Source organism: Artemia sp. Qi Xiang Cuo, chromosome 21 (assembly GCF_049724085.1).
Source record: "Artemia sp. Qi Xiang Cuo chromosome 21, ASM4972408v1, whole genome shotgun sequence".
Lineage (NCBI taxonomy): Eukaryota > Metazoa > Arthropoda > Branchiopoda > Anostraca > Artemiidae > Artemia > Artemia sp. Qi Xiang Cuo.
The window spans coordinates 53,727,358-53,871,536 of NC_142814.1; the positions used below are offsets into that span (position 1 = coordinate 53,727,358).

Consider the following 144,179-nt stretch of genomic DNA (forward strand, 5'->3'; position numbering starts at 1 on the left):
TTATGCTTGAATAGGTTTTGATGATGGCAATAATAGCTGGAATGTAGCCATTTTCGTAGCCAATTCGTACTAATAATCTCAAAGTACGCTTAGCTCTAAGACCGTTGCTTAGCGGTCATTAATTTAGCGGTCAATAATGTTATGTTCAGTGGCGCTAAACATGACATTATTTACTTCTTGCTAAATAGTGTCATATTATGCAACCATGCGGTCCATCGTAACCAATAGTTGAAAATGCATTAAAAAAACCAGTCAAATAAAAAAATTACAATTTTTAGCTGATTCAGGAATGGTAACAATATTTAATATAAATTTCAATAGTAAAATGTTTTTTTGAATAAGAGTCTGAAACTTTCAAAAACTCCGTCGGATCGAATTAAGAAACTGAGCATTGGAATAGCCATTCTGGAAAATCTCTAGCAGGGAAATTAAAATCTCACTCAGGTTCCTTAAGCTGATATCAGAAGCACTCACTTAACAAATCACTTAACATAAGAAGCACTGCAGTGACCTCTTTTGTTCTTCTTTTAATTAGAGAGGAACTCAATACAGAGAACCAAATTAAAGAGATCCCCATTTACTTTACCTTAGTTAGGTGAATAATTAGTTTGAATTGAAAAATGTAATGTGAAGGCATCCTCTACTTTTCTAATAGTTATTTGTAAATCACACACAACCAAGAAATAGGATAATGACTTTGGTCAGTTTTTAATAGAGCGTTATCCGTATAAAAACACATAAATATGAGTCTGTTTCAATGTGATAATATTTATTTAATGTTTTTTAGGCAATCGGAATTAAGTCCCCAATTAAAGACCAGAAAGGACCAGTTATAATATAAAATCATCAAAAATAGCACAGACTACGGATGTTAAAGTTTTTTTAGGGCTTCCTCGAAGATATCGTACCTTAGATTTATACGCACCTATGGATTAACTTAAAATGCACAACTAGTTTTGCTTGCTAACAATTCTTGCACGCACTGACCGTCACAGACTTTTACCCGATAAACTCTCATGCTTTTTCACTCCTTGCTCCTCTATTAGTTTTGCTACTATGTTGATTTTGTGTCTATGATTTGTTTATATAGTGTTTGTTCCATTTCGTTTTCATATAACCGTTTTTATTTTCACCTTTTCTTTTCTGTTTACTTGTTCTTTTTTTTTTTTTGTTCGCTTGCTTTTTAATTTTTATTCTTCTTTGTTTTGTTTTTCGGCTCACACAAGCTATGCTTCAGAGTCAAAGCTAATTAGCTGATTATGGTTTATTAATAAATTGAAATAAATCGAAAACAAAAACATGGGTACAATTGTTGATGAATAAAAAGTTAAAGATAAAGGGGGACAAACTTTTGAGAAAGTGCTAAACTCTTTTAAAGCTGCTGTAAATGCTAAAAAAAAGAATAAAAAATAACTTTTGATTCTTCGAAGTGAAAAAATATGAAATTGCAAATCTAGGTTTGCTTGCTAACCTAAGACTTGCACACACTGCCCGTCACAGACTTTTACCCGGTAAACTCTCATGTTTTTTCACTCCTTGCTCGTTTGTTAGTTTTGCTCATATGTTTCTATGATTTGTTTATAGAGTGTTTGTTCCATTTCGTTTTTATATAACCGTCTTTATTTTCACCTTTTCTTTTTTATTTACTTGCTCTGTCTCTTTGTTTGTTTGCTTTTTCAATTTTTTTCTTTGTTGTGTTTTTCGGCTCAAACAAGCTATGCTTCAGAGTCAAAGCTAATTGGCTGATTATGGTTTATTAATAAATTGAAATAAATCGAGAACAAAAGCATGGGTACAATTGTTGATGAATAAAAAGTTAAAGAGAAAGGGGGAGAAACTTTTGAGAACGTGCTAAACTCTTATAAAGCTGCTGTAAATGCTAAAAAAAAGAATAAAAAACAACTTTTGATTCTTCGAAGTGAAAAAATCTGAAATTGCAAATCTAGTTTTGCTTGCTAACCTAAGACTTGCACACACTGCCCGTCACAGACTTTTACCCGATAAACTATCGTGTTTTTTCACTCCTTGTTCCTTTATGAGTTTTGCTCCTATGTTGATTCTGTGTTTCTGAGTTGTTTAGAAAGTGTTTGTTCCATTTCGTTTTCATATAACAGTCTTTATTTTCACATTTTCTTTGCTATTTATTTGCTATGTCTCTTTGTTTGTTTGCTTTTTTATTTTTTTTCTTCTTTGTTTTTCGGCTCTCACAAGCTATGATTCAGAGTCAAAGCTAATTAAGTGATTATTGTTTTTTAATACATCGAAATAAATCGAAAACAAAAGCGTGGTTACAATTGGTGACAAATAAAAAGTTAAAGAGAAAAGGGGAGAACATTTTGAGAACGTGCTAAACTCTTATAAAGCTACTGTAAATGCTAAAAAAAAGAATAAAAAACAACTTTTTGACTCTTCGAAGTGAAAAAATATGAAATTGCAAATCTAGTTTTGCTTGCTAACCTAAGACTTGCACACACTGCCCGTCACAGACTTTTACCCGGTAAACTCTCATGCTTTTTCACTCCTTGCTCCTCTATGAGTTTTGCTCCTCTGTTGATTCTGTTTCTATGATTTGTTTATATAGTGTTTGTTCCAACTCATTTTCATATAACAGTCTTTATTTTCACATTTTCTTAGCTATTTATTTACTCTGTCTCTTTGTTTGTTTGCTTTTTTATTTTTTTTCTTATTTTTTTTTCGGCTCTAACAATATATGATTCAGAGTAAAAGATAGTTAACTGATTATTGTTTTTTATTACATCGAAATAAATCGAAAACAAAAGAGTGGTTACAATTAGTGACAAATAAAAAGTTAAAGAGAAAGGGGGACAACATTTTGAGAACGTGCTAAACTCTTATAAAGCTACTGTAAATGCTAAAAAAAGAATAAAAAACAACTTTTTGACTCTTCGAAGTGAAAAAATATGAAATTGCAAATCTAGGTTTGCTTGCTAACCTAAGACTTGCACACACTGCCCGTCACAGACTTTTACCCGGTAAACTATCGTGTTTTTTCACTCCTTGTTCCTTTATGAGTTTTGCTCCTCTGTTGATTCTGTTTATATGATTTGTTTATATAGTGTTTGTTCCATCTCGTTTTCATATAACAGTCTTTATTTTCACATTTTCTTAGCTATTTATTTGCTCTGTCTCTTTGTTTGTTTTCTTTTTTATTTTTTTTATTATTTGTTTTTCGGCTCTCACAAGCTATGCTTCAGAGTCAAAGCTAATTAACTGATTATGTTTTTTTAATACATCGAAATAAATCGAAAACAAAAGCGTGGTTACAATTAGTGACAAATAAAAAGTTAAAGAGAAAAGGGGAGAACATTTTGAGAACGTGCTAAACTCTTATAAAGCTACTGTAAATGCTAAAAAAATGAAGGAAAAAAAAACCTTATGACTCTTTCTAAGTAAAAAAATATTTATTTTGCGAGGAAAAATTAGAGTTGACAAAACATGGATTAAAAATAATAATACCCCAGGTGCTCTTAATGCTGTAAATGAGTTTTCAAATAGGACTCATGGAAAAGAGGAAGTTCCGAGCAATTTTTTAAAACTTCAAGTTGACCAATCTATAAGGGAGGTAATCAGAGTGAGTATTTTAATTTCTCGTGGACTAATTTGATTTCTTTAGGACTCAACTGAATTATCATTATGAGTTATGTGGGACTTAGAGAGGCCGTAGATGCAGTGTTAAGAGAAGAACCGTGTGGCTGTGGGGTGGGGAGATGGTGTTTCAATTAAATTTTATTCTTAGATTATTAATTGAGAAGCTCTTGAGTCACAAGACCTATGATATCTGACGTCCTAATTTCAAAACCCAGAAGTCTGAGTTTTGTCAATTAGTACAAGTGTTTTATTCCGCCGTTAAGAGCTAAAGCTTTCTCTAAACAAGTGATTGTCTAAAGGGAAGGTCCTATCCGTGTCCTATCCAAGATAAATATATTTGACGTGGTTTGTTCAAAATGACTGATTGTTTGTTTGTTTGCTTCATCTTGAGAAGACTGAGTCACTTAAACAGATAAAAAGTTAATTTGAAGAAGTTATATTGGGTATTAAAAAGATAACTTCACTCACATTGGCAGGATTATTAGTATAGATGGCGAATGACGCGTAAACGACCCACACAAATTCTGACTTTAGTGAACCCTTCCCTCAATAAATGATTATTTATATCATAAAAGTTGGAACAGAACACTTTGCACAGCAAAAACAATCTTGCTGAGCAAGGAGTAACTTAACAAAACTACAAAAGAGACTTCAACTGTTTGGTTTTAGCCTCAACTGCGACAGTTTAATTAACATAAATTTTATACTTTTCAGTTGCAGATAGCCTCACCGTATTATGAAAGAAGTGCAACTTAACAAAAGAAGAAGAAGAGCGTCTACACAAGACTCAGCGATACCCAATATAACACCAATCCCATACGGGAAAGTAGGATAAAAGGTAGTAAAGATAGATCGAGACAATATACTTGTATCATTCCTTGGATAACGGTTGTGATAGTAATAGGAAAAAGCAATTGAAATAATATTAACAGGACAGGGGAGTACTTACGGCCAGAGACTCAGCAAAAGATTTAATTATACTCATATAAACACGGGCCTACATTAATTTTGCTTTATAGGCTACTAATATTAAAACGCCACCACTTTTTTTTTTTTTTTTTAAAAAATCGTTATATGATAGAGTTTAAATAACAGAGAATAATTTATAAAAGGGTGGGATCGTAGGTTATGTGAATACTTTTGTAACATATATAACTTTTATTTGTTTATATTTCGATAACACCATAGGTTCAGTTACTACCACTACTACTGCTAACAACTTACTGCAGCACCAAACCGCCTGACGTCAACACAGCTTTGCACGCTCCTTCTCCATCCCAATCAATTCAAAGCTTACATTTTTACACCTTCCCAAGAAATTCCTATTTCACTTAAGTCTTTCCTTTCGACATCCTCCTGTTCCAACTGCGGACAATTTTTTTTCCGTTTAGCCCTAGACAGTTGGACTAAAAGCACAATCTTCGGTAATATGCCATCCTTCATCCATAGAACGTGCCCTTCATCCTTCATCCTTAGAAAGTGGGATTGACCCACACTTTTCGTAGAGCATACTATTTGAAATACGGTCAGTCAGTCGGGTACCCAAAACAATCTGTAGGTAATTTCTCTGGAAAACATCTGTGAAAATTTGGCCTTTCAGCGTCAGTAACACGGATTATTGAAAATTTTAAACAATTTGGGAAATTTGACCCTGTTACTTCGAAACTGTGCTTCGAAACTGTTACATGATTCCTCTTTATTCCCAGAAATATTTTTATTAGAAATAAATATTTATAAGGGTTTCTTGATTATTTTTAGGGGGAAATTCTTCTTTCATAACAAGGCGATTGGAAGTACGAGAGTCAATGTCTTCACTTTGTTTATAAATTTCCAAATCTGGTTAATGTAATACTTCGTTTCCCTCTTGTAGAGCAATTAGGAACACGTCAATTTTTTTTTCAAACCAGCTATTTAAATACCAATGAGGACCACACTGCCACTTCATATTCGGTTACGTGCTTCTCATAGACTTTGCCCGAGATATCTATCCCCCGCACTACCCTGCCACTTAATAGTCATTTAAAGTTGTATTCCATTGTCTTATAAAAAAAATTCCCTATCGTTCTACTTTTTGTTTAAAACAAGCTATGGCTATGTAAGTAAGTAAGTCATTCAGCATTAAACTTTTAGAGTCCACATTGTTGGTGCTGATCTCCGTTTCATGGCCCTTCAGCCAGTAAGTGTAATTGGGGGGGGGATTCGGGGCCAGCCATCCTTTTCTGTTGCACACCCTTCTTGCCTACTTTCCCTAGATTTCTCCAGGTATTTATATAGAGCTTGGTCGACTCTGGCTGAGTTTACAGAGATCCACCACTGACCCCGACCCACACCCAAATAACCGGTGACACCATGACCCGACTCCCGGCCCGTCGGAACAACAATTCCCCAAATTTGGCTAGGAATCCTTTTGGGATATGCGCCCCCTCCCCCAGACCCTATACCCTGGGTATTTCGAACCAGTCAGAGGCACAGTGTTTGCAGAGGGGTATTACAAAAACTTTACTAGGTTTAACTTCATGTTTCCATTATTATGAGAAACCCATTGTTTATGTTTGTGGGTCATTGGGGCATTTCATTTACAAACATAGTTACTGGGCCTTTCAACTGTGTTGAACAAAAAGGCAATATCAAAATTTTGATTGGATGTGTTTGGGGAAATGATGGACAGAGGCTTGTTGCCCTCTATTCACTTTTGATTCTTAAAATGGGCACTAGAACTTTCGATTTCTAATTGAATGCGCTCCTTTCGAGGTTTCTACGATAACTCCTTCTACACGAAGCGCCTTGGTCATAAAAAAACTGTTTTTGGGTAACAGGCTCATATATTCACAGATTATTTAATTATTATAAAATATTTTTTTTTACCCCCCTCCCCTAAAAATTTCTTTTAAATTTAGAAGAGGGCAAATATTGCGGGGGGGGGGGCAGTATTCGTCCCTATTTATGTCAACATAAAAACCTGAATATGGTATTTTTAGACACATTTTTCAGTTTCCACAGCATTTTCTTTTATTAGCCTATTTACTCACTAACAGCCAGTGGTGTGGCTAGGGGGGTAAAGGGGACAGTTTTCTTGGGCAAAGTCAGCGGCTTGATTCATTCACGAACATTTAGGGGATAAGGCAAAATTTAATTTTAAGTATCTAGGTGGGGGGGGGGGGTCAAAAGTTCGTCTTTTTTTTTTTTCTTAAATTGAAGAATAAAAAATACTTAGGAAATTACCCCCAAAAAAGGTATTTTTAAAAATATAAATGGAGAATATAGGGGGGAGATTCCCTCTGTAGTATGTCTTTTGCATCTTTTTATTTAGGTCAGGATAGTATTTGCTTTACAATACCTTGTTAATGAATCGATCTTGAAGTATCTTTGTTTTTCTTTTCGGTCATAACTTATTCAACTAAATCTCAGGAAGAAGTTAAGATTGCGTTAAGGTATAAAAAAGGTAAAAAGGTAATTGTACAAAAATTGATAAACATTGTTAGAGGCTATTTTTCAAATATGAGACTACAAGATAGGTATTACATTGTTATTTAGGTTACAAAATGTTTGTGTCCTCTCAGCTACAAACATCATACTAATAAAACTGCTGCTGCATTAAATTCACAAAATTAGTTTCTCGCCTTTTTTCTTTTAATAGATTTTTCTGAATCCGTCCCCGTGTAACTCCCCCCTCCCCCCGCCCCGCCCCTCATGCTTAGATCCGTTGTATACCGACTCCCTTAATAAGTAAAAGCATAGTGGAACAAAAATAACTTCTGCTACGTGCTTCTCATAGGCTTTGCCCTGGATATCTGTCACCTTTACCCCCTAGCTACGCCACTGACCGTTTGTGATAAATAGTCTAATTAAATGAAATACAGTCGTAACTGACAAAATGGGTCAATTTTCAATTCGAAAAAGTCCATTCTTAGACATAACTTACACTTAGGGGAGGAGATTGCCCCCCCCAGGGACAAAATGTAGGAGGGGGAGCTTTGGATAATAACCCGATTATGAGCCGCCCTAAAACTTGAAACTCTTTTAATTGTTGGGCATCACTTAATCAAATTATCAAGATTTTTTTTTTTTTACAATCCCCACTAAAATGTGAACGTTATTTTAATAAGTAAAATTAAAAATTGCAACGTCGAACGGGGGGTTTTGAGGGGGGGGGGGGAGGGCAAAGCCCCCCTTACATCCGTAATAATTGTTTTGTTTAAAATTTTTATGTCGTATTTTACTTTTTTGAAAAAAAGTGAGTTTGGTCTTGCACGCTTGTTATTATGAAATCAGAATGAAAGTTGATTTTTTATTTTATAGTTCATTTATTGTGATAATTTAAAAAGTAGTTCCAAATATAAAGTGATAAGTGAGGAAAACCATATCGAAACCAAGATGAACACACAATTGCATAAAATCGTCATTCAACTGAAGTTCTCATGGACTGTAAGATCACTCCCTGCCCCTGAAAACCCCGTTTTCCCAAGATGTACCTGATAGAAGTTTTGAGATATCCGTCTTGCTCAAAACAATCCAACAGTTAGATAATTATAACTAATGGGTTGAGGAAAACCCCCAAAGCCAGTAGGACAAGGTCTGTTTGTGATGCAAGTTACCCATTTTTAACATATAAGGTGTTAAGAAAAGAAGACATATTAGGTCCTGAATAAAAAAAAGATAATAGACTATTGAGGCGAAACTTTAAAGAACTGTTGAGAGGGATGTTAAACACAATCAAAAGAAACTATGTGCTTTTTCGTTATGAAAAAGAAGCATCAGCAACGTTTAAGGAATGACTGGGGCAATAGACGTTGAGACTTTCAAGGAATGTTGAAGGGATGTTGATCGAAGATCGGAGGTCAACCAGTCCCCCTTTCCTTGCCCTGTTTAAGTGATCCTTCTCCTCTACAATTATAAAATTTTTAGTTTTCATTTTATTTAAACTAGTCCAATGATCTAATTACTGTGCCTCCTTGAAATCTAGGAGAAATAGCAATTAGATCCTCTACGATGTATACTAAATCATTAGGCACTTTGTATATCAATGTTACTAAAAGGGTATATATGAAATATTTTAGGACTGGTTAAAGGAATTCACTTTGTACTTTCAGGACCACTATTCCCACTACTGCTGCAGTTGTGATTGTGAATACTTATGATTGTGACTATGACTGCTTGAAACTGCTTGCAGTTTTACTTCTTGGAACTTCGACCACCTCTATTTTATACCAGTATCTTGTCCACTATGTGCATCAAGGTTGTCAACTGGGTTTACCTGCAATACCTCAGGAGCGGGAAAGGGTAATAGCTACTTTTGTGACTGCAACTGCGTCTACTTGTGGCAACGACGATCTTCAACTACAACAATAACTACTTGGGACTAACTGCAAGTGCAACTATTTATGACTGGCTAAGTCAATTATTATCTGCTACTCTGACTACTTGCACCTTCGACTAGGAGAAAAACAACCCTTAAAATTGAAGGAATCTTAATGAAAACAACACTATCGAATTAAGCGTATCATAGAACTCCACTGTAGAAGTTTCCAGGTCCTATTTTTAAAAATATGGAATTTTGCTAAATCTAGAAATCTCTTTACGCTAAATCTACGCTAAACTAAATCTAGAAAAGTTACATTAAAAGGTTTTACGGGGGAGGAGGGGGTCTGTAATTTTTCCGCTCAATTAATTCGTGAATTTATGCTTCCGAACTATTCAAAAAAGAACAAGCTTACATTACTAAAAATGCAGTCGTAAATAGTAAAGTTTTTGGTTGAATATATTTTTAAGGTTTTCAGCTTTTCAAATTTAATTGAACTGCTCGGTCAACCTAAATCAATGTAATATAAAGGTAAATTGGATCGGAAACTGATATTAGTAATAATGTCAATTTAGTCAAACTTAATTTTAACAGATTATCTGGTGTTATTATCTCGTAATTTTTCTTTAAAATGACTTCAAAGGGTATGTCAAGAGCGCTGGAAGGAGAAAACGACTTATCCCATTGTCAGGGTTTATGTAACTTGTTCTTTCAGGACTAGATAACCTAAGTATACCATTTTTCAGAAAAAAAAAACAACATCAAGGCGATTTGGAAATAAAATACATACATGACCATACAATACATAAACCATACAAAATACATACAAGCATAGAAACACAATTACTGCTCATTGAAAGATTAAAGATGTATTGTCGAATTATTATCATTACCATCTTTATTTTTCAAATCTGTTTTTCCATTCTGTTATAATTATTATTCTATTGTACCATTTTTGGCTGATTATTTCTGTTGTGCAGTTTCTATTAATCTTGACTGTCATCTCTTTGATCAAAATTTGCACCTTTCAGTCTTGAACTTGCACACCCTGTAGCATCCACCATCTATGGTGTTGAGCTTCCACTGTTCTATGTTGTCCAAACTAATTGCCTATCAGTAAAGGCAGCAGTTCTTTTCCTGTTAGGATTCAAGAAGATTTATTACGTGAGCAAAACTCATTTCTATCTCTCTCTCTTTCTTTACAAAAAAGAGAAGAGGTAAAAAGGGGGTAAGTTTTGAATAGATTGGGATGGAAGAAAAGTGTGTGCATCTGAGTTGGTCGTTGGTAGTCTGGTTGTAGAGTGAGTTTTGGGTAGTTGTAGTAGAAGTATTAGTTTATTATTAAAGCCTTTATTTTCTTTGATCTTAATTGATAATTTATTAATGTATATATTTATGCAATTAATACTATGAAAATATTTGGATCTGTAAATTTGTAAGATCTGTAAATATTTGGATTATAATGTAAAGATAAAATCAAAGTTAGAACGATGTTGGGATTCAGTAATCCGAACAATTCTTACGCTAGAATAACTTCAGATAATACCATAAAATTAATATTAAATTGAATGTCATTAAATTAATACAAAGTTTTATCTACTGTAAAAGTCAGCTTATTGATCGTGGCCCAGCTTAGAAACAGCTGAACAGAAAAAAGAAAAAAGAAAAAAAGGAAAGAGAACCTAAACAAAGCCACAAACAGTTATTCTTACACTTGCCCGATGACTTTTGTCCGAATGCAAATTGTCTTTAAAAGATAGTAGCAAATAATAAATTTTATGAATGGCACTGTCATTTAGACCACGGTAAAGTTTTTGAATTCAGGCTTGAGTCAGTTAATAAAAACCTATGAATTTTCACGATATAAGTGTAAAACTTCTACTGCTATTACTAAAAACTCACTTCGACACCAAACCGCCGCAGGCCAGCCCAGCTACGCACGCTCCTTCTCCATCCAACTTTATTTACTACCTTTTTGCACTCTCTTAGGAAGTTCTCATTTCTCGTAAATTAATTCTTACAACCTCCTTCTACCCAATTCTGGTAAGACCTGTTTTTAGTTTGGCCCTAGATTAGTTTGGCCCTAGATTAGTTTGGCCAGAAAGGATGATATTCAGCAATCTGTCATCCGGAGAAGGTATCCCAACCATCTCAACCTTTCATTATAGTCCTGAAAAGTGGGATAGAAGCTTATTTCTGAACACACAGTTCAGATTTTGAATGAAGCTCAGTCACACGGGTACCCAATACAACTCAAAGACAATTCTTCTGAAAAATACTTAATAAATCATTTCTGTATCTGGAATGTCCATTTTTAGAAACCTACCTGACAATTGTTGTCAGTGCAGCTTTCAATATCCTAATTCAGGTCATCAGGCTTATCTTCCCATTTTTCCTAACTTTTTTTGACCGTAAAAACACGTCCTTGGGCTATGTTATACTACTTCTAAAATGTTCATTGTATCCACCATATTTACTAATAGCACTATCTAGGTAAGTTTAGCTATTCCCCTGATCGATCTTCTTGTTACCCAAGATAAATTTTTCGATTTCACCTATTTAACTTAACTCTAACAGTTTTATTGTCAAACGCTTGAAACGGTCATGCAGATCAGTGGCAGTTCTGTCACAACAAAAGATAAGGCAGTAGGCAAAACACTCACAGCCTTAGCCATCTTCATACAAGTTAATTTTTTAATTTGAAATATCCCAAACAGATTCATACTAAAACCTAAGATATTAAAATGTCCAGATTTCAAAAAAAAGTTTAAAAGAAAATAACCAAGTTCAAATTGAAGAAAGTAACTTTAAAAGCATCAGAAAGTAAAAATAATAATGATTATATAATAATAATGAAATAAAAAAGAATAATTCTTGACAGACTAGGGAACGAAACTATTTGCGTAACGCGTATGTCGTGCTGACCGGCTGAATTTTAGATTCAGCTAATTGTTGCAGGAGTGGTTTGCGCGAAGGGAGATGTTGAGGGGGGGGGGGGGATTTCACGAAGCCGCATATAAGCCAACATACCGACACTAAAATTAAAATTTATTTCATCACGGCGTTCCGAAAGAGTTGTAAGGGAAAATTGTTTTAAAGGAGAGCAATAAGGGACTTTAGGAGATCCAGAAACTACCAGAAGATCTCGGCATTGAATTCTTTTAATGCTATTCTTCTTGTCATAAGTCAGGCTGTAATGCCAAACGGGAAAAGCATATTCTACCAGTGGCTGGGTAAACGTAAGAAAATACGCAATAAGTGCCGGGTTGGGACGCCAAACCCCCGCCATATTCCCAGCTAATGCAAACTATTTTCACTAATATTAGTTTTCGAGCCTATTCTTACTCACTAATCTAACAAAATATTCAAAAATCATTCATTTTGCTAACATTTTCGTCTAAAATGGTCAAATCATCAGCATAATCTAAGTATTGGCGATTTATACTTACCGATTTGATTTTGTCCTCTCAAATGGGCTTTGCAGTCTCCATTATGACAAAATAGATTAAAATGATATGTTTAAATGAGTGTAGAGCACAATCTTGATTCAATACGAAACCTGCTACGAACCTCGTTTCCTACCTGAAACCTATTAGCGTGTATTTATGTGGTATACTTTACAATACTAACTTTGCTAGAGCTCTTCCATCGGCTGAATCAAACTGCTCTTAATCTGTAAAGTTAAGGACCAGTTCATTAAAGTTAAGGGGTCTGATAACTGATACTGTTCTCAATTATTAATCTAGGAATAAAAACTTCGTCTACCTATCCTCTGCCCTTCTTAAACCCGACCTAAAACCATACTCTTTCTCTGTTTGAACTATCTACTGCATCTTAAGTCTAAAAGTATCATCATAATTTATTTCTGATTATTTTATTTATTTATATGATGAATTATATGATTATATTGTATGATGAATATAATTTATTTATTATGATATTACCTCTAATTTATCTCTTAATCCATCCTTATTATTTTTCAATCCTTGAGTATTGTCTTTAATTTTTTTGCAAAATGATTATTCCTTCAACTGTCACAAACTATTTAATCATAATTTGATTGTTTCTTGTCACTCTATCACGGTTTAGCACAATCTCGAACTTCTGCCCATCTCTCCAACTCTTTCGTGTCACTAATTATCCATATTTTTAACTGGGAGAAGTCCAGATTGACCATGAGCACCCATAGGCTGAATTCCAGGGGGGGCTATAATAGAAAGATTTCTATAATAGAAATCTCAAAACAAAAATAAAAAAATAAGGCAGCATCATTCAAGCAGGAAGAGGGGCTGGCGCCCCCTCCTGCCCCCCCCCGTATGGGTGCCCATTAAAATGACTTCTGTCTCTCAGTTTTCTACCGTGCCAATACAATATTCTGTTGATAATTCTGTTTGGCTGTATCTTCTAGATCTTAAGCAATTCTATCCTTGGTCTTCACTTCACCACCACCTCAATTCATTTTAAATGCTCTCTCTACTTTTCCTGCATTCCCCTTGTTTTTATATGATCAATCACTCAAATTCTTCTTGTACAAGGCCGGTTTCTTCTCGTGTCCTTATTTTGTCCCTAAGACTGTGTTTTAATTTTTTAGCTTAATATTATTTTATGGCTTCCAATCGCATGCTTCATAAAGTAGCAATATTTTATTATAACATTAATCAACACAATCTACTCAATGAATTTCTTATTGCCTAAGTAACTGGATACTCAATCTAGTTTTTTGAATTGCTTCAGTATTTCTGAGCTCTTCAGATTTGGCTGGAGTGATGTCTGGAAATGACCTAAAACCTCCAGGGTTAGCAATGGAGGTGACTTTCTTTGCTGGTGGGATGGAGGATGAAGATTTTTAAGCCAGCTGGTTTCTGGAAATTTATTGATATGGCTGGCTTTCATCCAAATATTTGTTTTGTGTATTATTTTCATGTTTTAATAGTTGTCGGTTTTAAGTTGTCGAAAATTAGTAGAGCTCGGGTAAGGGTAAAAGGCACACAAATTTTTTTATGACATTTTTCTCGTCATATATGTAAAATCAGACTTCTTCTGATTTTGGGCAGCACGAATCTATAGACCATGGTCTGAACTGAAATATCACAAGAGAGATAGTCAATTGTGAATTTCTCTGACCAAGGAAATTCACTCTTTCTCCACAGCGTCTCCGCTTGGATTTTTTAACCTTTGAATACTTTCTTCTGGCTGTTTTAAGATTCATTTAAAAAGATATTTTTGAGCATTGATTGTAATTTATTGTTGTTTTTAAGGAATCTTTCTAAAGAAACTGCCAATAAATGTGGCGAAATCGAAAGCGATAACTGGTGGTTCAAAAGATTTATTTTAAGTCTAGAAAGTTAAATGTTCAAGCTCCCATTTGAAGTGTTGTCCTCCAGCAATGTCTGGAATGCTTTTTTCTTGTAAATTTCGTTATTTTCTTTTCACTTTTTAGATTAGGCTTTTATTTTTTTCACTTCACTCACTAAAAAGTGTATAATCTTGAAATAATTAATCGTTATGAATCTCTTCAGGTTTGTCAAAGATATGTGAAGAAGAGGACAGTTCCTGTTATTGATCTTAGGATAAAATTGAAAATTAGTAGAGCTCGGGTAAGTTTTCTAATCTAGTATGCTCTTACTATTTTATTTAATTGCCTTTTTATGCTATAGTTGGGTTTTGTTGAAAAATCTGTTTTTGGAAGATTTTTCAAGATGGACAATCAAGGAGAACGATAATCTATCCTAAAGGAAAGATTGCCAGAACATCATCAAAGAAATACTTTTTTAATGCCTTCACGTTTTCCTGTTGTTTCTTCAAAATACTTACTTTAATAGCCAGGAGCATCTCCCATAAGCGAGGCTCGCACCCTCGGCCCTATATTTTTGCTAGGTAAGAAATTGGTGCCGAGTAATGATGGTAAATTTTCTAAACATTTTATCATAACTGGGCTCAAATTCTTACAGACAAACTCTTTATAGGGAAAACCAATAATGTTTTTTTTCAGCACATTATATTGTTTAAGGATAAAAAATTCACACATTTAACAATATATAACTTTCAAAGATTGTCTTCTTACAATATCTTTCTCTTCCCTATCTTACTGGTCAATAAAAAACATTTTAATATTCATAATTTAATTATTATATAGAATAGTCCATCAATAGTAGCATTGACAGTCAATTTATTTTAGACAGTTCGTGGTAACGAACTATAAGTAAGGAGCGATATATTAAAAGAATGGGATTTCTTTGCTGATTTTAAATATATAAATTTCATTTAGTTTAGTCTTACCCAGCAAAGGTTACGAGCCTGAGAATGAAGAAAGATCACGGTTGTGTTTATTATTTTTTTTTCCAAGTGGTAATTGTATCTACCGAATGGTCCTAGAATATCGTGAGAGGGTTCGTTCGAACAGAAATTAAGAATTCTATTGCCCTTAATAAGTAACCAAAAAGATTGGGGGATAACTGGACCCTCTCCCCCACCCCTTTTATCCCTAACATCGTCCGACAAAATTTTTAAGATAGCCATTTTCTTCATCATAGTCTACAGGCCCAATCACTGTGTCTGTGGATATAACATGACCCCCCCCCCACAGTCCAAGGGGAAAGATTTTTAAGTTTCAAAAATTGCCTATTGTTACCGCATAGTATTTGTTATTGGGAAGCATGCATACATTTTAGGGTGGGAAGACGAATTTTCTTTTTTTCACGGAGGAACTTTCCATATTGAGGGACCTTTTTCAGGGGGTGAACGTGTCAGAGGAAATTATACACTGGAGAAATTCGCCAGAATTCCTATACAAAATCCTTTTATATTGCTTGCTCTCTCTTTTCCGTCTCAATTTTAGTTGTTCAGGGTAATTGTCCTGGGTAAATTTTCACCGGGGTGGAATTGTCTAGAGGATATATCCGTGGAGGGTAAAATATATATATATATAAAGCTAAAATAGATTAAAACAAAATATATAATTTACAGTTACTTACATTTACAATTTGCAGCTACCTTCATCAAACCACGAAAGTAACTGGATTAAAAAATTTAAAATAATAAATGAACTAGAAATATATTATTGCCCTACCTTACATAAAATGTCAACGTAAAAAATTTAAGTTTGGATGTTTCATGATAAACATTTTATTTACTTAGAAAACACAAAGAAATTTCTAGTAAAACTTTCACTTAACATGGAATGTTAACGTAAAACTTCAGGTTTTGACACTGTTCTCCCCTTACAATGCTTAAAATATAAAAAAAATATATAGTCACCTATATATTAAAATATATTTAAGATTAATATTTATATATTAATAACTATGCTAGTAAAATATATTTAATATATTTCATATTAAAATTTAGTAAAATATATTTTACTAAATTAAATAATTAAAGTATATATAGTAAAATATATTAAAATATATTTAGTCACCTGAAGTTTTTTTTCTTCAGTTTTGCAACACTTTATTGCCAGTCGACCAAAAATAGACAAAGTCTAATAATTCATTTCTGTTTTACTCTCTTAATTTTAAAGTTTTACCCGTAATTAATGTTTTAATAAAGTTTATTAAAGACCAAATTCTGTTTGTGAAATAAATAAATGTTAAATTTTGATTTTGGGCATTTATTTTGAAGTATTAGCCTCAAGCTTGTGGTCTACCGTTTCATAAATTCTTAATTTTCACGGATATATGATTTAAATGAAGTTTGACGTGTCTATAATTGGGTGTGTTATGAGGGACATCTATTTGAATATCAGATAAATTATCTTTACGTAAATTCGATAATTACGTATTTAGTAGTTCTTCAAAATTTCTTGGTTACGATAATATCCTTTTTCTTATAGTTCTGCTTTAAAATTTATGCTTGACTATCTAATTTTACCATCTTTGATTTTGTAACAATTGCCATACCACTACCTTGTTATTTTGACAATAATAAGTTTGAGATTTAAGAGCGTATTATTAAAGTTAGGGAATTTGAATATAATGGGCTGATTCATTATCCCCTTTTTAATTGGTTTCATCTTCTTAGGCCTATGAAGACTAGCAGTTTTGTTCATGTAAGTTTTTGGAAGTTCGGTTAGTCTTATATCTTCTGTTAACAATTTAAATTTGGCTTTCTTTTCTTTGATTAATTAAAAAAAAATCCAAAAAAGAAATTTCCAAAGGATAATAAAGAGCCACAAGGACCCACAGAAATACATTCTTATAATAATTCAAACTCAAAAACTACCAAAAATTACGATTAAATAATAAATGAAACCTATAGGTTCAATTAATTATAAATCCGAAACATAAAATAGTTTTATTACGACAATTAATGCAGTTATTTAGATAAATTGTTAATAGGATAAACAATTTTGTATATGATGCACTTAAGGCAATCTTTAAATGCTTTTCCCTAATTGTATATTAGAATTCTCTATCTGAATGCAGGAAACACATAAGGGTCGATGTTTTGAAGGGTTTTGGTGTTAATTTTTCTTGCTATTGAATTAATTCGGGTAACGAAAATAACTAATTGACTTTGGTTCACAATAATACTGTACCTTTAAAATAAGAAAAGAACGTAGTCTAAAATGCGTGTTATTAATACCTAAGTATTCAAATATACAAAAAACGGACTTGTTTGCTATTTGGCTCTTGTTTGATCAAGGTTAAAACATGGTATGGTCCCTAGAGGGGGACATATACCTCCTAGGGTCACCAACGCTGCTTCAAAGTTTTTGGCGAAAAACTAAAACCAAAGCGAATGTTTAGATTTATTAATTAAAACCAATGGTTTTCATCTTGTCCTGGTTTTAGTTAGCTTTAGCTGAATGTTCCAATCAACGAAACCTGAGTGTAACTTACGATTGTTATTTGACCAAAAAAATGTGACATCTTTTTTTTCAAATAGGGATTCAGGTAAATCACACTTTCGTGAGAATAAAATTTTTAACTTCAAATTTATAAAATATTAAAAAGGAAAAATCTAGATTTCAGACAGAAACAATTTTAAAACAGAGAAAAATAATGATGACTTTACCAAAAAAGAAAAGAAAAACAAAACGTAAGTTCTAAGGTTTGTCTGATTTCCAATCCAGTTTTGACAAATTGTGAACTTTATAAATCGGATCTGAACTTAGTAAGAAGCATAAAATAAAATAAACAAAGGAATGTTCTAATCAACGAAACCTGAATATAACTTACCATTGTCATTTGACCAAAATATATGACCTTATATTTTTGAGGCTAGTTCGATGGACCTTCCTCTCATCCCCTTCACAATATTTGGAAAATTAGGGACAACATATACACTTTTTGTATTTTTGAGGTGCAATTGTGTTTGAAGTGCCGAAAAGCCATTTTTCAGGTCGCAGTCTTCCCATTTTTTCAAGGGATCGTGATGTATTTTATAACTATTAAAAACGAGTATCTACGTCATGATGAAAAAAGTGAAAAGAGCCCCGAAGATTGTTTCTATCTGGTATACCATACAAGGATAGGACTTTCACTAAGGTCTTGTATTGACTGAATCAAACGCTTGGTCATAATATATAAATGGAGAACTAAAATGGTTCGATAACTCAGGCATTTCTAAATTGCTAGCCCAAGTGTGAAAGACTGGTCGAAGCATCCTCTACCCCTCCTAAAACCACACTTGGAATGTATTCACACTATTCTTCTCATAAAACTTTTGAAAAGAGTAAAAAGAGCCCCAAAGATTGTTTTCATCGGGTGCACCATACAAGGATAGGACCTTCGGTAAGGTTTTCTATTGGCTGAATCTTCTATTAGTTTTCATTTTTAAGCAACGAAAACAGTTACAAAAAAAGCAAAGTTGTCTCAAAAGCCAAGTCTGACTCAGGATATGAGAGCCCAAAATGGAGAAAAACCCCGTGAATTGGAAATATGCCAAATTTGGACAAAACAAGCTGGTGATCCTGTAACTTTTGAGATGGCTTTACCGTGTGTATTCAAAGAGTCTGCAATTCGGTCTTTTGGACCTGTTGTTTTCATGTTTGAACCAGCTTGTTCATCTTTTTTTTTCAAATAGGGATGCAGGTTAATCTCACTTTCGTGAAGCTAAAATTTCTAATCCTTCAAATTTCTAAATTATTCAAAAGAAAATATCTAGATTTTCAGACAGAAACAGTTTTAAATCAGAGAAAAATATTGATGATTTTACCAAAAGGAAAAGAAGACGTAAGTTCTTAGGTTTGATTTCCAATCCAGTTTTGACAAATTGTTAACTTTACAAATCGGATCTGGACTTAATAAGGTCATTTATAACAACCTTAAGGTTTTAAGCTGTTTTGTGGCTCTTATAAGCGTGTCTTGAAGTTGCCTTACCTGCACCTATTTCTTGGGAGCTTTTATGCCTACTAAACAGTCTAAACAGCTCAAACAGTTGCGGCAATGAATCTAAGGAACACTTTTAACTATTGCAATGTAGCAAACAGATCTTTCTGATTCTCTTGGGTTAACAATTGAGAATTACATGAGTTATCAAACCATTTTAGTCCTCAATTTATATATTATGACCAAGCGTTTGATTCAGTCAATACAAGACTTTAGTGAAGGTTCTATACTTGTATGGTATGCCAGATAAAAGCAATCTTCGGGGCTCTTTTTACTTTTTTCATCATGACGTAGATAACCACTTCTCGTAGCCACTTCTTTGATGTAATTTTTTGTCTAGTAAATACTGAGAGTGACTGGTAGTTTCATCCTTTGACTCTATGTTGTAATATTTAATAACTTCTAGTTTGTTTTTCATTCTTGTTGCTGCATAATTAGCTCCCGTATCTGCCATTTCATTGTCCCAAATTCCGGCATGCCCTGGCACCCATAACAACCTTAATGTTTTAAGCCGCTTTGAGGCTCTTATAAGTGTGTCTTGGAAGTTGTCTTACAAGCACCTCTTTCTTGGGAGCTTATATGCTTACTATAGAGTCTAAGCAGCTCAAACAAGCAGCGACAATTAATCTAAGGCATGCTTTCAGTCGTGAGATCCCCAATTCGGGCTTAAAATTACCTCCAATTCCCCTAATATTTCTGTATATTCGGCTTGAGTTGAATTTTTATTATCTGTTCTTATATATATTACTTGTGAACGGCGAGAAATGGCTATCGAACATCCACTTCCTTCATCATGGTTGCAGGGGCAGCTGCAACCTAGTAAAGAGCGAACCACACCCCATAGTAATCAAAAGTTGAAAATGCGTTTTCAAAAAAAAACTGTCTAGTGAGAAAAAATTCTCCTATGACGCTGAATCAGGAATGGTAAATATTGTTTCGGTTAATCTTAGAAGTAAATGTTTATTGCGAAAAGCAATTTATGGTGATTTCAAAAAAGAGCCTGAAACTCCTTGAAAATGATGTCAGATCGAAATAAAAAGTTTACCATAATAATCAGCATGGTTCAAAAGCTTTTGTAGGGTAATTACAGCCCCCCACCTTGAACACCAAGGAAAATGACTTTTTTGCATGGGTAGCACTTTTATGTTTCCCGATTTTGTTTTTTATTTTTTTTTGTAGCAGGGCTAGAGGGTGGCCAGAGCATCATAGAGAGATGTGTAATAGCTCATTCGAAAGGGAATTGAATTTGCAAGTGCCCTTTTTAACTGACCAAATAGATTGGAGGGCAACTAGCCCCCCTCCCTATATGCCCCCTGCCCCCAAAGTCCGCTAATCAAAATTTTGAGATAGCCATTTTTATCAATATAGTTTAAAGTTCAAACTATCAATATTTTTCTCTGATTTAAAATTGTTTTTGTTTTAAAATATGGATTTTTCCTTTTGAATAATTTTGATATTTGAAGAATTAGAAATTTTAGTCCCATGAATGTATGATTTACCTGCATCCCTATTTGAGAAAAAAGATGTCATATATTTTTGGTCAAATAACAATGTTAAGTTATATTCAGGTTTCGTTGATTTTTGTGTCATTCATCAGTTTACGTTGAATTAGAAATTATAGTCTCGCAAAAGTTTGATTTAACTGCATCCCTATTTAAAAAAAAAAGATGTCATATATTTTTGGTCAAATAACAATGGTAAGCTATATTCAGGTTTCGTTGATTGGAACATTCAGCTAAATCTTACTAAAACCAGGATAAGACGAAAACCGATGGTTGAAGAAATCTAAACATTCGCTTTTTGCTTTAGTTATTTGCCTAAAACTTCGAAGCAGCGTTGGTGACCCTAGGAGGTTTGTATATGTCCCCCCTAGGGACAATGAAATATTTTATCCTTGATCAAACACGAGCCAAATAGCAAACTGGTCCGTATTTTTTATATTTATACATTTGCGTATTAATAACCGACACATTTTAAGACCCCGTTCTTTTCTTGTTTCACATATACAGTATTATTGTTAACCAAAGTCAATTAATTATTTTATTACCCATATCAATTCAATAAAAAAAAAATAACACCAAAACCCTTCAAACAATCGACTCTTATGTGTTTCATGCATTCAGGTACAGAATTCTAATATCCAATTAGGGCGAAGCATTTAAAGATTGTCTTAAGTGTTTCAAATACGAAATAGTTTCTCCTATTAACAAATTACATAATCAACTACATAATTAACAAAAATTAATTACCTAATTAGCCAACTAGTCAATATTGTATATATTTATACATTTGCGTATTAATAACAGACACATTTTAGACTACGTTCTGTCTTATTTCAAAGGTAGAGTATTATTATGAGCCAAAGTCAATTAATTATTTTCATTACCCGAATCAATTCAATAAGAAAAAAAAATTAATCCTCAAATAGGGCAAAAAAATTAATATCCAAATAGCGTAATACATTTAAAGATTGTCTAAAGTGCTTCAAATAAGAAATTGTTTCTCCTATTAGCAAATTACCTGATTATCTACGTAACTGTCGTAATAAAACTACTTTATGTTTCAGATTCATGATTGATTGAACTTACTGCTAACGGCTTACAGCTTACTACATAAACTGTCGTAATAAAACTATTTTATTTCAGATTGATGATTAATTGAACTTGCAGCTAACAGACGTAACTTAGGGATATAAGATTCCAACATTTCAACGGTTTTTAATATAGAAATTAGAGATAACTACTAGAGTTCTAGAGCATATGGAATTTTCAGATGGTTATGAGTTTTGATTACTTTATGAAATAGCCCCAGTACGATGGTTGGAGCATGCAAATATTGTGGTTTTTACTTTAATCTTTCCCTTTTTTGATATACATTAGGGATATGGGAGAAATTTCTTAGAAACCATCAAAACCAATTACGGAACTACGATCTACAGTCGTCTCGAAGATAACTTGAATTGTACATATAACGCTTCAAATTTTTATTCAGTCTTCTGATTTATTATTTCTGTTGCGTTCTCTAGCGCTGTCTCCCTTTAAAAAAGTTTTTTTTTTTTAAGGGTGAATTCATTCAAGTGAAGACTAAAGAAACACAGAAAACAGTGATGAAATTAGGTATTTAAGAAAAAGACAAAAAAGAAGGAATTCCAAATATTATGAAGTCAGTTTAAAAGGAAACTCGTAAATGGCAAATAATTGCTTACTAATATTATGAACTATACAATCAGGAATATGCCTCAATTTAAGTCACTTAATGTCAACAACAAAGAAAAAACTGGCAAAGAAACAAAGTTTGACATAGCGATTTTACTCAGAAATATCAAAACTTTAAAAATATAGAACCCTTAGAGGGGTCCTTAACCTACAGGGTCTCATGGTTATTGGCCGTTTTTTAAGCAAATGGATGACACGCACACTTCAAAAGAACATGCGGTCATTTTACAGCTTCTTTCAGACTATAATTATGAACTTCTTTTTATTCAGTATAACACGACGCATTCAAATGAAATAATATATTTCATATGATAAGCCCTCACATTTATTACCTAACTTTATACTCAACAGCGAAATATAGCATAGGCCAGCCTCCATCAGAAAATGTGCCAATATGTAATGTGACACTATTCGAAGAAGATTCTAAAAATTTGGATGTTTCGGGTTTTGTTGGACCAGAGCCTTTTTCAGTGCAAATAACTACCAAACTTTGAAACTTTAAAGTAACTACATCACATGTCATGTGATGGTGATAGGGTCATGGAAAAAAAAGACAAGAAGTTGTCTCACACGCCAGGTTTGACTCAGAATGTGAGAGCCCAAAAGGAAGAAAAAATTTCTTTTAACCCAAAAGGAAGATTTTTTTTCACTTTTATGACTTTAATAAATCAAATAATATTAAGATTTTGATTACTAAATGTCAGTATATGTATATTAAACTGACAATGCACATTCATTTTTATTTTTTTCAGTAAAGTTCAAATTTTATTGTGGCCTTGGGAAGGCATAGGGGTTTTGAGCCCAACTTATGTTAATTTCTCCTCGTTTTGAGTTTGACTCGGTTATTTAGTGTGATTTCTGTTCGTTTTGGGTTTCATTTATTTATCGATGCTGAAATGTGGTAGTTTCACGCTTGGTAGATTATTTGATTTTATTTTTGCTCATTTTTGTTTAATGGAGTTCTTTACTTTTCTTTGAAAAACTTATTTTGTGGAAATTTTTTTTTAAATTAATTTCTGTTCGTTTTATATTGACATAGTCATTTCAGAGGAAAAGAAAATAATACTTTAAATCTTTTCGTTTTTTAAGACTTTATAGTTTGGCCTGCTATTTGAATGCCGGAGAAAAATTTTAAGCAATTTTTAACAACATACACCCTTTTAAAAATCCGGACAAAAATAGTAGTGTTTAATTTAGTTTTTATACCTCCTCTAGTTGACCTGAAATGGAAAACTTAATACCATTCGCAAAAAACTTTTTTGAAGTTTCTACGACAACGCCTTCTATAAAAACCTTATATGCCCCCAGGTCATAACTTAACCCTGAGGGTTGTGGGGGAGTTTCCTCCTCAAAAACACATTTTCTATGTGGAAATCAACTACGCTGAACAAAATGTCTATCTCAAAATTTTGATTGGATGTGTTTGGGGGAATCTTGGACGTGGGGGGGGGAGGGGCTAGTTGCCCTCCAATCACTTTTGACTTTGTAAAAGGGCACTCTCAGTTTCCAATTTAATGAGCTTTTTTTTGAAGTTTCTACGACGTCCACTTCCATATGAAGTGCCCAGCTCTAAAGGGAAAAAAAATATTATATTGTGCCAACATCGTTCTTATATGCCCTCAGGGCATAACTTAAAACCCTTGCCCCGAGGGGTGTGGGTTAGTGTCCTCTTCAAAAACATAGTTTCTATCTGGAAACCAACTACGCTGAACAAAATGGCTATGTCAAAATTTTGATTGGATGTGTTTGGGGAAATGATGGGCATGGGGGGGCAGTTGCCCTCCAATCACTTTCGACTATTAAAAAGGGCACTAGAATTTTGAATTTCCAATCGAATGAGCCTTTTTGGAAGTTTCTACGACAACGCCTTCTATAAAAACCTTATATGCCCCCAGGGCATAACTTAAAACCATTGCCCTGAGGATTGTGGTGGAATGTCCTTCTCAAAAACATATTTTCTATCTGGAAATCAACTACGCTGAACAAAATGGCTATCTCAAAATTTTTATTGGATGTGTTTGGGGGAATGACGGGCGGGAGGGGGAGGCTAGTTGCCGTCCAATCACTTTCGAATATTAAAAAGGGCACTAGCCCTTTAAACATCCATTAGAATTAGCCTTCTTTGAAGATTCTACGACAACAGCTTCTATAAAAACCTTATATTCCCCCAGGGCATAACTTAAAACCCTTGCCCTGAGGGTAGTGGGAGAGTGTCCTCCTCAAAAACACATTTCTATCTGGAATTCAACTACGCTGAACAAAATGGCTGTCTCGAAATTTTGAATGGATGTGTTTGGGGGAATGATTAGCGTGGGGGGACTAATTGCCCTCCAATCACTTTCGACTATTAAAAAGGGCACTAGCTCTTTGAATTTCCATTCGAATGAGAATTTTTTGAAGTTTCTACGACATCGCCTTCTATAAAAACTTTGTATGCCCCCAGGGCATAACTTAAAACATTTGCCCTAAGGGTTGTGAGGGAGTATCCTCCTCAAAAACATATTTTCTATCTGGAAATCAACTACGCTGAACAAAATGACTATCTCAAAATTTTGATTGTATGTGTTTGGGGGAATGATGGGCGTGGGGATGGGGGGGGGGGCTAGTTGCCCTCTAATCACTTTCGACTAGTTAAAAGGGTACTAGCCCTTTCAATTTCCAATCGAATGAGCCTATTTTGAAGTTGCTACGACAACGCCTAATATAAAAACCATATATGCCCCCAGGGCATAACTTAAAACCCTTGACCTGGGGGTTCTGGGGGACTGTCCTCCTCAAAAATATATTTTCTATCTGGAAATAAACTACGCTAAACAAAATGGATATCTCAAAATGTTGATTGGATTGGTTTGGGGGAATGATGGGCGTGGGGGGGGGGAGGGCTAGTTGCCCTCCAATCACTTTCGACTATTAAAAAGGGCACTAGCCACTCCAATTTCCAATCGAATGAGCCCTTTTTGAAGTTTCTACGACAACTCCTTCGATACGAAGTGCCCGGGTATGGAGAAAAAAAAACACATTGTGGCAACATCGTTCTTTACTTAGGCAGCGCTAGCGCGCTGCCTATGATAGGGATGTAGGTAAATCACACTTTCGTGAGACTAAAATTTCTAATTCAACGAAACCTGAATATAACTTACAATTGTTATTTGACCAAAAATATATGACATCTTTTTTTTTTCAAATTCAGACGCAGGTAAATCACTCTTTCGTGAGATTATAATGTCTAATTCATCAAATTTCTAAATTATTCAAAAGGAAAAATATAGATTTTCAGACAGAAATAATTTTCAAATGAGAAAAAAATATTCATGATTTTACCAAAAGAAAAAGGAGACGTAAGTTATTAGGTTATCGGATTTTCAATCCAGTTTTGACAAATTGTTAACTTTACAAAGCGGATATAAACTTAGTAGTCACCCATAACAACTTTAAATTTTTTGGAAGCTTTTATGCTTACAATAGTCTAAGCAGCTGAAACAGCAGTGACATTGAATCTAAGGCACACTTTTTACTATTGTAATTTAGCAAACAGATCTTTCTGATTCTCTATAACCACTTCTCTGAGCCACTTCTTTGATGAAATTTTGTGTCTAGTAAATACTAAGAGTGACTTTGATAGTTTCATCACCGCCGACACCCGCCTTAAAAATCAACTAGTGCCGCCAAAGTGTCGAACAACCCGACAGAGCAATTCATTTTTGCCTTTTTTTGTCAGTTATTTAAACCGTCAGTGACCAGATTTATGCAATGTACTAAACAGCTCCATTTATTTACGGCTTCGGCCACGGGTACGATAGTTGTTTATAAAATAAATGAGTCTATGAGTCTATCATAGACTGTATTTTGTAATATTTAATAACTTCGAGTTTATTTTGCATTCTTGTTGCTGCATAATTAGCTCCCGTATCTGCCATTTCATTGTTCCAAATTCAGATATGCTCAGTCACCTATAACAACCATAGGGTTTTAAGCCGTTTTAAGTCTCTTATAAGTTTGTCTTGAAGTAGTCTTACCAGCACCTCTTTCTTGGGAGATTTTATGCTTACTATAGAGTCTAAGCAGCTGAAACAAGCAGCAACAAAGAATCTAAGGCAAACTTTGAGTCGTGAGATCCCCAATTCTGGCTTGAAATTACCTCCAATGCTCTTAATATTCCTTCATATTCGGTTTGAGCTGAATTTATATTTTATGTTCTTATGTATATTACTTTTTAACGGCGAGGACTGGCTATCGAACATCCACTTGCTTCATTTAACTCGAAAGAACCATCTGTGTATAATTTCTTAGGATTATTATCATACCTTTCTATTGCATTGTAAAACTTATTACGAAGTCCATTTTCTGTTCTTTTTGATCCCAGCTTTGCAATGCTTGGGTCTAATAGCTTCTCTTTTTCTTCAACACGAGTCATGTCCTTGTTTCTTCTGTCCTTGCCACGATCATTTAGTTCTGCTGCAAAAGCATTGGATGTATGAATGTATCTTTTTCGTTCTTTGTCAAAGATCTTGCCTTTGTTAACATTTGATCCAAAAGGTCGAAAGTCAGACTGTCATGATCCCATCTCTTGAGTTGTGACATAAACGCCAGCTGGCTCAACCATGCAAGAAACAGATCCAAAAGATAGAAAGACAGATTGTCTGAACAACACACACGGTAAAGTCATCTCAAAAGTTACAGGATCAACAGCTTGTTTTGTCAAAATTTGGTATATTTCGAATTCACGGGATTTTTCTCCATTTTGGGCTCTCATATCCTGAGTCATACTTGGCTTGTGAGACAACTTTTTGTTTCTTTTCTCCGTGACCCCATCAGAATCACATAACATGTGATATAGTTATTTGAAAGTTTGAAAGTTCGATAGTTATTTGTACTGAAAAAGGCTCTGATCCAACAAAACCCAAAGCATCCAATTTTTTAGAACCTTCGTCGAATAATGTTTATTCTGCCTGGAAGCGAGCTGCTGGTAAACTATATCGCTCTTTTGATAAAGATGATTGTTACCCAAGGAGTTGTACCTTCTTCTTTCTCGATTGGAGATCTCACTCCAATTCCAAAGAAAGGTAAGCTCGCCACCCCCAGCTCGTCTCTCCGCCCTATAACGATGGCTACTACCTTCTGTGAGCTTTTCGAACTTCTATTCATTGATCATCTGAACGAGAAATGCTATGTTCCACCTTACCAATTTGGATTCCACCCACGTCTCGGTTGTGCCCACGCTTTGTCGGTTGTCGCGTACCAATTGATCGATGCTGATGCATCAGGTGAAACTCGTGTTAGCCGGGCACGATGTTGGTAAAGCGTTCAATTGTGTCATTTACGCTGCTATACTACTCCATTCAAGTCTAATTCAAGTCCAATTCAAGTTCTCTTCAAGACGACAGTACAGTATGGTACTGTAAAGGGTGTTAATGGTTTCTTAGAATATTCTCCTATTTCACTAATATATGTCTATAAAGGGAAAGATTAAAGTACAAACAACAATCTTTGCATGCTTCCACAATCGTACTTCGGCTATTTCAAAAGTAATCAAAACACATAACCATCCAACGATTCCATATGCTCTAGAAATCTAGTAGTTATATCTAATGTCTGTATTAAAAACCGTTGGAATGTTGAAACCTGATATCCCTAAGTTACGTCCGTTATCTCTAAGTTCAATTAATCATAAATCTGAAACATAAAGTAGTTTTATTACGACAGTTTATGCAGTTAGTTAAGTAATTTGTGGATAGGAGAAAAAATTTAGTATTTGAATCACTTAAGACAATCTTTTAATGCTTTGCCCTATTGCGGTTTTGGTGTTAATTTTTGGTTCGTGAATTGATTCAGGTAATGAAAATAATTAATTGACTTTGGTTCACAACAATACTTTACGTTTGAACTAAGAGTAAAACGTAGTCTAAAATATGTCAGTTATTAATATACAAATATATAAATATACAAAATACGGACAAGTTTGCTATTTGGCTCGTGTTGGATCATGGATAAAACATTTTATGGTCCCTAGAGGGGGACATATACACACCTCCTAGGGTCACCAACGCTGTTTCAAAGTTTTTGGCAAAAAAAACTAAAGCAAAAAGTGAATGTTTAGATTTCTTAATTAAAACCATTGGTTTTCGTCTGATCCTGGTTTTACTAAGCTTTAGCTGAATGTTTCAATCAACGAAAGCTGAATATAACTTACCATAGTTATTTGACTAAAAATATTTGACATTTTTTTTTCAAATAGGGATGCAGGTAAATCACACTTTCGTGAGACTAAATTATCTTTGAAATAAACTACGAATTTTCACAAAGATTTGAGCCTAAGCAAGGCTGTCATATTGAGAAGTCTAATTAATTGACATGCCAATAATTAAAACATATAAATTGTTGTGAATTTGAAAAAAAATTGGGTATCTGAATTTGAATAGATATTTTAAATTTGAATAAACTATATTAAACATGAATATTAAAATCAGATGAATTGATTACTAACTGAGATACTCTTCTTGAAATCTGGGTTTTTCCTAGAAGTAACTTATCCTCACGCATTTGTGTTATTGGGATGTTTGGAACGCAAGGAGTTTTTAGAAAGTAAATTTAATATAATGCTAAGAAAGGCTTCAATTGGAATAACTACGGTAACATGAATGCAAAGTAGCTTTAGTCATGCTCTCGAAATGGTCCAAGATTCATTAGCAAAACCTGCAACAGTTTAAGCGGCATCACTTTTCACAAACTGTTTAATTACCTGAGGATTTTATTTTAGTCCTATATTTTTTAGAAATAACAGAAAAGAAGTTTTGAGTCTGATGTTGTCGAAGTCTATTATTTTTTTTTGGTTCGTCTTATCTCTAAGAATCATGTTGCTTCATTGCAACCCTCCAAACACATTTGGGTACAGGCTTTCCTTACCCTATATGCAGTAAATTGCTATTTCAGAGGAAAATAATGCTTTCCTTCTTATTTTATAGAGAAGAGAAAGTCATTTCTCGTCAAGGGCCATCTATTCTGGATATTCCAGAGAAAAAAACAGCAGAACTCCAAAGCAGGAATCCTTCAAGGTGGCATTTCCCATCTGAAGGTACTAGCACTTAAAACACGCGAGATTTAGCCCAAGTTTGAGGTACGTTTCAATATTATTTATCATCTCTCATGTCAAAGTTGGATAAATTGAACTCAAATTATAGTTCCAGTAATGCAGTGCCACAATGGAAGAATATGTCTACCTCAGAAATTTCTTTTTCTGCACGAAAATTCCTCTGTGAAAGATTTAAGACCTATTCTGAAAACTTTAATAATAAGGTTATTAAAGAAGAGGAGCCGGACTATGAGTGAGCGTCATTTTACTGGTTCAACAATGTGAATTTTTCCTTCTTACTCTTTGTTCTTCGCTATTTATTTAGCATATGTTTGTATATGGCTAAGACGAGCCATTTAACAAGGTAGTTTCACTTCATGATGAATGTGAAAAACTTAATATGTGATAGTGTTCAAAAGTTCCCAAATAGACACAGCCACTGAATGACTAAGTTAGACGTATTTTGTCAAAATTATCTTGGAATTTATTGTTTCTACTGGTATTGTATATTGGTTTCTAGTCTTTTTAATAAGGTTTGCTATTGAAAGAAGGAACTAGTGTAAAGTCTGTTTTTTTTTAGTCATGAAACGCACGAGAGGATGAAATTCTCCTAGGGCACTGGCAAATTGTACTTGTTTTTAGTTTGCAAGTCCTTTAGCCTATTCCCTGTTCTTTCCAAGTAAATCTCCTTGCTTTTTGTCCAGGATGTTTCAAACACGTTCATCGTAATAAATGATGAGTTAAGAATATCGTTTTCCAATGAATGAATGAATGAATTTTATTTCCCGCTAAATACAGACAAAACGTCACTGGTGGACTAAAAAAAGAAAATAAGAGCAATAACAAATAAAAAAACGCACAGGTATATATACAGGACAACAAATAAACACTAATATCATAAAGCATCGTACAGTTCATTTCCCGTTAAGCTCGTATGTAACCTCTACTCTTTTCTGAACAACCGTGTACGGGTATATTGAAACGGTTACTAATCGCTGTGTTACACTTCCAAAAAGGCACTCGCAAGAGAAATTTACAAAACCGGAAGAAGCAAGAACGTTTATTCTTATCAGATAAAAGAGCCCAAAAAGAGAGAGTACTAGCAAATGTGGTGTAACCATTGCCGAAAACAGCTGGGCCCGATTCTGTGGACTACATGAAGTTTTTGGAAAGACAAGCATACCATTAGCTTTACGTACTTTGCTAACAAAATCATCGACTAATAAAGAACGTGTCGACTTAACATCCCAACCAATAGGGAGACCAAGATGCACTGTATTTGATGACGGTTTTACTATTTTGTTACCGAGTATTACTTCGGGGGCCGGATCGCTTCCTTTTCGATTAAACAAAATAAACTCTGTTTTAGACTCACTGAAAAACGTACCAATTTTCTGATATGAACTTTTCAGCGCCGCAAAATTCTCTTCAAAACGGGAAAAAGAACGACTTAAATTCAGAATATCATCAGCGTAATTCAATAATGACAGATCTAGACCAAGATACAGAAAACTAGGCTTAACCACTTGCTGAGCTTCAACTATACTGTTATTGTAAAAAAGTGGCGAAAAAATTCTTGACGGATCCCTTTTTGGACTGGGATAATATTAGAGGAAATTTTCATCCCACCCGGTAGATTAATCTTGACCTTCACTTTAAGTTTTCGATACAAATTGCGGAAAGTGAAGACTACCGACTTGTCAAGACCACGCTAATTTGCACTCAACAACAGATGCAACTATGAAGACCAGAGTCGAACACTCGACTTACATCTAAACCCGCAATAATGATAGGTTCAACAGTTTAATCACACTCAAGGAGAATATTACAGATGAGGTGATGCACATATTCTCTATTGCTACCCTTTTTGAACCCAAACTGGTTGTTGGGTGTATAAAACACTCGGTTTATTTCCTCAATAACCAGAATTTCTAAGATTTTACACAAAACCGGGGCAACAGTAGTTGGTCTATGTGAGCTGCACTGAGATGGATCCTTTTTTTTTTAAACTGGAGTGATGATACCGACACAAATGAATCGGGCACTAAACCACGTGAAAAAATCATTTTGTATAGTAGAGTTAAGTGCTCAAATAGCAACGGACTGTCATTCACTAGATGTTAGCCGCAGATATTATCATCTTCCTTTGAATATTTGTTGTTTACTTTATTGATGGCATCACTAACACTGGAGAAGGATTCTACAAAACCCGCACCTACGGTAGGTTCAGAGAGCCATTTGTCGAGTTCCTTTTCGAAAGCCTGTTTAAGCTGAGGATCAGGTGCAGAGAACTCAGCAGTTTAGTAGTCAGTCCACTCTTTCTCCGAGGGGCTTGTATGGGGAGGGTCGAAACGCTTATCACTTCTGTTATTTTTCACAAATTTCCAAACCAGGGAGAGGTTGATATCGATACGAGAACTGTTTTCTTTTATAATACGAGCACGATGCTGAGCTAAAAATTTAGCGAATTTGCGTTTCGTATACAATATAATTTCATTAACTGTTCCCACTTTAGGCCTGCCATTGTACACCACAGCTGAAACCAAAATTGTGACTGACGACAGGCTTCACGAAGCTTGGGGTTTTCATTCCACTTTGGTGTTTCGGATCCGTTCCGCACTTTTCTCGTAAGCACAGTCGTCGTTTTCGCAACTCTCAACGCGTGCACGATTTCAGAGCAATAGGTAGTCAGCGACAACTGCATGACAGGCTGACTTAAGCCTGATCTGGGCTGCAATAGGGAGTAAGGCACTTTGATTTTAGAAAATATGTTGTCACACACTGAATGGTAGGTAGGAACATAAATTTTTTCCCACTCTTGTTTCACGACCCAGCAGCTATTATTCTTGAGTGGAATGCAAGGATTACTCGAGCCAACGCGGAACGTATTCGACACAGGTAAGTGGTCAGAAACACTGATTGCATTGTTAACACGGGACGAGTGGTAAATTATAATTAATTTTTATTTTGAGAGGAAAAAGTCAAGGTTGGATGTAGACCCACTATTATGTATATATGTAAATACCAGGTCGTTGTTCAGTACACTCAGTTGAGGACAAGAATTAAGGATCTCTATCCTAGAACTCTTAGTATAACTAAGCTAACAATTCATATCCCCTTCAACAATAGCAGTAAGGCCTTGTTTCTGCGATTCTGCCACAGCATTTGCAAGCTTACTGCACGCTATGCTGAACTTTCGCTCTGAATTTAAGTCACGGTAATCAGTTGGCATGTATGCAGAAAAAATTGCAACGTCTAGCAGTTGAACTGACACAAAAGAATCAGAAGACAAAATTGGTATGGGCAGACGTTTGGAACGAACAAGCAGAGCAACACCATCTGACGGTCTTCCTTTCCCACTAAATACTGCAGGAACACCGAAAACTTTAACCAAACCGTTGAGTTGCACCAGGTCTAGTCATTCTTTCGATAGGAAATGTTCCAGTTGGTATAGCACATCACATTCACCCATGAGCTGACACAGAAGAGGTCTTTTATTAATCACTGAACAATTCATGTTCCAGGTAGTGATTTTTTTAGAGCGACTAATTTTAATAGCTTCTGGGCTACAGGGCACTTAGCACGGGTGGTCAGTGTTACCACAGAGTGCACACTTCAGGGGCAGCTGGCAGGGGTATCTTTAGAGTTTTAAATGCGTACCAACACACTGTGAGTATTTGTCTGAATTCAAAAGTTAGCAGCAGTGTGGCCAAATGCCTGGCATTTGTAACACTGAGGGGGTAGGAACTTAAATTCTGACATAGGTAGCCGCTCGTAGTGAATTTTATGTAGACTGTCTATTGCCTTTTGTTGGTATTCTTTACTATCAAATTTTAGGCGGAAAGATCTGGATGACCGTTTTTTTTTTTTTTTCATAGATAAAAAAATTCATTCATACAAATTTTATAGGAGCTGGAAATTACAACACTTACTAATTGCACACAACTTCACAGGCAGCTTCAATGGACCATCTATGGGAGAAACCGCCAAATAATACCACAGTATTTAAATATTGGCTCGCTCTTCGCATGCAAATTCTTTGTAAACCCAGATTCGGCAGTCGTTCAAGAGTACAAAATGGATCTTTGCCTCTGCAGATCAACGCGTCGATACCATTACCTGGCATTGAGACGTGAGACGTTTCGTAATGATTGGCCATCATTATATATTATTTTCCAGAGTTTGTCACATCCTTTCGTGTAGATAGCTTGGAATTCAAAATCCAGCGAAGTAGGTGAAGCGGTTTTAGGTTCAAATGGTACAAAAACCCTGGTACCATTGACTAAGCGAACAGCTTTTCCTTCCACCAACTTATGAAGGCCTGGCAATTTGAAATAAATATCTGGGCTCAAAATGAAAAGCCATATTAAAATCACTAGGATCGATGTTAAAATCTTTAAACAACGGCAGACTCAACGGGATATGGTAGCTAAATTTATCATAAGTCACTGACAATTTGAATTTTTACAACCTTCAGTTTTTGTACATCTGTATTGTATACGGATCGAAGCAGAAAAATGGAATTTGGTGTAAAAAAAGAAAGATAAACAACAATTCATTTAATGTTGATTCAGTAAGATACGTTCATTATGTTTGAATTTACTTATTAAAAGGCTATTAGCTTCAAAAAGTGAAAGACTTGAAAAAGAGGAAATGACAAGAGACCGCTCGTTTAAGCGGAAATATTTAGTGCTTTAGTTACCTTCTCAGTAAATATTTTGTGGTTATATGTGTAGTGTTAATGTTTAAGATTACCCTTTTCGTGGACTTAAGATTCCAATTTTGATCATGAAATTTTTCTCTATTCTATCACATGAAATGATTTTTCTACAGTTATGCCGTAAAAATCGAAAATCTTCACCTGTCCTCTTTTTAGATGGCGGCGCCTACTCGGATTCTGTGTCCTGATAGTTCAGGGTCGGTGAGAAAACAGATTTTTATCTTAACTATTAGTTATACTGTAATATTAGCGGTTTAAAAGTATTAAATTGTTAGTTACCAAATCTGTTTGAGTTTTGAGTGCAACGACGCTTAGCTTAGAGAATAAATACGGATTTGCCCGGATATTGCTGCAAGAGTCCGAAATTATCACGGGTAAGAAGGTGCTCTTGAAGACAAACGACTTTATAAATTGAACACAGAACACGAATATAATCGAGCTTTCCTGCATTATGACCATATACGTTACGTGAAAAAATGGACAGATCTGTCATTTGTTTCCTTGTTTATTCTTTAGCATACCTTTCTTTACGGCAGGACAGCGAAGGCTATAATAGGGGTGGTCATTACTGCCGGCAGGGCAGAGTGCACATTTCACAGATTGGGATTTACACGGGTTGTCCTTGGTTGATTCGTGGGGGTTGGCACAGCGGGGGCACCTCATCTGCTGAGTATAGTCTTTAGCTATATGATCGAACGATTGGCACTTATAGCACCTTCTTGGCACTTCTCTGTATTCGGTCACTCTAAGATGAGTGTATTCCACATCAATTCCATGTTTCAGGGCCTTGTCCCGAGAGTATGTGCCAGAGGATAGCAACTTGACGCTGCCCGAGTTACCGTATCTCCGAGCTTCAGTTACACTTGGGTTGTGACTTCGAATGTCATTTTCCGTTGTCTCTTGGGATACGAATTTTGCTATGTTGGAAAAGATGGGTTTACGATATTTTACTTTCAGATCTGGCTTACTGGCAAGGGCACTTGAAAGGGATTGGGCAGCCTCATCTGATTTCAAATATGCCATTATACCACCTTTCACTAAGTCTATTTTCTGAATCTGGTCATTCCCAACATGGTTAGTCAATTATTCCTTCTGCTTGAGACACGACTCCGTATTATCAAGAGGGATGTTCCCGATGAAAACTCGGTTCAAGTTCATTTTGGCAGGAGGGAGGGGGGCAGTCACCAGGAGTGGGGCAGAGGCTACGCACTGGTCAATGAACGACTCAAGTTTATCGGTACACTATTTTACGTGAACAGTCAGAGCTGTCAAGACATCCTGGGGAACTTTAGGCATTTCCGAGATTTTCCAGATAGTAAACCGGTATTTCCATTCGGGAATATTGGCAGCTGTCTTGAGGCAATCGTAAATATCGCCGAGCAGAATATCTCTTCCAACTTGAGCTCGTCTTTCTTTAATCAGCTTTTCATCAAATCCTACGAGCAGCTTAATTAACAGCTCTTGTGCTTGCTTGATAACTTCTTTCTGAAAAAAAACCTGCCTCCGGTGCATATTACAAAGTCTTTAGCAATATTTGTATGTCGCAAACACGTTTCGATAAAGTTCATTACTGGCGAATACACGTAACTATAATGGCCCATTTTCGTTCACGCACGGTTATCAAGTCAAAAATCAAGAATTGTTCATTACCAAAAGCGCCGAATTACCAATACGCAATCCGTTATCAAGTTCAAAATCAAGCTATGTTGATTATCTATGCTCGCGCAATAATAATCAATTTTCGTAGCTTTGACCTTTACGCCATGACTGGAAATAAAAAAGAAATTTTTTTTTTTTCAAAACTGAATTTTTTAATTGACCAAGTCCGCAAATATATAAAATAGTAATAATTCACTTTTGATTCAAAAGGATGCCATTAATTAAAATTTTTTTTTTCAGAATATTCATAGTTTGTGCAATTGCAGTTTTGATTGCACATTCTTTTCTCCCTAAAACATCCACATTGTATAAACCTTACGCAGTTAGCGCAACTATTGGAACTGCAGCTGCAGTTGTCGAAACGATGTTTTTCTGTCTGCAATGATAGATTTCCATATGTACTGGCTTGCTCGGATGTGCTTAAGAAGGACAAATTAAAAGAGGACACAGAAGTTGCGAGAACAGAGACACGTTTTGGCCTATCCAAATTGTTTGATGGGATAGAGCTATGAAGGGAAGGTGCACTAGGAGGAGGAGATACTTCGTTGCTACTTAAACGACACGGAAGAAAGGGAATGCCTAGGCGCAGGAACAGGAGGAGCAGCAATCAGGAGGGCGGAACTGGCGTTACTTGCTATGCTTAGGGGACACATACCTGGGCGCAATATACTGGTGCAATTGTTTCATCTATTTCCTCATCTGAAAAAATCGGCTCTGATTTCCATGGTTTTGAGAAAAATCCTTTTTTCATTCTATTATAGTGTACTATTTCTTCCTTTTCTTTATACTGGTGCTCTAAAAAATAGGTTATGTTATTTGGTAGGATTTGTACAATTCTGAAAGGTCCATCCCATTTCGGTTTTAACTTTTTTGTTCCTTCTAGTTTGTTTTTGTGTGCATAGACCAAGTCTCCTAAACAATAATTAGTCTTACTATGGCTTATTTTGGCTTTGAAAATTTGACCGAATATGAGGGGAAATTTGAACTAAATTGAAAACACAGTATGCGCATGCAGATTGTCAAGGCTTTTTTCCTTCAGGCTTTTTTCCTCTTCTTCCCATTGAATCATCAGACGCCCACCATTTAAAACTGCCTCTCTGATGCCCTTTAAAACTGCCCACAGCGCATTGCCCACTTGCGCTTGTTCTGATGTTTTCCTGCCGAAGCCGCACCAATTTTTAAAATGCTCACAGTTGGTTCCAAGCACGTGATATTTTTCAAATTCTTCGACTGCATTTACTACCGCTAACATGGCCATTATCACAATGTCAGTGCGCTCTCTAGTTTCATATACAGCTACATCAGGTGGATAATTATTTATCCTCTATGAAGCACTACAGGTGATTTGTGCTATCAAAGTGCCTATGGATGCAGGCCTTCCCATTGTAAATATGCAAGTTGTCTCAAGCTCGGGTTAACCTTTGCCATGCAGATGTATAATCGATTCTTCAGTTGTGCAGGGTAGTATGTCACCTTTGGGGTAATATGAAAAAGTGCCAACCTAAACAGCCTAGTGATTTATTGGAAGGATTCCCAGAATTTTGTTTTCCTTTTTAAACTACAGCAAGTACCCTTCGCATTACATTATTTTGAAGGGCATCTTCTAGATTCATGACTGTTAAGTCTCTTCAAATTTACAATTTTTTTCTTCCTCAGTCGGTAGAGCACCAGTCTCTTCGAAGGCGTGGGATCGAATCCCATCGCTGCCACCAGCTGTGGTAAAGTGTCCAAATTGTCTTTAACTTGTTCCATAGCCTTTTTCATATGCATAACCATTTCTGGTTTATATTGATTAAGATTGTAATATATTCTATCATTTTCTATTTCATCCATACAATTTCTAGGATCTCTCAAGTGCTTAAAGAAAGAAAAAACGAGCAAAAATGGGGTTTTTTATAGGCCAAATGAAAGTACTGAAAAAAAAAACACAACAAAGCGAATATTTCGAGAGGACAAACGCCTCTATTCTTCAGCGCGAAACCAAACGTATCCAAAAATTTATCCAAAAACAAACGTGGAAAGTCAATGTGAAAAGAAGCAAAAACCAAAAATTTAAAAGATGAATAAAATTAAATAAAAGCCAAAAATTAAAAGCATTAAAACCAAATACCTAACAACCACAAAAGCGAGTTATTCGCCAATATCCAAGATCTGCACAAAATCCAAAAAATTATGAACTGCCATCGACGGATACTAGCGAACAACTCAAATTCTCTTCAATCCCAGTATTTGCTTCCTCGTGATTTGAATTGCAGCACGTATGAGTGTAACCATGCAATAGCACCACTACGTCTCGTTATGCTGGCAATTCCACGTCTCGTTATGCAGGCAAAAACAATCAATATAACAATGACTGTGATCAGTAAAACAATTATGATGTTCTGGATATCGTTTGACCGGACAACCAACTGAGTCTCCAAGGGACCAACTGAAGTTTTGACTAAAATCTCCAACGGTTTGGAGAGCCCTATTGAGTTGTGGGCTCTTAGACTTACGTAGTATTTTGTGTCAGGCTCCAACTCCTCAAGTTTAACAGTTGCCGTTTCAGGATCTACTTCTTTTGTACAGATCTGTCCTGCTTGTCTCCAATAGGGATCAAAGGTTTTGTTTCGGGTCAGAAAAGATTAATAGGGATAAATGCACTGTTTAGTGTGTCCCCAACTCCCCATGGCCATTCAGCCCCTGTATGTTGAGTGTTGAGTTAATTATTTGACTCTTTTAATTCTCTTCAATCCATGTATTTGCTTCCTCGTGATTTGAATTGCAGCACGTATGAGTGTGTAACCATGCAATAGCACCACTGCGTCTCGTTATGTAGGCAATTCCACGTCTCGTTATGCAGGCAAAAACAATCAATATAAAAATGACTATGGTCAGTAAAACAATTATGATGCTCTGGATATCGTTTGACCGGACAACCAACTGAGTCTCCAAGGGACCAACTGAAGTTTTGACTTATATCTCCAGCTGTTTGGAGAGCCCTATTGAGTTGTGGGCTCTTAGACTTATGTAGTATTTTGTGTCAGGTTCAAACTCCTCAAGTTTAACAGTTGCCGTTTCAGGATCTACTTCTTTTGTACAGATCTGTCCTGCTTGTCTCCAATAGTGGTCAAGGGTATTGTTTCGGGTCAGAAAAGATTAATAGGGATAAATGCACTGTGTAGTGTGTCCCCAACTCCCCATGGCCATTCAGCCCCTGTATGTTGAGTGTTGAGTTAATTATTTGACTTTAAATTCTCTTCAATCCCAGTATTTGCTTCCTCTTGATTTGAATTGCAGCACGTATGAGTGTGTAGCCATGCAATAGCATCACTACGTCTCGTTATGCAGGGCAATTCCACGTCTCGTTATGCAGGCAAAAACAATGAATATTACAATGACTATGATCAGTGAAACAATTATGATGTTCTGGATATCGTTTGACCGGACAACCAACTGAGTCTCCAAGGGACCAACTAAAGTTTTGACTAAAATCTCCAACGGTTTGGAGAGCCCTATTGAGTTATGGGCTCTTAGACTTATGTAGTATTTTGTGTCAGGTTCCAACTCCTCAAGTTTAACAGTTGCCGTTTCAGGATCTACTTCTTTTTTACAGATCTGTCCTGCTTGTCTCCAATAGGGATCAAAGGTATGGTTTCGGGTCAGAAAAGATTAATAGGGATAAATGCACTGTGTAGTGTGTCCCCAACTCCTCATGGCCATTCAGCCCCTGTATGTTGAGTGTTGAGTGAATTATTTGACTCTTTTAATTCTCTTCAATCCCAGTATTTGCTTCCTCGTGATTTGAATTGCAGCACGTATTAGTGTGTAACCATGCAATAGCACCACTACGTCTCCTTATGCAGGCAATTCCACGTCTCGTTATGCAGGCAAAAACAATCAATATAACAATGACTATGGTCAGTAAAACAATTATGATGTTCTGGATATCGTTTGACCGGACAACCAACTGAGTCTCCAAGGGACCAACTGAAGTTTTGACTAAAATCTCCAACGGTTTGGAGAGCCCTATTGAGTTGTGGGCTCTTTGACTTATATAGTATTTTGTGTCAGGTTCCAACTCCTCAAGTTTAACAGTTGCCGTTTCAGGATCTACTTCTTTTGTACAGATCTGTCCTGCTTGTCTCCAATAGGGATCAAAGGTATTGTTTCGGGTCAGAAATGATTAATAGGGATAAATGCACTGTTTAGTGTGTCCCCAACTCCCCATGGCCATTCAGCCCCTGTATGTTGAGTGTTGAGTTAATTATTTGACTCTTTTAATTCTCTTCAATCCCAGTATTTGCTTCCTCGTGATTTGAATTGCAGCACGTATGAGCGTGTAACCATGCAATAGCACCACTACTTCTCGTTATGCAGGCAATTCCATGTCTCGTTATGCAGGCAAATACAATCAATATAACAATGCCTATGATCAGTAAAACAATTATGATGTTCTGGATATCGTTTGACCGGACAACCAACTGAGTCTCCAAGGGACCAACTGAAGTTTTGACTAAAATCTCCAACGATTTGGAGAGCCCTATTTAGTTGTGGGCTCTTAGACTTATGTAGTATTTTGTGTCATTTTCCAACTCCTCAAGTTTAACAGTTGGTGTTTCAGGATCTACTTCTTTTGTACAGATCTGTCCTGCTTGTCTCCAATAGGGATCAAAGGTATTGTTTCAGGTCAGAAAAGATTAATAGGGATAAATGCACTCTGAAGTGTGTCCCCAACTCCACATGGCCATTCAGCCCCTGTATGCTGAGTTAATTATTTGACTCTTTTTAATTCTTTTCAATCCCATCATTTGCTTCCTCGTGATTTGAATTGCAGCACGTATGAGTGTGTAACCATGCAATAACACCACTACATCTCGTTATGCAGGCAATTCCACGTCTCGTTATTTAGGCAAAAACAATTAATATAACAATGACTAGGATCAGTAACTCGTTTTTATGGTTGTTAGGTATTTGGTTTTAATTCTTTTAATTTTTGGCTTTTATTGAATTTTATTCATCTTTAAAATTTTTGGGTTTTTTGGTTCTTTTCACATTGACTTTCCGTGTTTGTTTTTGGAGACATTGTTTCGTTTCGCGCTGAAGAAGAGCGGCGTTTGTCCTCTCGAAATATTCGCTTTGTTGCGTTTTTTTTCAGTACTTTCATTTGGCCTATAAAAAAAACCCATTTTTGCTCGTTTTTTCTTTCTGTATGTGATGTGAGGCCAATGTGGTTTAAGAAATTATCTTCTCTCAAGTGTTGTTAAAAAAATGATATTTCCTTAAGAAAACGTGAATAAGCCGTATTGATTGCAAGGACTACGATAGGTAAAGGCTCATCCCAATTTTTATTATTCTGTCTTGCATGTATTCCCAGCGTATAAGCTTATTTTTTATTTTTTCGTTCAATTTTTCCATTAGCTGACGCCCTATATGAGGATTTATACCAGCGTATTATACCTAAATATTCCATAATTTCCTCTAATAATTTTGCTCTAAAGCATGGCCCATTGTCACTCAGTAAAATTCACGGGAAAATCCCCTTTTCCAAAAACAGTCGGTTGACTAAAACTTTTGCTACAGTGCAAAAGCTCGGGTTCACCTTTGTCATGCAGATGTATAATTGAGTCTTCAGTTGTGCAGGGCATTATGACCTTTTCGTCTTTAATTGGGAAAGCGTACAAATATGAATTGAAATGGTCAACTATGGTTAATACACATCGATTTCCTTTCCTAGAAACTGGTATACTTCCTCTTGTTCCCCAAATGTCTATAGACATTAATTCTCCTAGCCCTGAAGGGATTGGGTATTGACCTATTTCTGCCTTAGGCGTCTTTGGGGGCGACTTTTGTTTGGCACACTCTTGAGAGCCTTGTATGAAAGTTTTTACTTTTGAGTACATTATTGGAGAATAAAAATTTCATTTTATTCAAGCAATAGTTTTTGCTTCTCCCATGGGACAGCCCCTTGTTGCGAGTGCCATCTGTAAAATTTCTCCTTCTAGCAATTTTGGAATAATTTTTAATTCAAATTTTCTATACTCTTGTGGCGCTCTGTAATATCTTATGAACATATTTTAGTCTCATCCAGATCAAAATTATCTAAGTCCTTTAAAAAATGTTTGAAGTGTCCCGGCAGCTCAGTTCCGTTTAGTAAAAAGGATTTCATGGCTTAACAAAAACCATCTTGATCTTGATGATTCGAAATATTTCCATTGGATAATGTTTCCATTGCGACCAGGTTGTCTTGGACGGCGGCTGTCAAATTTCCTTCCATGTCTGGGTTCCGTGATAAATAATCTGGTAGAATGTTAGTACGTCCTTTTATATATATTGGGGTATATGAATATACTTCCAAACGTAGTTTCCATCTTGTCAGCCGCGCTGAAGTATTATGCATCGTATGTAACCAAATTAGTGATTTTTGGTCTACGCTTAAAATGAACTTTTTTCCAATCAGAAATTGGCGAAAATATTCCGTTAAAACTACAACTGCTAGGCATTCGCTTTCAACCGTTGAATATTTTCTTTCTGTCACTGTCAGTGACCTGCTGGCATACTGGACTATTGATTCTACCCCTTCAGAATTTATATTTAATAATATAGCCCTAATTCCTTACGTTGAAGCATCTGTCTGTAAACAGAAGTCTTGTGACAAATATGGTAGTTTAAGTATTGGTGCCTTTAATAATTGCCTTTTCAGCTCATTCAGCCATTCTATCGCGTCTGGTTGACATTCGAATTTGCCTGATTTTTTTAAAAGGTTTGTCAAAGGTTTGCTATTGTCACATAATCTTTAATATATCGTCGGAAATAACTTAACAATCCACACACTGATCTGCAGCTTTTTTTATCTTTTGGTGGTTGTAATTGTTTTATGACCGTAAATTTTTCGTATTTGGCAAAATTTCACCTTGGTTTATCAGATGTCCCAGAAAAATTAGTTTTGGTACTACTATTTTTAACTTTTCTTATTTTAATTTTAAGCCTACTTTTTTGAATTTTCCAGCATTCTTCTAGGTCCAATTAAATGGTCTTCTAAGTTTTCAGTAAACAAAATTACATCATTTAAGTAAGCCAATGTATCTTTTTTCATTTCTGATTCGTTATCTTTTAACACCAAATTCATTAGTCGACTAAAGCAGTTTCGACTAAATGATAAGCCAAAAGGCATACGTTCAAATGTAAACGTTCTTCCATCGTCTAAGATTACTGTTGCCTTGTGCTTCTTTTCTGGGTCTAAGGCTATTTGCCAATATCCCGCTATCAGGTAAAAACTAGTGTAGTATTTTGAACCTCACAGGGAATCTAATATCGTTTCAATTCGTGGTAATTGCATAACGTCCTTTACCGTGACTGCATATAGAGCTCTAAAATATATGCATAATCTCTAGTTATAGTCTTTTTTCCTGACTGTTACCAGTGGAAAACACCACTCGCTAATACTCTCTGTAATTATACCCTATTCTTCCTTTATTTTTATTTCATCTAGCCATGGTTTTAAATGATAAGGTGTTTTATACGGGGATTTTTTAATTGGAGGGCCCTGTGTTTGTATTTTGTGCGTGATTAAGTGAGTTAATCCGTTGTCCGCTTTGTGTCTTGGTAATGTCCATCTAAAGTCCCAAAGAATATTTCCCACCTGGGTTTTTATATTTTCCGGTAAATTTACTAAATTAAACTGCTGCAAAAAATCAGTTATTGTAATTCCATACTTTCTTCCGGTTGCGGTTTCGACGACATTTGCTCGTGGCTAGTAAAATTTACGCTTAATTCTGAGCTGCTTAGTGATTTTATTTCTGCATTTGAAGTCTTCTCCGCCGATCCTAGTGCTATTTGGCTTAGCTTTACTTTTTTATTACTTAGATTTGATAATTTTAAATATGTGATACCATTTTCAATTTTAATAATTTGATTTTCCACAAAAAATGTGGGATATTCTTAGAGGGTGTACCCCCCTATAATGGCATCCATTGTTTTATTCTTTTCTTCTTTTGTATTTAATGTTGATAGTATTTGAGCTGTTGTTCCCCCTTCTATTGTGATTTTCCTGTTTATTTTTTAGTTATAATCCGAATTGTCACTATTTTTATCTATTGTTATGCAATCTTGCCTATTAGTTTCGGTTGGCTGGCTTTTGCTTATTTTATCAGTTAGGGGTTCCCATACGATCCCATATTTTCTTATAGCATGTAATTCTAGAATACAAGGAAATGGTAACTGTATACATATTATCACTGTTACTGTTATATCTCTATCCCCTGTGCTAAACTTTGATAGACATTCCCCCAAAATTGTCAGCTTGTGACCTGTTACTGATGTCAGGGTATTCTAGTATCTGCTTTTGTGATTTTCTACACTAGGAGGAAACCTCTTAAAAACTTACTCTTGAATTAATGATTTAGACGCAGCCGTATCAAGTAAACACGGTAATTTTTGGAAACACTCAATTTTAAAACAACGTTTAAAATGCCCACTCCGTTTAAATGTTTTCTCCGTTTAAATGCCCACTGTTTGACCAAAAGTTTTCAGGGTTTTCCCAGTTTTCTCCGGTGTTACTATTTTGACCTTGGGTGTTGTTTATCGTTTTTAGAGAGAAAAAGGTTTTATTAAAAAAAAAACACATTAACAACAAAACCCGAAGTTTATTAAACTTGTATGGGTACACATCACCTTTTACAAAACCCTACATACACAATTACTACCAGCCAGCCTTAGACCCCCCCCCAAAAAAGTACAAAAAATAATAATAATAAGAAGAAAATAAATAAATAAAAATAAACGAAATAAATTAATTTCTAATAATTTCACGACCTAATTGGATACCGAAGACAAAACTAAAAATCATTCATTCTATTCTACCTCCTCGTTGCCCTCCCAAAAAAAAGTGTCACAATCACTTGAGAGAAAATTCGCCCAGCAAGGATTAAAACTCATATGTAGACAAACACTGTCCTTTTAATTTACTGCAAAATTCATTTAGCTCATCAATTGTTGAAATTGCCTGCGTTAATGGTTCCCATACCCGAGGGCCAACATGTCTTATGGAAAAAACAGATCGCTTTGTAAATAACCTGAGGTCGCCAAACTAGTGTTGATGTTCTATGTTCTATGTCGAGTAATTATGAACATTAACACCACTTGTAAACATTTCCCTAAAACACTCTGGTAATAACGCGTGTGTATATTTAAACATAAAAAGAGCATTATAAAAACGGAATAATCCAGCCATCGGTAATATATTTACTTGATTATATCTATGTCTAACAGACATATTATGATTATCTCCAGTTAAAACACGTAGGGCATTATTTTTCAAACTTCTAAGGGGACGAAGGTGAATTAAAAACGTGCTTGACCACACAAGACCACCATATAGAAGGTATGGGTGAACAAAAGAAAAATAAAGCAATCTCATAATGTCTTTCGGAAAAAAGAGCTTCAGTTTCCTCATCATCCCAACATTTCTGGCGACTTTGCCACTAACACATGAAATGTGCTCTTTGAAGTTAAGGCACTCATCAACAATCACCTCTAGATACTTTGTCGAAACTTCCCGAGGCAGAATATTTTCACGTAACTGTATTTTTTCAATCCAACGGTAGTAATTGCTACTTCTCCCATACATTACAAAATGGGATTTTGCATGGTTTAGCTGAAGTCTGTTAACCCTCATCCATTTCTCAATGTTTAACATGCCAGTCTGAAAATTCTGTATAAGTATTTCCCCGGTTTTTGCAGCAACAGTTAGATGCGTGTCATCAGCAAAATGAGGCAAAATAGATTTTGATGCTCCAGTATCACGACATTTTAACACAAGACAGTCCATTGATAGCATTTCGCAGGTCATCAATATATATAAGAAACAGTAGTGGCCCCAAAACAGACCCTTGAGGGTAACCGAATCCAACACTTTTAACTTGCGATTTAATTTCACCAGCACTAACAAACTGCCTTCTATCCTGGAGAAAAGATTCCAATAGACGATAAAAAATACCTCAAAAACCACAATTCCTCAGCTTCACCAGAAGAATTCCATGGTCCACTGCATCAAAGGCTTTCACAATATCCAAAAAAATAGATGCAACTTTCCACCCTTGGTCCAGAGCATCGTTCACAAAAGTCGTGAGAAAAAGAAGAGCTTGATCTGTCGACATTGCTTTACGGAATCCAAACTGAGTTTTACTAAAATACTTTTTATTCTCAAGAAAATCAACCATCCTGCCACTAATCAATTTTTCAAAAACTCTCGATAAAACTGGCAGCAATGAAATAGGCTTATAATCATTCGGCAAACTTTTTTCCCCGTCCTTAAAAAGCGGAACCACTCTAGCAATTTTCATAAAATCGGGAAAAACACCAACTTTTAGGCACATATTAAATAGAACACAAACCTGGTCGCATATTTCCGAGAAAACATACTTAAGTACATGCAATGAAAGGAAGTCAGCACCCGAAGCATTATTTCTCTTGTTCCACAATGTGGTAATTCACCAGCACGTAATTCACGTAATTCAATAGCAGTCACTAGTTTCAGATATGCAGATACATCACTTTCCTTGGGTAAAAACTGGTGGTATGTACCATCCTCAGAAAATTTTGTTGTGGAGTTTGCTATCCGTTTACCAACAATAGAAAAATGGTCACACATATTATCTACAAACGAAGCATCAGTGTTGAAATTTTCAGGTAAAATTGAACTTTTGGAAGGGCTGAGAACAGAGTGAATTACTCTCCACGTTCGCCTGGGATTACCTGCAGTTTTTTTAAACTCATTTCAATAATACTTAAGTATCGCTTCTCATATTAGTTTATTGAGTTCATAATTATACTTATAGAATCTCACTTTCACCTCAGGAGAGAATACAGAATATTTATATAGAAGTTTTCGAGTTGGTACCGCCTCCATCAGTCCTCTAGTAACTCAGTTTTCTCTAGTGGTGACAAAAAAAGCCGGCTTTTTAATAACTGTACAACTTTCTTTTAGTAATTTAGTTATTTCTGAATACCACAATGAAAACTTTTCATTCACTTGCAGATCACTACTTTCTAAAAAGTCAAATGGAGTGTTCTTTAATTTTCTTCTGAATATGTTAAGAGCCTCAGCATCCATTTTCAATGCAGAAATTTGTGGTGGTATATTCATAGCTGTAGGGACACCAAACTCTAATAACAACAAGAACACCAAAATGATCAGAGACATCATTCAAAATAACATCAGCAAAATCATACTTCACATTAACAAATATATTATCCAAAAGTGATTCTGAGCGCAAAGTCACTCGACTACATATATTAACTGTCGGTCTTAAACCGTAACCCAACATAACATTTAAAAAATCACGAACTCTCGGGTTTACTTTTACTGAAAATAGATCAAGATTAAAGTCTCCACAAACAAAGCATGAGCGATTTAAACCTGACAACTTATCCATTTGCCGCTCCAGCAAATCATTAAATTCCTGCACATTTCCAGATGGAGGTCGATAAACAACCACCACAAAGAAAAATTTTCCTGACTTACAAAGTTCAACCACCATTGATTCAAAAACCATCTCTTTATTCACACGTAGATCATTCCGTATTTTCATTGAAATATTCTTCTTGCAATATAAAGCCAATCCACCTTGTAATCGTGATTCTCTATTTTGCGTCTCACAGTCATAACTATCAATTTCAAGTAGACTAATTGTATGATTACGAAGCCACGTTTCATTCAATGCAAGCACATCCAACTCAGAAAACTTACATAGTTCGGTTATAAAATTAAATGAACTAGAAAGACCTTGACAATTCAAATGGAAAATGCTCAAACTTTGCTGACCCATAGTAGATTTATTTCCAATATCAAGTGGAAATTTATATTTAACCACTGGAAAATCCTCAATTGTTCCTTCATCCTAATCTGGATTTAAGACCCTATTACCCAGAATCCTCCAACTCAACAAATTTCTCTCAAGTTTTTTCAATCTATTATTGTCATAATACAACTCTTTTTTTCAAGACACAAGCTTTGGAGTCAAACGAGGAAACTTAGAGAAAAATTAACTCTAGTTACACCAACCACAAGTCATCTCCAGTATCCAACAGCGCCGCAATCAATAACAAAAGAAAAAAAACTGAAAAAAAGAGAAAATAAATTAAAAATAAAATTTATCATAAATAAAATACAAAATAAAAAGATACAACATAACATAAATAGCGAAGAAAACCACCCTGCCATTTCATCATAAACAATAAGTACAACAACATGGAACCCTCCATACAAGACAGTAAAACACGTTCCACCGTCTCGTACAAAAGAAACTCCCCGCCGCTGCACCCATTGCCCATACAATATAACAAAAAAAAAACTCATGGAAAATAAAAAGGGAAAAATCTCACTCAAATTAAAAAATACAGGATAATGCAATCGAGGAAAAATATAATTGGTTTTCTTCATCAGGCACACACTTGTGCTAGTGCCGCTAACCACGAATACAAAATTCATCTTATAGTAGCGAAAAATGACTCTAAACATCAAAACAAAACAAAATGAACTGCTAGAATCAACAATCAAGTAGGCCTGGTATTGGCTCATTATACATATATTTATTTCACTTTTCCAACACCTTCTCTCTCAATCTGAATGAAGGGAGTAACAATATTAGAGACCCAAGCTGGAATACTCTCTATTCAATTTAGATTTAGTCTCTTAGAGTCTCTTCCGCGATTCACGAAAACTCAATAGAGCATCATCGCTGACGTAAACATTTTTCATGACTGTATTTAAACCGAAAGTCTTATTCTTAAGTTTTTCCCCATTGCGTATAATCATCAACTTCGCCTCGCGTGATTTAACATTCACGTTGAAAAACTTTTGCTCTTTTTTATTCGTAACAGTTGTAAATTCTGGAACCTTTGTTAATTCTAAACCATTGGCACATATTTCTTGAAATAAACTTTTAGCAGTAGCTACATCATCACAAACCGTATTCCACACAATAATGTTATTTTCTGTAGATAAATATTCCACTGACATCAATCTTGCCGACAACGAAGACGTCATTTCACGGTAATATTTTGCTTCAGTGGATACAATATTCATTTGCGTTTTTAGTGAAATTACTTCTTCATTTACTGCATCGCAATTTTTACCAACTTGAGCAACATTGGATTGTAAGATAGCTTGAGCATTTTCCACAGAAATTGCTCGATTTTCTAGATTAGCCAATCTCGTGTCAATTGATTTTAATGTACTTTGAGACTCCGTTACAATTTCAAGAATTTTCGAGAAATCGCCCGCTAATGACTGGATCGAAGCACGATTTATTGACTTATGCGTTGAAGATGAATGCCCAGATTTGTCATGCGAAACCAATCCAAATTGGTCCTCTGATTTACGTTTACGCTTATTCCTCGTCATCACAAACCATTAAATAAAAATTAGAATATTCTTACCGGAAAAAGTACTTCTTATTTATCCACGTAAGTACCGTCGTGCAGTTCGCTAAGCCGTTAATGCACGGCTAACACTTAAATTGCCAAACAGGAACTCCTCAAATCTTCGCATTGGAACCCTCAGCTAATAAATTGACTTCTGTTTATGCGTAATCATTAATTAGCAGACTCCTTACATAAAAAGAACTTGTTCGCATTCACAGAACAAAACTCCGCCCACTTTGCTATTTCAATTCATTTTATCTCACATCAACCTAGGTTAAAAGCACTAGCTAAACGATGTTACTCGAAAACGATGTTACTCGAAAACGATGTTTGATTTCTAGGCCTAAATTCAGGACTATTATTTGGTGTTTGCCAAGTATTATTTGTTTCCTGCCTTCTTAAATTTCTGCCCCCCTCCCTGTTCAGGACTGGTGTATTGTTTTATATCCCGGGCTTTCTTTATGTGTTCTATTCGAACATTCTGGTGCATAGTGATTCGGTATGCCACAATAATAACAATTGAATCTTATCCTATGTTGCTGGTTGATTTGCCCTTCCGCATGGGGTCTATAGCTATTTCTGTATATTCTTGGCCTGCCACTATTTACTCTACAATTTTTCTCGGGAGGAGGAAGTTGGTGTCCATAATACTTGGTATTCCAAGTCATTAAGGATCTAATACCATGGGATTGGTCGTCAAATGGGGAGGGGTCAGTCCATGGTGGGAGATTTCGATCTTCCTCGCGCCTTTTTGTTTCACTATTTGGCTCCCCAAAGCTAACACGCTTTTGCCCCCTTCCATTTTCTTGGTTTCCTGTGCTAATAATTGACATCTGGTCAAACTTTTTCATGGCCTCGTCAATTTTTACCTCTGTTTCTACTAGTATTATAGCCTGCTTTAGATTTTCTGGTTTTCGTGATAATATTAGTCTTAATAGCTTTTTTGGTAACCCTTGCGTAAAAGTATGTAATTGTACTTTTCGTACCGTCTTGTCACTTCCACCTTTCTGTAACTAAGAGAAGACAGACCGACAAATTTTTTCTGCATATTCCCTGATACTAGTTGATGTATTGAATGTCACTACCTCTGTTCTTAGCCTCTCGGAAACACTCGTTTCTATGAACCTTGTTTTATAAGACTCAATTAGAGTTTTAATGTCATTAGGCTCTGTTTCCTTAATTGTCTCAAAAGGTTTAAGGAGTCTTCCCTTTAGTCTAGCTGCACCGCATTGCTCTTTGACCTTATCGTCAAATGACTCTGTTAATTCGTCGAACATTTTTAATTTTTTGATAAACTCATCGACATCTGAAATTCTCGCGTATTCTGGTATATTTATGCAATTTCAAGCACCGTTGATAAGGAAGCCATTTATTCATCTGGTAAAGCCATTTTATTTCAATATACAATTTTTGTTTAGTCCTATCTTTTTTTGTGTTAGTCCTTTTTCCAACTGCCACAAGCTGTGGTAAAGTATTAGTATAAGGTATTAGTGTGAAGTTGCAGTTGATGCCTATATTTCTCCCTTTATGGGGGAGATACTTATAGTCCTAAGGAAATTAAACTTTGGTAACGTGCCTTAGGCTAGGACCTGAATAATAGGGCGTACCAGCTGGGAATATTCGAGAGAATAAATTAAAATTGTAGACAGGTTGGCTATAACACAATGCTTTTATTCAGCTAACACACAACGGTACAGGTCTGATAATATAGAATTCACTGCATACAAACATCAAACCTCACATTTTAAACACCTTTGCCGGGTGATTGGAAAAAAATTTGTTTGTGAAACCCCCTGCCCTTCATATATCAGAACCCTTCGAAACATGTTTTCTCGTCTTAAAGTTCGCATAATACTTCACCTTTTATATAAAGCTGACGGCTTCCAAGCCTACTCACCAACACCTGAAATTTTTGTCAACGTATAAAAAGGTACCCGTCAAGGTGTTGTTTTTTCCATTTCATTCTTCAATAATGGAGTTCTTGATGCACAGTCAGCTGTTACCACATCTTTTATTTTTGTCGGTTTTGATTTATCTCTCGTAGGTTATGCAGACGACATTTTGAATTTGAGCCGCACTATCCAGTGCCTTAGGAAGATTTTCGCAACGCTTCAATCTAAGTATGCAAAACTAGGTCTTCAGTTCATTGCTGAAAAGTCCAAAGTTGTATTCTTCAACTGGAAATAATCGTCGCCTGGCTATATTCCTCTCAGAAATAGTAGGATCAAGCCAGTAGATCCTATCACCTACCTCGGTCTTCCCCTTGTATCATCAATAATGTACACGCGACAACTATTAATTGGTCACATTGAAAGTAGAATTGGGTTATTCTATTCAACCACCGTCTTCTTTCGAAACTTTTCAACTCTGTCGCTCTACCACATTCTCTGTGCAGTATCGCTGTTTTGGAAAATCCTCAAAAAATCTGACAAGTCAAAAATTCGTTCACTTTTGCAAACCGGTTTGCAAACACTCCGGTTTGCAAAATACCTTTTACGTTTCCCCTCTTGGACTCGCAACTCTTATCTAGTTAGAAAATTCAGCATTGCGGACCCTATTATAGCTGTGAAAAAGCAAATTTGTGCTTATGATTCCCATTTGACGAAGTTGAACCATCCTTAGTCGTCGGTATTGGCCCAGGAGTTAAGATTTTTTTTTAAGTGTCTGTTTTCCTGCTTAGTGTGTAATTTTTTCGTTTATTGCTCCTTTTTTTCTTTCTTTGTATGACGGATTTTCCAATAAATAATAATAATGACATCTTGGCACATTTTCTGATGGAGGCTGTCCTATGCTATATTTGGTTGTTGAGTAAAATTAGTTAATAAATGTAAGGGTTTATCATATTATTTCATTTGAATGCGTTGTCTTGTGCTGAATAAAAAACAGCTTCAAAGAAGATGAATAATTCTAGTCTCAAAGAAGATGTAAAATGACCGCCTGTTCTATTGAAGTGAGCGTGTCATGCATTTCCTTAAAAGATGGCGTTTTCTAATTTAAGGACCCAATTAAGTGTTACATATTTTGGAAGTTCTGACTTTTCTGAGTAAAATCGCTATGTCAAACTTTGTTTCTTTGCCACTTTTTTTCTTTGTTGTTGATATTAAGTGATTAAATTGAGGTATATACCTGATTGTATAGTTCATAAAATTACTAAGCAATTATTTGCCATTTAAAATTTTCCTTTTAAACTGAGTTAATAGCAATTGACATTTTGTTTTATTTTATACCTCATTTCATCACTGTTTTCTGTGTTTCTTTAGTCCCCACTTGAATGAATTCACCCTAAAAAAAAAAAAAAACTTTTTTAAATGGAGACAGCGCCAGAGAACGTAAGAGAAATAATAAGTCAGCTGATTTACTGAAAGTTTGAAGTTTTATAAGTCCAATTCGAGTTCTTCTCGAGACGACTGTACAGCTTGCCACCGTAAAGGGTGTTGATGGTTTTTTAGAATGTTTTCCTATGTCTCTGGAATATATCTATGAAGGTAAAGATTGAAGTACAAACCACAATCTTTGCGTGCTCCAACGATCGTACTGTGGCTATTGGAAAAAGTAATCAAAACATATAACCTTCCAAAGATTCCTTATGCTCTAGAAATCTAGCAGTTATCTCTAATGTCTGTATTAAAAACTGTTAGAATGTTGAAATCTTATATCCTTAAGTAACATCCGTTAGCTGTAAGTTCAATTAATTATAAAACTGAAACAGAAAGCAGTTTAATTACCACAGTTTAGATGATGAGACTTTAGATGTTCAACTTGGCTTGTGAGACAACTTCTTGTTTCTTTTCTCCATGACCGTATCATGATCACATGACATGTGATGTAGTTATTTGAAAGTTTCAAAGTTTGGTAGTTATTTTACTGAAAAAGGCTCTGGTCCAACAAAATTCAAAGCATCCAAATTCTTACAACCTTCGTAGAATAGTCTCTATTCTGCATGGAAGTGAGCTGCTGATAAATTATATTGCTCTTTTGATGCAGATGATTGTTACCCAAGGAGCTGTACTTCTTTTTTTTTTTTTTTTTTTGTTTTTTTTTTAATAAACCCACCTCCTCTCCTCTCAGTGGTACTAACTTCATTATTTCCGAAACTGACAACTACATTTATGTACCACCTACACTAAAAAAAAAAAAAAAACCGACAAATTTTTTAACTTTACATTATCATAACAAATAAACTATAAATTTGAGCAGTTAATAAATTACAGATTTCATTTGGGGGCATTCTACAACCAATTAACCAACATTGATACAACATCTGCCTAGCCGCTTTGCAGGGTGCCCTTCCGGTATAGGGAACCCCTTCCACGGTGGCACCAACTATCAAACTCCAAGAAAATACTTTAATTTGCCTCCAAAATCCCTCTGTTTACCTTATAATCCCATCCTCCCAAATTACTCTCTCTCTTACCTCAAAAACGCCCAAATAAAAAACTTTGTCTGAACATCATCTTACACAAACATACCCTCAACACTTAGACAAAGTTTTTCATTTTTAATTTTTTCCTTTATTTCCTCATTTTCTAAAAACCCTTTTCAACTGCTCAAATTCCAAAAAAAAAAAAAAACAAAAAAAAAACATAATTTAATAAATGTTCATTTCAAAATATTTCTCAAATCTATTACTTATTCTCAAAAAATCTACTTCTTTATCCAAAAACTTTTTAAAAATATCGATATTTATTTTTTCCTTTCTTTTTCTTCTACTCCATACATACCGGCATAAATTTCCTACTATAAAACACACCATATTTTTCTTTTTATCCTCCATTTTTTCCCTTATATCTAACTTTATAATCCTTTTTTTATCCTCCTCACTTTCTATACTCACACCTAAATTTCTTACTATCTCAAAAACAAAATTAAAAATATTTTCATTTTTCTCAACCTCCAAAAATTCATGAGATAGTCCATCTAGTACCACCTCTGAACAGAGGTGACACCTTGGGTTTTCACTTCTAATAAAACGCGCAATTCTATCTCTAGATGGCATAATCCTATGTATTATCATAAACATAACTTCTCTCACCCTTGTTTCCATGGGGAAGGCGTGGAGGTTTCTAAATGCTGTTTCAAAATTTATAAAAGGTTCTTTTTCCTTTAGATGATAAATTGGTTCATTTCCTGTCAATTCCAGCAAATTTCCAATTTCAAGTTTTTTCATTTTTTCCTCTACTTCTAACAGGCCAGTTTCTTTTGCCTGTTGTATAACTTTAAAAATGTTTCGTGCATACATTGGGATCTTTGTTTCTGGAAAATCTTCATTCAGTGCTTTTATTAGCCACTCTCTTGTTAAAATAGAATGATTTCCTCCATTTAGGGAGTCAATGGTATTTCTTATTAGGAAGTTCTTGCAGGCTGACCGAAAATCCAAAACTCAATTTCCACCTTTATCTTTAGGTTGATAGAGCATTCCCTTGTTTAGTTTTTCAACCTTACCATGCCATACAAACCTCCAAATATGTTTCTCAATTTCTGTCGCCAGGGAATCCGGGAGGGGGTTATGGGTGCAAGATAGAGGAGTCGGGGGATGCAATACATGTTGATGTATGTTGCTCTTTGGAATACTGTCAAAGACCGATTTTCTTTCATTGCCATTTAGCATATACTGAATTTCTGCTACTTTCTTAAACCATGCCTTCTGCCACATGTTTCCTTCTGTGCTAATATTAACTCCAAGTGTTTTCGTCGACGTCACGACTGGTAACCAAGAAACATTTTCCAAGCTCTTTTTCCATTTTTCATTATCACTTAGAGGTAGCATGTTGCTCTTTTTCTTGTGGATCTTTAACTTATAATGTTGTTCATACCATCTCAGGGCTCGAGTTACTTCCAGTACATCTTGAGATCCATTGGCTAAGAAAGTTACGTCGTCTACATAAGCCGCTGACTTGAGTACCTTTGCCTCGCAAATGGGTATACCTGTAATATGTGCTTCAATATATTTTATTAAAGGATCAAGGTAAATCTCAAAAAGATACGACGAGCTCGGGTCTCCTAGTCTTAAACCAATTTCAAAGGGGAATCGTCTCGTCTTTTCTCCATTCAAAACAATCTGGCCTGTAGCATTTATATATAGGTTCTTAAAAAAAATCATAAACTCTTTACAAAAAGACAATTTCTCTTTCATCAAAGTCCATAATGTTTCTCTCTCTACCGAGTCATATGCTTTAATTAAATCTATGCAGATTAATACTTACAAAAACTCACGTTTAAAAGCTCTTCTTATTTTTCCAGGAATAGATCTCTCAGAATTCTCACTCTATGCTGTATTTTCTGGCCTTTTATCCCACCGTATTGAGTCTCTTAATATCTTCCCAATAATCTCCTTTAGACGATTAGTCAATATTTTTGAAACTAATCGAGTATTGCAGGGCAGTAGCGAAATCGGTCTCCAATTTTCCAGTTTCTCTGGGTCTCCTTTTTTGGGACCAAAGTAATCACTGCTAGTGTTTGGGTTTTGTCTGCTCCTTTTCTTATCATTTCATTCATCGCCCCTAAAAGCGTTTCAGATATTTCTTCTTTCTTGATTGGAGATCTCACTCCAATTCGAAACATAGGTAAACTCGCCACCCAGTGCTCGTCTTTTCGCCCTATAACGGTGGCTACTACCTTCTGTAAGTTTTTCGAACTTCTGTTCATTGACCATTGCGTCTGGTCAACACGAAATGCTATGTTCCACCCTATCAATTTGAATTCCAGCCACGTTTCGGTTGTGCCCACGCTTAGTCGGTTGTCGCGAACGAATTGATCGATGCTGATGCATCAGGTAAAACTCGATTTAGTGGGGCACGATGTTCGTAAAGCGTTCGAGTATCTCATTCACGCCACTGTGCTACTCCATGCAGCAAATCGTTCAGTCCGTTGCTGAAAAGTCCAAAGTTGTTTTCTTCAACTGAAAGCCAGCGTCGCCGGGGGATATTCCTCTCGGAAATAGTAGGATTAAGTCAGTAGATCATATCACCTACCTCGGTCTTCCCATTGGTTCTTCAATAAGGCACACGGGACAACTATTAATTGCTCCCATTGAACGTAGCGTTGGGTTATCATATGCTTCTTTTGTAACGAATAAGTTACGCTTCAACCACCGTCATCTTTCGAAACTTTTCAATTTTGTTGCTCTACCATTTTATCTGTGCAGTATCTCCGTTCTTGAAAATACTCACAAAGTCCGACTGGTCAAAAATTCGTTCAGTTTTCTTCCGATTTGCAAAATATCTTTTACGTTTTCCCCCTTGGTTTGCAATTCTTATCTAGTTAGAAAATTCAGCATTGCTGACCCTATTATAGCCCTTGGAAAAGCAAATTTGTGCTTATAATTCCCGTTTGACGAAGTTGAACCAACCTTGTTTTTCGGTACTGTCCCAGTAGATAAGATGTATTTGTTGTATTTTTTGTAAGTGTTTGTTTTCGTTCTTAGTGTGTGCTGTTTTTCCGTTTATTGCTCGGTCTTTTCCTTTATGCGTATGAGGGGTTTTCCAATAAATAATGATAATATTAATAACATCTTGGCACATTTTCTGTTGGAGGCTGTCCTACTCCATATTTTGTTGTTGGGTATAAAACCAGGTAATAAATGTGAGGGCTTATCATATGAAATATTATTTCTTTTGAATTTGTCGTCTTATACTGAATAAAAAGCAGTCTCAAAGAAGATGAATAATTCAGTCTCAAAGAAGATGTAAAATGACTGCCTGTTCTATTGAAGTGAGCGTGTTTTGCCTTTGCTTAAAAAAGGGCCAATACCCATGAGGGCTTGTAGTTTAAGGACCCAACTAAGTGCTACATATTTTGGAAGTTTTGACTTTTTTGAGTAAAATCGCCATGTCGAACTTTGTTTCTTTGCCAGTTTTTTTCCTTGTTTTTTACATTAAGTGACTTGAGCTATATGCCTGATTGTGTAGGTCATAACATTAGTAAGCAATAATTTGCCATACACAATTTTTCTTTCAAACTGACCTCATAACACTTGGCATTCTTACTTTTATTTTTGTTTTTTCTTATACCTAATTTCATCACTGTTTTCTGTGTTTCTTTAGTCCTCACATGAATGAATTCAGCCAAAATAATAAAAGAAAATAATAATAATAATAAATCTTTTAAATGGAGACAGCGTCATAGAACGTAACAGAAATAATAAGTCAGCTGACCTACTGAAAATTTGAATCGTTATAAGTCCAATTCGAGTTCTTCTCGAGACGTCTGTACATCCTGGAACCGTAATTGGTATTGATGGTTTCTTAGAAAGTTCTCCTATGTCAATAATATATATCTATGAAGGGAAAGATTAAAGTAAAAACCACAATCTTTGCGTGCTCCAACAATCACACTGTGGCTATATAAGAAAGTAACCAAAACATAACCATCCTAAGATTCCATATGCTCTAGAAATCTAGTAGTTATCTCTTATGTCTGTATTAAAAACTGTTGGAATGTTGAAATCTAATATCCTTAAGTTATGTCCGTTAGCTGTAAGTTCAATTAATCATCAATCTGAAACAAAGTAGTTTTATTACGAAATTCTATACAGTTAATTAGGTAATTTGTTAATAGAAGAAACAATTTGAAACACTTAAGACAATCTTTAAATGCTTTGCCCTATTTGGATATTAGAATTCTGTACCTAAATGCATGAAACACATAAGGGTCGATAGTTTGAAGGGTTTTGGTGCTAATTTTTTTTCTTTTGATTCGTAAATACATTCTAAGACCACACTGGCTATACATGACAAATGAAACTCAGAGAGGAAGGAAAATAACAAAATTAAAAATAAAAAAAAGGGTGAAAAAACGAAGATTTTGTCAGCCAGTGGCGAACTATGAAGAAGAAGAAATAAGCAAATATTTCGACAAGGACCTCTGCCGAGTCGTCCTCAGTGCTTAACAAAATAGAAAGAAATGAAAAATAAACCAAGGAATATCGAACCTCTCGAAGTTTACTTGCCAACGACAGAACAGAAACTAAATAAGAACCAGTTTCGAATCAATGATAAAGAAATCCACCAAGATGACTGGGCTATAATCCTTTGTTTTGCTATAGCTTTGGCTAGCTTACAAATTCGTTCATCATTTGATGTGCTAATAGGTTCTTTCAAGTTATACCGGGTGAAAATATTGATTAACTCCTTCAAAATTAAACTGTCGTAAATTGGGCTTAATGAAATATCTTCATTATCTCTATTTATTGCTAAATTTCGGTTCATGTATTTTTTTTTTATCTCAATTACCTCTCTGAAAGTTTGTGGTAGGCCAGTAGATATTAAGGTTGCCTCGTCAAAAAGAACCAGATGGGCCGGATTTACGAAAATATGCCTATCCAATGCCGAATCAAAGTTGTCATTGTTATTTTTTAATCTCAGGGACTTATCTATTGAAATTTTGTGTTCATGCAAACGTTCACATAGTTGTTGATGGGTCCTACCAATGTAAAATTTCCCACATGAACACGGGATTCTGTAGACACCACTATCCAGTACAGGGTTCTGATATCCTTTCCTGAGTGGAAAAAATGTTCAACTTTTTGTTCATTTTTGAAAGAAACAGAGAGATTATGTTTGTTTTTTTTAATTTTTCCAAGTTTATCGCCAAGTTTCGGGGTGTATGGTAAAGTGATGAAAGTTTTTTTCTCAATTGCCGGGGTATCTGAATCAAGGGAGACGGGCTCCCTATTTTGTTGGTTTATCTTTTTTCATCGTCTATCTATGATATTTTCAGTAAGTTTGATTGGGTAACCATTGCAGAAAAGAATATCCTTGACATAGTTTAATTCAGAATTTATATGATTACGGAACAAATTTTTAAAACTCTGTCGACTAAAGAGATTATTACCCCTCTTTTCACAGAAGGAGGGTAATGGGAAGAGAAATGTAGATATCGATCATTTTGAGTCGGCTTTCTATATATAAAAAATTTAAGGCTAGGAACAGTTTTTATACTCAAAACATCCAAGAAAGGGAGCTTACATGAATCTTCGAGTTAAATTGTGAACTGGAGATTCGATTCAAAAGAGTTCAAATGTGCCAAAAAGTCTTTTAGAGAGTCTTGTCCATGCTCCCAAACAGAAAGGATATCATCAACGAAACGAAACCAGACAGTGTTTTAAGTGGAAACTATTCAAAGCAGATTGTTCTTTAAAATCCATGTTAAAATTTGTCCTTCATTTATTAAAATTTATCTAGTCCTTTATTTTTGATTTTCAAAGGTATGGTAGGTATTGATGTCCTTATCCTTGTCAAAATCTATAACTCAATCATCATCGCTATCATCTTCAATTTGTTTGCTTCGTTACACCTCGGCTTATCTTTCGTCATTATGAAATACATATCGCCGAACCTTTGTTTTTTTAAGAAAGGTATGGTAGGCATTGATCACCTTATCCTTGTCAAAATACCAAACCCAATCATCATCGCTATCATTTTCAATTTTGGCACGTTTTTATCTTTGCCGTCAAGGTTGATTTTCATTGACTCGCTGCTCTTCATTTTCATTTTTGACTCCCTCACTTGTTCGTTGTTGTATTTTTTTTAACCGCTTGTGTCTTTGCTTTTCATTTTCATGTTTCACACGCTCTAATTGTCGTTTTCCCATATATTCTAATCGTCTGTGTCTTTGCTCTTCATTTTCGTTTTTGACACGTTAGTTCAGGTGATTCTTTTTTTGGACCTTCCAACAGACATTATATTATATAAATAACTGTTGCGTTGGAAACTCAACATTCTTATTTATGCTATGCGTGAAATCATATAAGAATCTACTTGTATGATGCCATATATGATGACATAAGAAATGCTTATATGATATAATAACATAGTACATGACGTCATGTTCAAGACCAAAATTTACATTCTTATTGATTTTTCTCAGACTTCTGAACCATCTAGATCGTTTTCTTATGCGAAAATATCCCTAAGTACTAATTTACCATTATTGTTCAGACAACGCTGATAACGTGTACCAAGGGATTCGCAAACATCACGAAATAGGTCAATAGGAATATGGTGACATTGTCTTTCAATTTCCATTTTCAAAGCTTCAATTGTTCTTGGTTTGGTGCGATAAACTTTGTCTTTGAGATATCCCCACAAAAAGAAGTCAAAGGGTGTGAGGTCCGGGGAACGTGCAGGATATTTAATGGCACCCCTTCGGCCAATCCATGTGTCTGGAAAAGCTGTATCGAGGTGAGCTCGTACATCGCGAGTATTTGCTTCCTTGTGATTTGAATTGCAGCACGTATGAGTGTGTAACCATGCAATGTATGAGATGGTCAGCTTTTTGATTCTCTCCCGGCTTATAAAATTGTTTGGAAGTCCCATGATTATACGTACATTCACCATCCAGGTAGTAAATCTGACATTGATCACGTTATTTGTTCTACAGCTGTTTTCTGCTCACCAGTTACGGTTCATTTTGACGTGCAAGATCTTGATCCCCTTCCGCTGTCTTTTAGTTTATTAATGTCTGTTGTTTGTCCTGGGAGTATATCTAAGAGTCGTGGTGTAAACGTTCTAATTTGTTTTATAAGCCTGATTAGAATGATGCGAATTTTTCTGTTTATCTTACAACATTGGCTTCACTTCTAAGTACGATTTATGTTCTGTATCAGCTTTTGCAGGGTAGTCAGAATTTTATTTATGCTAAATATGAAATAGACTGTTATTATCATTCTTTCCTCTCCGCTATGAAAGAAGCTGAAAAAATATTTGTCCCAGTAAAGTGAATCCGAAAGAATACTCAAAAGCCTCTTTAGTCACTCGACCCTAACCTTAAGGCCTGTAAAAATAAAGCTAAATTTTGGCTAAAAGTTTGGTCAGATTGTGGTCGGCCTAGGTCTGGTAATGTTTTCCTTATTAAACGGATAACTAAATTACAATTTAAGAAGTATCTAAAAGTGTCCGATTACAAGGGCTTGATTTTCTATCTTCGCCTAAAGATTGGAGGAAAGTAATTAATTCAAGTAAAACAGACGATTCTGATGTAAGTAATAATGCTATTCCACCAAGTTCTTGGCATGCATATTATTCGAAGATTTTCTCCGTTTTGAATTATTCTGTTCATAGAAAGTTTGGTGAAGCGTTTGTTAAAATGGTCCCTAGATTTCTAAGTCAGCGCTTTGTTCTGCCTATATCGCGTTGTGAAGTTTTGAATGCTTTGAATCATCTTAAGTCGAAATCTATTGATGATGTGGTATCTCTAAAAAGCATCTAACTCCCCAATGTACTGAACTTGTGTCAGATCTTGCACTTTTGTTTCAAATGTGCTTGGCGTCTTCTGTCGTCCCGGAAAGCTTCTTGTGTGGCAGCGTGACTTCAATTTTAAAAAGATGAAAACCGCCAACAGATTGCTCTTCTTACCGTCCAGTTTCTGTTTCTTGCAATATTAGAAAGGTCTTCGAGTATATTCTTTTACCTAGTTTAACTCAAAATATTTCTTTCTTTGGTGATAATCAACTTGGTTTCAGACCTGCTGTGGGGTGCCAACATGCTCATCGTGTCCTTTCTTCTATTCTACTTTCTAATTTTTCTAAGGGTAAAGGCGTATATCTCTGTACACTTGATCTTTCAAAGGCTTTTGATTCTGTTGTTCATAACCAGCTTTTCTTTTCTTTGGCTTCTTCTGGTATTAATTTTTCGGTTATTTACCTTTTACACTTTTGGTATTCTAATTCTTACCTCCGCCTGAAATCTTCTCCAGAAACAACTAATAAAGTGCTTCGTGGTGTTAGGCAGGGAGGTGTTTTATCACCAGCCCTTTTCAAAATTTGTATTTCTACTGTTCTGGAAAAGATTTCAGGCACTTGTTTTTCTGGTTCTACTGATATTTCTTACATTGCCTTTGCTGATGACATTCTGTTGATTAGCCGTACTAAATCTGCTCTTTCTACGATGGTTTCCTTAGTTTCTCCGTCTTTCCTAAATATTAGCCTGTCCCTAAATATCGATAAGTGTGAATTCTAATCTTACAATCTTTCGTCATCTACTCTTCTGGTATGTAATGAATTTTCTGTACTTTCTGTCTTTTCTTTTCGGTGGCTTTGTATTACTGTTTCTAATTCTCTAGCTCTTTTTCGTAAACAGATTGTTGCTAATTCAGTAAGAAAAATGTAAGTTCAGTTATTCAAAAATTGTAGCAAACCGTGAAAAATATAACAGAAGAGCTCTTGGGCGCTTATTCTCGACTTTTTCTGATCATTCTGTGCTTTATTTTTCGGATGTTTATTCTGTTCTTAAGCTAAAGGATTTGAAAAAGATTAAAGTTACATATTTAAAATTTTGCAAATTTCTTCTTTCTCTGCCGCCATGGACTAGAAATCAGTATCTAGTTAAAAACTTCCATGTTACGGATGTAACTCAAAAGCTCGGTAACCTACATAAAAAGCTTTCTGCAGATGCATTTTGTAATATTGACCCTGACCATGGTCTTCTACAGTCCTTTCCTTAGTTTAAATTAATTGCTAGTGTTTGTTGATGTTCTTTTTTGTTTTCTTTTTTATTATTATGTTTATACTCCACTTGTACTACTTATTGTCTTGTAGTTGTGGGTAATAAATGATTGATTGATTGAAAGTAACCTACTAATAAGTAAAGAGCGGTAACTATTTATTTAATGATTATAAAAGTCTCGCAATGAGGAGCCTTTTTGTTCTGCCAGCGGCTGTGGAATTCGAGATGTTATTCTCTGAACTAATTGTAGCAGCTTCGCCTGAGCTCAGCTCTTCTGAATCTTCAAAATGGAGATCATTCTCGTCAATGCAAATCTTAGGTAAGGCGCGTGCTGCAAGTACTGACTTGCAACTAAATGAAAGGTCAGGGGAATCAAAAGACTTAAGTCTTCTAAAACGACTTTTTATCTGTCCAATCGCTCTTTCAACAAACATTCTTGGAAAAGACAGTTTAAAGTTGTACCTAACCTGACATTCAGTTAGGTTACCCGTATATCTGTATGGTGTAAGTTACCGGTCAGAAAGTGGGTACACTGCATCGCCGATTAAATGGCTATCATCAGGAAAAAATACAGTATTGTTTTGTAGGTCAGTGCCAATTTCTGAAAACCGAAAAACACGAGCATCATGCAATATTGGCACACAACCTGCAATTGCAGAGAGTGAAACCCCTTTGTGTTGATGTATGTTCCTAGAGAATGTTGAGGGGCTGTGATTGGGATATGTGTTCCATCTATAGCACAAAGAACCCCTGGAAAGCCAGTAGTTGAACTTTTGGCAGAAATTATGTTTTGTGCTTCAGTAGCCCCTGGCCACTTTATTGTTGTTGATGCCAATTCGAAAATGGCGTCAATAGTGCTTCTTAGTATTCGGCAGACGGTTGACTTAGACACACCAAAATGAAATCCAACGGACCTGTAGCACTCTTGGGTTGCCAGAGTCCATAGAGTTATGAGGAGCATCTTGTCTCGTGATGTTGTTTTTTTTCTCATTGTCCAGGTTTACCTTAATTTTTTTGTAAGAGAATATTGAAAGTATTCTCTGAAGTCTTCTATGAAGTCTTAAATGAGTCTTAAAATTACAATCCGCCACTCTCTCTAGGACTGTTTCTGCATATCCTGCTACCTTTGGCACATTTCGTCTCGGTATGTTTGGCGTCGAAGCTCTTGTCTAAAAAGAGAAAAAAGATTTGTCTTAGGAAGTATTTTGAAGAAAAGGATAAACAATGATTATGAAACTAAGAAGATAGTATTTCTTAATTTTTTGATTTGACCATTGTTATGAAGAAGAACCTTTTGTTGTGAAACCGAGGTGGAAAAATTCTAAAAAATTAAATTTAAAAAGGATTTTTATATTCATTACTTTTATAAATCATAAGCAGCGTATATTGCGCTGCCTAAGTAAACAACGATGTTGGCATAATGTAATATTATTTTTTTTGGTTACTGGTCTTAGACCAGGTCACTTTGTATCGAAGGAGTTGTCGTGGAAACTTCACAAAGGGCTCATTCGATTGGAAATTAGAACGGCTTTTGCCCTTTTTAGTAGTCGAAAGTGATTGTATGGCAGGCCTCCCCAAACACATCCAATCAAAAGTTGGAGGAAGCCATTTTATTCAACATAGTTGAAATGTCCGGAAATTATGTATTTGATAATGACAATCCCCCACAGCCCTCAGGGCAAGGGTTGTAAGTTTTTCCCTGGGGGCATATAAGGTTTTTATAGAAAGCGTTGTCGTAGAAACTTCAAAAATAGCTCATTCGATTGGAAATTGAAAGGGCTAGTGCCCTTTATAACAGTCGGAAATGATTGTAGGGCAACTAACCCACCTCTTACGCCAACCATTTTCCCAAACACATCCAATCAAATTTTAAATAGCAGTTTTCTTCAACTTAGTTGAAAGTTCTGGACATTAATTCTTTGAGGAAGACAACCCCCCAGCCCTCAGGGCAAAGGTTGTATGTTATGCCTTGGGGGCATTTGAGGTTTTTATTGAAAGCGTTGCCGTAGAAACTTCAAAAGGGCTCATTCGATTGGGAATTGAAAGGGCTAGTACCTTTTTCAATAGTTGAAAGTGATTGGAAAGCAACTAATGCCCCTTTCATACCCATCATTTCCCCAAACACATTCAATAAAAATTTTGAGATAGCCATTTTTTTTTAACGTATTTGAAAGTTCTGGAAATTAGGTCTTTGAGGTTGAAAACCCCCTCACAGCCCTCAGGGCAAATGTTGTAATTTATCCCCTTGGGGCGTTTAAGGTGTTTATAGAAAGCGTTGTCGTAGAAACTCAAAAAGGGCTCATCCGATTGGAAATTGAAAGGGCGAGTGCCCTATTTAATAGTCGAAAATTATTGGAAGGCTTGACATTTTTACACTAAAGATCGATATGGGTACAATGTATAATAATTTTTTCCTTTTTTTTAGACCAGGGCACTTTGTATTGAAGGAGTTGTCTTAGGAACTTCGAAAATGGCTCATTCGATTGAAAATAGAAAGAGCTAATGCCCTTTTTAATAGTCAAAAGAGATTGGAGGGCAAGTAGTCCCCCTCCCAAGCCCACCCTCTCTTTTGCATATTATGTTTAAAAACTAAATGTTGCCACAAGATTAAATCAAATGTACTGTCTTAATGCTAATTCCCAATAAGGCATCTCAACAGTATCCTAAGAACAACTGTTCTTTGGCATTCTGGAAAAATAAGGATGGATCTTTGGACTGCCCCTATTTTACTTTAGCACGATTCAATGTGAGTTTAGCAAGAAGATCCATGACTTTTATCTGCCTTCATGGTAAAATTTTCACCAATAATTTGTCATCATTAATTCGAAGCGTGGTCTCTGTTTTGACAATCAATTAAAAAGAAAGAAACATATTGAATATTTGTGATTTATAGAATAAATATCAAGCAATAAAAGATACATTTTTAGAACAAGCAGACACACAACTTTCGGTTACTATTTGAATAAAACTGAAACATTGAAAATATATATACATTAAAATAAGAAAATTGGTATTTCCGAAAAGAGGTCTTTCTAGGTAAGTCAATAAACTAATAATTTCAAGTATTTAATCTTAAATAATTTTCATAATAAACATATTGATGCATAACTTATATCTTTAGCTATTCATTGATTTACATAATTCTTCTCAATTCCTATTGGGTTACAAGATGTGAGGGATTCTTGTTTTACATAATTTATTTATTTATTTTATTTATAACCCACTTACATGGACAAAATAGTGGAGTAATAAAGAAAAGAAAGAAAAGAAAAATTCACTACAAAAAAAATGACAAATAAATAATTAAACAAATATATCAAACAGCACTAAACAACCGGTTGAGGCGATGATGAGGACCCAGCCTTAAACATGCATCAGAAGTAATTATATGTTGATGATGGTGCAGAATGCGCATAATATCAGTAGCACCAAACCGAGCGATTATTTTACTTTTACGGTAGGAACTTTGCAAATAAAGAAGAAACTTGCAGTACCGGAATTAGTAAATGCGGATTAGATTCAGATCGCTTTCTCGAAGCAAAGGGTAAAGCCCAGACACAAAAAGTATGATCACAAAAGGTCGAGGAAAATTTCGCGAAACCGCACCTATTATAACGACCTTGATTAGCAACAATCTTGGCATAACCCATTTTTAATTTATCTACAGATACAGTTTTTCGCCAGAGAGCTGAAACTGAATCACAAATCGAGATCCTAAGCCACCTGAGACTAGAAACACGGGGAATAATAAAAAGACGGCAATTTAAACCACCCGTACCAAACTCATCATTAAACAACAAATATTTATATTTGGCAATATTTAGGGATAAACCAATTTTTTCAAGAGAAGAACGGATTTTATAAAGACTGTGCTAACCCGACTTTTGACCAACTAATAAGTAGCAGATCGTCGGCGTATCCAAGGTAAGACACATCCAAAAATCCGGTAAAATAGGTAGAGGGTATCTTCGAAAGAACACTGGATAAACAAGCACTGAAAATATATGGAAAAAGCACCCCTCCCTGTCTAACAGCCACAGTGAACAGGTATTTTCCCGAAAATCTGACCATTTTATTTCAATCTTACAAAAGAATTAAGATACCAAACTTTTTAAACCAAAAGAATAGAGTCGTTTGTCCCTAGCTCATATAAAGAGTAAAGGGCCTGTGAATGAACAACACTGTCGAACGCTTTGGACACATCAAGTGCACATATATGCAGAGCTTGTCCCTTAACGCTAGCATCTCTTAAAAGAACTGAAAGGGCTCTATGCGCATGCTGGCAACCAATTCGAGTTTTAAACCCAATCTGATTTGCATCATAATTAACTACATCAATAACATGAGGTAATAAAATATGCTCAAATAAGTTACTAAAATTACATGCGACAGTTAAAGGCCTATACGAATCACACTTATTAGGATCTTTACCTCGCTTCAAAATCGAGCTAACCGTTCCACCAAGGAAACTATGGAATTACAATGACACATTTGAAATAAAAGCTGTAAATGAGATAGCAACTCTTTTGAATGCGGATTCAAATGAAAAGCACAAATACCATCTATATCATAGGACTGACATTTCAGTCACTTAATCGACACCATAATGGCGTCAACAGAAACGGGAATGACTTTTTGTTGTGACACTTTAGGGGGTAAACACCAAGACAAAAGAATTGAAAACCGAGCGTGAACAGCATAATTTACTACAGAAAATAAACCTGAATAATGCTGAATCCAGGATCGTTGCGGTATATTGTCAGCATGGAACCATCAAGACTCGGATAATTAACAACACGCTTCCATTCATTGGAACTTTTTGGAAATTCGGCACCAGATTCCCGAAAAGATCGTATTCGACGCTTTAAAGCAATTTTAGTTTTTAGTTTAATATCAAAAACATTACCAGTAGAAGGACGCCCGCAGGCATCGCATACAAATTTGGAGCCACAATTTTGCTTGATTTTTAATTTCCTTTAACTCAGGGTTAATATTCCACATAGGTTTACGAGTATGGCAACGAACCATTTCACTAGGAACTGCAACTTCTTCAGCCTTCTTCGTGCAGTCTACAATGGCATAATAACACATGTTTAATTGGGCTCGTACATTTGATAAAAAAACACTACAACATAACAGGTTATATGGTACTTAAATACTGTGCAACAGGAAGGCTAGAGTAGGCAGATATAAAGGCCAATTTGTACGATTTCAATTACGATTTTTAAACCACTTGGAATTATTTACACAAGGAGAGATTATCACCAAATTAGCAGAAATAGAAACTTGTAACAATAAGGGTAGGTGGTCATAGTCCCTCTCTTCTTCCTCAACGTGAACACTAGATGTCGGTAGATCGGCTGAGCAGATACAATGGTTAAGGTTAGAGCGAGAACCAGTATTATGAATATATGTATAAGGCAAATCTTTATTTATAATCCAAAAGCCGGGGGGAAGGCTATTTAAGAGGGTTTCGGATCGGAGAGACGTCGAATTTATATCACAATTCGAATCAACAATTAATAACCAATCATATCCATTCGCACAGATCCCATCGATTAAATTCTTGAACTTGACCCAGGTCTTATTAAATACAGTAAAATAAAGCATATTGTTCTTATTATGTGGCAGGTAAACGTTAACTAGAACAGTAATGCCAAATTTGATCGCGAGATAATGATTATCAGAACCATAACATTTAGGGGGGAAATGGCAGAGGTGACGCTTGATGATACACGCCAGACCTCCTGAAGGTCGACCACGTGTACGCCGTGCATTTGTGGTAAATATGATATAATCAGGACTTCTACGCAAAAAACTAACGCTGGCACCGGTCAATAAATGTTCTTGAAGTAACACTATCAAAAGAGCTCAACAAACTGTCAATGCAAATGTCTTTGTCCTTGGTTCCATTAATATTAAAAAAAGCATATACTAGTATATTTTAAATTCATTTCTGATCGGATTTTGCAACAATCTCACGAAGCTTAGGACATTTAAGGCTATAAGATACTTGATCGCCAGTACAATTCGTACATTTGGGGGGGGGCAGGTTGCAAGGCGAGTCTTTTTTTGACCCATGTTTGACATTTTAGAAAAGGGCTCTTGCAGGTAGCTAAAAAGTGGTCAGGAGACTGGCACATGTGGCAGCAGCGAGGAATAGCTTTGAACTCAACAACACGTAGAAATTCATAATCAATTTTCAAACCAAATCTAAGCGCATATTTAAGTGAAGCACTGTCCCGAGAAGCGAGCTTAACTGTCTCAGAATTATTAATTCTAGTGGTATCAGTGACTCCATCACAATCCAATATATTCGATAAATCATAATCATGCTCAATTCCTCTAAGGAGACCATAGAACTTTTTTCCCATCAATTTAGCCTTCAAATTATTAAGAACAGACGAAACGGATTTGCAGAAATGTTTTGCAGCCAGATCATCAATTTTCACAACTAGTTTATCACCCACAGGTCGTAAATTGAAAACAGATTCATTCCCATGAAATTTATCGATCAATTCTTTACGTTTAGCTACATTATTCACATTTGGAGGCACATTTGAGATTATAACGGTGGCGAAACCATCAGGGGCACCACTAGCCGGAGCAATTTGTGGGAAATTCAGCTCAAAAGGTGTTAACTTTCCATTTATAACTTCAAGAGTTTGTTGAATTTTATTTATTTTAGTAGCTAAACGGGAGTAGGCTATTGCTGGTATAACAGGAACTTCATTAGGGATGCGAATCACGTAGACCGGTGCTTGTAATGCGTCGGAATCACTTTTTTGGAAAATCTCAATGATATCCTTGAGATGGTTAACTAAAGCCTTTTGGCCTTTACGTTTCAGGCAAGACTCAGACGAAGAAACAGAGGCATAGAGAGATTTCTTAGCAGCACACACGCTGGAAATGTCGAAAAAGTCAGCAGCATGTTTTATAACTATTTCATCCTCAATGCCTGCTTCAATGTTTACTTGAACAAAAATCAAAACAGATGAATAAATATATTGCTTTTAATCAGACGAGAGCAAGCTCGATATATCAGACATCATTTCAGATATGAGCAAGTTAATCTTTTAATAGCATGATATCACACATAAATAAACAAGTCAATTGGTGACACTCAATAATGAGTGTCACCCAATTTTTCTATTTTCTGATTCAATATGCGCCACTGGTCGTTTGAAGTTATTCCCGCAAGATAGAGACGTTTGCCAATTAAGGACAATGTCTCAATAAATTTCCAAAATGGAATTCCAAGAATGATAATGAGGAGCGTGCGTAGCTATGTTGGCATCAGGTGTGTAGGTGCTGCAGTGAGTTGTTAGTAGTAGTACACTTGTTTCCCCGAATCGATCCAAATTTGACTATACCGACAAATTCTTTTGTAACATATTTAATTTAGGGTAGTTTAACATCCCCACAACAAGCCCTGAAAGTTTTAAGTTCATACCTCAAGCCGGTCCTAAGATAATACTGATAAGCTCTTTTGACAAGTTATATGCACACACACACACGCAAAACCCTTCCCTCTCGACATCCTCCTAAATTTTTGTCTTCGTGCCCTTAGCCTCATTTTAGTAGAAGTTGAAGTAGTAGTAGGAGTACTAGTGGTAGTAGTATTAGTACTATCAGTAGCAGCACTAGTTGTAGCAGTAGGAGTGGTAAGCACATTTTGCTTTTGCTTAGTTGAACATCCCCCTCATCAAGCCCTAGAAGTTTCAACTTCATAGAATATACCGTTGCTATGGTGTTTTCGGTATGCCCCTTGATAACCTGCAACTTACTTACATAATTCTTGGCCCGATGGCCGTGGGGTGGAGGAGGGTTGACATCCTCAGAGACACAACTTCACCAAAGCTGAGCAAAATGCCTTTATCCACATTTTTATTGGGTGTGTTTGAGGAATAAGTGACGTGAAAATAGGTGTGGTTATAGTCCAATCACTTTTTTTAACCCACCTCCTCTCTTCTGAGTGACGACAAATTTTAAATTCAAAATACATCTAAGTTTAACTTTAGACGTCACCTACTCTTTTTATTAAATAGTAGCCGAACTGGACACACTTCAAGTCACCATATACTACCAAAAACCATTCAATAAAAAAAAGAAAAATTTTTGCCATTCCCGTGGAAAAGGGCGTCCTCCCCCAACAGGAAGCCCTTCATACGGTGGCTATTTCTTACCATACACCTAAACTCTTCCGGATGGTGACCCTACGTGTCTCCTATAAATCAAATAATAATAATAAAAAAATTCAAAATAAACTAATTAATATAAAAATAATAAAACAAATAAACCAAATTATCTATCAGTAAAACTTTCTTTTACAAAAAAAATACACCAACATATTTACCAATTACAAAGACCTCAAAGAAAGTTTTAATGATACCACTTTTCAACTTTATCATTTAATTTTTCCCTTTTAACTATACTTCGGCTACTATTTAAATCCAAAAACAAAACAAAAGCAAAATTACAAAAACTGGCAAAGCTGTTTTACCCATTACTACTTACACTGAGACACTCACTCACAATATATCTCCTCAAACATAACCTACATATTTCCAATAAATTCTTCAACCAACAACTCCATCCACTTCATATCCACTCGTTCTTCTCACCTTTCAGTTCCACTTAAACGCGCTATCATTCTGCTGCAATCATAACCAAACCTTCTTAACACAATCTCTTTTCTCCTCTTCCTTCTTTTCCATACATATTCAAATAATTTCATCAAAATCAACACCACCGCTCGCTCTCTCCTCTCATTTCCAGGAATTTCTACATCCAGTTTAATCAACCTTATCTTATCTTCCTCAGTATTCCAAATTACTCGACGATCTCTTAAGGCACTAAAACACTTATCCACAATTCCTTCATTATATTTACAATTGAAAAATTCGCTCTTCAGGCCATTTATCACTAATTCGTCGCAAAGTTTGCTCTTTGGACCTTCATCTTGGGTAAAGCGGCTTACCCGATCTTGAAGCGGCAGTATCTCATGAATAAACAGAAACATAAATTCCTTTATAAACTGACTATACGGTACACTATGCATTTTCTCAAACAATATCTGAAAATTCACAAATTGTTGTTTTGTTTACACGTGAAAAACCACTTCTTCTTCGTCCGTTTTCTCTAAGTATCCATCCACTATTTTTCCTTTCGGCATTTTTCACCTGATCACTCAGCAAGCCTTGGTTTTTCATTTCTCGAATACACCATATTACTTCATGGGGTTTCTCTGGCACATCCCTAATCATTTTTGTTTTGCTAGTTCATCCTTCTCAGTATTTATCACTGCTAAGGCTCATCCTCTTATTATTTCACCGTCAATTCATTTACTACAGATCATCTCACAGACGTTTCTAATTCTCAGAGACTTACACACCTTTCGGAAGTTTATAACACCAAGACCCCCATTTCTCGGAGTACGTAGAACATTTTTATACTTCGGTTTTCCAGTGTTCCCCTCCAAACAGAACGCAAAACACTCCTTTCTATCTGTTTAGCATACTTTTCATCGAGATCACAAGCTGTTCCCAGATGAATCAGCAGTTGGAGAGCATATTTGTTTGCCTACACTACTCTCTCAAACATTGACACGAAATGTGTTCTTTGATGGGCTACCAACAACCCCTCAAACTTTTGCACACGCACCTCCCACAAATTTTCCCCATTCGCCGTTCTTTCAAAAAGTGCACCCAATATTTTCACTGACTGAGCCTCCTCGACCCAGACACTATCATCTAACCGTGCGCACTCACCTATGTTTAGTAACTGGCTCTTTTTTCTGTGTATTTTTACCAAAAAATGCTCCTCATACCACATTAGTCCTCTCACCACTTCCATCAAATCAGCCATACTCCCAGGAAGGAAGGCCACATCGATTTCAAGGAGATATTCGTCGTAATGGCAATCCCCTGTATCCGCCGTTCAACATACTTAAAAAGTGGATCTATATAAAGTTCGAATAAATAAGGGGCACTCGGATCCCCTTGTCGCACTGCCTTTTCAAGCTTGAGCCTTTTACTAGTCTAACCATTTGTATTCACAACCACCATCGGGTTCTCATATAAATTTTCATACTACTTCACAAACCCAAAATTTTCCTTCATCAGTGTCCACAGTATCGATCTTATAACCGACTCATACGCTTTGACAACATCCATACACAGTAGGAAAGCCATTACGGAAAACACCTTATTTTTTGCCATTTCGTTGTCTCTGCGTACCAACAAGTCATTCAGCACGTTGAGAATATGCTGGGCCTTCTTTCCTCGAATACCGCCAAATTGATATCCTCCCAGGATTCCAGGCATCACCTTCTCCATTCTCTTAGTTAAGAATTTGGACGTTATTCTGCAGTCACTGTTTGAAACCGATATAGGCCTCCAGTTTTGAAGGTCCATTCTATCGCCTCCTTTAAAAAGGAGAGATATCATGCCCACATCATACTCTGGATATACTTGTCCAACATAGATTCTCACTACCAAAGTAAACAGATCCCCAATTTCCGGAATAAAATCCGTATCCCAGTCCATCCACCCCAGGTGACTTACAATTTTTCATTCCTCTTATTATTTTTTCAGTTTCTAGCCGGGTTATCTCCTGCAGTATCAGCTCATTCTCTTCGGTCTTTACCTTCATAACTGGTTAAAAATCTGCCAAGGAATCTATTCTGCTATCTTGTTCTTGATCTGGCAATGTGTAAATTTGCTTATAAAAATATTCCACTATTTTTTGTATCTCCTCTTCATTTTCCACAACCTCTCCCTGCTTATTTCTTAATCCCATAATTCTATTATTTTTTCTTTTCTTTTTTCCTTAATTTTCATTGCTAGATTTACTTGTTCTGCATTTTCTTCTTCAGCCAATCTATTTTTCAGTTTCCAAATTTCAAATTCTTTTTCTTCAATCTTTCGTATATCATCTTTGACCTCTTTAAACTCGTACCACACCTCCGTCCCCCCGTCAATCTCTCCCTTCAGTTGAGTTAACACTATAAAGATGTCTATGTGCTTTACTTTCCCTTCTTGATTCTTTTTCCCAGTTTTGTACATATGCTTTTACTTTTTGCTTTAGGACTTTCCAAAATTGCACTGGCTCTGTTTCATCTGTAAAATCATGCATCCAAGTTCGAATACTAGCTCTCAGCTGCACTTTTAGTGGGCCCTTTAGTGTTAAAGGATTTAGTTTCCAATAGTTCTTTATAAATTTTTCTCGGTTTGTGTTGGTTCCCATATCCATCACAAGAGCAGTGTGGTCAGAGAAAGATACTAGTTCGTTCTGAACACTTATCACTTCCGTTAACAGATTTTGCTTGACGTAAATCTGGTCTATTCTGCTTGATCCTCGGTTATCCATTCGGCTGAATCCAGATCCTTTCCCAAAATGAACCCACACATCTTTCAAATTCCAAGCACTTATCACTATTTTCAAACCTTCACTGCGTCTTCTTCTTACTACTTTTCCATTCCTTCCAAAGGCATCCGCTTCGGACACTATAAAATTAAAATCCCCCAACATTATCAAATATTCTTAACAAAGGAACCTTGGCAATTTTTCACGAATAGCACTCACCCCGTTGTGTGAAGTTACCCGTTCGTGACGGTAGGCGGACATTTACTATCACCAATGACCCACAACGCAAACTACAAATGCTTCCATCATCTTCAAAACGCATGCTTCCTTGATCACACTGTACACTTTCTTTTAAAAAGAAACCAACGTCTGGCTGGATCCCTCCATAAACATACTGGTAACCTGTCGGGGCTTTAAACTTTTTCGAGTCAACTTCTTGTAGACATGCTACATCTATATTCTGTTTTGTTACAAGTTCTGAAATAAAAGTCTGTCTTTTTGCTTGTTTTGCTCCATTCACGTTTAATGTAGCTATCCGCATTTGATTACTTAAAAAAGGAAAAAAACTGTTCTTTTTCACCTATATCCTCTTTTTCCCTCCACATCCTGTTTCCTTTCCGATACCTTTTCTTTCCGTTTTTTTCTCCTCTGATTGGTTACTCCCCGTGCTACCAAGGGATGCCTGACAAAGGGTTCTCTTCGGTGACGGTACATTTTGGTTTGTTACTCCTTCTTTTACTTGGTCTTGTTGTGTTTTGGTTGGTGGTCTCAAAACCCTCTTTTGGTTTTCTGCTACTTGTTTGCTTGCTCTTGCCTCTGAATTGCCATGTTTCTCTGCTTCTCTGGTTGCTGGTCCACTTTCTGCTGCTTCTTTTGTTGGGTCTGGGTTTTTTTTGGTCCACCTCCTTTCTTAGCATTTATCTTTGCACTTTCCAGTACCATATTTACCGCAGCTGATGGTGAGAGTGCGCTAATGCCTCTAACTCCTTCATTTCCTGGCGGTGGCTTCGGTGTTGCTATAGGTTGTGGTGCCCTCGCCGAAACTAAACTTTCCGGGTTTGGACTCAGGACACTCTGCCTTCTTTGATTTTTACTATTTCTCTGACATTCCTTGGCCTCATGATCCTCGTTATGGCAAATAAAATACGCTTTCGGCTGATACGGATAGAAGACATTGATTTTCTCCTCCCCCCAAGAACCTCAATAGACGGGGGGTGTAAGAGGGGGGGGGGGTTCTTTCATGGTGATGACTTCATGTCCAAACTCAGCCATGAGACCCGAGTACCCCTAATTAAGCCTCGAATTGAAGAAATGAACCAAGTGAGAGAGATATCTTGACCAAATCCTATTCATCGTAATAAAATATACAAGACAACACAGGTATAAGAAAAACTAAGATTTTATTATTAAATAAGAGAACTTTTTAGTTAATAGTTATGGTTTTCATTATAAATCAAGATTCAACAAAATTTTTCACAATTAAAGATCAATTCTTGTTCATATAATTGCTAGAAGTGAAATTTATTATTATTGAAGAAAAGCAAGCATTGTAACTAATATATTAAGGCTAATATGTTCCTGCTTAGAAGAATCTAATAATAATATTAAAGAATGGGGTATATTTCCATTTACTAGGATTTTAACATAATGAAATTGAGAAAGAGCAAGCAGCACACCAGACTTACATTCTACATACATAAAAGAAGCTTGAACAAAGTTATAGCCCCAACAGACTTCTATGGTCAGTGTCACGCTATATAAAAAAATATGTTCCCCTTTATTTGTCAAACAAACGTATTTAAATTCAATCCTTCTAAGAAAGGGTGTGTATTGTTAAATAAAGAAACTGTGTTATAAAGGGAAAGGGTTACAAAATAAATTCATCGGGTTCAAATATACTCTGAAAGAACATTGGCTTAAGCCGGATTCTACCAAATTCATAGCAACTTGATATTAGTTCTAAAAATTAGAAGGACATTTCTTACAAATCCGACCTTGTAATATAAGCTTGCGTAAAAGTTTTTAAAGTTACTATTGTGCTGATATCTTCGAATAATTATAGAAAACTATTATAGTCGTCCCACTCAATTGCGCTGGCCTTTACAAGGATAAATCATGAGACAAGAAAGCACAGAAACACAGAATTAAATACATAATTAGTATACAGCAATAGCAAATCAATTGAATTTTAGGCTGCAACGCTATTGAATGAGTAAGTGACCAAGAAAATTGTAAGACTATAAATAGACAGAAGATTATCAGCTGATTGTAGCTTCTGTTCGCTAGCCTTTAATGATTTAATACTATTATATCACTTGCGGTACTGGTTCTATTTTCCTCACATCTACGATCGTGCCTTATCGTGTCATTAAGGTTAATCTACTTAAATTCTTAACATTGAAGACACAAACCAGGCGAATTTGAAACGCCCATTTACAACCCGCTCACTAATAGATTCACCCCTTAGGGTGATTTCTTCCTTGATTGTATTATGAGTTTGTTGACTAAATGCTTGATCGGGAGATAATGCGAGTAAGCTGTATGACTCTAAGTGGCCCTCAAATATTGAACATGCCCCTGGTAATTTTTTGAGGGGGGGGAGCTTTAGTTATTAGCACGATTGTGCACGGCCTCTTTTGAATCCATCACTGCAGCAACAAAAGAACATGCATTGCACCGATCTATTACCCATGGTCACTAACGTGACTATTGCGTCCTCCCCCCTAGAAGCCAAGATATAGCCCTAAGTTCTATACAAATTTACTGATATTCTTTTTCAAAATACATTTTTTGCGCTATGAAGCCAACGATGATGAGAAAGGCGCCGAAAAATCATGCCAGCCAACAAAGGAAGTAACAGTTTTGTATAGAAATTAAATAAAAAAACAATTTTTTTCAACTGAAAGTAAGGAGCAGCATTAAAACTTAAAACGAAAAGAAATTATTGCGTATATGATGGGGGTTGCTACTCCTTAAAACCTCGCTCTTCACGCTAGTTTTTTAAGAACTTAAAAAAAAAAGCTTCTTATTGTTCTAATTAAACGAACAGTGTTTCGGGAGTCGTTTTTAAAGAATTGGGATATAATTCAAACTTTAATGTAAAGAGTGAGGTGTTGAGGAAGAGTAACCCTCCTCATATGCGTAATAATTTTTGTTCGTTTTAAGTTTTAATGTTGCTTATTACTTTCAGTTGAAAAAACTTGTTTTTTATTTCATTTCTGATCGTTTTTTAAGTAATAACAGGAAATCTGGCAACATCTCCACGGATAAATCCCTCTTACTCACAGATTTATTCTCTAGATAATTCAATCCTGGTGAAAATTTACCCCGGACAATTACCCTTAACATCTCCACGCGTAAAATTGAGTCGGCAATAAGAAAGCAATAACTAAGAAGAATTTTCGTATAGGAATTCTGGCAAACTCCCCTAGTTTAAAATTTCCCCTGAAAAACTTACCGCATGGAAACTACCCTCCCCATGGAGAATCCCACCAGCAGAACCTCCCCCCTGAAAAATGTATGCTAACATCCCAATAACAAATACTATACGTGAATAATGGGCAAATTTTGTAACGTAAAGACCTTTTCCCACGGGCTGTGGGGGGCCCAGATATCTCCAAAGGCATAGTTATTTGGCCTTTCAACAGTTGCGTCGTTTGGGATTTGCAAGGGGGGCAGTTGCCCCCCCCCAATAAATTGAAAAAATCTTATATAGCCCATGCTCCTTGACTTTCTGGATGCGGAACTTGTTTCCCCCCTCAATAAAAATGCTGGAGCTATGCCCCTGCCTTTCAACTATGTTGAAGAAAATGGCTATCTCAAAATTTTGTTTGGACCGTTTTGCGATAAAAGGGGCGTGTAAGGGGACCTAGTTCCCCTCCAATTTTTTTGGTCACTTAAAAAGGGCCCTTGAACTTTTAATTTCCGTTTTAATGAGCCCTCTCAAGATCTTCTAAGACCAATGAGTCGATACGATCACCCCCGGGTAAGACTAAACTTAATGAAACTTACATATTTAAAATAAGCATAAAAATTCAACTTCTGATATATCTACTGGTATCAAAAATCTGTTTTTTAGAGTTTTTGTTACTATTGAGCCGGGTCGCTCCTTACTTAAAGTTCGTTACCACGAACTATTTGACTAGGGCTATATCGAAGCATATTTGGGAGGGGATCTGGGATACGGTATTATCACGGTAGCAGTCATTGCATATGGAAATAGTTTTGAATGCGAATCTATGGGTACCATGTTTTTGCTAGTATAATGTCTAGTCCAGAAAGCAATAATTCCAGAAAACAGATCAAAGCAATGATAAATTGTAGGACAGTCATTGAAAACCAGATAATAGCAACAGACTGCCAATGAAAATATGGTGGTCATTCAGTTATCTAGTTTATAGATTAGCAAGGGTGCGGAAACCTCTTGTTCACTTTATTTTGAAATTGAAGTTCCATTTAAATGTTTCTGAATTATAATCCACTCAAATCTCTTGACCCAATATAATTTTTATCCCGTTGGTTCAATATCATTAAGTCTTGTATGCAGAATCAATCAATAAGCAAACCATACTTGTTCGGCTAATTTCTAAGTTCTATTATGCACCCCCACCATCATATGTAAATTTAGTCAAATCAGGTTGGTGATTTAACTTTTTTAGTGAGAAGGATGTGTGCATGAATATTTCTCGGGGAAGGCTCTAAAATAAAATACAAAAATATAAAATATAATTTGAATAAGAAAAATTCAGAAATTTCCAGAAAAAAAAGGATATCAGGCCTCGGGTCGATTAGGATTTAATCTTCCAGGTCCCGAGATCACTTGCATCCGTACAGTTTTTGTAAAGAGCCTGGGAATAAAAACTTGACTAAACTTAACTGAATCGTCTTTATGAAACGAAAAACAATTCTGGAAAGTAAAAAAAAGAAAGACATAAAAAATAAGATTATTACTGTTACACAGATTGAGACTAATTTTTGGCTGTGTCAATTCATGAACCCCGAAATTTGTTCAGTCTCAAATAGTCTGGAAACTTACAGTGTTTGTGAAAAAGGATCAACTAGATCATAATAAATACACAACATTTTAGAAGTTTGTTTGCATCAGTATTAAGTACATAAAACTGCATAAAATATATTTCTCAGTTTACTTAAACCTACTGGGCATATAGATAGTACCACTAAAGATCCCTTTTAATCAGTATATAAAGATAAAGAAAGTATGAATAAAAATTAATTACATCAAGTGGGGACACGCGAATTTCTAAAAACCTTAAGAAAGGGACGAAGGGAGATAAATCGAAACACCTATGTTTTCTAAAAGCCAGAATATTCAGAAATTCAGTACTTAACTGAAAAAAATTCTTTTAAATGTTTTCATTTTTATAACTTTCAGAAATCAAAATTAATTAAGATTTTAAGGAATAAATATTAGCATATGTATATTAAACTAACAATGCACATTTTTTTCAGTAAATTCATTTGAATTTTTTCAGTAAAGTAAAATTTATATTCTGGCTTTTGGAAAGCATAGGGGTTTAGATCCCTACTCACATTAATTCCTGCTCGTTTTGAGTTTGACTCTGTTATTTATTTTGATTTATGTTTGTTTGTTTCCTAGCTAATTCGTTTGAAAACTACAAAACAACTGAACGTAAATGATAACATGGGAACCTCAATAGAAAAATAAGTCAAGAAACAATAGTTTGAATTTTTTGCGAATTTTGAATTCTTTATTTTATCTAAATACAACAAAACAGAATTTTTTATAAATCACATTGTCATGCATCTATTAAAAAAACAAAAAACTGATAGTTCTGACAAAACGGTACATGAAACAATTCTTTTGATAAATAGTAGAAAAAGATAAAAGTATATTCAAGGGCTTCTACTAGCTAAGGGTCGAAACGGCCTCAGTGCTAGACTGAAAATTATAATACTCAATCCGTATAATTATAAATCCTCCTCTTCATCCACCCCATGCAAAAAATATTAGTTAACAGGTATTACACAAAACGACGGATGATAGAAAATTTTGACATAATGTTTAAACTTTTATAATTTTATAAATCTATGTTGCATTCCTTAAATTTTGATTAAAAAAACAAACAAAAAACAACTGACAAACCCAGCAGTGGAAAACTCTACCAACACTTCGACAATTCACCCTCAATGAAAATATTTAAATTAGTGCCAATGCTAGTCTTAGTAACAAAAAAAACTTTTACCTATAGTTTTTAAAACTAATATCAAAGCGCCATACTATAAACTGACACGACTCGAAATAAAATTATATAAAAATTCAAACTTAATATTAACACAAATTGCTATCAAATAAAAAATGGAACATAAAACGAATATCAATTAAAATTAATAATTATATCAAAACTTGGAAAAAACACATTTTCCAAAAAGCTTTTCAGCGAAAAATAAAGAGCCATAATATATCCTGAAATAACCCGAAATAAATTCGTATAAAAAGTCAAACTTAATATGAACACAAATTCCTATGATCGAATAAATGAAATATAAAACAAATATCAATTAAATGAATAATTAAATCAAAAATAAATATAAGAGATGCTACTTTGGATGAATAGACGGAACCCATAAGGTCCAAGCATTAAAATGAAAAGTCAGGTCTTATTACAAATAAGACATTGACCTCCTGCCTTTTTCTGCCTTCTACTAGCCAAGGGTCGACACGGCCTCAGTGCCAGACTGAAAATATAATATTCAATCCGTATAATTAAAAGCCTCCCCATCCTCCCCGTGCAAAAAATATTAGTAAAAAGGTATTGCACAAAACTACGGATGATCGAAAATTTTGACAAAATGTTTAAATTTTTTAATTTTGAAAATCTTTGTTGCATTCAAATATTTTTGGTAAAAAAATGACAATCCAGGAGTGGAAAAATCTACAAGCACTTCGACGATTTACCTTCAATGAAACTCTTTCAATAAATGCGACTAAAAAAACAACACATTTTCAAATAAGCTATTCAACGAAAAGTAGAGAGCCTTAATATAACCTGAAATGACCCTAAATAAAGTCATATAAAAAGTCAAACTTGATATGAACATAAATTGATATGATCAAATAAATGAAATATAAAAGAAGGAACCCATAAGGTCCAAGCATTAAAATGAAAAGTCAGGTCTTATGACAAATAAGACCTTGACCGCCTGTCATCTTAACCCATCAAAAGCCAGAGCGTCCTTTGGGTATGTATTTACCATAACAAATCAACCAAGAATCATTAATCTGATAAGTCTTGAATTTTTATCAAAGATTTTTTTCTTTTCATGAAATTTGACTCAAAACCACAAGGGCGGATCCAGAATTTTTTTTTTGGGGGGGGGGGGGTTACTAATTTTTGACTCAGTTTTCGACTAATTTTACTGATTTTTACCTAGGTTTTACTAATTTTCGACTTATTTTCGACTCGGTCAAAAATTTCAGGGGGGGGGGTTCAAACCGGGAACCCCCCCCCCCTGGATACGGCGTTGCAAAACCATATTAAGTAAACTGATAAATGATTTATATGTTCGTCGCCCATTAAATTGTAATAAAAATAAATATAGAAATACAAGCAAAAACTACGCCTCAGGTTCAAAGTCAGATCAAATAATTGGCAAAAACTCTTCAGCGGCTAATTCTTCTTTTCTCTGTTTTTTTTTTGTGGGGTGTTTTATTTGAGTTGAAAATATGCCTCTTACGCTATTATAGACCAACGTTTTCATAGCTGTTCCAATAGATATTGGTTCTTTGGGCTCTAGATTCCTGAGAAGACGTGAATCAATTATTTCTGGTAAAAGACTATCCTGCCAGAAGCTTAAAAGGCTTGGGAATACTCGGGCCCAATGCTCTCTATTGCGTTCAATTGTAAGGACTTCCGAATCCTTCTTGTTATTATAGACAAGTAGGCAACATTTTTCTTGATTTGAAATTTCAAGCTGTCCTTGAATTTGGCTATAATACTTGTGAGTGGTTTTGAGCTTAATATCTAAGCCGATACTCTGCAGAAAGAAATCTTTGACGAGGCCTTTCGTACGAGCTGCATCAATTATAGTTTTGTTTTCTGGAATATTGTGAACAGTCTTAGCCTCTATTGGTGTCCCATCTGGCAAAATCCCGTCAAATGAAGTACCAAGAAACTGATGTGTTGATTGAGCCAAAAGAACAATAGCCTCACCTGTCGTAATTTCCGCGCCAATGTTTTCTTCGTATGCTCTTAAAGCAACAGGTTCTAACCGACTACCTTTCAGCATAGCAGTTGAGCGGTAACCACAACCTCCACTTCTAATATCTTTCACAATCGGTGCAGTTTTAGTTGATTGTTTGCGTGTACCTATTCTGTGAAAGTACGTGCTGGTTATTCTATTACTTTTTCATATATCCAGTTTTCATTGGAAGATTGGCCTTTGGTTCTCTCGTAAAGTTCTTTCAAAGCGGTGTCACTACTCTTAAGATAGGACTCCTCAAATGTAACCATAGCTATTTTTAGCTCCTCTTCTTTCATATCAGGCCTGTTGCAGCTCGGTCCATAGTCAGAGTTACCCAGAGAGAGTTGTTGATTGCATTTTCTTTTGGCCTGGAATCTCCCTCCATTATTACTATAGTACCGTATCAGATTTCGCTAGGATTTAGCTCGGTGGTTTGCATTTTTACTACAGAATTTCTTCATTATATTTGATGGACTGTGATTAAATGTTTTTTTCCATGTATAAGCATGCCACTTTGGACCAATTGCGTAGGACAAGCTTGCACCACCAATTTGGGCATGATATGATCCTCGCTTTGACCTACTAATGTGCTTGCCTCCGTAAAACTTGGCATCTACTGACATGTAGTTTTTGGCAAGGTTCGTTGTTACATCGGTAAAAAGAAAATCGGCTTTCGTGCACACCTTCTCAATCACATGCCTCACATCCTGGAGAACCTGTACTGGCAAGTTGTACCAGAGACCCTCTATAAAACTATTAGGTAGTTGACTTTTTTGGGGGGAAGTATCATTGCACTTTACATGATTTCCAAAGACATGATCGGGGCCTTTCTGGAGCAAACTTTTTAAATTATCGGCTGTACACTCCTCTTCTGCATTTTTGCTATTGCCCCACGAAGGTATTTTGTAAGTCTTTGTATAATCTCTCTTTTTAGAAATTTTGCATGTGCACCTTTCTTCATTTTCACTAGATTATATAGATACGAAGTGTAGTTTTTCGTAACATGGTTTGCACACTCTTCTTTTTCAATTAGAGGACCGTATGAGATGTTCTGTATCAATTTGTATAAAACACTCGAGTCTCCATCTCCAATAAAACGACGGTACTTCAGTCCATACATTTCATCGCTCACTCTAAAACCTTCAATGAGAATATCCGTTTCGATACTCTTTGACTGACCATCATAATTCATAAAACACACATGTTGTCACGGAGTTATTACCTCTTTTTTTCATACAAAAACAAATATAATAATATTTATTTTTTATACCCATGTGTAGCAATTTTTTTGTTTAAGTATCAATGATTAAAGCCACACAATCCTTAGGTGAATAGTCATGTCCCTTACTCCATTTGTTCTACCCACCATCACAAACCACTTTGGTCCAGTATGTATCATTGACATATCAATCTTCGTGAATTGCACGCTGTAGTGATTCTTTTCCATTCTCCAGTAAAACATCTGTCGAAGTAGCAATCCATACTCTCCCTACAGAAAGCTGAATTTTCATAAATAAATTTTGTGACATGCATTGCACGCCTAGTACACCTAAAATCTCACAAAGTGTTGCGTAGCCTCCTCCTGAGCCCGTGACACCCCAAGTAGCCTTCAATTTGAGGTCTCCACGCACATTTGTGTAACGTTCAATCGATTCTTTCGGATTTTCTTCGGAAAAAGATGTTAAATAATCTTTGATCTTTATCACGGGTGGGTCAGGTTCATTTTTCACTAGTTTTTTCCACTTACAGGCAGTATATTCTGTCACTAGTGTGATTTTTAAGCCAACATTATATACACGAACGATGCGGATATCGGGGTTTTCTTCTCTACATTGAAATTTGTGCAGTAAAAATTCTGCGAGCTCTTGGATGAAAAATGGAAGGTTCACTATGCAGCTGAGATTCGGAATGTTCCCTAAATCAACACCCTCGAGAATTTTTTTCTGTAGAATTGCATCACAGGGTGATGCAATTCTAAGCCACTCAATGTACATAGAGTTCCAATACTGATGAAAAGTGTGACAACAAGGACAATGTGGATGATCATCATTGTCCTGAAAAAACAAATAGTAAAAATAATGCTCTTCATTTTTTGTTGATTCCAAAGAAAATAATATTCATAAACATGTATATATAGTACCGGAAGCCCGGCACTCGGTACGTGGCAGGCTATATATGGATTTTCATTGTCGCGTGTTTTATATACACAGACAGTTTTACCCTTTTAGTTATGTCCTGAAGTCCAAATGGACCTTAAATTATAAGTATTTACTTCGTAAAAATACGTTTTTTTTATTTTACCTTTAACTTTTTAATCGCCTTGTCTTTTGCCATTGTTAAAGACATATTGCATAAAATTTGTTTCTTTGAATTGTTCAGGTGGTGAGAAAAAAACTTTTGATTTTGTCTTAGCTTGTCTCTTGTCATTATGAAAGACATATCTCCGAACCTCGGTTTCTTTTAATTTTATCAAATGGTGGGACGATAACTTCTTGTTCTTCCAACGATTTATCTAGTCAAAGATTTTGATTTTCAAAAGTACGGTAGGTATTGATGACCTTACCCATGTCAAATCCAAAGCCCAATCATCACTTTCATTTTCAATTTGTTTGGATTCTCAGTGTGACGAGTGTGGCTATGACAGATGGTGGCTATGACAGATTTGCTGTTTCAATGTGTTGATAGATGGCTCTCGCGCCGTTGAGACTGCAAGTCATTCTATCCTAGTTTAACTTGTTCAGTGCCTTGAAATACTCCTCCCTTTGCGATGAAAGTGGTATCAATCAAAACTGTATTAAAAGTGCTATTCTTTGTGACTGACGCTGCTGCTGAAAACTGGATTGATCAATGCAAAAAAGGTACTTTCATTTCTTTTGCTGTTTTGGCGCCATCTGTCATAGCCACACTGTCACTGAGAATTTATAAAAATATAGATGACTTTCCCTTCGTTCTCAAGCGAACAAGAAGAGGACGCAGAGGTGGCAGAAAGAAATTTAAGATTGACGTGTTAGTCACCTACGGACGATTGGCCAGCCAAAAATCTAATCGTGAGGTTTGTTTAGTCTCAATGCTTCGCGTGAGCCTACCGCCCCGGCTGATTCCTGACAACAATGCTCCTACCAATGATTTCGGGTCTGATTGTCCTCCAGTATTATCGCCGCAGGTTCTCTCTTGTAAACACCAACTTCCAAACTTCCTTCTGAGCAACGTCCGCTCACTAACGAAAAAAGAGGATGAGTTAGATGTCATTCTACATAAGAATAACATCCACATCGCTGCAATTACCGAAACATGGCAGCTCGATGAAACAAGTGGAAGGATGGCTGGTTGCAAGGTTTTCTTAAACACTAGAACAGACAGGATTGGCGGAGGTGTTGCCCTGTATATACGCGATGACATCCCCTGCAAATATTTAGATAACTTCACCCTAACCATGAAGCGATCTGGGCATTATGCAAGCCAAAACATTTACCATTTCAATTGCCTCTTGAACAACCTGTTTTATGCCTAAATCATTGCTAATAAGGCAAGTTTCTTCAAAAAGCATTTTATGACTAGGGTTATCATATATGTGACTGCTTAAAGCAGAATCAAAGCAAATATTTGTATTATTAGAATTTAAAGCTTTAGTTATGTCATCTTTGTGTTGTTTCAGGCGTCTTTCTCGAAAATTCGGGGATAGTGCAAGCTCTGCTTGATTTCTAATCAGGAAAATCGAAATACTAAACCACACGAGAAGGAAAAGCTCCGACTTTGCGGTTAACGCAATAAAGACTTGCCGCAAAAATAATTTAAAGTCGACCGAACGCCGCTGCGCAGTTCGACTTTAGATCTTTGATATTATTAGAACCTGGTACAATTAGCACATGTGATGACTTCAACTGCCGCAAATATCATACTCATTAATGTACTTACCCCGAAACTCGCCCACCACTTCCACAAATACTTCAAATTGATGAGGCAGTATATGGACAGGATCATGTTAATTCCTCTCCCGACAAAGAATCCCCCTTTTTGGATATATTCTTGATGTAATTCTAAGCCACTCAATGTACATAGAGTTCTAATACTGATGAAAAATGTGACAACAAGGACAATGTGGATGATCATCATTGTCCTGAAAAAACAAATAGTAAAAATAATGCTCTTCATTTTTTGTTGATTCCAAAGAAAAAGTTTTGAATTGAATTTATCAAGTATTTTGGGCAATAGGTTGCATCAAGACTGGGCTGGGTAATTGTAGACAGAGAAAAGCCAAGACAGATAGTCCAAGTAATTGAGAGGCAAATGTTTAAATGGCTGGGGCACGGGTAAATGGCAGGAGTATGAATCCCACCAGCAGAACCCCTCTTCCCCCCTGAAAAATGTATGCAAACTTCCCAATAACAAATACTATACGTGAATAATGGGCAAATTTTGTAACGTAAAGACCTTTTCCCACGGGCTGTGGGGGTCCAGATATCTCCAAAGGCATAGTTATTTGGCCTTTCAACAGTGGCGTCGTTTGGGATTTGCAAGGGGGGCAGTTGTACCCCCAATAAATTGAAAAAAAAGCTATTATATAGCCCATGCTCCTTGACTCTCTGGATGTGGAACTTGTTTGCCCCCTCAATAAAAATGCTGGAGCTATGCCCCTGCCTTTCAACTATGTTGAAGAAAATGGCTATCTCAAAATTTTGATTGGACCGTTTTGCGATAAAAGGGGCGTGTAAGGGGGCCTAGTTGCCCTCCAATTTTTTTTGTTACTTAAAAAGGGCACTAGAACTTTTAATTTCCGTTTTAATGAGCCCTCTCAAGATCTTCTAGGACCAATGAGTCGATACGATCACCCCCGGGTAAGACTAAACTTAATGAAACTTACATATTTAAAATAAGCATAAAAATTCAACTTCTGATATATCTGGTATCAAACTGGTATCAAAACTCTGTTTTTTAGAGTTTTGATTACTATTGAGCCGGGTCACTCCTTACTTAAAGTTCGTTACCACGAACTATTTGACTAGGACTATATCGAACCATATTTGGGAGGGGATCTGGGATACGGTATTATCACGGTAGCAGTCATTGCATATGGGAATAGTTTTGAATGCGAATCTATGGTTCCCATGTTTTTGCTAGTATAATGTCTAGTCCAGAAAGCAATAATTCCAGAAAGCAGATCAAAGCAATGATAAATTGTAGGACAGTCATTGAAAACCAGATAATATTAACAGACTGCCAATGAAAATATGGTCGTCATTCAGTTATCTAGTTTATAAATTAGCAAGGGTGCGGAAACCTCTTGTTCACTTTATTTTGAAATTGAAGTTCCATTTAAATGTTTCTGAATTATAATCCACTCAAATTTCTTGACCCAATATAATTTTCATCCCGTTGGTTCAATATCATTAAGTCTTGTATGCAGAATCAATCAATAAGCAAGCCATACTTGTTCGGCTAATTTCTAAGTTCTATTATGCACCCCCACCATCATATGTAAATTTAGTCAAATCAGGTTGGTGATTTAACTTTTTTAGTGAGAAGGATGTGGGCATGAATATTTCTCGGGGAAGGCTCTAAAATAAAATACAAAAATATAATAATTTTAATAAGAAAATGTAGAAATTTCCGGAAAAAAAGGATATCAGGCCTCGGATCGATTAGGATTTCAGCTTCCTGGTCCCGAGATCACTTGCATCCGTACAGTTTTAGTAAAGAGCATAGGAATAAAAACTTGACTAAATTTAACTGAATCGTCTTTATTAAACGAAAAACAATTCTGGAAAGTAAAAAAAAAAAGAAAGACATAAAAATAAGATTATTACTGTTACACAGATTGAGACTAATTTTTGGCTGTGTCAATTCATGAACCCCAAAATTAGTTCGGCCTCAAATAGTCTGGAAACTTACAGTATTTGTGAAACAGGGTCAATTAGACCCTCATAGAGACATAACATTTTAGAAGTTTGGTTTTATCAATATTAAACGCCTAAAACTGCCCAAAAAACCTTTCCCAATTGCCTTAAACTTACAGGGACCAATGGAGGCCCCCTTTAATCAGCATATAAAGATAAAGAAAGTATTAATAAAAATCGGTTACATCAAGTGGGGAGACGCGAATTTCTAAAAACCTTAAAGTTTCCTTTTTTTTGGTTGAAACTTACAGGGCATGAGAAAGGGACAAAGGGAAAAAAATCAAAATCACCATTCTTTATAATAGGCAGAATATTCAGAAAGTTTTTACTTAACTGAAAAAAAATAATTTCAATGTTTTCATTTTTATAATATTAAGAATTAAGAATTATTTAATAATTTAAATAATAAATATTAGCATATGTATATTAAACTAACAACGTACATTTTCTTCATTAAAATAATTTGAATTTTTTCAGTAAAGTAAAAATTATGTTCTGGCTTTTGGAAAGCATAGGGGTTTAGATCCCTACTCATATTAATTCCTGCTCGTTTTGAGTTTGACTGTTATTTATTTTGATTTATGTTTGTTTGTTTCCTAGCTAATTCGTTTGAAAACTACAAAACAACTGAACGTAAATGATAACATGGGAACCTCAATAGAAAAATAAGTCAAGAAACACTAGTTTGAATTTTTAACTAATTTCGAATTCTTTATTTTATCTAAATACAACAAAACAGAATTTTTTATAAATCACATTGTCATGCATCTATTAAAAAAACAAAAAACTGATAGTTCTGACAAAACGGTACATGAAACAATTCCTTTGATAAATATTAGAAAAAGATAAAAGTATATTCAAGGGCTTCTACTAGCTAAGGGTCGAAACGGCCTAAGTGCTAGACTAAAAATGATAATACACAATCCGTATAATTATAAATCCTCCTCCTCATCCACCCCATGCAAAAAATATTAGTGAACAGGTATTACACAAAACGACAGATTATAGAAAATTTTTAAATACTTTTTGAAATTTTATAATTTTATAAATCTATGTTGCATTCCATTAAATTTCGATTAAAAAAAAAACAAAAAACAACTGACAAATCCCGCAGTGGAGAGCTCTACCAACACTTCGACAATTAACCCTCAATGAAACTCTTTCAATTAATGCTAATACTAGTTTAAGTAACAAAAAAAAACCTGTTCCAATAATTTTTTAAACGAAATTAAAATCGCCATAATATAACATGAAACGACCCGAAATAAAATTATATAAAAAGTCAAACTTAATATTAACACAAATTGCTATTATACAATAAATGGAACATAAAACGAATATCAATTAAAATTAATAATTATATCAAAACTTGGAAAAAACACATTTTCCAAAAAGCTTTTCAGCAAAAAGTAAAGAGCCATAATATATCCTGAAATGACCCGAAATAAATTCGTATAAAAAGTCAAACTTAATATGAACACAAATTCCTATGATCGAATAAATAAAATATAAAACAAATATCAATTAAATGAATAATTAAATCAAAAATAAATATAAGAGATGCTACTTTGGATGAATAGACGGAACCCATAAGGTCCAAGCATTAAAATGAAAAGTCAGGTCTTATTACAAATAAGACATTGACCGCCTGCCTTTTTCTGTCTTCTACTAGCCAAGGGTCGACACGGCCTCAGTGCCAGACTGAAAATATAATATTCAATACGTATAATTATAAGCCTCCCCATCCTCCCCGTGCAAAAAATATTAGTAAAAAGGTATTGCACAAAACTACGGATGATCGAAAATTTTGACAAAATGTTTAAATTTTTTAATTTTGAAAATGTTTGTTGCATTCAAATATTTTTGGTAAAAAAAAGACAATCCAGGAGTGGAAAAATCTACAAGCACTTCGACGATTTACCTTCAATGAAACTCGTTCAATAAATGCGACTAAAAAAACAACACATTTTCCAATAAGCTATTCAAAGAAAAGTAGAGAGCCATAATATAACCTGAAATTACCCGAAATAAAGTCATATAAAAAATCAAACTTAATATGAACATAAACTGATATGATAAAATAAATGATCCATAAAAGAAGGAACCCATCAAGTCCAAATACAAAAATGAGAAGTCATGTCTTATCAAAAATCAGACCTTTACTTCCTGTCTTCTTAACCCATCTAAGGCCAGAGCGTCCTTTGTGTATATATTTACCGTCACCAATTCACCAAGAATAATTAATCTGAAAAAGTCTTGAATTTTTATAAAAGCATTTTTTCTTTTCATAAAATTTGACTCAAAACCACAAGGGCGGATCCAGGATTTTTTTTTTTTTTGGGGGGGGGGGGGTTACTAATTTTTGACTCAGTTTTGGACTAATTTTACTGATTTTTACCTAGGTTTTACTTATTTTCGACTCGGTCAAAAATTTCAGGGGGGGGGGGTGGAAGTTCAAACCGGGTACCCCCCCCCTGGATACGGCCTCGCAAAACCATATTAAGTAAACTTATAAATGATTTATATGTTCGTCGCCCATTATATTGTATTAAAAATAAATATAGAAATACAAGCAAAAACTACGGCTCAGGTTCAGAGTCAGACCAAATAATGGGCAAAAAGTCTTCAGCTGCTAATTCTTCTTTTCTCTGTTTTTGTGGTTTGTGTTATTTGGGTTCAAAATCTGCCTCTTACCGCTATTATAGCCCAACGTCTTCATAGCTGTTCCAATAGACATTGGTTCTCTGGGCTCTAGATTCCTGAAATGGCGCGAATCAACTATTTCTGGTAAAAGATTTTCCTTCCAGAAGCTTAAAAGGCTTGGGAATACTCTGGCCCAATGCTCTCTATTGCGTTCAATTGTAAGGATTTTCCAATCCTTCTCGTTATTACAGACAAGTAGGCAACATTTTTCTTGATTTGAAATTTCGAGCTGTCCTTGAATTTGGCTATAATACTTGTAAGTGGCTTATATCTAAGCCGATACTCTGCAGAAAGAAGTCTTTGACAAGGCCTTTCATACGAGCTGCATCAATTATAGTTTTGTTTTCTGGAATATTGTGGACAGTCTTAACCTCTATTGGTGTCCCATCTGGCAAAATCCCGTCTAATGAAGTACCAAGAAACTGGTGTGTTGAGTGAACCAAAATACCAATATCCTCACCTTTCGTAATTTCCGCGCCAATGTTTTCTTCGTATGCTCTTAAAGCAACAGGTTCTAACCGACTACCTTTCAGCATAGCAGTTGAGCGGTAACCACAACCTCCACTTCTAATATCTTTCACAATCGGTGCAGTTTTAGTTGATTGTTTGCTTGTAGCTATTCTGTGAAAGTACGTGCTTGTTATTCGATTAGTTCTTTGATATATTCAGTATTCATTGGAAAATTTGCCCTTGGTTTTCTCAGAAAGATCTTTCAAAGTAGATTCACTACACTTAAGTATAAACTCATCAAATGTAGCCATAGCTATTTCTAGCTTCTCTGCTTTTATATCAGATCTAGTACAGCTTAGTTAATAGTCAGAGTTACTCAGAGGGAGGTGTTGATTGTATTTTCTTTTAGCCTGGAATCTACCTCCACTATTACTATAGTACCGTATCAGATTTCGCTTGGATTTAGCTCGGTGGTTTGCGGTTTTACTACAGAATTTCTTCATTATGTTTGTTGGACTGTGATTAAATGTTTTTCTCCATGTATAAGCATGCTACTTTGGACCGAGTGTGTGGGAAAAGCTTGCACCACCAATTCGGGCATGATATGACCCTCGCTTTGACCTACTAATTTGCTTGCCTCCGCAAAACTTGGCAGCTACTGACATGTAATTTTCGGCAAGGTTCGTTGTTACATCGGTAAGGAGGAAATTTTTGCTTTCTTTCACATGTTCTCAACCCCATCTCTCACATCCTGGAGAACCTGTGCTGGCAAGTTGTACCAACGATCCTCTATAAAGCCATTGGGTAGTTGACTTTTTCGGGGGCAAGTATCATTGCACTTTACATGATTTCCAAAGACATGATCGGGGCCTTTCTGGAGCAAACTTTTTAAATTATCAGCTGTACACTCCTCTTCTGCATTTCTGTTATTGCCCCACGAAGGTATTTTGTAAGTCTTTGTATAATCTCTCTTTTTAGAAATTTTGCATTTTCACCTTTCTTCATTTTCACTAGATTATATAGATGCGAAGTGTAGTTTTTCGTAACATGATTTTCACCATCTTATTTTTCAATTAGAGGACCGTATGAGATGTTCTGTTTAAACTTTTATAAAATACGCGAGTCTCAATCTCCAATAAAACGATGGTACTGCAGTCCATGCATTTCATCGCTCACTCTAAAACCTTCAATGAGAATATCCGTTTCCATACTCTTTGACGGGCCATCATAATTCATAAAACACAAATGTTGTAGAGGAGTTTTTACCTCTTTTTTCGCCCGAAAACAAACATAGCAATATTTATTTTTTATGCCCATGCAGAGCAATTTTTTTGTTTAAGCATCAATGATTACAGCCACACAACCCTTAGGTGTATAATTAGGTCCCTTATTCTGTTTGTTCCACCCACCATCACAAACCACTTTGGTCCAGTATGTATCATCGACATATCGATCTTTGTGAATTGCACGCTGTAGGGATTCTTTTCCATTCTCCAGTAAAACATCTGTCAAAGTATCCATCCATACTTTCCCTACAGAAAGTTGAGTTTTCAAAAATAAATTTTGTGACATGCCTTGCACACCTAGTACACCTAAAATCTCACAAAGTGTTGCGTAGCCTCCTCCTGAGCCCGTGACACCCCAAGTAGCCTTCAATTTGAGGTCTCCACGCACATTTGTGTAACGTTCAATCGATTCTTTCGGATTTTCTTCGGAAAAGATGTTAAATAATCTTTGATCTTTATCACGGGTGGGTCAGGTTCGTTTTTCACTAGTTTTTTCCACTTACAGGCAGTACATTCTGTCACTAGTGTGATTTTTAAGCCAAAATTATATACACGAACGATGCGGATATCGGGGCTTTTTTCTCTACATTGAAATTTGTGCAGTAAAAATTCTGCGAGCTCTTGAACGAAAAATGGAAGGTTCACTATGCAGCTGAGATTCGGAATGTTCCCTAAATCAACACCCTCGGGAATTTTTTTCTGTTTCTCAATGAGAGCTGGTCCTGCATCTGATACTGAATCCCTCATATCATCTGTAGACTCATTAGCAATAGAAGTTTCCATTGGAAGGAAGGACCTGAAATACGAAAAGTAAGTTAGTAATCGAAGCAGGCAGTGAGAGAACAAGCAATTTTAAAAGAAATTAATTATGTTATGTTTTTTCGAAAACCATATATAAAGGAATACCACTTTACCTAAACTTTTTGGCGCGTAAAATTTATTTAGAATAGTGTAATTATCAATAATCATTTATGCGTAAAAGAGGGAAAGGGGGCTGAAAAATTAACTAAGTTTTTGAGTTAATCTAGTTGGCTCCTGTTGTTTCAAATCAGGGTTGTCAATTGCGTTCTTGCCAAATTTTATTTGATTATATCAGGGATAACACCATAAGTCATTTGTTACTTTTCTGACTGGGATCAGGCACTCTGAAGATGAATTCCGATTAAAAAATTAAAAAAAAAGTCTCTTACATAACACAGTAGTAAAGTAGAGCACATTTGCAACCACTTCCAAAACAAAACCTATCAGAGGCAAAAATAAGAAAAATAACTAGAAGATATCCATTTTCCTCTTGAAAAGAAATGAAAGTATTCATTTTCTTTATCTAGGCCAGCTGAATTTTAAGTGTACTTCACTCTTGTCCAGAGGCAGACTGAACCACTGCTCCTCCTGTCACCTGGTAGGTGAGTCCTCAATAAAAATTGCACTTGAACCTTCTGATAAAAACCAAAAGATTGAGGAAAAAGTTGAAAAACAAATAATATTAAACTTAACGAGTATTATATATATGGTATAAGCATAAAAATTGACTTTTTTAGGATCCATTGTTATAAAAATTCTGTTTTTAAGAGATTGGATTACTATTGGGCGGAGTCGCTCTGTTTTTCAGATCCATTATACCTCCCCCCCACGCCACCGGTAATGTTTTTCCTCTTCGAACGTTTCAATTATTATTATTTTAATGAGAATGATTGTGTCGTTTTTTAATTTATATACATTGCTACCTATACATTACACGTTGCATACCACCCATATAAGCCTAATTTAACCTTGGATCAGGTTTTGGTTAGTTCCTTCCATTACAGGCTGCTCATCGCAAAATGAGTACTCCTTACTCCTATCTTATCCCCTAAGATTTTTTTTTAAAATTTAATTAATAGGTACCCTCATTAGCTTAATCCAATACATTGGTGGTTATAGGTCGAGACAGGGAGGGGCCCGCGCTTGCATTTTATATTTGTATACTCCTGTGGCATACCTTGCCCCCCCTCCCAGATTATGAAGTCTAAGGCCGCTAATAATCAAATACTATACAAAATTCTTAATCTAACCAAAAAAGAATCCTCCCTTTCCAGTTGAAAAATGCTTCCATGGATAATTTCACCATAAAGAATTTTTCTCACGGATATTCCCCCCTCCAATGGAAAAATATTCTAGACAGTTCCTACCCAGGTGAAAATTTCTCCGGAAAATGTCTCCAGAACACCTCAACATGTAAAATAGAGTTCGCAAGGAAAAAGTAAGACAAATTACACTCTATTTAATACTTATCTATTATATAAAACACACTTAAGAAGTAAAGTTTGGGGAATAATAATAGAAATACAACAAAATTATTGTGAAAATGTAATAGTTTAGAAACAAATTTGGGCTATAAATTTGAACATTAGGGTAGGGGGGGGGGGTAAAGCATAGCATATATTAAATGCATAACCTAAACAAACCTATTTTAACCTTACCAAACCTATTTAACCTAATGAAAAAAACATGATGAAAATAGAATGCTTTATTAGCAAAATAGTGAAAACTACAACTTGGAAATATGCTCCAAGAGCATATTTAATTTATGCAATAAATTACGTATTTAATACAACGTTGTTTATACAATAAATTAAAATTTAAGAAGGAATAAAGGAGAAATAAATTAAAATTTTAATTTGTTTAATAAATATATATAAAACTAACGACTGAGAATAATAAGCTGAAAAGCTTGGAATATACTAAATAAAAAAAGAGCTACAACTTGAAATCAATTTTGACTTCGTCGCTTTTATACAAGCCCTACAAGAGTCTAAATTGTGAAAACGTAAAAACAATCGTGGAGGAATAAATAAAAAAAAAATAGAGTTTTCAAAAGGGCCAATTAATTTTAAAAGATTTTTTTTAATTTATGGTACTTTCAATTTTTTCAAATTTTCCTTTTTTTACGCTCCAGACCTTTTTCGAAAAAAGCTACCAAGTTTCACTTTAGATTTTTTTCTATTTCCTGGGAATTAAATCAGAAAAAACAAAACGACCAAATTTTAGATCCTTCTTCAAAATTCCCTTGTGGAAAAATTTGTTTTGCTGACATGCCGGGTCAGAGAGCTAGATCTCTTTTCATAGCATAGGAAAATTAACATTACAATGGATTTAGGGAGTTTAACCTTAAGAAACGTAGAACCTTTTTACAACACGATTCCCTTTTCTTTTCTTCAAGGCCATTGACAAGAATAAGGACAACAAACGACTATCATTTTTCTTATAAGTAAAAGGTTTTAGAAGGTTAAATATTATTTAGAGGTAAATAGTCTTCTTATTAATTTTTATATATATATATATATTTTTTTATTAATTACTACATACATTATTGTTATATTAATTGGTGCTTAAAAGTTAATAGAAACTCAGTAACTAGAGAAGAATCACACATAACCCAAACATCAAGCTAAAACATACCCAAACCAGCTATCATGACTAAATCCATAACCTACTTTCTAAGTTAAGTAGTATGTCTATTCCGTTGGGGCTAAGGGCAAAAGAAAAAAGCAAGAAACAGGTCAATTTCAATGAATTGGAATTTTATCATTTCATCTAGTCACCATTGTGTTCAGTTGACCAGTTCACTCGTAAAATTGGAATCCAATTTTCCCGTCTTAAGATATTTGCCTCTTTAAAAGTGAACTAGAACTTCCTATTTTCAATCAAATGAGCCCTCTCTGAACTTTATACGAGCAATCCTTCTATAAGAACCATATATACTCCAAGAGTATAACTTACAATGCCTTTCGCTGGCTCCTGGAGTCTTTTTTTAACCTCAGAGTTTTAATATATTTTGTTTGAACTATTTTTAACAAAATGGTCACCTCAACTTTTTATCGGATGGATTTATACATCTAATAGACCCAAAGGTTAGGAGGGCGGGAGTTGCCCTCCTATCTTCTACCACTCTGAGAAAATGAAATAGAACTTTTAATTCACATTCAAATGAGCCCTATGAAGTTTTTACGAGCATCTCTTTCATATGAACCGTATACGGCTTCAGGACATAGCTTACAATGCCTGCCCCCTGGCCCTGGGAAGTTTTTGTTATCTTACCTTTGAACTATTTAAAGAAATGGTTATCTCAAAATTTCTATCGGATGGGTTTGGGTAAGAAAAGACGTAAGGAGAGGGTCCGATCTCTTTTGACTCCTAAAAAGTGACCGAGAACTTTCAATTTCCAATTATTAGAGCCCGCTCCAAAGTTTATACGAGCTTCCCTTCCATAAGAACTATACATGTCCCCAGAGCATTACTTACGACGCCTGCCTCCGACCCCCTGGGGGTTGTGTTGACCCCAGATTCTTATACGTAGAAACAGGCCTTAATGTTTTGTTGTTGTTTTGTTTTTACTTCAATATGGCATTTCACTTTTACATCTTGTTTCTCATTTGTCTAATACATTGAGGATTGGAGTTTCATTGAGGTTTTAAAACAGTTCGGCTTTCAAGGAAGCGTTATTATGGGAACATTAAAAAATCGCAGCAAAATAAAAAGTAACTTAAGTCAAGCTTTATTTTTTAATTTTAATGAACTCTAACAAGGAAAACTACATAATGGGAGGTTCTTTTTAAAAGAAATAGCTTCTTTTTTTAAAACTAAATACGACCTATGCATGTGAAAATTCTTTCTTTTCTGTCCTTCCTTTTTAATCTTTGGTATTGTTAATCCAATTTAGTCCAATGATTTGCCAAATGATTTTGCCTGGTAGAGCTGTCACTTAGCTTGTGTCCTTTTAGTAGATTAAAATTATTATATATTACTTGTAGTGTCGAATATATGTAGTATATAACTTTTTCGTTGTAGATTTCCATTCAGCCAACGGGTGGTAATAACGCTTTTCTACCAGCTGCCTATACCTGTTTCAACTTACTTGATGTTACCTGTTTCAACTTACTTGATGTAGCTTAGGCAAAAGCTTTTGCAATCTATTCAGTGTCTCGAATGTTTTGTTCTTGTTGAGTTTGTGGCTTATCTTTGTAAATTGTGTTATTTTTGTTCGACGTTCTTAAGTGAAGAACATTCAACCCACAGAAGTTGATAAAAATTCAAGTGCCGCAATTTCAAAATTAACTTTTTCTACCAGAAGTCTCTAAAGCTGCTTAAAAACTTACATACAAAGTTGCTAGTGTTTGAATTTTGTGCCGAAATGCATAAAAGAAAACTATATCTGTATCCTTAATGTTTAACTGGTACAGTCTTAGTTTAGTAGCTAGTGTCCAAAACTTTTGGAAGTTCTTTTGTGAAATCCCCACTCCTGCCAAAGAATCCTCTTATCCTAACCCCCTCCCATCTTTATATTAGGATTGGACGCATGTGCAAATTTATTTTGCATAAAGAAAGTTTTAAAATTGCTTCGTTAGCTTGGCATTATTTATTTTAATTTTCCTCGATCAGACGGATATGCAAATGTAGTAAGTTTTAAAAGTGCTTGGCTAACTATATTTTGCATTATTTACTTTAATTTCTCCTCGCTATCATAAAACAGACTATACAAGGCCTTTGATGATTATCGTTTTTTTTGGTCCTATAATTTTTCCTTTCAGAGTAATTTCCTTCCTTTAAATTTCATATGGGTAGCTTTTTTTGTTTTTTACATAATTATCTTAGCCATGATAGTTATGATAATTAATTATCAAGTATCTTAGTCATGTGATTAAAAATTCCTGACATATATTGTAAAAACTGGACTGAGGTTAAAGTCCACTGATGGTACTAAAAAAAAAAAAAAAAAAAAAAAAAAAAAAAAAAAAAAGTTAGTGAGATTTCTATCGAAAATTTAGCAAAATTTTAGTAAGAAGCACAGGATGGTTTCAGAAGGGAAAACAACCACTTGCTATAATTTTGTAGTAAACAATATTTTTAGTTTCATTGCTTTCCATCTGTGACAAATTTAATAAGTTTTTCAAGTTAATCCTTGCTTCTAGAAAGACAAACAATCTCTTTTTTGTAATCTAATGGGCTAAAGAATATTCTGTGTGGAATTTCAAGCCAATAAAAAGAGCGAAATTCACAAGATTTTATTATGTTCTTTCACTGTCGTAATATTTCACAAATTACTTTAGAAACCATTGAAATTGCATTTTAGTTAAAAAAAAGAATTTAAACTATAGCCTTATCCAAGTTAGCACTAATAATTGCGGTATTTAATTCCAAAACACACTAAGTGCATATCCCAATGAATTGTTGCTTACACTGCGTCGTATAAAAGAGAGACTCCCAGACAAAGCGTAAAATAATTTGGAAAAAAGTGGTGTCCACCAAATTTAAAGCAGACGATATCGCTATTGCGAGAGATCAGTTGCGTGTTAAAATTAACTTTTCTAAAAATGCCTTGCTTGAGAAAAAACTAGCTCAATCAAGTATTATTTTATTAGAAATACCTTTTTTTGTCGTTAAACGGGACATAATTGCGCTACTGTTTGCAACGAAATTTTTATTCAGATTTCTTAGGCTAAGGGCATACACGTTTGCTAGTCATATTAGTTCCTCAAACGTTAGTGCCGAAGGAAAGTGCCGAAGAGAAAAAAACAACAACAAAAAACAAACTCGGAAAGTCAATGTGAAAAGAACCAAAAAACCAAAAAAAAAACCAAAAACTTAAAAGATGAATAAAATTCAATAAAACCCAAAAATTAAAAGAATGAAGAACAAATACCTAGCAATCATAAAAGTAAGTTATTCGCCAATGTCCGCGATTTGCACAAAATCCAAAAAAATCTGAACTGCCATCGACGGATACTAGCGAACAACTGACAAGAAAAGGAAACAATTCATTCACTCGAAAAAACAAAACGAACCAGCACTTAAATAAGTAGGAGAACTATGTCATTTGATTTTGGATTTTAATTAATGCATTTCGTGCAGACACCCTTTGAGACCTAAGGGGTTGTTCACGTGTTTGATTAGATGACTGGGAAAGTGGTTCAAGGTTTATGTCAGGGATTACTAAAGTATCGGCTTCTATTTTCAGAAAACCGAAATATGACTCGTTTATTCTTAAATCACCGGAATCTCTGTTTAAAGCTAGATCTAAATGTTTGTATTTATAAAGTTCAACAGCTTCTCTGTAGTGTTGGACAATACCTTTGTCATGCGAAATAAGACTAGCTTGATTAAACAAAATAGTATGGTCTGGTTTTTCAAAAATGTGCTCTGCAAGGGAAGAGTCAAAATTTTCTGTTTTTTTCCGCTTTTTAAGTTTATTATTAATTGAACTAGAGTGCTGAGTTAATCTATCCGTTAGTCGCTGATCAGTTCTTCCGGTATACCAAAGACCACACGAACAAGGAATTCTGTAGACACCGGAGTTTTCACCTATCGGAATAGGGTCTTTACCTTGATAAATTTGGGACCTAATAGTTTTTCTGGGTCTATAATAAGTGTAAATGTAAACTGAATTTTCCCTTTGATTTGTGTTTTCTGTGGAACTATCTGATAATCTTTTAATGTGTTTTTCAATTACAGAATTTATTAAACTAATTGGATAACCATTCCCAAATAAAATATCTCTATGGTGGTTGAGCTCTAAATCCAAGAAACTTGTTGAACAAACTTTCAATGCTCTATCAACTAGAGAAGTGGCAACTCTTTTCACAGCAGGAGAATGATTAGAGGAATAACTTAAGTAACGGTCATTATGTCTGGGTTCTCAATAGACACTAAACTCGAAACCTGAATCATTTCGGTGCACCAGAACATCTAAGAAAGGAAGACGCTTCTCTATCTCTGATTCCTGAGTAAATTTTAGTTTTGGATCCAAGGAGTTGAGCAAGTGAAGAAAAGAACCCAGAGACTCGTCACCATGCTCCCAATAATCTTAAATATCATCTTTAAAACGAACCCAAAATTCAGGTTTATAAAAACTTTATAAAATAGCCCTTTTTTCAAGGTCTTCCATGAAGATATCAACCTGTATTGGGGAAAGGGGGGCACCCACCAAAAGGCCATATTTCTGTCGAGGAAAAATGCCTTGATAATGGAAGTTAACAGAAATTCTGTTACAAAGGGCTATAAGAGATAGAAGTGTCTGATTCGAAAGAGTAGATTTTTCTGATATAGATAGGTTAGAATTAAGTTTTTGCTCCAAAATCAGTTTGGCCTTTTGAAAATCACAATTGGTATACATTGAATCTGCTTCAAAACTGCCAATTCTTGTATTTGGTTTAACCGAAACTTGTTTTTACCTTGGAAACAAAATCAGCGGGATCTTTAATATAGGATTTTTGAGCATGAATTTGTGGGTGAAATATAGCGGATAAGAGTTTTCTTATTTTTGCTGTAGGAGAATTAAAAGAAGAAACAATGGGTCGAAGTAGATGACTGGGCTTATGAACTTTAGGAAGACCATAAAAGCAAGGGGAAATGCATCCGCGTGGGTAAAACCTTTTGTACAACTGATCTGTAATTTCACCTTTTCCTTTTAGATAAGAAAGCTCTTTCCCGGACTTCCTTTTTTTTTAAACTAAAATTTTTTATTATGAGCAGAGTATCACAGAATTGGCTGCTTCAATAAAAAAAACTTCTTCAATAAAAATTTGCCTATTTGAAATTAAAAGTCCCTCCAATTCGTGCCACTTCTAGCATATTGGTACTCAAATGGATCATGGTCCTCATCAGGGCGCCAAAACATTGGCTGATACAAAAGCCATATAAAAAAAGCTAATAAAGCAAAAAAGCTAATGACATAGGGATGCATTTTGGGCCGGTAAAGTGGTAATTCTTCTGATTTTTTTTTTAACTAAAAATTTTTATTATGAGCAGAGTATTACAGAATTGGCTTCTTCAATAAAAAAAAACTTCTTCAATAAAAATTTGCCTATTTGAAATTAAAAGTCCCTTCCAATTTTATATGTATATGTATTTAGATTATACTCTTTAATACACATTTTTTTAAAAGGTAAGGATATCATGTTATGTTGACAAAATATCTCCTGTTTTGGGGGAGACAAGTCTGGGACGGTGATGGATAGGCTAAATTCACCTCTCTTTTTATTAAGCTTTTCCCATTACAAATCAGCTATGGTAAAAAGTAGCAAGCCACCAATTAAAAAACCAAAAACTTATTTCTCAGTTCTTTTATCCCTCCCCAAAAAATTACTTTATGTGATATACCACCTTTTGACTTCTTGCAGCCGAAATTTGGCTTTAAATTGTATACATTTTTGTAATTAGCCATAAATTAGTCTCTTTTGCCGCTTGATGCGGTGCCAGTATTTTTTTTTTTAAATTAGAAGGGATTGTGGAGACAGGAAGAATTCACTGTTATGTACAATACTCTATGGTATGAATTATAAAGGGCCTAAGTATCAATCATTTGTAAAGTCTCTGGTTTGAAATAGTTTTGTTTCTGTTTACTGTAAATAAAATCTTTGTTTTGTCAGTTCTGAATATTCAGTCACCGCTGTACGGTAATTCATAATTTGTATTTGTTATAAAGGTCGTTCATTTCTTTGATTTAATTTATATTTTAATGAAAATAGTAGAAAACAATTTAATAAGTGTTATCCTGTCGGAAAGACCATGTTGTTCAATGGCTTGCGTAAGCTGCTGCCTTGGTGCCCATAAAGCTAGACGGGTTTACACTTAGTCCCTTCAAGTACCAAGGACAATGGAAATAAAATCTGATTGGTTAAGTGCAAACTTACAAAACCTTATTGGCCTTTCAAATATGGGGATAAATCGGGAATTCCAGATTTAATGAAAAAGACCTCTTTTTCTTACCACTTCACTTTCAAAAGATCTTTTTTAATGGAAAGGAACTCATTTCTAATGAAAAAAAAACATTACATGCAGTTACAATGTGTATGGTAATGGCAAGTGCCAAATAAAAAAAGAAAAGAAACTGGGGTGAAAAATTTTAGAAAATAAGCTAGAATTCTAGAATTCTAAAATAAGCAAGAAGTTGTATATGGGAACCAATAGATTGCTAATTTTTTATCTTTACGGAAAAAAACCTTTTTCTTTCTTTACTTGTGTACACTGAATACTGTCCAGCTATCGCTTAGACCAAAATACTGAAAAATCCTCTATAATCTCAAAATACAAGTTAACGAATTAAAAATACGTCCCTAGAGAAGTTGCGTAAAACCTGAATGGTTTGTAGCAATCCTCACTGAAATAGCAAGCAATGATTGCCACAAACCATTCAGTCATGACATAGGACAAAATAGCATTAGTACAAAAAAATGCGACTGAGGCCCAATTTTCTATGGCACACACTTTCTTCAATAGGCCGGCACAATTTCTTCTGTCAGTAGGTAGAGAATTATCGTGGTTTATCCATTGAAAATTGGCAGGATACATGTCTACATTCCATTCATCGCAGTTGTAATCGTTGTAATAACCCTAAACACAAGAACACATAGATTGTAATATACATTCGCTTAATGCACTTTTGCCAATCAGATTATTTCTTGCGCATGTCATAAGGTACAATCCAGGAGTCAAGTGACGATGGGGAACGCTAGGTAAGCTGGGATGCCCTTCATTCAGAGGGGTTACATCCCAAAAGGCGTAATTACTGTACATTTGGACAATGCTGAACAAATTAGATGTCTACAACTTCTGATTGGATGCTGGTTTTTGGAACTGATAGGGGCGGGCGGGGGGGGGGGCCGGTTGCCCTCAAATCACTTTTGACTCCTAAGGACACTAAGCTTCAATAAAATGAGCCATTTGTGTTTCAAGTATAGTTCTTAAAAAAAAGTAGAGAAAAGGTCAAACAGTAGCGTAGCGGGTGGGGTATTGAGCTGAGAGTATCCCCGTCAAATATGGAATCATTTCTGTACGTTTTAAGTTTTAATGTCACTCCTTATTTTGGGTAGAAAAAACTAGTCTATGTTTTTATTTCTGATCGTTTTTCAGATAATCCCAGGAAATCCATCACCTTAGTGGAAAATTTCCCAAATTTTAAAATTGAAAATTCTTTGACTTTTATGGGGTGTTTTTCACCTTTTTCGAATATTCGGCAAATTTTCTCAGGCCCGCTAATGGATAATACTATACTTAAAAATATTATATATTTGGAATCAGCATAATAAGCTAATTTTTGGTACATCTTTTGATATCAAAATTGATTCCAGATCATCAAGAATCTAATTTTTTTCTTTTGCTAACTTTCCATTTTCAGTTAGTAATACTTGATAAATAGATGTTTTTGCCTGACTATTGGAGGCCGAAAGCAATTGTTAACTAAAAAGGTGCCTCCTTGCATATTATCTTGACTGTATCGTAAAAGCGAGGAGAAATAAAATCATTTCTAGATGAAAAAATACAAACTTGTAAAGAATTTCAAGAGTATTTTCAAATAGTTGTCTGCAGGAAAAAACTCCGAAAAATAATAACGTTTGCAAAAAATTAGTAGAAAATAAGTAGTTAAGTAAATTTAGTGCTAGAGAAGTTGTTTTAATACTGATTTGGTGAAAAATTACATTTTTTTTTCGGATCGGATAAAACATTGATTTATCATTGATTTATCAGGCATGCCTTTCCAAAAACTAACCTGACAAGTATGTGTCCAATAAGAGAGTCATTCATACTCCTGCCATTTACCCGTGCCCCAGCCATTTAAACATTTGCCTCTCAATTACTTGGACTATCTGTCTTGGTTTGTCTCTGTCTACAATTACGCATTTGTCGGCGTACTGGACAGTTTTGTCGACACATTCTTTAAAGTCCTCCTCCAATCTTAAAACTGTAGCTGCACCCCTGTGTTCACTATGCCTAGCAGGGATTCGTTAGCAAGATACCATATAATATGAATGTAAAGTAGTTTTCACATTAATGTCTAAATTATTAAAATTCAAAGTCCAGCTATTGAAATTTGGGTTTTAAATGATCAATTTCATAAAACATCTTACATTTCTTTCAATCAAATTTTCGCGTATTTGTGTTTATATAACTAAACCGGCTTCTTTGATTTATTTTTTTTTCTTATGTCACTTCCGCAAATATCTGCCATTTCGGTTGTGTGCCCAGAAGCTGCTGATCAGAAAAGGTAAAGAAAGTCAAACAATTCTTGTAAATGGCCTAATTTTTTGATAACATTAGTGAATTATTTTGGCTGTTCTTTGTTTGAAAGTGAACCAAGGAACATGTGATTATAAACAAAATGAGAAAGTTGGGGTTTTATGTTCTAGGTAACGTTTTTTTTTTTCGGAGGGAAAATTTATCAGCATATTATGTTGTTATCGTATCGATACGCTACTGATACATCGGAATCGCTATTGGACCCCAAAATCCATATCGGTCGGGCCCGACCCAACGTCACCTCCAAATTTGCATCTTTTTTTAACTAAAAAACCAACATTATAACAAAAGTGATTAGTTGTTTTTTTCAATCATTAATGGTGCAGGGACGCATATATACTATGCACACATTATATATACTACGGAATTAGAGTGTTGACACTCAGAGGGGTAATCATTAAAAACAAAATCAATTTCTGCAGTCAAATCCTTAGTCGAAGCATAACTGGTGTGCTTAGAGGAAAACAGTAAAAATCGAACATCTAAATGTTTAGTAAATTATGTGTTCTACCCAATTAAACACAACCTTAGGTGAAGACAAGTGGCTCAGTATGCCCTGCTAAAGCTTCTTATTTCTAAAGTACTCACTCATCTCTTTAAAAAAAAAAATGAGGTATATGAAACAAAACATTTTGTATAGTCGGTCCTAATATGTTGGAATTTTTTCTAATATTATTCTTGTTCCATATTTTCGGTAGACTGCAAGTATTTTTTTCGAAAATTTGCGTTTGTTTCTACTATTTTCTAACTGCCTCACCGACAAGAAGCAAATCGATTTTAGGCTAAACAAAGGACATTATCGTTTTAATTACGCTGTGTTTTTGGTAGTTTGGATTAATTTCATCAGATAGATTTTATTATCCCTCTCAGAAAATCAAAAAAGGATTTGAACTTTTGACAAAAACAACTTTCATTTAGTTAGTTATTTAAAATAATTTTGAAAAATAAAAAATATGTTGCAAGAAACATTAAGAGCGGGATGAAAATCAAAAACTACGCAAATTTAGTCGTTTGGCGAATCAAACTTAAAGCAAAAATTAACTAGCCTACCTTGAATGAATAAATGGAACTTGAATAAATAGAAAAAGTAAGTCAAACTGAAGAAAATTAGATATCCCCATGACTGAATAAATGAAACTTGTCACGCATAGAAATTAAAAGGGATACTAAAGTAAATTTTAAAACAAGCAGAAATTATACAAAACGTGGCAAACAGCCTCATAAACCTTTTCGAATAGTTTGCGGTAACAAAGTGTAAGTATGAGGTGACTCGGCGAAATAGTAACTAAAACTCTAAAGAACGGAATTATAATATCAATAAATATACCAGAAGATTCGGCTTAATATGCTGATTAAGAATATATACGACTTATTAGCTTAATATCACCCATAAGAGGCAACGAACCTGAGAAAATTGGTCAGATTTTCGACAGAGGAGAACATCCTCTAAAAGTAAAAGAATCTTAACGTAAATCCCACCATAAAATTCAGCGTATCAGATAACCTTAGTATAGGGATTTCAGGCCCCTAACAGCGAAAATGTGGAATTTTGTATTTTTGGTCAGAAGAAAGATCATGTATTCGTGTTTATTTATTGTTTGTTTGTTTTTTTTATGAGGGGAGATTGTGCCATACCAATTGTCCTAAACAGCGGGAGAGGGCTCATTCGAACGATAGTTAAAAGTTCTAGTGCCCTGTGTAAGTGACCAAAAACATTAGAGAGCAGCTAGGTCCCCTCCCACAACCTTTCCTCCTAAAAATCTTCCTATTAAAATTTGGAGATTGTAACTTTCATCAGAAGAGTTAACGTTCACATACTGTGTCTTTGGATCAAACATTACCCCCTCTCCCCCCTCCAGACCCGAAAAAAATAAATTTTGATTTATACACTCACATATATATGAAGCTACCAATTGACGCGACGTAGTCTCCTTGACCATAATATTTGACTCAATTTTTGCTATTATAAACTCTGAAAACTTTCGACAAATCAGCGATTTTAATAAAAATTTCCTCTGGGACACTCAAATGGCGTTTAATGTATTTTTTAGAACTCAGTCCATTAAGATGACCGATATAAAAAAGGAAATAGAACACAACCGTGTGTAACTCCTGATTTAATACGAAATAAGCTACTACCCTCATTTTCAACCTTAACCACAACAATTTTGTTCTCGTGCATAGCCTTATCACTTCGATGCATTTTTCGGGTACCCCATACACGATACAGAACCGTTGATAACACTTTTAACTGAGTTAAATACTTATTTATAATAAATAAAACTTAGTAATGAAGGGATTGCTGACTCACGTACTGCTTAATTATTTTTCGATAAGTCAAAGTTTGATCGAGACGTCCCCTCCCAACCTATAACCAATTTATTCTTCTCTTAGTACTTTATCTGGAAATAATCTCGAAGTAAATAAAAATATCCTCAAGCATGGTAGATTGCTTCCTGCAGAAAATATAGTAATTATACAATTACCAAATCATTTGGATGTCTTATACTTTTAATTTGAAAAAAAGTTCCAATAACAAGTTTTCCAAAGAAAACTAAAAAGCAATAGTCAATTTAAGCTAAGACAATTAAAGAAAATTCAAGCAATAATTGAAACTCAAAACGACCAAAAAATACAATTCAAGAATAGAATTAAACCTACAACAACCCGAATTTAAATAAATAAACGCAGTAAACTTAATAGATATGGGTAATAATATAAATAAAAAAAAATAAAAATTTTAACGAGTAAAGTTTATTAAGTCATTAAATAAAAAAAAAGGTTTTTTAACAGAAAGTAAGGAATTACATTAAAAATAAAAACGAACTAAAATTACTACGTACATGAAAGGGGCCTTTTTCCTCCTAAACGCCTCGCTCTTTACGCTAAAGGTTGACTCTTTGTCACAACTCTAATTTTAAAACAATAAAAACAATAATTACTCCCCAATAAATTCCTATTAAAAATTCAAATGTTTATCAAAAACAATTTAAAATGTTTAGCCAAAACATGTTTAGCCAAAAAAGTTTAGCCAAAACAACTTGTTGATGATTTCATGACACAGTACTCTTTCTTGTTCATAAGCTAGCTTATGAACAAGTGCTTTCATATTAGAAATAATTTATGTTCCTTTTAACTTTTAATGTCGCTCCTTACTTTCAGTTGAAAAAACTTATTCCAGAACGTTTTTCTGCTAACGCAGGTTCGAATTTAGCTTACCGTTCATGAAAATTTTAAACAAAATTTGCATATGAAGTTTGCCAGATTTATTACGTATATGAGTGCTTGCCCCATCCTCAATACCTTACTCTTTACACTAAGGCTGTTTGCTCTTTAAAAAAAAGGTTGCAATTCTAATTAAGCGGCCCCAGTATTTCAGTAGACGCTTAAAAAATTGAGACAAACGGTCAAACTTCAGCGTAAGAGAAAGGTATTGAGGAGGGGACAACCCTTTATATATCAAATAATTTCTGTTCGATTTCAAATAATGCCGGTAAGTCTGGCTCACAATCTTTAAAATTTACCCCACCTCCCACCTCCAACTAAAGACTTTAACTTTACTCACCACTACCTTGCACCCCCCCCCCTGTAAACGTACTACCATCCACGCAAAAAGGATCTTTAGACTGGCCAATAATATCAAAATGTACCAAATTTTAAGATCAAACCAGGATAAGTCTAACAAATATTTGATATTATCACGTCAATTGTGTGGTTTTGATTAAGGGTAATTAAATGTAAAGGGTTGTTTTGAATTAAGTCAAAAATAAGGCATATATTCTCAGGCCTAAGGCTTCTAATGGACAAAACTCAACCTTAGCCATCTTACATCTTTGGATCCAATATAAAAGCTTGGTTCTTCTGATGTATCTTTTGATATTTAAAACCCATTTTTTAAATTGTTTTTTAAAAATGAGCTGAGTTGCTCCTTAATTACAATTTACTAAAGAAAACCGTGTGATGTGTATTTTATTTAGATTATGTGTCTAGAAGCGTGCGCTTTTGTTCTTTTGATCATTATGACAAATGTAGAATAAATGACTCCAATAATCAATAACACAAGGCACATATAAAACAACTGTTTGATATATCATAACATTAACAAAGGCAGTTTTCAATATTGTAAATATAAAAGAACATATTAAATATAAATCATCTTTAGTAAGGTGCAAATGACATAATTAGATATTTATGGTTAGAGGAGGGGGTAGCCTCCAAACTCCTGTTTGTAACGATTTTTGCTTTGTTTTAAGTTCGACTTGAATGTTAAATAAATTTTTTCTATTAAATATTGAAGATACACCTTTCTGATAAAAGATACTCATACAGTATCTTCTGATTGAGGTCAACATTAAAATCTTCTGATTTAGTTCAACATCCACTTAATATTCAATGATATATAGAAATTACTTATGAAAGTTGCAAATAGTCTCAGTCTTAGTAAAGTAAAAACCATTAAATGGTTTAAGTCATAGTCAAAAGTAATCTTGTTCTTTAGTATTTGCAGTCAAAATTAGCAAGAGTTACAAATAGTAAAAGTTGCAAGTAGTCCCACTAGCAGATACAAATAGATACAAATGGATACAAAAATACCTGGCCACAGTCATAAGTACTTGCACTTGAAATTAGTCCCAAGTCGTTATAGTTGCAGCTGAAGATCGGCGTTGTCACAAGTAGACGCAGTTGCAGTCAAAGAAGTAGCAATAGCGGTCCTGACAATAGTTAGCTATTACCCTTTGCCACTCCAGAGATATTGCAGGTAAACCCATGTGACAACGTTGATACACATAGTGGACACGGTGCTGGTGTAAAATAGAGGTGGTCGAAGTTTTAAGAAGTAAAACTGCAAGTTGTTTCAAGTAGTCATAGTCACAATCATAAGTATTCGAAATCACAACTACAGTAGTAGTAGCAGTAGTGGTCCTGAAAGTACAACGTGAATTCCTGTAATCCTTCCTAAAATATTGCATATATGCCCTTTTAGTAACCTTGATATACGAAGTGTCTAATGATTCAGTATACATCGCAGAGGATCTAATTGCTATGCGTCCTAGATTTCAAGAAGGCACAGTAATTAGATCTTTTGACTAGTTTAAATAAAATGAAAACTAAAAATTTGATAATTGTAGAGGAGAAGGATCACCTAAACAGGACAAGAGGGGGGCTGGTTGACCTCCAATCTTTCTTCAAAATCCCCTCAACATTCCTTGAAAGTTTCAACGTCTATTGCCCTCAGTCATTCCTTAGACGTTACTGATGTTGCCTTTTCACAACCAAAAAGCACAGTTTGTTTTAATTGTGTTCAACATCCCTCTCAACATTTCCTTGAAGTTTCGCCTCAATAGCTTTTTTATATTCAGGATCTAATATGCCTTCTTTCCTTAATACCTTGTATGTGAAAAATGGGTAACTTGCATCACAAACACCCCTTGTCCTGCTGGCTTTGGGAGTTTTCCTCAATCCATGAGTTATAACTATTTAACTTTTCCATTATTTTGAGCAAGACGGATATCTCAAAATTCTTATCGGGTATAACTTAGGAAAAGGGCGTTTTCAGGGGCTGGGAGAGATCTTAAGAGTCCATGAGACCTCCCGTTGAAGAAGGTTTTATGCAATTGTGTGTTCATCTTGGTTTGGACATGATTTTCCACACTTATGTTTAGAATGATTAAATTTGGAATGACTTTTGTGATTATCACAATAAATGAACAATAAAATAAGAAAATAAAATTTTTTTCTTATTTCATAATAAAACGCATGAAACACTAAACGAAAATTCTTAAAAATAAAAATAAAAACGACATAAAAATTTAAACGAACAAAATTATTGCGTATGTGAGGGGGGCTTCCCCCTCCTCAATACCCCGCTCTTGACGTTGTAGTTTTGACTTTAACTTATTAAAATAACGGTCAGTCTAGAAGGGATTGTAAAAAAGCTCCATCTCCTACATTTTGTCCTAAATAAATCCACGCTGATTCGTTTTAATCTGGGGGGGGGGAGGAAATTCTTCTCTCCTAAATATCAGTGATGCATAAAAATTGAATTTTCCGAAATGAAAATTTATACTTTGTTTAAGTTACCACTGCAATTTCTTTTATTATAATCTTTATCACCCTAAGCCAGTTACAGAAATAGGAGGGTCAAGGGGATCGTTTTCCCAGGCAAAGTCTCTAACAATCACGTAAAAGAAGTTTTTATTTGTTATACTATGATGTTACTTATTAAAAGAGGAGGTCCACAAACATCCAAGCATTATGGTAGGGGCGGGGGGGGGAGTTAAACTGGTAAGGATTTGCAACATATACTAGAATAAACAGGCCAGGAAACCAATTGTGATAATTTAATGCAGCAACAGTTGAAGTATTATGCTGTATGTAGTCAAGACGGCACAAAAATTGAGCGACAGATATAACAATACATCAACTATATTGTACTCAAATATTTGAAAAATGCCTTCTAACAATATTTACCAATGTTTGTAGAATAATATTTACCTTTTTTATACCTTTACGCAATTTTAATTTCTTCCTGAATTTTAGTTGAATAAGTTGTGACCGAAGAGAAAAACAAAGATAATTCCAGATCGATTTATTAACTAGGTATTTCAAAGGAAATACTATCATCACCTGAATAAAAAGATGCAAAAGATATACTACAGAGGGAATCTCCCCCCTATATTCTCCCTTTAGATTTTGAAAAATACCTTTTCAGGGGGTACATTCCTAAGTCTTTTTTATGATTCCATTTCATAACAAACGAAAAAAAGACAAACTTTTGACCCCCCCCCCGCCACTGAGATACTTAAAATTACACTTTGCCTTAGATAATTTCAGAGACCACACTGCCTTTCCATGACGATAAAATAAAAGTCCAAAATAGGGACAAAATCCTTTTTAAGAGTGTATAATAAAATACCCCCTAAATGTTCGTGAATGAATCAGGCCGCTGACTTTGCCCAAGAAAACTGTCCCCTTTACCCACGCCACTGCCACTGGCTGTTAGTGAGTAAATAGGCTAATGGAAGAAAATGCCACGGAAACTGCAAAATGTGTCAGTTTATATTTCTAAAAATGCCATATACAGGTATTGATGATGACATGAATAGGAGAGGAGACTGATCGCCCCCCCCAATATTTTGCCTATTATATATTGAAAAAAACTTTTGGGCGGGAAACGGGTTAAAAAAAGATTTTCTCATAATTGAAGATGCTGTGAATATAAGAGCCTGTTACCCAAAGACGGGTTTTTCTTACCAAGGCACTTCGTGTGGAAGGAGTTATCGTAGAAACCTCAAAAGGAGCTAATTCAATTATAAATCGAAATTTCTAGTTCCCATTTTAAGAATCAAAAGGGATTAAAGGGCAACAAGCCCCCACCCCCCTCTGTCCCTCATTTTCCCAGACACATTCAATACAAATTTAAATATTGCCTTTTTATTCGAAACAGTTGTAAGGCCCAGTAATTCAGTTTGTAAATGAAATGCCCCAATGAACCAAAACCATAAACAATTGGTTTCTCATAAAAATGGAAACATGCATTGAAAACGAGGAAATTTTGTTTTTTTGTAAACTCTGCTAAAACTGTTAATACGGAGTTTTAGAAAATACCCAAGGGGGTATTTTCGGGGGGGGACGCAAAGAACCGAAGTAGCCAAAGCCATAATAGAGTTGGAATCCTTTGTCCGAAGCGCAGGGGTTCGGTCCAGGTGTCACCGGTGATTTGGTTGTCGGACGGGGTCAGTGGTGTATCTCTGTAAACTCAGCCAGAGTCGACCAGGCTGTAAATAGGTACCTGGAGAAATCTGGGGAAAGTAAGCAGGAAGGGACCGCAACAGAAAGGGATGGCTCCCCCCCCCCCCCAATTACACTGAGTGGCTGAAGGACTTTGAACCGTAGATCAGCACCAACAATATGTACTGTAAACGTTCAATACTGCATTAGTTACTTACTTACATAGCCATAGTTTGTTTTAAACAACAAGTAGAACGGCAGAGAAATTTTTTGATAAGACAGTGGAATGCAACCTTAAATGAATATTAAATGGCAGCGTTGTCTTTGTCAATATTTAAATATCCGCTTTAAAAAAAAAACAATTACGTGATTCGAATTGATCTAGAAATTGGACATTACGTATTCCATTGACAACATTTAAATAGTTGTAAACAAATTGAAGACATTAAATATAGCACTTCCAATCACTTTGTTGTGGAAGAAGAATTTCCGCCTAAAAATAATCAAGTAGCCCATACTAATATTTATTTCTAATAAAAATATTTCTGGGAATCATGAGGAATCACATAACAGTTTTGAAGCCCCCATCCCCTTCTCGATCATTGGAAACCGTCTATATGTATTGCCGTTCAAAGAAACCATCTGAAGCATCTACCCCCCCCCCCCAAGTACAAAACTACCCAACATCCCTCATTCACGATAGCTGATGCTCCTTCATGATATAATTTTATGAAATAGAAACATGAATCAGTTTACAAAAAAAAAGAAGTTTCAAACAAATTTCAGTAACATTTTTCTGAAATAAGAAGGGAAAGTTATTGATTTAGGACAGGTAAATGAAGCTTTTGGGAAAAAAAATTGAGCTAAAAATATCCCCTTGGTAGCTATTTTTAAGTGTCTATATTTAATCCTTCTGTAGCCTATTCAAACGCTTAAGAAATTGCATAAGGACAAGTCTACATTTTAGGACATAATAAAGTTTTCCGAAATTTCGGTTTAATTCTGATTTTTTTTACTCTAGGTTTGGGGCGTAATAGATAATGAACATATAATAATACATAATAATTAAACTTGTTATAGATTAAACGTAAAGATCCCTTTACCGGGAATCCTTTCCGTTCCAAATTATGCTGAGTCTCGTTTCAGTTTACAGGTCAAATTAGTTACTGTTTCTATTTGGAGTTTTTTATCTATATGTGTTAAAAAAAAATATTCCTGAGAGAATATGTCTTAAAATATTTCCCCACACACCCATCCTCAGTTTTGTTGATTCCTCAGCTGCACCATTTTTCTCCGTCACCCAAAAATCATTTAGGGTCAAATTTCCCAAATTGTTTAAAATTTTCTATAATCCGTGTTACTAACGCTGAACGTCAAAATTTTCACAAACATTTTCAAGAGAAATTATCTACGGTTTGTTGAGTATATATGTCAGGCTGATCTTATTTCATATTTTCCGATCTATGAAAAGTGTGTTTCACTCTGAGTTTCTACTAAAACAGCGGCATATACGTTGAAACTTCTAGGGTGCACTCTCTGAATGAAGGATGACATATTTCTTCAGAGTTTCCTTCTCATCCAACCGTCTAGGGATAAACGGAAAGCAGGACATCCTCGGTTGGAATTAGAGGATGTCGAAAAGAAAGACTTAAGGGAAATAGGAATTTCTTGGACAGTTATAAAGAGGGAAGCTTTAAATTGACTGGGATGAAGGAGCATGCGTAGCTGTGTTGGCGTCTGTCACATTTGTTTTGATGTAAGATGTTAGCAGTCGCTCTATTAAATGAATCTAATGTGTCGTAATAATATAAACAAATAAAAGTTATTTATTACAACTGTAGTCATAAGAATTACGATCACAACCTCAAACAAATTAAAAACCTTTATGTGAGATCAATCTTTTGGAGAAAAAAAAAAGTGATGGCGTTTTGCTAAGAATGACCTTTATCCTCAAAGTACTGTAGGCCCTTGTTTATCTGAAAATGACGAGATCCTTTTGCTGAGTCTCAGGCAGTAAGTGCTCCCCAGTCCTATTAATTGTATTTCAATTGCTTTATTCTATTATTATCACAACCAAAATGGTAACAAGAAATAAATTCATCTTGCAGTTACAATCAAGCGCTGATTTAGTTATTATTATGCCTCAAAGCTGGACCTTTTCTTGCTGGTGACCCCAAGGACTTTAGGATGGATTCAATCTACTCTTTTTCTAATACTCAGAATATACTTAAAGTACCATGTACAATGGGAAACAGCGTCTTGATGTTAATCTTAATAATACTTTTCAGCATTATCTCACTCCTTTTGTCTCTCTCTCTTAAAACTTTTAAGTATTACTTTTCATTAGAAAATGGCTAAGACAACTCTCTTTAAAATTCTGTCTTTCTTGATTTTTGTTACTTGGCTGAATACCGAAGATCAGCCCGATATTTCCAATTTTCAAAATCTTGAAGCAAAAATTGCTGCTTTCCATAAAAAGCTAAATGATTATTTTATTTCCCAGAAAAAAGGACTTCAGAGATAAAGCAATCAATCAATCCACGAAGAAGACGGATCAATTTTTCAGGAAATTCTCGATTTCATTGCAAAATAATTTGGAAAAATTGTTTGATAGCACACAAAACAATTTATATTTTGATGATAAAAAGTGATGAGATCGTGGAACAGAGTTAAATTTATATGAATAACTTGAATTAACCACTAATAGCCTTTATGTATCCCATGCTTACATTGTGCAAAGCCTTGCGGCAGTAAAGAGCTGCCACAGGCTCAGGGAGTCAAAGAAAAGGATTTTCAGGATTTTTTTTTTTTGCGGAAAAAAGCATATTTGGGAACCTTTCAATATTTCCAAAAAAAATATTTTAAAATTGTAACAGTACGCTATGTTGCATTAATCTTTTCTTACTGATTGACTACTAATGAATACGCAAGCAAATCGCTACATTTTACGATCTTCATTAATGTAACTAAGTTAGCTCACGTCTCCGTCCAAAAAAGTTCCTTTACATTTCTTTAAGCAAAATAAAATTTCTTTCGGCGTTTACATTATTTTCCTGACTGAGAGACAAAGGGCAAACTCACACGAGCCATTATGCTAGTAATTTATATTTTATTTTAATTAGCGGCTTTTGTGATTTCCATCCGTTAGAGAGGGGCATTAAAATTAAATGACGGCATTTAAGTCAAGGATAAAAGACACAAGATATTTTAAGAATTCTCACTATTTTCTCCTGGTCCAACTGTTACTCTACTGTCAATCCTAGCTTTAATTGCATAATGAATGGTAATTATTTTTTTTTTTGGGGGGGGGGGGTCATGGGGCACGTGCATTTTCTGTGAAATTTAAAACAAGGGAACCCGATAATTTTATTCACCATACAATAAGCATACTTCATTTACCAGCACATAATTCTCGCATAAAAAAATTCTTTTTTCTATTCTTAGAATTAGCTATATTAAATTATTCGGGTAATTTAAGTTTTTCCATGAGATTCATATTAATTATTTCTTACAAATTCAGGAAATTCTAACAGATACTAAAGTTTCTCTAAAAAAAAAAATACAACTCCTAGATTAAGGTTGATTCGCGGTTACAAGTGCGAACACTTTTCACTCCAAAATTGGAAGCCTCTCCCTAGCCCTGATAAAAATCCAAAATTAAATATTTAATATTTTATTTCAGATGTTGGTTATTTTTATTCTGTATATAGAGTTTATATGTAATATAATCAATATCCATCAACATTTATCAAATGAATTATAGATATACTTTTTCTAGATCTATTTCAAATAACTTTTATACTAATTTTCCATCTGTGCTTTTGTTAATATTGGGTATCGATGTTCACCTTCTTTTTTTAAGTTTAACTTCTTTCATAATACTGTAAGACTATCCGCAACTAAAAAAGTATTTAGTCTAATTTAATTAAACTGTCGCAGTTGAGGCTAAAATCAAGCAGTTGAAGGCTCTTTTGTAGTTTTGTTAATTACTTCTTAATCTGCAATATTGGTTTTGCTGTGCAAAGTGTTCTGTTCCAACTTTTATCATATAATTAATTATTTCAGGGGGGAAGTGTTCAACAAATCATAATTCGTTTCTTTCGTTTACGCAGCATCCGCCATCTATGCTAATAATCCTGCCAATGTGAGTGAAGCTATTTTTTGCTAATTTTTTTCATTATCCAACATCACCTCTTCAACTTTACTTTTTCCCAGTTTAAGTGACTTGGTCTTCTCAAGATTGGATCAATTATCTTCTTTTAAAACTGGTATCTACGGCCTCTATAAGTCCCAAATGCATTATAATAAGTAAGCTGCTTCCTACAAAAACCAAGTTAGTCCCCATGCAATAGTTAACCTTACGATACTCAGACTTGTAACCGTCATTAGAGATTTGTCTATTTGAAAACATTGCTAGGAACTTCCTCTTTTCCACAAATCATATTCGTAATCGTCAAATTCAGACCCCTCATATTTAAAAAACTCATTTACCACATTAACAGCACCTGGGGTTTTATTATTTTTAATCCATGTTATCGAACCCTAATTCTTTCTCACAAAACAAATATTCCTTCACTTCGAAAGAGTCACAAACTTCTTTTATTCATTTATTCGGCATTTACAGTAAATTTACAAGTGCCTAGCACATTCTCAAAATGTTCTTTAACTCTTTATTTATTACTAATTATAGCCACGGTTTTATTTTCGTTTTATTTCAATTTATTAAAAAATCCTAATCAGTTAATTAGCTTTGACTCTGAAGAATATCTTGTGAGATTATAAAAAAAAAAAAAAGAAAAATAATGAAAAAGCAAACACACCCAGATAGAGAGCACTTAATTATAAAAGAAAATTCGAAAAGAAATACGGTTATATACAAACGAAATATAACAAACAATTTATAAATAACTGAAAGAAAAAAAAACAAAAGAGAAACAACCCTAACAGAGGAGAGCGGAGTTACACAGAATGATATGGACTTAATTAATCTTATGTGACGGGCAGTGTGTGCATGTATTCGTTTAGCAATCAAAACAAGATATGCATTTTCAGTTAATTAAGTAGTTCAGGACCGAGTTACATACCAATACAATATTTTACTACTATGCCATCTTTCTGTATTTTCCAGACCTTCAGAAAAATTTCTTCATGCCTTACTTAGTTTTCATGTGTATTCATACCTCCTTTATTTAGCATAACCCCTACCTCAGTTAACATAGTTTATATATTGATGCATTATCGAATTATCCAAGCATACACTTGGATGCTTTAACTGACAAAGATGAAACCCAAAATGGATAAATATACCAAAATTATGGAAGCTACTTCAGTTTTTCGTCCCAATTTGATTCCGTGTTCTCCTATTGCCTGTCCTTACCACAAAGCTCATCACAAGAATCCATAAAAATGGGGACAGAACCAATCCCTTCCAACAGCACCCGCGGCAATTTTATTTTCGTACATAGCACTAATCACTTTAATATTTTTGTCCTGTATACCATACAAGATTATGACCTTCGCTACGCTGTTCTATCATCTGAATCGAACGCTTGCTCATAATCTAAAAAATTGAAGACTAAAGGTGTTAAATGACTCAGGCACTTCTCAATTACTAACCTAAGAGTCAAAATTTGGTGACACATCCTCTAGCTAAGCTAGATCAGACTAATGCTTCTATAATTTACACCCTCATTCTTATCACCTTTCTTATACAGGGTTTAATTAGGGTTTTCAAATATCGCTAGGTACTTTCAATTTTTCAAAAATCATATTCATAATCTTCAGAACCTTCTTTCGAACCTCATAGCCACCATATTTAAGATACTCATTAACCACAGTATCTGCATCTGAGACCTTGTTATTTTTTAATCTTTCAGTACTGTTGCTGATTCTTCCTCAAAAAATAAATATACTTTGACATCAAAGATTACACAATTGTTTTAATTTTCATCAAGATATATTTCTGTGTCTCTTTTATGTTTTAGCATATTATCAATATTTTCTGCTCTTCTCTCTTTAAATCTGTACTTATCAATCATTTTGTCCCCTTACCTATCTTTAACTGGGACAAGTTCAGATTAACAACTGCCTCTGAATTTATTAGCATATCAGTAAAATATTTTACTGTTATGCCGTATAACTGCATCTTCCACATCCTCGGCAATTTTATCCATGGCCTCCACTTTACACCACCTTAGTTCACACTTTAATGCTTTCTCCATTTTCCTTACATTCCTTTTGTTTTCATATGATCTATCACTCAGATAATTCATGCACAAGCCGCTTCTTCTCTCTATTAAAAATAAAACTTTTTCACGACTGTTCCAAGCTGCGCTCCTAACTTTCTTCCCTAAGAGACTATCAGCAGCTTCCCAAATAGTTTTTCTAAAATTATTCCAGCCATCCACTATATTGTCAAATTCTAAAATCTCAAGTATAGTATTCAACAGTTCCTTGAAACTTTCTCTTAAATTTTCTTCTTGGAATCTACTAACGTCATAAACTTCTGCAAAGTGGTTACCCTTCTGAAATTTGAGCTTTAAATTAACCCTAGACACTATAAGATGGCGATTTTTACTTTTAACATCAATAACAGCACTCATGTATATCCTAGTATCTTGTAATAATCCTGCCGATGCTCAATTTACAGTGTCATAATTAATAAGGTTAGCCATCTTACCCTTACGTGAATACAATTTTAACTTATGGGCAATTTTATAGCAAAATACTTCATTTTTTTTTACTATACTGTTATACATAAAAAATTGCATCAGTATTTAGCCATTTCTGTTTTTTTTTTTCGTAACCCAAATTCAACTATGCTGAGATAATCAATCCCTATTTATACTGGCCTGGGCATTAGAGCTTCCTAATAAGAATCATAATTATAACTAGGACCCTGTCTTTTTGTACCTGCAACTATAAATAAAATTCATCTGTGTCCCTACAAACACCGTCAGTCGGCTTTACAGGGGCATATAGTACTGTACCTAATGCTATATACTTTTTAGTAAAAAAAGGAGCTATTAATATTCCATTATTAATACCTCCCCAGCCTAAACAGGACGTTGTCGCTTCCGAATTCATAATTAGCCCTATTCCCTATATATTTATACCATCCTTCCTGTCTCAGTAAATAAATTCTATTTCACCTAATTTCATTTGTCCTAACACAGGGATATGAGTTTCGAACTGGAAAGTCCAGTTCGAAGTGTCTGAATTTGTGAGTAAAAATGTTGACACAATATTATATTTTAACCTCGTAACATTCCAAGCTGTAATTCTCATATCAAAAATCATTGAAATTATTTTGGCCTCCGGAAAAGCTTTGGTCCTGGAACCCAGTGCAAGACGGGGACCAACACATCTCAGATCTACACCAAAGCGCTTAAGCTGGCTTAGAACCAAAAAGCCCCTGGGACCTCCAGTGGAATGGAGGGTTTTTGCAATCCTGGGCAAATCTTGATCGCTACATGCTTTTCAGCACTTGGCGATGTTTTTCTGAAAACAGTAATCTCAAACCTACAACCTCCGACTCAGTATATATCCATGTCTAAAAGTATTAAATTACTATGGGGAGTCAGCCGATAGTAAATAAATATGGGATAGGGTTGTTCAGCCCGAAAACGCACGCCAAAACAAGTTAATTTTATAAATCTGCGCCTGACAGTTTATTTGGTAAGAGCGATTCTTGTGCTCGAGCTTTTTTTTTGTCCGGGACTGAGACCAGAAATTAATTGCCCTAATTTTAGCAATTAAATTAACTACATTATTTGTTCTTATTATCATACTCGAAAAATGCGAACTGTCGCATTTTAAAGCGACACTTCGCGTTTGGCGTTAACGATTTTTTTGTCGATATTAGCGACAGTTTCCACTGCCAAATGTAACCGATACTCTTAGCTAAACATCAACATTTTCACCTTAAAACAATCGTCATTTTTTTCTCCTTCTGGAAAGCTTATTTATTATGGGCTATAGGTAATGACGACCTTTCTCTAATACTTTCAGCTCCCTCCCTTCCCAAGTACACTTCCAAAGTGAAATAAATACGCGTTAGTTAATCCCAAGAATATACATTAGACCTTCAATTATCTAGTTTCAATTATCTAGACCTTCAATTATCTATTATTTAGAACAAAATAGAAAAATTCAGCAAATGGAACTCCGATGAATAACAAGTGAGCAAGGGCCAAAAACTCAAACCCCTTTCAGATCTCTTCAATAAAGTTTTAAAAAAAAAAGCTGAGAATTACCTACACCAATTACCTTAATGTTGGCTACAAAACATTCAAAATTAGCATCAAATTTTCTTGAAATCCGGCTTTAAAAGTGAATTGAAATTTGCCTGTCTTTAGAACCAGTCTCCAGTGTTGTTCACATACCTAAAAAACATTAATAGTTATTATCACAATGAAATACAGATCCATATTTATGTGCCTTAATACGGATAACGCTCTATTAAAAACTGATCTCGGTCATTTTCTTATTTCTAGTTTCTTGTTTGTGTGTGATTTACGAATAACAATTAGAAGAGTACAGGATGCCTTCACATTACATTTTCAAATTCTAACTAATTAGTCACCTAATTAAGCGAAAGCAAATGGGGATCTCTCTAATTGGTTCTCTGTATTGAGTTCCTCTCTAATTAAAAGAAGAACAAAAGGGGACACTGCAGTGCTTCTTTTGTTAAGTGAGTGCTTCTCATGCCATGTTGGGGTTTTTAATTCCCTGTGAGAGATTTTCCACAATGGCTATTCCAATGGTCCGTTTCATAATTCGATCCGAAGGCATTTTTGAAAGTTTCAGGCTCCTTTGCAAAATAACATTTTAAAGCAAGTGTCTGTCCTTTTGATATCTCATTTCCCCTTATAAGAATAATGGTTTTGAAGGTGTTCATCCGACCTTGTTTATTCTCTAAACTATACGAAGAATTCTCTGCTGAATTCTTTGCAGAGGAAAAAAATCCTTCCTCTTCTTACAGACCTGGGGCAATTCGAGAACCTCAGTTCCACGTCTACCTCCAATTATATTACTAATCTTGTCAACTTTACTGGTAAAATTCCTGAATAGTCTATTGCCTGGCTTAATTTAATTTCCATTTAAGATCCCGAAAACGCATTTGACTTTTAATCCAGGAAGGTTTAATTAATTTTGATGGTTTAATTAACGATTAAAGCATTCTCAACTTTTTCAGTTATATAATATACAAATGTGATAAAAAAAACGAAATCATCAACTCCGAGAAACTCAGTTGTAACACAGTTCGCACAACTTGTTCCCTTGCAAGCTCCACAGGCCCAGGTGCATTTCATGCCATTTCTTTTCCAAGTGCATCGCATATTTGAGCAGTCGGTTTTGCAGTTACAGCGAAACACTGAAAGGAGAGAGTTGGAGGCAGCGAGGAGTTCACCAAAAATAGGGTGATATAATCCATTCTGAACTACCCAACCGAACTGGCCAGGGTCGAGATTACATCCCAGGGTTTTCCACGATTCAACTTGCAAATAAACTCGAAATGCGTGGAAGCTGCAAGCATCACTGGTGGGAGGGAGAGCTTTAGACTCAACGTACGAAGCAGATGCTGCAACTTTCTCGATGAATTTGAGATGACGCAACTGATTGAGGGTTGAAATTGAGCCTGGACACTTAAACAAAAGCATCATTGCTTTCTCCTCAGCTGCTGAAATATTGTGCTTGGTGGATGGTGGGTCCATTAAAACTTAAACGGATTCATAAAACTCGTTGTTTTTTATCAGAAGCTGTAGTCCCGCTGACTTCCCAATGCCATAGACACGAGAAGCTGAATCGCACCCAAGGAAGGCGTGGACATACAGAATTGTGCTGCATATGCGAGCTCCAAGTTTGAGTTTCGTTGCATTTATATCCCAAATTCTATTCTTTGAGATTTCAGCTCGAGGTTCAGAGTAAAAGTAGATCGCTTGGCTATCTGTCTGTGCGTGATAACAGAGGTTTATAAGCAGATCTGTGTCGTCTCCAACAAGGACAGTAAGCATAAGAGAAGCAGATTGAACTGCGGTTAGAACAATTAGAAGATCAGCGTCCCCTTCTGCTTGGTATACCTGACACCCAGCTTTGGTCAGGTACTCACTGGTCATGGCTATGATTGCTTGCTTATTCTTGAAGTTGCTTAGGAACCCTTCTTTCGTTGTAGAACAGACCATATTCCTGTTAAAATTGATCTGCGGGCACGATCGTTTCCCTTTCCGTCTCAAATGGGTGATGTCTTTTGATTGAAGGTGCTTGGTCGTATCCGTCGAAATGTCGAAAATGTCTGTATACTTCCCAATAACCAATAAATAATGCTGGCAAGTCCGGCGCCCCCTTCATGGCAATTTCCCTTCCCCCATGAAAACTTCCTTCATGGACAGATCCTCCAGCATAACCCCCGACCCACCCTTCCCTCCCACTACCAGAAAAAACCCTCCTGAAAACTTCTGTATACTTCCCAATAACCAATACTATATGTTAACATTGGGTAAAGCTCATAACTTTTAGCCCTCCCCCTGGGGACTTCGGGGGACTAAGTCATCCCAAAAGACATATTTATCATATTTTTGACCATGCTGAACAAAATGGCGATCTCAAAATTTTGATCGGGTGACTTTGGGAAAAAATCAGCGTGGGAGGGGGCCTAGTTGCCCTCAATTTTTTTTGTCACTTAAAAAGTGCACTAGAACTTTTAATTTCCGTTCCAATTAGCCCTCCCACGATATTCTAGGACCACTGGGTCGAAACGATCACCCCTGGGAAAAAAAAATAAAAAAAAATAAACACGCATCCGTGATCTTTCTTCTGGTAAAAAAATACAAAATTCCACATTTGTATATAGGAGTTTGAAACCTCTACAGTAGGGTTCTCTGATACTCTGAATATGATGGTGTGATTTTCATCAGGTTCTATAACTTTTAAGGGGTCTTTCCCCCTTTTTCTGAAAATCAGCCAAATTTTCTCAGGCACGTAACTTTTGATGGGCAGGACTAAACTTGATGAAAATTATATATTTGAAATCAGCATTGTAATATGATTCTTTTGATGTATCTATTGGTATCGAAAACGTTTTTTAGAGCTTCGGTTACCATTGAGCCGGGTCCCTCCTTACTTACAGTTCGTTACCACCGAACTGTTTGATTATGTTACCATGGTAAGAGAAGCTATTTCCTTGATCGATCTTCTTGTTACCCAACATTACAGCCCGACTGATATTATCAGCCCGATATGAGTATCAGTGTCATTATCAGATATCTGAAAAAATATCGGTTAGTGGCTGATAAAGATTTTTTTTGACGCAACTTGTCCAAAAGGGGTTACCAGATTTCCTTAGATAATTTTGTTTGTCCAGTCCTAGTCGATGGAGCCAACAGCTAGGTCTGTCCATGGTGGAGAGCAACACAGGTGAGTCAAACGATAAAAATTAAAAAGGGATTAAGATCCTCCTGAGCCTTTGCTGGCACATAGGGCGTTAGATAGGCGTTTCAGCTGCTGATTCTTTTTACAGGGACAATTAGTAAGCTTGTCACCCAACCTTGCTGTGGGGAGAGTTAAATGAAGTCTAAGTATATTTGCGGTCAATACTTGTCAACACACACCCGGTGCAGCAATGTTCTAAGTGTGTGGTGACTTCAAGAACGTACATCCTCTATCAAAACAACTAAAAAATATACAATAAACCATACATTTCTGTTTAATGAATGTTCACGTGCGTGGGCTAAAGATCAAAGATTCAATCAGTTAAAACATTGATATCCAGTCAGGGTACAACTAACGGGGAGAGGGGGTGTTTTAAGGTGGGGAGAGGGGGTGTTTTAAGGTGGGGAGAGGGGGTGTTTTAAGGTGGGGAGAGGGAGTTTAAAGGTGTTACCGTCACGTTTCAACACCTTGGAAAATTTTCCTTGGAGATTTAGCGTGTGCCCCCATTTGTCGGCATACTAGACGGTTTTGTCGATACATTCCTTAAATCCATCCTCCGAGCTTAAAAATTGAGCTGCACCCCTGTGATCAGTGCGCCTAGCGGTGAATATTGAGTTGTATACCATGTAAAATGGATGTAGTAAAGTTATTACATCAATATCTGAATGACTAAAGTTAAAAGTCCAGCCATTGAAGTTTTGATCTGAATAATTCGTTTCAATAAACATCTTACGCTACTTTCAATCACATTTTCGCGTCCGAATTAATACAACAAAACGGGCTTCATTGCTCAAATTTTTTTTTTTATGTCACTTCCGCAAATATCTACCATTTCGCTTGTGTGCTCAGAACCTGCTGATCGGAAAGGGATAAAAAAGTCAAAACAATTTTTGTAAATGGCCTAATTTTTGGATATTCAGATTGAATTATTTAGGTTGTTCTATGGTGTGTAATAAACCAAAGAGAAACATGTGAGTATGAATATGGGCAGAGAATGAGAAATTTAAACTTTAGGTAATGTTTTTGTTTTCGGAGGGAAATTTATCGGCAAATTATATCGGCATCGTATCGGTACACAACCGATCCACATCACCTGCAAATTTACATCTTTTTATGACTAAAAAATCAACATTATAACAAAAATGACACAATCATTAATTAATTTTACAATCATTAATGGTGCAGCGATACGCATATATACTATGCACAAATTATATTACACTACAGAATTACTGTGTTGACACTCAGTGGGGGAATCGTCAAAAACAAAATGAATTTCAGTGGTCTAATCCTTAGTCGAAGTATAACTGGTAAACTTGGATGTAAACAATTAAAATCGAACATCTTATGGGTTCTACCAAATTAAACCCAACCGTAGGTGAAGACAAGTGGCTCAGTATGCCCTGCTAAAGCTTCTTATTTCTAAAGTAAATTCATCTCTTTAAAAAAAAAATGAGGTATATGAAAAAAAAACACTTTGTATCCTAATATGTTGGAATTTTTCTAAAAATTATTATTTTTCACTTGTTCCATATTTTCGGTACACTACAAGTATTTTTTTTCAAAAATTTGCGATTGTCTCTACTACTTTCAAACGGCCTCGCCGGCAAGAGGCAAATAGATTTTAGGCTAAACAAAGGATATTATCGTTAATTTTATCGTTAAAAATGTATCGTTAAAAAACATCGTTATCGTTAAACATAACGTTATCGTTAAAAACATATCGTTATCGTTAAAAAACAAAAGGATATTATATTAAAGGATATTATCCTTAAACAAAGGATAAGTTCTAGTGCCCTTTTTTGGTCAAAAAAAAGAGTAGAAGCCAGTATGGTTGCCGCCCACGCCCCTTTCCCCAAAACAAGTCACCTAGTAAGGGGTATTGTGACCGGTTCTTTGACAGAGCGGATTGCCCAAGGCGACACCTTTGGAGACAACATGACCCCCTCCCCCCCAACCCCTCGTTATGGATATTTTAAATTATACAATCCAAAGTAGGTGATGCTCCCAGTCGAAGCGACTTAGTCTTCTTGACAATAATTTTCAAACCAATTTTTGTAATTCTAAACTCTGAAAACATTCGAAAAATCAATGATTATAATAACATTTTCCTCTGGGACACGTAAATAGCCTTTACCACATTCTTTAGAACTCAGCCCATCAAGATGATCAATATAAAAAAGGCGATAGAACACAAACGCTTATAACTCCTGGTTTAATACAAAACAAGCTACTGCCCTCATTTCCAACCTTAACCACAACAATTTTGTTCTCGTGCATAGCCTTATCACTTCGATGTATTTGTCGGGTACCCAATAAACGATACACGACCTTCGCTAAAACTTTCGACTGAATCAAATACTTATTCATAATTTATAAAACTAAGTGATGAAGGGGACTGCTGACTCACGTGCCTCTTAATTATTGATCGATAAGTCCAAATTTGATCGACACGTCTCCTCCCAAAACCTTAAACCAAACTGTTCTTCTCTTAGTACTTTATCTGGAGAATCTCGAAGTAAATCAAAAATATCATCATACATAGTAGATTGCTTCTTACAGGAAAAGCTAATGCTTCTATAATTACCAAAATCATTTTGATCGTTTTTCTTATTATTTAAAACAAAATTTCCAAAAACAAGTTTTTCAAAGAAAAGTAAAAAGCCATAGTATAATTAAGACCATTGAAAATAATTCAAGAAATAAGTCAAACTCAAAATGACCAAAACTTGCTATTAAGGAATAAAATGAAGCCTACAAAGCACCGATACTAAATAAACACTTACAGCAAACTCAAGATATATAGGTAATAATATAAATAAAAAAATAAGCTCTAAAAAGGTTAAAAATTAAATGATCTAATCAGAAATAGCTAATAAGGAACAGAAATTCCGAATATTGGCTGATGCTGAGTTTTTTATAGTTTTATTGCGTCATTAAATAAATAAGCTTTCAACTAAAAATGAAGAGCGACATTAAATTTTAAAACGAACGAAAATTTTTTCTAACTATAATGGGAGAGTTCCCTCCTAAATACCTGGCTCTTTAAACTAAATTTGACTATAGGTAACAACTCTCATTTTAAAACAATAAAAACTTTAGCGTAGAGTGAGGCGTTGAGGAGGGGACAGCCCATTCATATACGAAATAATTTCTGTTCCTTTTAAGTTTTAAGTTCCTTACCCGAAAATTTAAGTTCCATTACACGAAAAATTAAAACAAAATTTCATTTTGATTTTGGCAGATTTATTTTATATGCGCTGTGTTGCCACTTCCAAAAGGCCGTGCTCTTTGCGCTAAAGTTGTTAACCCTTTTAAAAAAAGTTGTTAAGTATACTGACCACGCACCGTTGTTTCAGTAGGCGTTTAAAAAACTGGAACAAACCCATACAATATGGCGTAGTGAACGAGTTATTGAGGAAGGGACAACCGTTCATATATCGAATACTTTCTGTTCGTTTATCAAAAAATACCGGTAAACCTGGATCACCCTCTGTGAATACCCCTCCCCTTCACGTAAAACCACTCCATGGACGTTTCAATAAACGTAAAGTGCACCCTCCCCCCCCCCTCCCTGTCAAATTCTCTAGACACGCATCTGTGATCTGTCTTCTGGCAAAAATAGCAAAATTCCACATTTTTACAGATAGGAGCTGGTAACTTCTACAAAAGGGTTCTATGGTACGCTTAATTCGATGGTGTAGTTTTGCTTAAGAATCCTTGAATTTTAAGGGTTTTTTTTCCACTATTTCAAAAATCAGGCAAATTTTCTTAGGCTCGTAACTTTTGATGTGTAACGCTAAACTTGATGAATCTTATATCTTTAGAATCAACATATTAAGCTTATTCTTTTCATGCATCAATGAAATAAAAACTCCATTTTCAGGGTTTCGGTTACTATTGAGCCGAGTCACTCCTTACTTACAGTTCGTTATCACGAACTGTTTATTTGTATTTTTGATTTTTGCTATGTGTCTAGCATAGTACGCTTTTATTTTTTAAATATTGATGGCAAATGAAAACTAAATGACTAAAATGATCAATAAGACTAGGCACACATAAAACGAATATTTGATATATAATTACATTAACAAAGGAATCTCAGTAATTAAAGATTTTACTTTACTGTGTATCTTATTTTTATTTTTCAATATTGGAAATATAAAAGAACATATATTAAATATAATCAATCTTTAGTAAGGCACAAATGACATTATTAAACATTTATGGTAAGGGGAGGAGGCAGTAGAGAAACTCCTGTTTGTAACAATTTCTGTTCATTTTAAGTCGACAAGACTGGTGATCCATCGTTTTCTATAAAATATTGAAGATACACTTTTCGGACAAAAGATACACATTTAGTGCCTGCTGATCGAGTTCAACATACACTTAATATTCAGTGGTATATAGAGGTTTATAGTCTTTGATATTCTTGAAAAAGTGCAGATTATGGTTTTTTGGCAGCCAGGTTGCACTGTATCATTTTGATAGAATGATATTGTGTAAAATAGAGTTGGTCGAAGTTCGAAGTCAAGCATGCAAGTAGTTTCAAGTAGTCATAGTCACAATCATAAGTATTCGCAATCACAACTACATTAGTAGTAGCAATATTAGTCCTGAAAGTACAAAGTGAATTCCTTTAACCATTCCTAAAATATTGCACATATACCCTTTTAGTAACCTTGATATACGAAATGTCTAATGATTTAGTATACATCGTAGAGGATCTAATTGCTTTTGACCTCCTCAATTTCAACGAGGCAGAGCAATTAGATCTTTTGACTAGTTTGAATAAAATGAAAACTAAAAATTTGATAATTGTAGAGGAGAAGGATCACTTAAACAGGGCAAATAGAGGGGGGCTGGTTTACCTTCAATCTTTCTTCAACATCCCCTCAACATTCCTTGAAAGTCTCAACGTCTATTGCCCCCAGTCATTCCTTAGACATTGCTGATGTTGCTTTTTCACAACGAAAAAACACATAGTTTGTTTTGATTGTGTTTAACATCCCTCTCAGCATTTCCTTAAAGTTTTGCCTAAATACTCCAAACTTTTTTTAATTCAGGATTTAATATGCCTTCTTTTCCACCTTCTACCTTGATTACTAAATAATCTTTAATACCTGATACGTTAAAAATGGGTAACTTGCATCACAAATGACCCTTGCCCGGTGGCTTTGGGGATTTTTCTCAGCACATGAGGTATAACCATTTAACTTTTGGATTGGTTTAAGCAAGACGGATATCTCAAAATTTTTATCGGGTACATCTTGGGAAAAGGACATTTTGAGGGGCTGGGAGTGATCTTAGAGTCCATGAGACCTCCAGTTGAATGAAGGTTTTGTGCAACTGAGTGTTCATCTTGGTTTAGACATGGTTTTCAACACTTATTACTTTAAATTTGCAATAAGTTTTGCAGTTATCACAATCAATAAACTATAAATAAAAAAAAAAAAAAATTAATTCTGATTTCATAATAACAAGCGTGCAAGGACCGAACGCAAGTTATTTCAAATAAAAGTAAAGAGCGACGTCAAAATTTAAAACGAACAAAATTATTACGGATGCGAGGGGAGCTTCCCCCTCCTCAATACCCCACTCTTAACATTGAACTTTTGACTTTAACTTTTTAAAATAATGGTCGCAGTTAAGGGGGGATTGTAAAACAGAAATTCTTTACAATTTGATTTAGTGATTCACCAAAATTAAAAACTTTGGAATTTTACGGCGGCTCATAATCGGGTTAATTGCCAAAGCGCCCCCTCCTACATTTTTTCAAAAATTGATCCAAGCTTTTTTGTCTTAATCGGGGGGGGGGGATTCTCCTCCCCTAATTGTCAGTATTGCCCGAAAATGGACTTTTGCGAAACGAAAATTTACCCATTTGGTCAGTTACGACTGTATTTCCTTTAATTAGACTATTTCTCTCAGACAGCCAAAGGGGTAGTTAGGGGGACGGATATCTCGGGGAAAGCCTATGAGAAGCACATAACTGAATATTAAATGGCAGTGTGGTCTTCGTCACTATTTACATAGCTGGTTTGAAAAAAAAGTATAAATTTATGTGTTTCTAAGTGCTGTACAAGTGGGAAATGGCGTACTTCATTAACTATATTTATATATTTATAAACAAATTGAAGACATTAACTCTAGCCATTCCAATCACCATGTTATGGAAGAAGAATTTCCGCCCAAACATAATCAAACGACCCTCATAAACACTTATATCTAATTAAATATTTCTGGGACTCAAGAGGACCCATACAATATTTTCGGAGCCCCCACCTACGTTTCAAACAGTGAACATTTTCTATATGTGCTGCCGGTTAAAGAAACCCCCTGAAGCAATTATCCCCCCCCAAGCACAAAATGACACATCATCCCTCATTCACGATAGCTTATGCTCTTTTATGATATAATTTTAAAATTTCATGATATAGAAACATAAATCAGTTTACTAAAAAAAAAAGTTTAAAACAAATTTCAATAGCATTCTTCTGCAAAAAAAAGGGAAAGCTATTGATCTAAGACATGTAAGTAAAACTTCTGGGAAAAAAATAGAGCTAAAAACATCCCCTAGGAAGCCATTTATAAGTTTCTATATCTACTTTTTTTGTAGCCTATTCAAACGCTTAAGAAATTGCATAAAGACAAGTTTACATTTTAAGACATAATAAAGTTTTCCGAAATTTCGGTTTAATTCTGATTTTCTTTTACTCTAGGTTTGGGGCGTAATAGATAATGAAAATGCAATAATACATAATAATTAAACTTGTTATAGGTTAAACAGAAAGACCACTTTACCTGGAATCCTTTCTGTTCCAAATTATGCTGAAATTCGTTTCATTTTACAGGTCAAATTAGTTTGTATTTATATATGGAATTTTTTATATTTATTTGTTAAAAAAAATATTCCTAAGAGAACATATATTAAAAAATTTCCCCAACTTCACCACACACCCCGTGCTTCTTTTTTATATAGATGAAGTATGACATATTTCCAAAGACTGTCCTTCTCATCCAACCGTCTAGGGCTAAACAGAAAGCAGGACGTCCTCAGTTGAAATTGGAAGATGTCGAAAAGAAAAACTTAAGGGAAATAGAAATTTCTTGGAAAGGTGTAAAGAGGGAAGCTTTGAATTGACAAGGAAGGAGGAGCGTGCATAGCTGTGTTGGCGTCAGGCAGCTTGGTGCTGCGGTAAGTTACTAGTAGTTGTAGTAGTAGCAACTGAATCTAAGGTGTTATCAGAATATAAACAAATAAAAGTTATTTGTTACAAAAGTAGTCCCATGACCTACGATCCCACCCTTAGATAAATTCAAAATCTGTCTATGAGATCACGCTTTTGGAGAAAAAAAAGTGGTGGCGTTTTACTAAGAGTAACCTTTATCCCAAAATTACTGTAGGCCCTTGTTTATCTGAGCATGACGAAATCCTTTGGCTGAGTCTCAGGCCGTAAGTGCTCCCCAGTCCTGTTAATTGTATTTCAATTGCTTTTTTCTATTACTATCAAAACCAAAGTGGTAACAAGAAATAAATTCATCCGGAAGTTGCAATCAACCGCTGACTTGGTTATTACTATACCCCAACGCTGGACCTTATCTAGTTCGTTACCCCAAAGACCTTTAGAAGGATTCAATTTGCTCTTTTCCTAATGCTAAGAATATACTTAAAATACCAACTACAAGGGGAAACACCATTCTGAAGTTAATCTTAATATTTTTTTAGCATTATCTCCCTCCTTTTGTCTCCCTCTTAAAACTTTTAATTATTATTTTTCTATAGAGAATGGCTCTAACAACCCTCTTCAAAATTCTGTTTTCTTGATTTTTCTTACTTGGCTGAAAACCGAAGATCAGTCCGATATTTTCAATTTACAAAATCTTGAAACGAAAATTGCTGCTTTCCATAAGAAGCTAAATGATTATTTTATTTCCCAGAAAAAAGGACTCCAGAGATAAAGCCATCAATCAATCTAATAAGAAGACAGATCAAATAGATGCCTTTATTCTCCCTTTATAGGGGAGATACACTCTTGCCCTAAGGTAAATAAACTTTGGTAGCGTGCCTTAGGCTATGACCGAACTAATGAGGCGTACCGACTGGGTATATTCGAGAAGCTAAAAGTAGATCGTAGAAAGGTTGTCTAAAATACAATACTTTTATTCATTTAACATATAATATAATCGGATATATTCTGTCTACTGGGACTGGCTGCCCCAAGTAGACCACAAGTCTCAAAAACAACAATAATATATAAATAAGATACAGACACTTACAATGATCCGACAAAGTCCAAGGTATTTCTAATGAGAAAACAAACGGGCAGAGGTTCACCCGGCAAGTCAAAAAGTCTGCCTTCAGTCTCAAAAATCGGGGTATATATATGAAAAACATAACCACGCCCTTCCGGTAAATTGACACATTTAGCCAGGAAATTGGTTATTGAGCAAGTTCCCTCCAAGCCCATACATTCCACGATTTGTATCCTTATCTTAAAAAGTGGTATTTTGAAACTTTGTTTTCGCGTCTTAATATATTTTTACTCAATTAATAATTAACTAAATTAGAAAGCTTTACCACAATACTCCCCATTTAAAAAAGAATTGTCCCAATTCTCAATGTTTTACTTTTAAAACAACTTAATTTCGTTTAAAGCTATTATGCTGCCATCTTTGGGTCATTGTGTGCATCTATCTTCAATGGGCTTCCTTAGGGCTATGTTTCTGGTCCCATATTGGCCATGTTCCTTTTTTTTGTCGAAGGATTTCAATTTGAAATTTATCCTTGTTTCTCTTTTTCTCTGTCTCTAGGACTGACGATTACTCTTTTACCCTCTTCATATGCATCTTCTGTTTTACTTGACCCCAAGTGGTTTAAATATAATATTAATGATTTTTCTAAAATTGGATTACAATTTTTTTTAGACTAGTTATTGAATTTTTTGATTTTAAATTGAATTTATATTAATAATTTCATTTATCTGTGCAACAGGGATGATATAATATTTATATTTCGTTTTATAAATGAATTGGCAAAATTTAATACAATATTTTTATTTTTAAATTTTAACATATATTTTTTTTTCACATATTTCAATAAAATAAGCTCTGTGGCTATGTAGCGCATTATCTAGGTCTAAACTAAGTTCTGTTTTTATCTCACTTTCTGACGAACTTGTAGTAAAGTTTGTATTACTGCTATAGTTTCCAAAATATCAGTTGATTGAGTAAGCGATGATAGTATCAGGATATATTTGAACTGGTTTTGAAATTTGCTACTTTCCAAAAATGCGTCAAAGAAATGATTGAGAAATGGATCCAAAAAGATGTTATGAAAAATTTGATTTCCAAAAAAAAATTAGCTAAGGCTGTATCTAAAATAAATATTCACATTAGTATACATATAAAGCATAAAATTTTACATATAGGGGAGACCCACCCACGTTCATCACTTTTTTAGAAAATAATTTTTTTCTACTATGCTTGTCAACCTACAGTAAACTTTTTCCCACCAAAATGTACCTACACATTCAGGACATCAAGCAAAATTTTGATATTTTTTTTAGCCTATCAGTTATAGCCATAATTCAAAGAACAATGACCTTGGTCAGATATGGTGAACCTGTACGACCCCGGTACAGCTTCGCCATCCCCCGGTTCTGGTTCGCCAAGCATTGAAAACCACTTTTAAAAAAATCAGAAGAGCCAACCTCATTTAAGAATATGTTTAATACTCATCAGCTATTGGTATAAGAAAATTTAATACAGGTAATTCGTATCACATTTGTCTGATCATTTTATTTTGTATGCGGAAAGATCGACACCAAATGTCAGCTTTTCTGATTGCCTTTTAGTCCCTCCGCATGAGAAGGGTTGATCAAGTTTAATTTCCACTGATTGTCTCTCTACAAAAGCCTGTTCATCTGTATAAACAAACTTGTTTGGTTCAACCTTTTTGAGAAATTTGACATCAAGATCATCACCATTGATTTCTAGCACTGACGCAACATAGTATGTTTTCCCGCTTCTTTTTCCATCGATTCCAGTGAGAATGAAATCACCGACTGTAATCTCTCCAGATATTTCAGTTTCAGCCTCGACATCGCCAACATTCAGACTCTCGTCACTGCAACAATCAGAATCAACTACAAAATCTTCAGAGCTGCGTTGATACTCAACTGCTTCGCGAAACAGCTTCCGTTTTGGAAATTTATATTGCTTATCAACTGTCTTGCTTAGTTTCTTCATTTCTAGCACTTTGTGTTTCTTATTTTTCTTTTCCACCTCTCGCTGAATTATTTCTTTTACTTGAGTATCTGTTAGGATTTTTGCTTTCTTTCTATGTGCAGTTCTTCTTTTCTGCTTCCTGAGGGATCCTTTCGGCAATGGGCACAGATCTATAATTTCTGAATAGCTATCGTTAACAAAACCAGACATTATAGCAGGCAGCTGTTCTGGACTTGAGTTTCTCAGGGCTGGTTCACTTGCACATAGTGCTTCTGAATATCGCGCAGAGTTACCTTCTGAGCTGAAAGGGGCCAGTGGTGGTACTTCTGGTCTATCGGAAACGGATGAACTTAGGTATTCGTGGTCTTTAAAAATTTCTGGGTTGAATGGATGAATTCCTGTGCAGCGGAACCCGCTGATTATGCTTTCTTGAGTAACAGCCTTGAAGTAAGATGAGCCAAGAATTTCTGCAACATTAGCAATGGCTAATGGTTATGCAATGGCAATGGCAACATTAGCAATGGTTTTGCATTTGTTTCTGCTCATAAAAGCTGCGGCTTCTCGATTGTAGTATGCCTTAATCGGAAACATAACGGAGCGATCCAGAGGCTGCAGTTTATGAGTCGTATGTGGGGGCACGGTTAAAAGATTAACACCGTTCTCCTTAGCCAGCTCATGCAGATCGCTAGAATATCTGGTAATATGATTGTCCAAAATAAGAAGAACTGGTTTTGATTTTGTTGGTTTTACTTGACTAATAAAGTGGTTCAGCCAAATGACAAAGAGCTCGGTCGTCATCCATCCAGAAGCTTTTTCATTTCCGAACCCAATGGTCCCTGGTGGAGCTCGCTTTAGTAGGATATCAGGGCACGTTTTTCTGGGAAAAATCATCATTGGAGGAACTGTATTTCCAATAGCGCTAACACAGATACAAAGCGTGATATTCTGCCCTCTTTCGCCAGACGTTACCTTTCCGACTTGCCTTTGGCCCTTTTCAGCAATGACAGTGCCTGGTTTGTGAACAGTCGATAATACTGTCTCATCGACGTTCCAAATATTTTCTGGGCCAAAGCAGTGACGATCGTATAGAGTCCGAAGATTGTTAAAGAACTGCTGAACTGTAAAGCGGTTGAAGGCAGTAGGCCTAGCCCTTCCCAGACTGGTAGCTTCTGCCTGTCGGATTGTAAGCTCGGGGTGTCGCTGCATAAACCCCCTATACCAATCCTCTCCCGCAGCTTGATTTTTCTCACCACAAGTCCATGAATCTAGAATTTGAAGCTGCTTCGACATGGCGTATTTGTAACAAAGTTGACGTAGCTCGAGTGGTGATAGTCCATAATGCATATGGCATATTATTTGCAGGTATTTGACAAGAGCCCGTTCTTGTTCGTCGGTAAAAATTCTAAGAGTGGCGTATCGTGGTGAAAAAAAAGAGAGAGGCAAACCTCTAACCTCCAGGCCGTTCTTGCTGATTCTTTTCACATAATCTCGTAAGGTTCCACGAGGAATCTGGTATTTTCTTGAAGCTGTTGCCTTTGGAACTTGCTTCTCAATGACTTCTAGCACAGCTTCACGAAGCAGTTCTGGTTCAGTCGTACCTTTTTTCCTTTCTGTAGCAGGCTTTGGCGTTCGCATGATGTCTGAAAACAAAAGAAAATATACTATTAATAAAATACAGAATAGGGCACCAATATGCTTGATGTAACATTGAAGATTTTTGCAGAAGAAGTTTAGCCTATATGTCCAGTCTTAAATTTTTCAAAGTTTTTAGCCTTGTCTTTTGTCATGATGTATAACCTACTTATTTTGGCAAGGAAACAACATTGACTACTTCAAACTTTAGAATATGTTAGTTGGATTGCCCAGTTTGTTTTTGACAGAAATATAATGTGTTCTGAGCTTGAAAGATCAAATAAAATTTCAAGAGGTCTTTTTTACGTAGTAACCTCAAGGTAATACGTTTCGTCTCAATATTCTTTGTCGAATGTTACATCAACATAACAAACTCTTAAATTTCGAATCAATGTCTCAACTTCTGGGCATGCAAATCGACTCGATCCAATTGTTTTTATCCTATTATTATTGCCAGTAACAACTATTCATTTAGATAGGCTAGTAAAATACAGAATATTACTAGTAAAATACACAATATTTCTGAAAAATAAAGAACTAGTAAAATACAGAATAGTATAACAACACATAACAAAATACTACAATGAAAACAAAATGAAAGCTCACCAGCCCAGGTTCGCCAGCCATGGTTCGCCATACCCTTGGCTGGCGAACCTGAGCAGGAAATTTATGGCGAACGTGGGCAAAGGGTTATCTACATGAAGTTTTGATCTAATCTGTAATTCTTGATAGATGGTGCCAAATGCTTTTGAGGAGAGTGGTAGCATAAACTGAAAGATATATTAGGTAATAGACAATTACCAAATCTTTTAAAATAGCTCTTGAATAGCTTTTTTTCTAAGACATAAAATATAGCATTCTGCAGGAAAAAGATATACCAATTATTAAAAAAATTTACTTACAACTGAAGGCAAATTCTCTGCACTAATAAAGTATTGCTAGTAGATGGCTCTTCCATTGGCAAAGTTTCCTGGGTTTTGAACACTATGTGTTCGAGTAATTTTGAAATGACGAACCTGGGCCGTGGTGAAGGTGAGCTGGTCTCCCCTATAGTAGAAAGAAAACTCAATTTTGTAAAGTTTAATTCTTTTCATTACTTTTTTCTCTTTTAATTACTCCAAAAATAATATCTCGCTTCAATCGAAACGTTATGTTTCTTGGTGGATCGTTCTTTTCAAACTTAATGCTTAACTGATTATTTTACAAAAAATATTAATACTTTGACTCTAGGTCAAACATTTACATATAACATTACATCACTAGTTAAAATTTAAAGTAAATTAAAAACATAGTGTATACACAAGCATTGTGTAATAAACTTACACAAGCATTGTTAAGTAACAAAACTTAGATACAACATTTATCAAAAATGCATTTGGTTAAAGTTTTAAAGGTTGTTTTAAAACACCCAATATTAATTTAACTATACAAAAAGCATTTTTTTTTCACAGTAGATTTCTCACAAAGAAGCACTAAAATGTGGTATAACTCTTTTTTTTCCATTAGCAAAACGCTCAAAATACCAATTTAATTACAATCAAAAGTATTACTACTGTCATAGCAAAGAATTCGCTTCACTATTTATCGCATCTTTTACTTTCATATTTATGCACTCGTAGTGCAAACCGTTGTATATGATTGCATATGAAAGTTCTTTTTTTAAATTAAATAATTTCTTTTCGATAAATTATGGTTTCTTGTAGACAGGGGTTTTTACATCCATTCTCCGGGGTTTGAAGCTTTCTATAATATAAATATTTAAAAATATATATAATCAAACCCATAATCATTAAAGCAGTTAGGAAATATTTCCAAGTTCTGGCTAATAAGCCTTTATAATTAGTGGTTCTTTCCACTTCCGTCTAGGTAAGTCTTTTTTTCCGGGGAGCGATTTATTGTTCATTTCTTAGTAACACGAGATCGCAAATATAATTACAGTTCTATTCGCTATGATGCGCAAAAAAAAAATCACACTATGTCTATCCGCCACGCGCTACGTGTGCTCAAGGGTTGTCTAAAACCTAAGACAAGTTTTTTTTGCATAATACTAGGTTTAACTGTAGTAATTCTCATATTCAAGGTTTATCCTTTTCTAAAAGAATATATATCTTTTTTTTCAAAACTATATTCAATAATAGCTAAATTTTTAGGTTGAGAATCAGTTTTGAAAAAGCTTGAGATGGAATTTTCTGACTTTTTACCTTCTTATTTTGCCCTCACTTCAGTAATATCAATATGGTGCTTGATCACCATAAAAAGCGCCTGGTAGGTCCATCAGCAGTTTTCCTTGTGATTCTGTTCAAGCTAATAGGTTTATTAAGAACACGAGACACAACAATATATTATGTATATCTACACTTTTTATTTTGTAGCTAAAATCTTCCCATAGGCTCTACCCTTTAGTAAAAAGGTGGTTCTTTTCCAAGGAATATATCCTTATCTCCATATTTCTTTTTTTCTTACGTACGGTAGTTTTTTTTTGTTTTTTTCTTAATACATATAATCGAACATGACTGTTTTAGCTTTAACTTCCCAACTTTAAGTTGTCTTGCCTTAAATTTCGACTTCAAATTGCGTCCTTTTGTCACCCAATTTCTTTTACTTCGCTTCCGTCTGGCTATATTTTCAACTTGAACCCTTTTTTTTTCTTTTTTTCGATATTTCAGTGGAGCCTAAGTATTTTTTCAAGTCTTTTCTGCTTTTTCAGTAAAATATATCTTTTTTTTAAAAGCCTATATTTATATATTCCATGTTCTTTTCCAATGCCCTTCATGATCAAATTCATTATCTCCATATTTCTAAGAGGTGGGGGGTTGTCTAATTTTTGCATCCTGTATTTTTTCGAAATTATTCAAATTTTTTCTTCTAAAGTTTTTGTGTTAGAAAAGTACTGAATTTTTCAGCTAATTTTTTTGAACCTTTAAATTAAGTTTTGCATTGCATTTGCTAGTTCTCATTTCTTCCTTAAAATGCAACTTTTACGATATATTGGTTGCCAATTTTATCCTAGCTTTAAATACCATTTTATTTGCCAAAGAAAGAGAGGCAATAATTCCCTTGCAAGGCTAAATAACTTTGAATTCGGTGCTCCGTATCTGCGGTTTATTGATAAGCTTGTATCTGGGAGAATTACAAGAATAAATTTACGTTCATTACTGCGAGTTTTTTTGTTGTAAAAGGTTATATTTTATTTTCAATTAAAAAGTGGATACGTTTAGTTTCTGTTAGGGTTCGACGGCTTGGGATTTGGGTGTTTGGGTTGGCACAGGTGAAAACCAATTGTTTAAACTAGGGATCTCCTGTGCCAATTCGTTTTCTTAGATCCAATACAACGCTAGAGTTAAAACTATTATCTTGAACTACTGTGGTTTTCTTGTGACGACGGGGTTAATTTTTGGCTGAATTTTAATGGATTTAGTCTTTGGCTTTTACCTCCCGGTAAGATTTTTTTTTAGGTCATAATTTTTTTTTTACTTTTCGTTTCCTTTACCTAGCACTCTTTTTGCTTTCTAAGCTTACTCTATGTTTTGCTTAAGCCTTTATATTGCTTCTTTAAAATTTCTTTTTTTCCTCTACTTACCATTTGTAACTAGTAGAAAAAAATATTTTCCCAGACTATAACTATTTATAATAATATTACAGATAGCTTGTACATGCATTGCGCAATTAATGTAAACTCTTGCTGGTTTTCCTATTAATATTATTCTAAAAAATTCTTAAAAAAAACAGATTTTTTTTTTTAATTATTCCCCCTAAAAATAATTTTTTTCGATATAAATATAAAGATAATCGAATTTTAATGATTATTCTAAATATGTATAATTTAATTAGGTTCACTACACCCTTTTAAAAGTTACGTGGCCTTACTTATTTCGATTAAAAAGAAAATATAGATATTTATTTAGTGGCTTTTATTCTCGTTTGATTTTTATTTAATATTTTTTTTGTTGTTATTATTGTTTCATTCAAATATTAATCTGCTGGGGGCTGGGCTTCTTCTGCCTTTCTCCGTTTTCTGGTCCGAGTTCTGGACTCCAAATTTTTGCTTTTCTTCTTTATAATATTGGCAAGTTTTTCCGTGGTTTCTATAGTGTGGTTTACACGGCTCTGAGTCCGAGTGCTGTTTTGTTGCCTCGTCAAATATCTTTAATCTTTGTTTTTCTTGATGTTTGGCCTTTTTCATAAGTGTTTTAGCAACTTGTGCTGCTGACAAAGGAAGTTCTTGCTGCCCCTTTGGTTTCTTTACTGTTCTCCATAATTTTTCTCTCAAAGAAGGTTTTCTTGACGATGGCCCAGGCTTAGCTATATCGGTTTCTGTCCAAGAATTTCCGGTGTCATATTCTGTTAGCTCGCGTCTTTTAGATCGCGTTCGTTCCAAAAGCCATTTTTACACTATGACTTTAGGTGATTCTAGTGTATGAAGATAAGACAATTCTTTGGTTTCTTCGAATTTTTCTTTCTTTTGGGATTTTACTTTTGGTTTATTGTGTCTCAAAACAGTAGGTCGTGTTTGAGATTCTTCTCTGTCGCTTTCATCGCTAGTATCCGATGAATATTGAAATTTTCCTTTTTTCTCTTGTTTGTTGTGGAAAGTTTGCAGCCAAGACTGGGCCAAATATTCCTTCCACTTCTCCCAACTGTTGTGGTCGTTAAAAAGGTCATAAAATTCATATCGTCTTCTGATATATACTGGTGAGATCGTGTCCTCTATTTCTTCTTCTGAAAGTATAGGCTCTGTTTTCCACGTTTTTGAAAAATATCCCTTTTTCATTCTATTATGGTGCACTATTTCTTCCTTTTCCTTATGATGATGTTTAAGAACATATGTTAAGTTATTTGGTAGAATTTTTGTTATCCTATAGGGTCCGTCCCATTTTGGTTTTAACTTTTTTATATTCGTTTTTTAAACATAAACCAAATCTCCTAAACAGTAACTCGTTTTATTTTTGCTTGTTCTGTCATATTTATCTTTTTGTTCTGTTTTCGCATCTTCCAGATTGTGTTTAACTTATTCCATAGCTTTTTTCATTCGCATCACCATCTCTTGCTTATATTGGTCTAGGTTGTAAAATATTCTGTCATTTTGTATTTCATCTAAACAAATTTTGGGATCTCTTATGTGTTGCAAAAAAAATTATGTTTCTTTTAAGGTACGCGAAAAAGCCGTATTTATTTCAAAGACTACAAATGGTAAATGTTCATCCCAATTTTCATTTTCCTCTCTTGCATGTATTCTCAGCATGTAAGCTAATTCCCTATGCTTACGTTCAACCTTCCCATTAGCTGCTGCAAGGTAAGACGAGGTAAACCATCGTCTAACCCCCAGATATTCTGTAATTTCGTCTAATAATTTGGCTCTAAAACATGGCCCATTGTCGCTAAGTAAAACTCTAGGGAAAATTCCGTGTTCCAGAAATAGGCGATTGACCAAAGCTTTCGCAATGGTTTTTGTCTTTTCATCTTTAATTGGAAAAGCGTATAAATATGAATTAAAATGGTCTACTATGGTTAGTACACACCTGTTTCCTTTCCTGGAAACTGGTAAACTTCCCCCGGATCCCCAAATGTCTCTTGACATTATTTCTCCTACCCCTGAAGGGGTGGGGTATTACCTAATTCAGCCATAGGGGTCTTCGGTGGCGACTTTTTTTTGGTGCACTCTTGGCAGCTTTGCATAAAAGCTCTTACTTTGGAGTACACTTTTGGAAAACAAAAATTTCCATTCAGTCTCCCCATAGTTTTTGCTTCTCCCATATGACAGCCAATCGTTGCATCTGCCATCTGTAAAACTTCTCCTTCCAGATATTTTGGAATTACTGGAATAATTTTTAATTCATTTCTTCTATATTCTTGCAATGGTCTATTGTATCTTACTAGAAGATTTTCACTTTTGTTCAGATCAAAATTATCCAAGTCCCTGAAAAAATGTTTGAAGTTCTCCGGCAGTTCTGTTTCTCTTGATAAAAAGGATTCCATTACTACACAAAAATCTATTTTATTTTAATGCTTTAACATATCTTCATTAGATAGTATTTCTATCCATTACAGTTCCTTCTGGATGGTTGCTATCACATTTGTTTCGTTATCTGGATTTCGTGATAAATAGTCTTGTAAAATATTTGTACGGCCCTTTATATATATTGGAGCATATGAATATGCCTGCAGACGCAGTATCCACCGTGTCAGCCGGGCTGAAGTATTTTGCATCGTATATAGCCAAACTAATGATTTTGTTCTAAGCGTAAAATAAATTTTTTCCAAGTAGAAAATGTCGAAAATATTCTGTAAATACTAAAACTGATATACACTCTCTTTCAACTGTCGAGTATTTTTTTCTGCTTCCATCAGTGACCTACTGCCACATTGAACTATTGATTCTACTCCTTCAGAATTAATGTTTAATTATATGGCCCCTATACCGTATCCCGAAGCATCTGTTTGCAAACAGAAGTCTTGTGACAAATCTGGAAGTTTTAGTATTGGTGCCAGTAATAATTGCCTTTTTATTTCATTTAGAGCTTGTTTTGCTTCCGTTGGACATTGGAATTTACCTGACTTCTTTAAAAGGTTCGTCAAAGGTTATTCTATTGTGGCATAATTTTTAATATATCGTCTGAAATAGCTTAATAACCCACAAACTGATCTGCAGCTTTTGATTTTTGATCTTTAGGAGGCTGTATATTTTCTATGACTGTAAATTTTTCTGGATTTGGTGAAATAGTACCTTGGTTTATCAGGTGTCCAAGAAATACTAATTTTGGTACTACTATTTTCAACTTTTCTGGTTTTAATTTTAAGCCTGCTTTTTCAAACTTTTCCAGTATTTTTCTAAGTCCGACCAAGTGGTCTTCCAAGTTTTCATTAAACAGAATTACATCATCTAAATAAGCCAAGGTACCTTTTTTCCTTTCTGGTTTGTTATCTTTTAACACGAAATTCATTTGGCAACTAAAACAATTTGGAGTAAATGATAAGCCAAATGACACACATTCAAGCGTGAAAAGTCTCCCATCGTCTTAGATTAAGGTAGCCTTATGCTTAGTTTTTGCATCTAAAGTGATTTGCCAATATCCTGCTATTTAATCAAAGCTAGTGTAATATTTTGAACCCCCTAAGGCATCTAAAATGGAATCAATTCTTGGTAACTTCATCACGTCTTTAATCGTGACGGCGTTTAGTGATCTAAAGTCTATACATAGTCTCCAGGTGTTATCTTTTTTTCTGACTATTACTAATGGAAAGCACCAATCACTAATGCTTTCTTTAATTATACCCTGATCTTCCATTTCTTTTATTTGGCTTTCTAGCCATGGCTTTAAATGATAAGGTGTTTTATACGGTGACTTTTTGATTGGAGGACCCTCTGTTGATATCTTGTGCGTGATTAAGTGAGTTAATCCGTAATCTGCTGTGTGTCTGGCAAAAGTCCATTTAAAATCCCAAAGAATATTTTCCACCCTAGTTTTTACGTTTTCCGGTAAATGTTTTAAATCAAATCGTTGCCAAAAATCCGTTTCCGCTATTCCTTACTCTTTTTGTGGTTGCGGTTTTAATGAGGATAAATTTTCGTGGCTAGAAGTGAAGTTTACGCTTAATTCTAGACTGTTTAGAGATTTTATTTCTGAATTTGAAATCTTTTCTACTGATCCAAGTTCTATCTGGTTCAGTTTTATTTTATCATTACTTAGATTTGATAGTTTTAAGTATGTTATACCATTTTCAATTTTTATAACTTGATTTTCCACGAAAATCATTGGGTATTCTTCTATGGTATACCCCCCTATCACGGCATCCATCGTTTTAACCTTTCCATCTTTTTCATTTAATGTAGCTAGAACTTGAGCTGTCGTTACCCCTTCTATTGTGATTTTTCCACTTATTTTTATGTTATAATTCGAATCTTCACTTTCTTTATTTGTTGTTACGCAAATTTGCCTATTACTTTCATTTGCCTGGTTTATTGTGATTGTATTGGATATGGGTTCCCATAAAATCCCATATTTTCTGATGACATCTACTCCTAGAATACAAGGAAATGGTAGCTGCTTGCATATTATTACTGTTACTGTTATTTCTTTATTCCCTGCACTAAATTCTAGTGGATATTCTCCCAAAACTGTCAGCTTGTGCCCTGTCACTAATGTTAGGGTATTTTGGCATCTGCTTACTCGATTTATGACACTAGGAGGAAACCTTTTAAAAACTTCCTCTCGAATTAATGATTTAGATGTGCCTGTATCTAGTAAACATGGTAAATTTTGAAAACACTCAATTTTAAAACAACGCAGAATTGGTAGATTATTATTATTTGCATTTGTGTCACAACATTCTAAACTATATAGGGGTCTCTGTAAGGAAACAGCTCTGCCGACCCTTACAGGCTGGTTTCTCCGTTCAAATACCCACTGTTTATCCAAAAATTTCTGGGATTATC

The 144,179-nt window shown here is 35.1% G+C and overlaps 1 protein-coding gene and 1 long non-coding RNA gene across 3 annotated transcripts; one reads left to right on the forward strand and one right to left on the reverse strand.

The window, feature by feature from the left end:
- Positions 1-4,366: 4,366 nt before the first annotated feature.
- LOC148939739 (uncharacterized) lies at positions 4,367-98,345 on the forward strand. Of its 2 annotated transcripts, none has more exons than XR_016143540.1 (4): positions 4,367-4,447; positions 14,428-14,505; positions 29,417-29,568; positions 97,499-98,345. It is a non-coding gene; the product is annotated as an uncharacterized LOC148939739 (long non-coding RNA). The 2 variants fall into 2 exon arrangements; XR_016143541.1 differs by lacking the exon at positions 97,499-98,345 and adding an exon at positions 33,477-33,880.
- Positions 98,346-134,605: 36,260 nt separating this feature from the next.
- On the reverse strand, positions 134,606-135,500 carry LOC148939740 (uncharacterized). Its single transcript, XM_089106967.1, has one exon. The coding sequence runs from the start codon at positions 135,455-135,457 to the stop codon at positions 134,606-134,608; it is 852 nt and encodes a 283-aa protein (XP_088963093.1). The 5' UTR covers positions 135,458-135,500.
- Positions 135,501-144,179: the final 8,679 nt, after the last annotated feature.

What these genes read in the sequence shown, in the direction of transcription:
- LOC148939740 (XM_089106967.1), bottom strand. Translation starts at nt 135,457, where the DNA reads ATGCATTATGGACTATCACCACTCGAGCTACGTCAACTTTGTTACAAA.